This window comes from Sciurus carolinensis, chromosome 1 (assembly GCF_902686445.1).
Source record: "Sciurus carolinensis chromosome 1, mSciCar1.2, whole genome shotgun sequence".
NCBI lineage: Eukaryota > Metazoa > Chordata > Mammalia > Rodentia > Sciuridae > Sciurus > Sciurus carolinensis.
The window spans coordinates 154,094,612-154,238,790 of NC_062213.1; the positions used below are offsets into that span (position 1 = coordinate 154,094,612).

Sequence of the window (144,179 nt, forward strand, 5' to 3'; positions counted from 1 at the left end):
AATCATGCAGGGGCCTGTGTTTAGCAGGACCTCATGCTTGGTTCAATGCTCTACTGTTGCTGTCTTAATCTCTTGAATGCAGAGCTCTGGAATGTCACTCAAAGGCTCATGTGTTGAAGTTTCGGTCCTCAATGCAGCTATGTCCAGAGTTGGGGCTTTTGAGAAGTGATTGGCTCTTGAGTGGATTAATCTATTGAGGGATTTACATTTAATGGCATTATGGGGAGGTGGTAGAAAATGTAGGTAGTGGGGACTAGTTGGAGGAAGTAGGTCCCTGGGGATGTGTCCTGGAGGGATATATCTTGTCCTCAGATCCTTCCTGCTATTCCCTGTTCTGCTTCTCAGCTGCCATGAGATGAAGAGCTTTGCTCTGCCATGTCCTTCCACCATGATGTTTTGCCTCACCTCAGGCTCAAAGCAATAGAGCCAGCTGACCATGAACTGAAACCTCTGAAACCATAAGCCAAAATAAAACATCTTTCCTTGATTAAGTTGATTTTCTCAGGTATTTGTCACAAGGAAAAACTAACACAACTAGGCTGGGTGTCTAAGATAGTACACTCAGTAGGCTGGCAGCTGACCCTGGTTGTTGAATGGGACCTCCTCTGTGTTTGTCACCTGGAGTTCCCTCATATGACTTGTGTGTGTGGCTTGGGCTTCACAGAAAGAATTTCTGAAGAGTGAATGGTCCAAGAGTCCCAAGCATAAGCCGATGTGCTTTCCCCGTCCTCACTCAGAACCCATAACGTCACTTGCAACAAATTCTATGGATCAAATAAGTCACGAAGACCAGCCCAGATTCAAGGATAAGAAAACTAGACTCCACCTCTTTTGTCAGGTGGCAAAATTTAAATGTGTTTATTATGTACAAGAATATGTTGTTTTGAAATACATGCACATGTGTAGACCGAGCCAAGAAACCTGTGTATTATCTCACTTAGACTCCACCTCCTGATGAGGGACTTTGCAAGATCACATTGCAACAGAACACGTGGGATGAGCATTACTGTGTTCATCTTTGGAAAATACTTTCTGCCACAGAAGTATTTGGGGCACATTACTGCTTTGATTGGAGCTATGTCTCTTTTAGACTTCCTTGCAAGCTCTGCCCCATTAGCAAGCATTCATCACCATGTGTGGGTAGATAAGACAGATGCAAGGTATCATCTCTGTCTTTGGGTTCCTTCTAATATGATTAAAAATAAGTCCTTCTCAGAATCTCTTCAAACCAAGCATGTGCCTATGAGAAGTGTGCTTAACAGGGACTCTGATCACCAGGTGGGGTCAGAGGTACTGAGAGAAATTGCGTTTTAAGCATTTGCCACAGGGCTATGTTGAGAAAAACTATTGGTCTTTTCTAGACTACATTGCTAAATTTTGAAGATTTTTTTAACTCCCAAACTCCAAAGAGAAGGTTTGGAGTTTGATAGTCGAGGAAAAAATCCCAGCTCCACCACTTATTATGTATGTAAGCATCTAAGAACCCCAGTTTTTTATTAATAAAGTAGGATTAATGATATTTGCATAAATGCTGTTGTGATGATTCAGTTGGATGATGTATTAGGTGCTCAGAAAGTGATACGTACTGTTATTAATAAGTGTATCATTTATCCTCTATTCAAATTATTTCCTTTTAGGGAGTCACTTTTACTTTGCCTTGGAAACTCATGGTTGAGTTATCAAACTTGCCCAGATTTCTGGGGTAACTGGCCATTGTAGACACATGGTCCAGAAACTGTACTAGGAATCATAAGACAAGGTGTTGGTTTCTGCCTGTAGCTGTTCAGGGCTGGCAATACTCGTGCTAGTGGTGACTAACATTTACTGAGTGGATATTTCAATGTGTTAAGAAATTTCTCTCTCTCTCTTTTTTTGTTTTTTTTTTTTTTTTTGTACTGGGGATTAAACCCAGGGCTTTGTGCATGCCAGGAGACTCAGGGTTTTGTGCATGCCAGAAAAGTGATCTAACACTGAGCTACACCCCCAGCCAAGGAACTTTTCATTGTTACCCCAACCTTGTGAGGTAAGGACAGTTTTATTCCTAATATTAAATGCAAGAAATAGTAGTTTGGTGAACATAAGCAATTAGTGCAAAGTCACTAAGGTGGTGGGATCAGGATTTGTGCCTCCCCATTGTACTCCCCATATGGCCTCCCAGAGAAATGAACACGGTAACATTTCTTCATCCACTGCATGTGCTTGTGACTCAAGGTTCATTAGTGATTGATTTGGAGGCTTAAGACCCTAATATTTTACCATCAGTTCTGCTTACAGGACCTCGCTGGGAACAGTTCCTGAAGCCATCCAATGTTTAAACTGTTGCCTGCTAGAGGGTCAGACTGTGCAGGCCAGTGCCTCCAGCAAATGGCTGGGTAGCTTTCAGCAAGGCCTTTTGACATTTGGCATCTTTCTTGGAATGCAGCCAAGGGGACTATTTCTGTTTTCTTTTACTTTCATTCCTCTCAAAATAAACAAAGAACTCAAGGATTTTCCTAGCATGTTTTAAAAAGTTGTTTGTCAGAGGAAGTTTACAGCTAGAGGTGAAAGGGAAGAAAACTATGTTTGAGGGAAAGGAACAAAGAGGGCTCTTAAATTGTTCACAGAATTTGGAATGCCCTTGGGCTAGAAAGTTTCTAATTTTAAATCTGCTTAAATTCCTCAAAAGAGAGGTGTTTTCTAACTCTAAGTATATGATCCGGCACCTTTTAATGAACTGTGGAGAATTCCTAAGGTGGTTGTTTGTGTGGTGTCTCCAACATTTCCTTTTAGTGTTTCCTAACTGAATTCCCCAATTTGCTGAGAAATAGCAGAACTGGCTTACGCTTGGACCGTTCTCCTCCCTCCTCATATTGACTTGGAAAAGGTGCTGGCAGCTTTTTTCAAACCACCAACAGGCTCTTTTGGCTCTGGTGCCTCTCCCCATGGGGAAAAACATTTCCCTGCTTATTTTTTCCTCTTTGGAACACTAAACTATAAACCCTGCTCTGTTTTAAGTGTTGTACATGGGTTAACTCACTGAATATGCATAGTCCTAAGAGATTCCTAATAACTATATATAATATATATATATAAAATAGATAAGGAAAATAAAGCTTGGAGACATTAAGAAATAGGCCCCCAAGCCACAGGTTTGTAGAGTAAGGCAAAGGTTTGAGGAGAGTCTTTATTCCATAGCAGCAAGGGCAAGCCAATTTCAGCCTCCGCAGCTGCCACCTCCTACAACAATCAACCAACAATTGTGGAATGCTCTGTAATATACCTGAAGTTCTCACAGTATGTCAGCCATTCTCAGTGAAACCTACACATTACTCCTATGAGATAGTAAGTACATTACAGTTTCTAATGTGTCTTCTACCTCTCTCTTTAAATAGGCTCCCAATTCTACGCCCACAGACATTGGGAAGGATTCTATTCATGCCTTCATTTGACATGCACTTACAGACACACATGTAGTATGGCATAGTACCAAAAGTAAAGACACTGAAACCAAACTGCTTTATTTGAACTGTGACTTTGCCAATTACCTGCTCAAGGTCACATAACTTGTTATTTAACATTTCTGTGACTTGGGTCTCATATATAAAATGGGTTAATGATAATACTGACCTCAAATAGTTATTGTGAGTCCCAAATTGGTTAACTCATATGAAATACTTAACACAGTGCCTGGCACATAATAAATAAATGCTCAATAAGAACAAGGTAAAACTGAAGAGATATTTAGGAAAAAGAAGTATACTAGGTACTGAAAACCAAAGGACTTATAATCTAGCCAGAATATGTAGAACCTTCATTTGTTTAACAGATATTTTTTTGTGCTAAGTACTAGGCACTGAGGTTATAACAGCTAAACAAAATACCCCCACTGCAAATATTTACAAACTAAGAGGTAAACAGATAAATAAACAATGGCATTGTAGTGTGGCAAGTTTTAAGACCATGGTAGAAGGCAGTAATTTCAAAGCACTGGGCAGGCTTCTCTTTTTTTGCAGTGCTAGGGATTGAACCCAGGGCCTTGTGCTTGCAAGGCAAGCACTCTACCAACTGAGCTATCTCCCCAGCCCTGCAGGCTTCTTAGAAGAAGCAAACCCCAGGTGAGATTGTTGACTGAAAAGCAATTTGCCATGTTAACTACTAGAACAGAATGTTTTCAGATATGCAAAGGACCTGGGGCATGTGTATGTGCACTAGGCACATGCAAAAGAAGAAAGGGGTAGAGTGAGCATCCTGATGACTTGAGGGTTAGGGTGCAAGAGGCAGAGGTAGGAAGGGGATGAGGAGGCTGGAAAGAAAAAGGCACCAGTTTGTTGAAAGTGTTCAGGGTTTTGCAAAGGATTTTGGATTTTTTCCTTGAACATAGTGGGAAACCATGGAAGCCTTTACCTAAAGAAATAATATGATCAAATAATCCAGATCAGATGAGATCTGAGATGAGGTCTGTAGTTAGAGCAATATTCCTGGTGAGAAATGAAATTCTGTATTGGGGTGCTAGTCACAGGGATGGAGAAGAGGAGATGTTTGCGAGATAATAGGAAGAATTATTAGAATATAATGATTTATTAGACTGGCATGGAAGGGAAATAATACCCTACATTGTCTTCGAAAGTTGTATCTTTTTAACCATTTTGTTGGAAAAGTTTCAGAAGAACAGCAGACACCCCCGACCCACACACATATCCACAGGGGATACCTTCCAAGACCCCAGTGAATGTCTGAAACTGTGGATAATACTAAACCCTATATACAAGCATTGCCATACTGTGACAATCTGATAGGTGAGATGAGTACTCAGGACTCATGGGCAGGGAGCATAGGCAGTGTGGATACACTGGACATGATTCATATCCTGGATGGGACAGAGCAGGAGAGCATGAGATTTCATCACACTACTCAAAACTGTGCAATTTTAAATTTATGCATTGTTTATTTCCAGAATTTTTCATTTAATATTTTCAGATTGCCATTAATGAAGAGTAACTGAAACCACAGAAAACAAAACTGCAGAGGTTAAACTATGGAGGGGGTACATTATACTATAGCTTGGTTGAAAGAACAACAGATTTTGGAGCTCCTTGCAACTGAATTGATATCTAGTCTCTACCATTAGTTGGTATATTTAGTGTGGATAATATGCTCCTTCATAGTTTGTTATGATTAATTACATGTGAAGTCCCTAATACAGTGTCTGGTACATAGTAAGTACTCAGTATGAGTTAACTGTGGATATTCTGAAATTAGAAAATAAGAGATGGTGGGAAATTCATGCCAAAGAGCAGGTAGTTCTTAGTCTTTTAAACGTACTAGATGCTTTTTGTTTAAAAAAAAAAAACTCTCATCAAAATAGAATTCACATTTCACATAATTCACCCATTTAGAGTATACAATTCAATATTTTTTAATGTATTCAAGGAGTTGTACAATCAACTGATTTTAGAACAATCTGATTTTAGAATATTTTCATTGTCCCAAAAAGAAACCCCATACCCACTAGCAGTCACTGATTACTCTTCCTCATTTTCCTCCATAGCCCCAGGCAAACCCTAATCTACTTCTTTCTGTAAAATTGCTGTTAGAGTCTTCTGAGGATCTGGTGAAAATCATTTCTATCCTGGAAATACGCTCAAATTTGGCAGGAAGTTCTAGGAAGTAGGAGACCCCTAGTTAAAGTGCATAAAATCCAGTCTCTACAAAGTTGGACTCAAAAGGAGAATTTTCCTGGTGGTGATGGTGGGCAGTGAACCCTCATAACCCTCACTCCTTATCTCTGCCTGACCTGAGATCTCTGCACACACTCGATTTGCTCCAAAGTTTCCACAGATAATCCCCACTTTGAATGTCTACCATGGAAGCTCATCTTCTCCACCCTTACCATTTGTTTTCTCTAGAAACAGCAGAAACCTGAGATTCTAGCCAGTAATCAAGAGCAGTAGCTTCTGATGATTAGTCAGAGCTACGGAGATACACTATTGTCATATAATTATTACTCTCAACTTTTCAGTTTTAGGAACATCTTCTATATATAAAATCACCATAAAGACAGCTTCTGCCAACGATTTTTGTTTAAAGTATTATTGCCTTTAATTCACTTCACAGAAGCCAAGAACAGAGTACAAAAAGAGAACTCCTGCCTTAGTTAAAAAAAAAAAAAAAAAAAAAAAGCAATGTTCGAGCTCCCATTGGATTAAGTGGAAATGCCTTTACTCTCTCAATACCTAAGATATCAGTCAGAGCTTCAAGAATGTAATTTATCTGGCTGCTTTTAGAATAATAAATGAAAATCTTGGTTACTGAATAGTTGCTTGGTTTAAATTTTCAACTTACCATGTTAGCTAAAGGACCCTTCCTTAAAAGAAAAACTGGAAGTAACTTGAAAGCACACATAGACCAATCACCATAGGATCTACCCACCAGCTCACCTCCCAGGCTTACTGTCATTTGACTAAAGACATGAAGAGATTTTTGTTTTTGTTTTGGGTCTTGGAACCTATAAACTCCTTCCTACTTTATGCTTTCCTGCTTGCTGTTTTTGTTTGTTTTTCTCTGCTTTTTCTTTAAATCTTTGCAAGATGGATTTCCTCTCCTGATTCAGACTTCAGTTCAGTGGGCTTTCTCACCAGATTATCCAAAAATGTTGTCCCCTTTTCACATCACGCCCTAATAGTACTTACTACTCTCTGAAAATTATCCTTTTGAAGTATTTACTTGTTTACATCTTGTTTCTCTCAAGCAGCATGTAATCTCCATGAAAACAGATGCCTTGCTTAGTTTGTTCAAAACAGAATCTGCACGCTCAGAACGATGCTCAACATTGTTGAATTAAATAACCATTAAAGAATAACAGTGACTTTCTAATTACTATTAGAATGAGTAGATAAATAGTAGTGTGAAATATATATTACCTATTTTCTTTTCTTTTCTTTTTCTTTCTTTTTTTTTTGTGGTGTTGGGGATTAGAACCCAGGGCCTGATGTATGTGAGGCAAGCTCTACTAACTGAGCTATATCCCCAGCTCCTATATTACCTATTTTCATAATGGTTTATATAGATACATATGGAATGTCATTGGATATATTTAAACTTAAAAACTTGATATTTATTGTAATAGCCAAATTAAAATGTTTTAAGAAGAATAAGATAAATAATAACTATCTTTTTTACTCTTTAGTATTTCTTTTGGATATGACAAATTAATTTATAGAGGAGAGGAATACATTAACACAAAATTCTTTAAAAATAGATTACAGGTCTACCTGTAAGACCTAAAACTATTTAAAAAGCATATAAAACTTTTAAAAGAAAACAGAATTAAATCTTTATAAACATAGGTTAGACAAAGTCTAGTTAGATATAACAACAGAAGCACAAATGACAAAAGAAAAACAGATAGATTGAACTTCATCATAAAGATCACAACAAAGTAAGCAGGGCATGGTAGTTAAAATTCCAGTGATTTGGGAGGCTGAGGTGGGAGGATCCCAACTTCAAAGCCAGCCTGGACAGCTTAACAGGACCCCATCTCAGAATAAAAAATAAAAAGGAGCTGGGAACATAGCTCAGTGAGCACCCCTGGGTTCCATCCTTAGTACTGCAAAATAAAAAAACAACAACAAAAAAAGAAATCACATCAAATGTGAAATTTTTATGCTGCAAAGGATACCATTAAGAAGGTAAAAGTCAGTACTCGCTTTAGCAGAATGTATATTAAAATTGGAACAATACAGAGATTAACATAACCCTGTGTAAGGATGATATGCAAATTAACAAAACATTCCATATTATTTTAAATGTAGAAAGGAATTTCAAATGCCACTTTCAGCTTTATGACAAAGCATATCTATGAATATGGTGTTTTGTGAATGATCTTTTAAAGAAAATAAAGTCTGACATTAAAAAAAAGAGAGAGGGCTGGGGTTATGACTCAGTGGTAGAGCACTTGCCTAGCATGTGTGAGGCACTGGGCTGGATCCTCAGCACCACATAAAAATAAATAAAATAAAGGTCTATAAACAACTAAAAAAAATTTAAAAAAAGAGACAGTAAAAATTCACCCCATAGAATGTGAGAAAATACTTGCAAATCACATATCATAACGGCAAGTATCTAGAATATACGAAGGCTCTTACAACATAATAATAAAAAAGATAAATATACCAGTTTCAAAAAGGTAAAGAATCTGAAGAGACAGTTCTCCAAAGAATATGTAAAAAGGACCAATAAGTATGTGAAAAGATGTTCCACATCATTACCCATTAGGGAAGTGAAAATCCAAACCACAATGAGATACTAGTTCACACTACTAGGATGGCTATAATCAAAAAGACAGACTATAACAAGTGTTGGTAGGGATGTGAAGAAGTTGGAACCCTCATAAATGTCAATGGGACTGTTAAATGGTGCAGCCTTTGGGAAAAATAGTTGGCCAGTTCCCCAAAATGTTAAACTCATAGTTTAATATTATCTCATGAGCCAGCAATTCCATTCTCCATACGGAACCAAGAAAATTGAACACATAGACCCACACAAAACCTGTAAGCAAATATTCATCACAGTATTATTCATGATAGAACTAAAGTGCAAATACTCAAATTTCCAAAATGTAGTTTACTCATGCAATAGAATACTATTCAACTTCAAGAAAGAATGCAATATTGATTCAGGCTACACCATGCATGCATCTTAAAAACATTATGGTAAGTGAAAGAAGTCAGCCATAGAAAACCACACATTGTATGCTTCTATTTATGTGAAATGTGCAGAATAGCTAAATATATGAGAAAAAAATTACATTAGTGGTTGCCGAGGGCTGGGGATGAAGGGAATGAAAAGTGACTGCTAATGGGTATAGATTTCTTTTGGGGATGATAAAAATGTTCTAAAATTAGAGAGTTATGATTGTTGCAAAACTGTGACTACACTAAAAACTATTGAAGAGTACTCTTTAGATGGGTGAATTAAATGGTATATAAATTATATCTCAATAAAGCTGTTATTCTGTTTTTAAGATTTTTTTTTGTTTGTATAGGGAGATAATGTAGGAAAAAAGAACAAGATGTTAAAAATCAGGAGGCTCACTTTTCAAAGTTTGAGGTAGCAAAATAGGGAGTGTAATATTTCTATTTTTATCTTTGAAGTTCTAACTTTAGCAAGAGCCCAGACCTTCAATGTTATACTTAGCATTTTATCCTCAGACAGAGGATTTGCCCTCTTCTTCACATGAACCACCTTTATTTGTTTTGCTTTCAAAATGCATTATATATTAAGAGTACACTAAAAAAACTTATTTATTTTTAAGTGACACCTGTCTCCAATATCCCCAAAGTGTTAGAAAATAATAATTTTATTTTGCTACATATGCAGCAATATAAGGATGAAAGACTTTTCCCTTTAATATGTCCCTTGAGAGTATAATAGTTGGGTGCCCAGCCGGCAAGATCAAACTGCCTAGACTTTTTTAGTCACAGTGAATTTGGGAGAGGAATTTAACCTCAGTTGCTCCATCTGGTAGAAGAAAGACAGAGGTAGTAGTACTATTTAATTCATAACTGTTATTCTGAGTATTAAAGGAATAAGGTATATAAACACAGTACAGTATCTAGAACACAACTTATAACAGTTTTTAGTTATTACTTACAGTAACAATAACAGAGGATTGATATTATTAAGAAATGGGTGAACATGAGATTGCAATGTGGCCTAGAATTGAATATTGCATCTTAAAGCAAGTGAGGGCTGGAAGTATATATAATATTATGTTTCTAAGTTTTGCTAACATTGGGCAACTGCATTGTATATTTAGTCAAGGTATTTGGATAATTTTCAGCATGTATTGCTAGAATACTCTTTAGAGAAGCTTGCTAAAGATAAGACTGTGAAGTTGCACAAGTATTTTTCAAAGAACATGATGTGGTTCAAGCACTCCTACAGAGCTGATATTTTAGGTCATATTTTTAATTGGTGTTATAACAAATTTACCATCTTACAAATCATGCTTTTAATTTGAATAAGAGTCTTCCGGAAGTCTCTCTTCCTCCTTCCTTGAGGATCATTCCACCAATATTTTCCTAGTAACAGTGGTAGGAAGTTTTAAGTATTTTTAAAGACTACAGATATGTACATGTATTTTGGTGCTGGAGACAAAACCCAGGGACTCATTCACATTAGGTAAGGACTCCACCACTGACCTACAGCTCCAGTCCTAAAGACTATTTTTGTTTCTTAGGGTAAAGGAAACATTAGGGGCTGGAGCTGTAGCTTAGTGGCAGAGCGCTTGCCTAGCACTGGGTTTGATCCTTAGCACCACATAAAAATAAACAAATAAAGTAAAGGCATTCTGTCCATTTACAACTACAAAAAAAATTTTAAAAAAAGAAACATTAGTGAAAATAGTTATAAAATAATAGCTCAATATAATTGATTATAAGATGTGAAAGGGGCTGGGGATATAGCTCAGTTGATATAGTGCTTGCCTTGCAAGCACAAGGCCCTGGGTTCAAATCCCCAGCACCACAAAAAAAAAAAAAAAAAAAAAAGAAGATGTGAAAGACTTATCAACCTTCATTTGTACTTTAAAATAGGCTTACAACTTTTCTGAACTAATCTAAACTCCAGAAGACAAGGGGAGAAGGAAGTTAAAAGTTCTTACAAGGTTCTCCCTTTTTCCCCAAATGTTTACTCATAACATTTTAAAGTTATCTTAATAGGTAAATTTTCTGAGGTGCATAAGTGAACTTCATAAATTCATGGCTAGTCAATTCGCCTTGGGCGTTGCTTATTTTCAACTATTCTTACTATAATAATGCTTGTTGATCATGAAGATCTGTCTGGGGAACCAGTGATCTGTAATGGAGGGAAAAAATGACTATGGACAGGTTCTTCCCACTGCCCAAACTGTGGAAGAGATGGGTAAGATACTCAACCTTTTAGGGCTTCATTTTTCTTGCTTATTTAATGGGAATAATACACCTTTCTCATAGAGTTGATATGAGGATTAAATGAGATCACACATGTAAAGTACACTAAGAACATGGTAAAATATCAAGTTTAGCTATTAATATTGTTATGGCAGTGGCCAGAAAGAGTAAGAAGAGGTGCTCAGCAGATACCTCAAAGCTGCTGATGTAGCCCAATTAGGTGGCGCACATCTGTAACCTCAGCAGCTCAGGAAGCTGAGGTAAGCGGATTGCAAGTTCAAAGCCAATCTCAGCAATTTAGTAAGGTCCTAAGCAAGACCCTGTCTCAAAAAAATAAAAAGGGCTGAGGATGTGTCTCAGTGGTTAAGCACCCCTGGGTTCAATCCCTGGTAATCCCCTCTTCCCCCCCCCCCCCCAAATTGAAGCTGCTGAGGTGTGGAGGGCTTTCCAAACTGTACTTGAACTATTTTCAAAGCTTGGGAAGAACATGGATAAGAGCTCCAAATCTCTTGTCTTGGTTAGAGTTGAAAAAGCCAGAGCCTTGGAAGGGAGGGTGGGATGGGGGTGAATATGGGAGGAAATGAGGCAAAAGGGAAATAAACAACTTTGAAAAATTGGGGAGGACAGAGAGACAAGAAAAATAGGGAACTTGCTGCTATATATACGCAATGTGACTGTCTTCTACTTAAGGAATTGATTTTAAATCTCAGTAATTGATAATAGTATTCACCCATGCTTAAATCTTAACATGCAACAATGCTTAAATCTTATTAGATGCTGGAAATTCAGTAACTGTCTAACTTCTATCAGGGAAAAGACTGGATTGAAGGGTTGATGCCAACACTCTCAGTGGAGTCAGAAGATCGTTAATACCTGGCACCAGCACATATAGAAGTGTGAACTTGGTAAGTCATTTCACCTCTGAAATGGTTTCATCACCTGTGAAAAGGAGGTAACTACTTACCTAACAAGACGTTGAGATTCAAAACACTTGTTCACTTGAGAGATGCATTTTCTATTGCATTTTGTGTTGATAGAAAAAGGTTTAAAAATTACCACATATTTAAACACTTACAGTGTTATCAAATATGCTTGAATAAGCCTTAACACTGTAATGCTTTAGTGGGATTTAATATTTTCAACTATTACCAATACCAATTAGTTTTAAACATTTTTTTAGATGTTGATAGACCTCTATTTCATTCACTTATTTGTATGTGGTATTGAGAATCGAACCCAGTGCCTCACACATGCTAGGCAAGAGCTCTACCACTGAGCCACAACCCCAGCTCCAATTCATTAACTGAATTTCTTATTTTCCTCCCCTCACACAAACACCCAAGATGCTCTGAAATATATCGAGCACAATTTACGAATACGACGGCCACCTATAAGCTTTGACTTGCAGGATACTAAAGGACAATTAATTGGAATGATTCTAGGAGGGTTTCTACACATTTTTTTGGAGGCTTGCCCAGTTCCAGTGGTGCACTGACAGGGCTTAACAGATCTTAAGCAGCGGTCGCAATGCCTGGGAAAGGCGCGCAACACTCCCATGTGATATTTCCACTTGTCTTTTCGGTTATTTCTGCACCCGAGTTCATGTCCCCGTGAGAGGAAGCGCAACATTTCGCCTCACATTAAACAGAAGAGCCTGGATTCGTTATGGAGGGAGAGAACTCCAGCACCTGAGTAGCTAGGGACTCGCGGCAGATCGGGCGCAGCCTCAGGGAAGCCGGTGCAGCACCCCCTCCCCCCGGAAGTTTGAGAGTCTCAGTAGTAAGGTCTGGGAGTCACCTTGACCCTCCCCGCAAAGGTGGAGAAAGTTAGCCCTGAGTCGGAGGCAGGGTGAGTGAAACCAAAGACCGAGCACTTTCGTGAACGAAATGTGCCGTCACGTTTTCCTGCTCTCAGGATAACCAAAGACCTAGCGAGTTTAAGAGTGACAAGAGCAGGTGGCAGGACTCCGCCCACCACCAATCTTCCCCCCTCCTGCTCGCACGCTTCACTCGCGCCGTGAGATCCCGCCTCTCAGGCGCGCGCGAAGAGCTGTCGCGCTGTGCTCGCTGGGAATTGTAGTCCGTGAGCAGGTAGCCGCCTCAAAAGAAACGACTCCGGCCTACATGCCCCATAGTGCCTTGCGGCGCCGGCCGCTCCCGGATGCGTGCCTGGCGCCGGAAGAGAAGACGGCCCCCCTCTCTCGGCCCGGCCATCTTGTGGGAAGAGCTGAAGCAGGCGCTCTTGGCTCGGCGCGGCCCGCTGCAATCCGTGGAGGAACGCGCCGCCGAGCCACCATCATGCCTGGGCACCTACAGGAAGGCTTCGGCTGCGTGGTCACCAACCGATTCGACCAGTTATTTGACGACGAATCGGACCCCTTCGAGGTGCTGAAGGCAGCAGAGAACAAGAAAAAAGAAGCCGGCGGGGGCGGCGTTGGGGGACCTGGGGCCAAGAGCGCAGCTCAGGCCGCGGCCCAGACCAACTCCAACGCGGCAGGCAAACAGCTGCGTAAAGAGTCCCAGAAAGACCGTAAGAACCCGCTGCCCCCCAACGTTGGCGTGGCTGACAAGAAAGAGGAGACGCAGCCGCCCGTGGCTCTTAAGAAAGAAGGTAAAGCCGGGGTAGGAGGTGGGGAGACCCGGGTGGAGGAAAGGAGCGAGGGGACTGCCACTTGCTCCTGGACCTCCGACGGTCTGCGGGAGACTTTGCCGCCGGTTTCTCCACATTTTTCCCATACGACAAAAGCCAGGTCCTGCGAAGGTGCTGAGCGTGTTAGTCCCAAGTTCATGCCGCCGCCTGCAAGGTTCGCAGGAGCCACCCGCTTCCCGCCTCAGACTCGGAGCGGGGAGCGTGCGAGCTCGGGGTGCAGCTGGGCTGACGCCTTCCCGCCGGATTCCTTGGCGGGCGAGCGCATGGGGCAAGTGCGGGGCAGCCAGTCGCTTTTAGCAGCTTCTTGTAGTTGCTGAGAAGCTTGGGATCCACAACTGCTTCCTGGTCAGAACTCTTCCTCAGCGTGCTCCTGTGAGTGCTGGTCTGCTTTTGGATCATACCCTGCCATCTTGTCCCATGATGGCGCGGGGTACCCCAGTAGAAAGCTGGGGGCTCGTAGTGTCCACTTAAGCCGCTTCTGTGCTCAAGGCTACTGGATTTGTGTAGTAAGGTGCTGTTTGGGATGCCACCTGTGCTTTATTGTTTCCCCTTTCTGCTTTAACTCTTACAATCTTATTATAACTTGGCTGTAATGAATTACATTATTGGAAAGAGGAATTTGGCTACAATCGATGAAGCAGAATGCTGAATGAAGACTGGTTATTTCAGGAAATTCTGAGGCTCGCCCTCGTTTCACGATCCAGTCTCCCAGCTCTGCACTCATTTCAAGTGGTCTGGCTTGGTCTGGGCCTCGTGGGTGAAATGAGTGCAGAGGCTGTCAAACCTTCCCGCAGCACATCTCTTTGGAGTGCAGCTTTTCCTCAACACGTGCGTGGAGCATGGTCAGGATTTTGCAGGCAGTTAGTCGTTCCAGGGCACTGAGTTTCACAAGGTTGTGATTTTTGTATTCTTTCTCCTTACTGGTTTGTTGTGAATGAAAAAGCAAAACAATTGGGGATAAGAAAAAGCGTGCTTCATCAGTAGCAAGTAGGTTGTAGGAAGTACGCTCTGAATCTTTAAAATTTCCTTTACAGTGTTGAAAGTTGAAATTACTCCTTGCTGCCACGTGCTCCTGAAAGGAGTTGTTTCTATTTAGTTTGTGTTAGGTATAGGTTTAGAATTTTTTTAAAGACCTTTTGTGAGGATTGGAGTGAAAAATCTAGGATCTATGAGGTGAATAAAAGGTAAGAATTCCTGTGTTAAAATTACAGATTGGAGAGGAAAAGGCATAGTTGTAGTATTAGAAAGCATGTATACATCTGAGGCCAAGAATGTATTCAGCCAATTAAGCTTTAGGGCAATCTATCACAGTTGAATAAAGCATTTAATTCTTGTGTTAAGGAACTCTGGCTTTTGTGATTATTTACACTATGTTGGTCTTGATCACACTAATTCAAAGAAATTACATGAAAAAATCGAGTTTAAACATAAATTTAAGGTGCATCAGATGGATGTGTTCATTTTAAATGTTCAAAGTATGAAACATGATTTAAATATTTAAGTAGTTTGGGCCATGAAGGACATCTATGAAACGAGCTCTAAATTGGAAACTAGGATTGTACGTTATAATCGTAGTTTGTAAATTTATAATGAGGATTAAGTTTGTTATTCAGTAAGTCATTTTTTCCTTGGGAAAACTATTCCATATTAACTGTAAACATTTTCCTTAGTATTTCAGAGCATGTGCAGTCTTAACCTGAAGTTGAATAAAACACAAGCTTATAAATGTAGGGAAAATGTTGAATGACAGGTACTGGTTTTCAGAACCTTTCACCTGGCAGTGTTCTTTTATTGAGAATAGACCTGTAAACGAAGTCCCTACTCTTATTACCCCGATCCTGTGTTGTGTGCCTTTGATCACAAGTCCTGATACAGTTCTAGACGTACTTTATAGAGCTGTTTAATGTTTATCTTATATGAATTTTGTAGTTTGTCTTTTGTGCATTTGAAGAACTTGAGAATTGACAAGGTAGAATGTCACTGAATGTAATCTAGGTTTTAGGTGTATGGAAGTGTGTGTGTATAATAAAAAGCCTGGAATCAAGTGCAATTAATTTATGAGTATAAAGTACATCAAAAGAAGCTTGCATTTAAAAAAAATCATTTCGTTAGGTGAGTTTATTTTTGTGTTGCTGGGTATCAAACCCAGGGTTTTGTGTGCCAGGCAATCTCTCTACCACTGAGCCATACTAAGTAAGTTTTTTAGATTTTTGTAGGCCTAATGCTGAATATTGGGTGGGGAAGCAAGCCATTGTTCATTTGGGTGTGTTTGGCTTGGATATCATTATAAGGACTAGTTCCATAGCTCCACCCCAATCATTATACTTCTGATGAAATTTATTTAAATACCTTGGTGTAAGGCTATATTTGTGGTTTGTCCTGAGAGTTGCAGAAATTGAATCTTTTAAGTTTTATTAAAAGAGGTGGATATTTATAGTTTTGTTCTAGTTACAGGCATGTGAGCAGTTGGATGTGTAGTGATGGTATTTTACTTTCTTAGAAAGAATCAGCGTGAAGTAACTTAAGATCTTGTAAAATCAGTTTCTCCGCTTATTTTTTATACTTTGTCAGAACTGACTTGGGAATTACAGCATACCTGAAATTTTAGTCATGTATTTAACCATCAATTTGTTTATTCCTAAGACCACCAGACACTAACAGGAAAACAGTAATAATGGGAAAGATCAGTGAATCTTTCAGCTATCGTTTAGTGCTGTAAGTTTCCTCTGTGTGTGCGCGTGCTTGGGCACTGATCCTAAGGCCTTGTACATGCTAACACATGCTCTATCATCCAGCTACACCCCTGTATCTTATATGTTGCTTAAAGGGAGTTCTTTTGTATTTTTTTTTACCTGATTCTTTGGAAAAAGATACTTTTAAGGACAAACCTGAAAAGAGATCATTCATAGAAGTAAATAACTGAACTATTTCCTAATGGTTAAGACCAGTAACTAAAAGGCTAGTTGCAGGGTATAGGAGTGTATATAGGGGTGTGTGCACATGTGTACTTTGTATTTTATACATTTGAAGTAGATGGTACTTTTCTCTGATTAAGTAGCTGCTTTAAGCTGTATGGATGTTCTTTAGGAGTCCAAATTTTGTTTCTTTTCCTTTCAGATTTGTACTTTCATAGAATTATGTCTTTTTATTCTTGGATATTTTCTTCCAGATTATGTAGAATAACATGGTGAGACCTTATCTTTTTTTGAGGGGCCATATCTAGTCAGTGTGTTGATTCACTTGGTTAAAGTCAAAATGAATTGCTTGCCCAAAGTCTATTTTAAGTAAGTTTGTTTATATTTTGTGGTGCTTCATTTCAAACATTGGGCACTTTGCACATTCTGTGCAAGTACCCCACCACTGAGCTGTACTCTTAACCCTAACATTTTTATTGCGAGACTGTGACATTTTGAAGAGGAGTAATGGCTGCCCAAATGACTTCCAAGTCAGTTATAGAGAATGCTTGCTGGAGGGGGGTGGGGGTGACAAATTAGATTTAAGTATAAAATAAGTAGGAATTTTCCTAAGTACTTTGTTACACATTAGTGATGCCCAATTGTTTTTTAATGACTTTGGCCTAAATTTTGTATTTGCAAAAATAATTTGCTTCTGCTGGTTATGTGTCCTTTTAGGAATAAGACGTGTTGGAAGAAGACCTGATCAACAACTTCAGGGTGAAGGAAAAATAATTGATAGAAGACCAGAAAGGCGACCACCTCGTGAAAGAAGATTTGAAAAGCCACTTGAAGAAAAGGGTGAAGGAGGCGAATTTTCAGTTGATAGGTAAGATTTTAAAAGGAAGTCTGTTCACATTTTGTTGGCTTATGGTTACATCTTAACATGAAGCTATAAATTGGGCATAACTGCCAGATAGCAGTGTGACGGATTACTTCTGTCAGTTTTTCAGAGAAACATCTTGAATTGTGCACTTTGTTATACTTAGACCTTTGGATAACATTTGAAACTTAGATCTTTTGTAATGAAACACTTCAGTTGAGTGATGGTTAACTTCTCCCCCCCCCAGATGTTGTTAAAAGGACAATACCAGTAACTGTTGATTAATTGCTTATAGTAAAATAAATTACTTGATATGTAGGTTAGATGTATATATTTTAAGTTATTGGTGAATAGCAGTTTCAGTACAGTGAATAACAGTGGAAATGTATATGCATTGGTAGTGATGTTTACAGAATGCCAAAATAATTTTCTTGGTTGAAGAAGGTTTTCCCACTTCACTGGGAAGAAATAGACTTCATGTATTTATTTAGACTTAAATTTTTTAAAGCATGTATTTAGTTGTTGGGTTATGAGCCAGTAAGTATGTTCTGTATTTCTGAGCCTTTCTCTTATATTCTGTTATCTTGAAGCCTCAAAGTTATACTTTTTAAAATTTGTATTGTAGACCGATTATTGACCGACCCATCCGAGGCCGTGGTGGTCTTGGAAGGGGTCGAGGAGGCCGAGGACGTGGAATGGGTCGAGGAGATGGATTTGATTCTCGTGGCAAACGTGAATTTGATAGGCATAGTGGAAGTGATAGATCGTAAGTCTTATATTGGTTGTTATTTTATTTTTTTATTTTAATGCGTTAATTTAATAAAAAATAAAATTTGAATTTCTAAAACTAAAGAGTATTATGTTAACTCAGTTTTGTTAGTTCTTTTTCACATTACAGTGGCCTGAAGCATGAGGATAAACGTGGAGGTAGCGGATCTCACAACTGGGGAACTGTCAAAGATGAATTAACGTTGGTATTCTGATTTTTTAAAATAATTTCAATAAAATTGATCCTTTACTAGATGCAAGTTTAAAACAACTTTACTAGAGATTCACCGACCATACATGTATTAAATTTTATTCCTGAGACAAGAATGTATGCTTTATTCTCAAATCTATTATTAGTGTCTTATAGGATGAATTTGGGTTGTACTATATTGAATGACCAATTTTTCTATACCTAAGTGTGTTACTAATTTTTTTGTATGACTATATAGCTTTTCATTGGGGTTACTTGGATGTTCTAATTTCTTTGTGATTTAATAAGTCCTATTTTAGCTATTGTACTTTAATCTTAAGAATATTGATAAGCCAATAAAACTTGGCTTTAAAAGTATGTGAACTAACTTAACCAGTAGTTTATTTTGTTTCCTCTTAGAGGTCTAGGGAATTTTAGTAGGAAAACTTAATGTGAAAATTTTTATCATTTTGTATGCAGAATCCTTCAACTACATGTAAATGGACCTAGATGCTTTTCTTTTTCTTTCTTTCCTTAGAGAGTCCCCCAAATACATTCAGAAACAAATATCTTATAATTGCAGTGACTTGGATCAATCAAATGTGACTGAGGAAACACCTGAAGGTGAAGAACATCCAGTGGCAGACACTGAAAATAAGTAAGTGGTTTTGTATGAGGTCGTACTGCTATCGAACATTGAGATCAGTCTGAGTTTTAACCAATAAGATAACTCAGATTTAATACTGTAATTTAACGGTTCTTTGATAAAATTTTTTGTTGTCCTCTCATCCTCAAATAATATTTAAAGCAGTGCTTTACACCTAAATGTAAATTAGGCACTAATGTTTTGAAAATGGAATATCTTTAATGTTATTTCCATTTAATTAGTCAAATACCATTATTGTACACATTAAAAACTTAAGGAATATATATACTTCAGTGAAACCTACTAATCCTAACCTAAAAAATGATTTATTGTAACCTGAGAATGGGGAGAAAAAGGAATTGTGCTGTGCATCTCTAATTACCTAATTTGATAGAAATGTTTTAGTTCTTATTCTAAGTAATAGCTGTCCTGTAACACTGAGTGAGAATTACAAGCTAAAGTTGGGGACTTGTAAACATTAGGCTAAATTGTTGGGATAACAGGTACTCATAGTACTTAACTAGCCTGAAGTAATTTTTGACATTTTACAGTTGTGCAGTTTGAAATTAATACAAACTAGAATATATGTTTTTTTAGAATTAATTCCATTGCAGATTTTTTTCCCATTAACATAGAATTTTGGAACATACTCATTGTCATATTGACAACTATAAGAGGAACACAAAGATGAGATGTTTCTAGTTCACTAGCCTTCCCTGCCACCTGCCCCACCCAAATCTTATGTTGATTTTCTGAGTTTAGGCTAAAGACTTGGTTTTAAAGTTTTTGTTTTTTCAAGGGTGAAAGTTGTTTAAAAGATTAAAGTTAACCTGATAGAAATAATTTACTTCTGTGGTGGCGCACGTCTGTAATCACTGCAGCTCTGTAATCACCACAGCTCCAGAGGCTGAGGCAGGAGGATTGTGAGTTCAAAGCCAGCCTCAGCAACTTAGTGAGACCCTGAGTTCAATCCCCAGTAAAAAAAGAAAAGAAATAATTCACCTCCCTAAAAGTTTCTATCAACCCAAGCAGAAGTTAATATGCTAGTCATTTGTTAACAGTAAATTGTGATTTAAAGTCTTGGATTATAGATTAAGTCAGTGGTTTTTTTTTTTTTTTTTTTGTAATTTCTAAAAATTTTTACTTGATATGTAATTTTATGTATTTATGGAATTCTGTGGTATTTTAGTACATTTATACAATGTATGGTGATTTGATAAGGATAATTAGTATTTATTGCTTGAGATATTTATCATTTCTTTGCATTGGGAAGATTTCAAAATTCTTTCTAGTAGCTGTTTTGAAATACAGTTGTTAACTAGTTACATAATGGTGCTATTGAACATTAAAAGTTATTCCTCTCATCCCACTGTGTCCCTGTAGCTTCCACATATAAGTGAAAACATGGAGTATGTCTTTTTGTACCTTATATATAACAATCCAGTTTCATCTGTGTAACTGCAAAAATCTGATTTCATTCTTTTGTGACTGAATAATCCAGTGTGTTTTACATACCACATTTACTATTCTTTTATCCATCAGTGGACACATAGTTTGATTCTGTATTTTGACTCTTGAATACAGTGCTGCAATAAACATGGGGTTAAAGTGTCTCTAACTTACTGATTCTATATTCCTTTGGATACATACCAAGTAGTGGGACTGCTGGACCTGTTTTTGTTTTCTAGATTATATCTTTTGGGAGGAACTTCCCCACTGCTTTCTATTAAAAGTTGTACTAATTTAAATTCCCACTAACCATTTGTGGGTTCCCTTTTCTCTGTATCCTCATCAGCATTTGCTAATTTTTATCTTGATAATGGCTCTTCTAACTACGGTGAGTTCTTGCGCGTTTCATTGTGCTTTTGATTTTCGTTTTGCTGATGATTAATGATGATGGGCATTTTTTCATAACTTTTTGGCTATTTGTGTATCTTGAGAAATATCTATTCTTATCATTTGCCCTTGTTTTCAATTAGATGATTTGTTATTTTGATATTGAATTGATAATCATGCACTGCATTCTTTCTAATCCTTTGTTAGGTGAATAGTTGCAGTGTTGCAAATATTTTCTTCCATTCTGTAGGTTGTTCTCTTCGTTCTGATTGTTTTCGTTAGTGTAATAAAATTCCATTTGCCAATTTTTTGTTTTTGTTGCCTGTGCTTTTGGGATCATATCTGAAAAAGCTTTGTCTATGCCAGTTCCCTGAAGTATTTCTTCCATTTAAGTCTTTGATCCATTTTGAATTGGTTTTTGAGATTGGGATCTAGTTTCATTTTCCCTCATAGGAAGACTCAGTTCTTCCAGCACTATTCATTGAAGTGATTGTCCTTTCTCCAGTTTATATTCTTGGTATCTGTCAAAAATCAGTTGGCTATAAACATATGGATTCAGTTTTTTTAGTTCTTTGCTCTGTTCCATGGGCCATGTGTCTTTTTATGTAGGTCAGTGGTTCTGTGTTCAGAGACAACATACAAATCAATCAGGGAAAGGATGCTGTTTCTACATTTTTCCTTTTTCCAGGAAGAATTGCTCTTCTATGAACCACTGTTCATGATAGGGAGCTTTGTATTTCCTGGGCCTGTTGGCAAAAGGCAAAGTTATTTACTATTGAAGGAAGTAGGTAAAATGCATGATGTCAGGAAGTAATGTTTTACACTTGGAGCAATATAAATTTATTTAAAACTATGCAGAATCACAATTTTGTGTGTAACAATGAAATTATAATTTGTAAGTTAAATGAACTCAATGTAACATTAAGTACTTTATAATACTCAACACAGCAGTTCCTTTAAAGAAAGCCTATGTTTGAATCACTTTGATCTGCAAAAGATTGTAATTAGTTACCAGAAGGAAATAATGCGTTGATAGGGTATTGGAGACAAATCCTTAGCTCAGGACCCAGGAATAAAATCAGTGATAATTGGTGTAAAGAAAATAATGATCACATCAGAGCAGTCTCTACTGTTACTCTAATTTAAAATAAATATTTTTTGGTACCAGGGATTGAACCCAGGGGCACTTAACCACTGAGCCATATCACCAGCCCTATTTTCTATTTTATTTAGAGATAGGGTCTCAATGAGTTGCTCAGGGCTTCACTAAGTTACTGAGTTTGATTTTGAACTCACGATCCTCCTGTCACAGCCTCTTGAGCTGCTGGGATTGTAGACATGTGCCATTGTGCCTGGTTTAAGACTGTTTTTAGATCCTTGGTTTTTTATGTGTAAGCTGACAAAATTGAACTCTGTGCCCAGGTCCCATCAATTAGATGTAAACTTCTAGGAATTTGTCTAACAGCAAAGAGTTGCATCAGGAGAGAGATTTGAGTGCTAAGGCAAACTAAATCACTTGCTATCTTTGGAAAGAAGCTAGGTTCCCAAAATAGCAAATGATTTGTTTGTTGACAATTTGAAATTGAGATTAGACTAAAATAATGGATTCCTAGGCCTGTGCTTTGTTTTTGAAAAAATTGGAAAAACTATAATATAGTTACAACCTGAGAATTACATTTGGAAATAACTTATTGAAGAGTTTTATGAACAGTTTGATTACTGGGGAAACTTTAGTCTTTTTCTGTTCCATATACAAGTTGGTTTGAAAAGTTGGAATAGATTTTAGGATTTGTAGAAATGTTTTTTGTTTTACTTTGCTTTACTCAGGGCAAGTTGCTGAAATAAAGAAGGAGGAACATTTAAATGTATGAAGATAAATTGTGTATTCCTCAGTAATTTATACTTTCTCTGATTGACAAACACTGAATTCTTGGTCTCTTGTCATGTTATATGTTAGCCATTTGGTTACACAGAAAAACTAATACCCTCGTCCTTGGATATGACAATTTTTCTCTAAAAGATTATTAACCAGTCAGCATTAATTGCCTTATAATATGTTTGAGGTATTTTAGTATAAATTATACCACTTGTCTACCAGGTATAAAATTTAAACATCTTTTCACAGGGAAAACGAAGTTGAAGAAGTTAAGGAAGAGGGTCCAAAAGAGATGACTTTGGATGAATGGAAGGCCATTCAAAATAAAGACCGAGCAAAAGTAGAATTTAACATCCGAAAACCAAATGAAGGTGCTGATGGGCAATGGAAGAAGGGATTTGTTCTTCATAAATCAAAGAGTGAAGAGGTAAAATTGAAATTTGTGGTATTTGAAAATTCAGATGTGATTTAAACTATGTTTATAGTTCTCACTTTAAATTTCATATAGGTAATATTGTTTGTAAAAACTTTACGTAGGATCATTTGGGACAGATAACTTTCTCCAAAAGGTGTGCCATGTGTTGCAAGAAACTTAGTCCTTTGATTAATCCACATAATTTTATTTAATATGGTACTTTAAAAAAAAAAAAACTGTTAGTCAGTGGCTTATCATATAACTTAGAGGGTTTGTTGTTTGTTTGTTTGTTTGTTTTTAATGGTGCTGGGGATTAAACCCAGGGCCCTTGCAAGCACTCTACTAACTGAGCTATATCCCCAACCCCTTAGTGTTTTTTAAAACGATACTTTTTTAAAACTTACAGTTTTATTAGTTTGAAATGTTGGCATCATATGGTTTAACCTAAAAGGAGCTTCATTTAGTATTTGCTTTTGGGGGAGGTACTGGAGATCAGACCCAGGGGCATTTTACCTTTGAACTGTATCTGCATCATTTGTGTGCATATGTATTGAGCTAGGGTTTTGTTAAAGATGATAAGACTGGCCTTGAATTTGACAATCTTGCCACCCTCAAGTAGCTGGGATTATAGGCATGTACCGATTGACTGGCTAATATTCATATTCTAAGATTGTCTGTTTATACCATATGCAATGGTAAGAATTCTCAGTAAATGTTATTGAGGCATGATCTCTTATGAAGATCAAATGATTAATTGATAAGTTTCCTTTACTTGGGAAACATGGAAACCAATGAAAATATTTGAGAAAGTCACATTGGTAGCTTTTTATTTGGTAGCTTCCATTAAGCCTTGGGGCATGTTCTTACAGGAATTGTCCCAGTGCTACGTTCTGTTAAGGTTTGTGTAAGTATGGGATCTTGGCCAAAATACTACATTATTTCTTCTGAATTCTGTTCTCTATTAACTTTCTTTAACCTTTTGACATTTGTGCTTTTTGTGTCATAAATCTGACTGTACCAGAAATCCATAGTAAGCTTGAAGTGTTATGAAGGCATCAGCAACCCATAATACAAAAAATTGAAAAAGATTTTATTTATTTTTAGCGCTGGGGATTGAACCCAGGGCCTGGCACAGGCTAAAAACACAACCTAACCAGAGTCCCTTTACCCACCAAGTCCTCAGTAAGATCATTACTAAACATAATAGTTTACTGAATATAAAAATGGCAATGAGACAAGCTTGGGAAACATGAATATTGAGGTTAAAGATACAAGCGTTTTCTAAGTTTAGAGAAGAGATGGTATTTAACATTTACTCCAAAATGAATAAGCGAAGACATTGTAAGTCTTATAGAAAAAATATTTTGCTGCATTACAACACCTTTTGTTTTTTTAAAATCTCGCATATAAAATTGTTAGTGCTTCTGAGTAGAACAACATAAAGATTCCTGATTCACGAACCGTGTACATTCTTGTTAAGGAGAGTGAGTGTTCATTTGAACCAATTACTGAATTGCCTAAAAAGATTTGTTTAAGACAACTATTTGTAGTGGTTTTAGGATCCCAACTGGTCTTTTCCCCATACAACTCTAATTGTAATTTTAGGAAATTTCATTAATATCCTAAAGGTTATGCATATTATGGACATTAAGCTAGGTCTTCTGATTTTAAATATTTTACACTGAGCTTTTCAGAAATAACTAGAGTAGTACCTCCTTACCTGTGCTTTACTTCTAGAAATACACAATCAGATGTAAATTGCATGTCTTTCTGAATAGTGTAATGGACTCTCACGCTTTTCAACTCTTGTTTCAGGGATGTAAATCATCCCTTTGTCCAATGTATCCACGGTGTATACACTACTTGCTAGTCATTCAGTATCCTGTGTATAGGAAAAAACAGTATTTGTAGGATACGGTACCGTTGGTTGTTTTGGGCAACCCCTACCTGGTCTTGGGATGTATCCCCTGTGGATTGGGGGACTACCGTATTGTACAAGGTAAGTAAGATTAGAAATTTCTAAAAATTACAAAATGTGGAATTGGTAATGAATAACTTTGAAATTAGGACATATATATTATGAAGTCACTCTTAGGTGTTTGTGTCCTTCAAATTGTGCCTTTGTGATATGGATACTTATTTTAAATCAGACCCTGTGGCATATATGGCTTTACTATTTTGAATATTTAGGCCTTCAAGAGTATTTTATACTACTTTTATGTATCTTTATGACAAATATGAGATGGGGGGAAACATGACTATACAAATGGAGAGCTGAGTTACTGTGTTATCAGTGGAACTAAGGGGTGCTATTCCTTATTGTTATTCTCTAAATGCTCTAGAAAACTGCTAGATTTTTTTTTTACTATTCTAGTAGTTGCCTTAAAAGGTTAGAGATGTCCCTTGAACATCCATACTTTTTCTACTATAGTAAGACCCACCAGTTATTTGCTTCTGTGCTCTAGAAACTTCAGAAAACCCAGCTAATGAATTGATACCATTGATTTTGAAATAGCAAACACTTAAAAGTATTTGACTTTAATTTGATAGTGTTTTTATGGATTTACATTTGTTTATCCAAATACTTCTACTGCCTTTAAATTGGATTGGCATGGCATTTGAGTATCAATGATAAAAAGCGTGGATGCAAACCAAAACTTGGTGCTTTTGAAGCATGATTATTGACAGTTAAATGATATTCTAAGTTGGTTAGAAAGAACTTCTCTTTGGAAAAAGGTATTTTGTATTTGGGGAGGAAATACTATGTAAATAGTGTAAGTAAAGTTCTAGCTAGATTAAAACCCATTCATTGCAAACATACAAGAAATGAGGCAGTAATCGTTACTAAGATTAAGAAAGTTCCTTTGGTACCTTTAAGATGAGGGGTTTTTTTTTTTGCGTAGCATTTCAAGGTTCCTCTCTTGTATAAAGTTTGTAGTACTTCACTTGAGTTTGTAACTCTTCACTTACATGGAAGAGCAGTACAGGTTAAGTACCTCTTAACCAAAATGCTTGACTGGAAGTTTTAAAAAATTTTTTATTTTGGAATATTTGTATAGTCTTTTGATTGAGTATCCCCAACTTGAAAATCTGAGACTTTCAGAGCATCATGTTTGTATTCAAAAAGTTCTGGATTTCAGATTAGGAATGCTCAACCTATATTCTGTGTGAATTGAAAAGCCTGAGAATTCTATCCATGTCTTTGCCCCAGTTGTAGTTTTGTAAGTGTATAAAGTGTAGATATAGGCAAATCAGCATTATCGCTGGTAGAAACCTTATGTGACATCTATTTGAAGATACTTGTTAGTGATTTACTTTTGGAATCTTACTCCAAGGGAGATTACACCGCTAAAGGTTACCAATCAGTTGAGGATCACCTATAATCTAGAGAAATTTGAGATAAAATGAAGGGAATTCTTACTACAAAATCACCTGTCACTGTGTGCAAAACTAACAAACCCGAGATGGTTGTATCGTTCACACAAAGTACAGGTTGTATAGTTAGCATTTTCAGGAGAAAGCACATTACTCAAAATTTCCAACATTACTTTCTTACGCATTACCCAGTGACCTTCACTTTAACATTTATTAGGCTCATGCTGAAGATTCGGTTATGGACCATCATTTCCGGAAGCCAGCAAATGATATAACGTCTCAGTTGGAGATCAATTTTGGAGATCTAGGCCGCCCAGGACGTGGTGGCAGGGGAGGACGAGGTGGACGTGGGCGTGGTGGACGCCCAAACCGTGGCAGCAGGACTGACAAGGTAATCTGAAGCCTTTTTCCCTTTCAAATAAATCACTGACTGGATCCTTTGGGGAATACAAGAAGTAGAAGTAGAAAAAGAAGTAGACTTGCCTTCAAGAATCAACATTTCAAATTATATTTTTGCTTAAAGTACTTATGTGACTTTTTGAATAGTGCTGCCAGTAGATTTAAATTAACCACACTGTATTGAGTTCTTACTAAGTGCTGGTCATGGTATTATTTGAGGCTTTTTTTATACTTCATTTAATTCTTGTTACTGTGGTGACATCCTTATGGAGGAAATTGAGGTACAGGGAATCAAGGTTAATTCTTGGCATTTGCTGAGGTCTACTTGAAATTTCAGTTTGTTTTCTTTAGTAATTCTTCACTGATTTTTAGATCTCACTCAGTAACTAATACCACATTTGTTTCCATTGTGTAGTTTTTTTGTATGACATGATTGTAAGATCTTTTCTCTGTTTTTGATTTCTTAGTAAACTCTTAATGTGAGAACTGGGATATATTTTTGATCTTTTGTAATCTCTTCAGTGCCATGCACAAAACAAGTTCTTAATAATTTGTAGATGCTCAGGTAATTAGATCTGCCTGATGCAGAAGTATTAGAGAGGTAACCTTTGAAACACCTTTTGCCTAATGGTTGTAAGTAACCTTCCTGAATTCTTAGCACGTGCTTTTTAAAAAAAAATTGTATTGAGGTTTTTTTTTTTTTTTTTTTTTTCCCCCAGTGCTGGGGATCACCCAGGGCTTTGTGCTTGCAAGGCAAGCATTCTACCAACTGAGCTATCTCCCCCAGCCCTGTATTGAGTCTTGATTGAATCTGTCAGTGCTTAATTATTTTGATGATAAGTTATCAGTGATAATCTTTTGAAGTTAAGACTAATATTTTATATGGGGCCCTATTGAATGTATTGTTTTTACTTTTGTTATTTGTACTTTAGGCTGTAAATAGCAGTTGGGCCACACCCCTTCCATAATTGGTAAATCTGCTGCCTTTTTTGTGGGGGGGGTCACCCGCCCCCAAAAAAATGTCTTGCTAAGTTGCTAAGGTCGGCCTCAACACGCAATTTCCTGAGATACTGGGATTAGAGGGGTGCACGGTGGTTCGTAGCAGCTAATTGGTTTTTTGACCAGCTTTCACATTGATGCCTTTCTTACTTTAGCAAGTGTTTGGAAAAGTACAAGAATACTAAACAACAAAGTAAAAAAAATGTGCATATCCCATGTAAATCTATTTGTGATATATTAGAAAACTAAAATAATCCATGCTATTGCTAGGGATGTTTGGGAGTGGTACTGGGGATTGAACTCAGGGACACTCAAACACTGAGCCACATCCCCAGTCCTTTTTTGTATTTTATTTATAGAGATAGGGTCTCAGTGAGGTGCTTTGAACTTGAGATCTTCCTGCCTCAGCCTCCCAAGCTTTACTAGGGAATTTTTATTTCAAACTTGAAATATAGATGTGAACAGTTTAACGGTTTAAAACTTTAACTTCATATGTGTTTTTTGATTAAGGATTTAGATGTTCCCCCAGTTACAAACTGGTTTTAAATATTAGACATAATATTGGTTTAATACCTGCTTTGTGTTGCACACATGGTCAGATTTTTATAGGTTTAGATAGAAATTAATGATGAGGCTCACTGTTTTAGTCAGCTGCTTCATTGCTGGAACTAAAAGATCTAACCAGAACAATTGTAGAGGAGGAATGGTTTATTTAGGGGCTCACGGTTTCAGAGGTCTCAAAGGTCTCAATTCATAGACTGCGGGCTCCATTCCTCTGGACTCTAGCTGAGACATCATGGTGAAAGAGTGGCAGAGGGAAACAGCTCACATGGCAATCAGGAAGCAGAAAGAGAGACTCCACTCTCCATATGTTTCCCAAAGTCACACCTCAATTCCCACCTCCTCCAGCCACACCCTACCACTTCAATTACCACTCAGTTAATCTCTTATCAGGGATTAAATCACAACCCAATCATTTCTCCTCTAACCTTGCATTGTCTCACACGTGAGCTTTTAGGGGATACCTCACATCTAAACCATACACTTACTGTAAATATTTGTAGAGTTATATGATTTTGCTTTTTAAGTAAAAGCTTTGGTACATTTTACCTAATATTTTAAAGTTTAAGGGGTTTTTTTTAGAGTTCTGTATCTAAATGTTGGCATTGGTAGTGGGTTTATAAATTTTGAGAATTACTAATCTTGGTTTATTTCTTTTTCAGTCAAGTGCTTCTGCCCCTGATGTGGATGACCCAGAGGCATTCCCAGCTCTGGCTTAACTGGATGCCATAAGACAACCCTGGTTCCTTTGTGGACCCTCCTGTTCAAAGCTTTTGCATGCTTAAGGATCCCAAACAACTAAGAAATTTAAAAAAAAAAAAAAAAAAAAAAAAAAAAAAAGACTGTCATTCATACCATTCACACCTAAAGACTGAATTTTATCTGTTTTGAAAATGAACTTCTCTCGCTACACAGAAGTAACAAATATGGTAGTCAGTTTTGTATTTAGAAATGTATTGGTAGCAGGGATGTTTTCATAATTTTCAGAGATTATGCATTCTTCATGAATACTTTTGTATTGCTGCTTGCAAATATGCATTTCCAAACTTGAAATATAGGTGTGAACAGTGTGTACCAGTTTAAAGCTTTCACTTCATTTGTGTTTTTTAATTAAGGATTTAGATGTTCCCCCAATTACAAACTGGTTTTAAATATTGGACATAATATTGGTTTTAATACCTGCTTTGCATTTTCACACATGGTCTGCTGGGACATGTAAACTTTGATTTGTCAAATTTTATGCTGTGTGGAATACTAACTACTTTATGTATTTTAACTTAGTTTTAATATTTTCATTTTTGGGGAAAAGTCGTTTTTCACTTCTCATGATAGCTGTTATATATGCTAAATCTTTATATACAGAAATATCAGTACTTGAACAAATTCAAAGCACATTGGTTTATTAACCCTTGCTTCCTGCATGGTTCATTAGGTTCAAATTATACCTAATACATAATTTCAACTATATTTACTTTCAAAATATGTGACTTTCCCATTTTAAAAGCCAAACTAGACAACTTATTTGTGGAAGTTGTTTGAGCTACTTAACTGTTGATAAACACATCCTGTCAAATGTTATGGGTATGGGATTTCCACCTCCTTCAACAAGGTGGATGGAATAAGTTAATTTGGCTACCAGGTAACATTTAGACTTCTGTAAAATAAGTGTCTGGCACTTGCTATGATTTGTGTGATATGTCCCCAAATGAGAATGTTACATCTGTAATCAACAACCCTTTTAACCTTTCTTGTTCTGAAGAAACCAAAGGGCACTGGTTAGTATCATAAGATGGGAGAGTCTTTTCAGTTTTTGAAATTTGGAAAGCAGACAGCTTTACTTTATAAGATTGGAACAGCAGCACCATCCATAAAATATAAACCAAAAATCTGAACTGTTAATGAATTTCCTACATTGTTATATTTGGTCTTAAGTCAATAGATGAATATTTGTTCCAGAGAAGGTGATAAGTATCTTTTCCCTCTTCATTAGAAAATTAGGTAATTAATGGATTCCTTGAATGGGAGCATCACCACTTATTAAAACACATGGATAGAATGATCAATAAACAGGTTTTGTAGGATTTTTTTATTCTGCCACATTTATTGATTAAACAGGGAAGGAATTTTGTTTAAAGTTTTAAAACTTCTGTCATTTGATTGTCAGTTATTTTCTACCTCTGGTAATGTCCAGCTTTTAAAATATTGGAGATCTTAAATTCAACATGTCTGCTATTTAGTTGATTGGTTTTCACGTATACTTCTAAAAGAAAGATTGTATAGTATAAAAGTTATTCATTTGGATTAGATGTATCAATCTACCTACTAGTCTTGACATCTTAGTAAGAGGTAATTGTTTTTTTAGTGATGGATAAACTTGTGCTGGTGTTTTGGATCTTATGATGCTGAGCATGTTCTGCACTGGTGCTAATGTCTAATATAATTTTATATTTTCAAAAAAACCTGCTACCCAGAGGCAAGTATTAATTTAGTCCATATGGATTATCGACCCCTTTTGAAATTGCAACATACACACTCATTAAGTCAGTGTGTTTTTAGACTTTCAAAGATGTAACTCATTCTGAACATGTTTATAATCTTGATTTCCAGCAACATTATAGAAAACATCTGTTGTTCAGAAACACTTATGTTCCATTTCCTATCAGCCATTGTCACTAGAGAACACACAGCAATATCTGGTATGTTGCAAGCTTTCAAGATAGCCTAAACTTGAAAAAGTTGATCCATTAGTTGTATCTGATGGATGTGAATTTGCCTCCTAGTTCACTTTGTGTCAATAGCTAAAACTGTGAACCTAACTTTCTCTTATTGGTGGGTAATAACTGAAAATAAAGATTTATTTTCATGCTCACTTCTTAGAAGTTATAAAAGCAATCAAATAGGAGCCCTGTTATTGTCATGTGTTTCCTGGTTTCTGACCTCTTCATACCCTCAAGATAATGCTCATTTAATTTTTAAAATATGTTTAGATTTTATATGAGTTTTTTATTTGATAAACTTATTTGGGAGAGATACCTATCTTAATGACAAAGTTGGGAAAGTTTAAGTTCAGGTAAAATGAATTTCAAGGGCTTATGTGACAATTTTCCTTGCTCTTAGCAAATCAGGTTTTCATTGAAAATTGTAATGCCAGTTTTTAATGGCTAACTAGGTATAGTACTCTAGAGAGCAAATCCCTTAATGGATATAGATTCCTAAAATAGTATGACTGGTGTTTTGGTGAATTTTTACCGTGATGCTTTTAAATGGAAATATTACCACAACTGAAATTTTTAAGACATTTACAACTTGTATTGAAATGATTGGGGATATGGTTTACTAGCTGAATACTGTTTTGAGACTTGAGTTATTTAAGCTCTTACAATATGTCACCAGGTAATATACATCTAGTACCTTTACTCTATTTTTTAAAAATGGAAGTAAGACACATCATCTCCAGGGGTTGTAAATATATTTGGGGCTTATTTTTGGTATGGGTTTGGGGGGAGAATCTTAAGTATTCATTGTTATTTTTCTAATCGCTAGAGATTGCACTGAAATAGAAAAGTATTAATAGGTAGTTGCATACAAAGCCTAAATACTGTGTATTGAATTTTTAAAATGTCTTTAAGAGAGCACTAGCAGGTGGAAGAAACCAACAGGTATTACAGTTTAAAAGGAGAAATGTGAAGTTGCTAGATCCTGGCGTAGACTCAAAGGTAAGACTATGCAGATATATTAAAGGACATCTATCTCAGCCTTCAACTGATATAGTAAATTCTGATGTATACAGTTCAGTTTTAAGAAAGTGCTTAGAAAATAGATTCTAATTGAAACGTTTGTAATTATACTGAGATTAATGCACAAGTGGTTGTTAAGCCAGTCTGAATGCCAGACCCAAGTTAACTGAGAGCCCGGAAACTTGATTACTATTATGCTTTGCTGCAAACCAATGCCTAAGTAGTAAGGCAGTAAAACAGCACCTGATTAAACTTGCACCCTAGTAATCTATCTACTTAATTTGCAAAGTGAATCATTAGGGTTTTTGTCATTAGTTTTGCAGTGTTGGGGACTGAACTCAAAGCTGTAAACATGCCAAACTCTACCACTGAGCTACATCCCCAGTCTGTCAGGTTTCAGAAATTTGGGCTGTAACTTTTTGCTTAGACATGTCCTGGGACTTGTGGGGTATAACCTTGGGCATGATTCTTTAAACCTGAGACCCTACTTGGTTTTGTTTTAAATTTGAAGTTTATATGAGAATTGGTTAAGTCAGGCAGAGAAGTTAAATCCAATAATATAGTGAAAGCTAGGTATATAACCTGTACATGAGAAGCTTAAATAAAGTACTGTGTATAAACCAGGTGTCAGCAAACTTTTAACCTGTGGCCTGTTCTTTACATTCCTGAGCTAAGTTCTTTTTTTTTTTTTTTTTTTTTTTTTTTTTTTTTTTTTTTTTTTGTGGTACTGGCACTTCAACCCAGGGCCTTAGAAATGCTGAGCAGGCACTGTACCACTGCATTCCTGATCATAGAATTGTTTTATGGTATTAAAGGGTTAAAAGCAAAAAAGAAAAGCCACAAAAATTGTTGGTGATTCACAAAACCTTTATGTAGCCCATTCTATAAAGTGTGTTCTATGTCCTTATTCAAGCTGTTTCGTCCAGGTCAGCATCTAAGAGCTCTTTTAGTTCTGGGTACAAGCTAGATCCTACGTCACAGGAAGTTGTGAAATAAATTCACACTTTGACTTATATAATTGGGAAAGGGACAAGTTATCCTGGTAGCTTTTTAAGGCCAATTTCATTTTTTCAACTAAGAATTGTCTAGCAACTTAAGTGTACAGATATGCTCTAAAAGTTATCACAATACCATGAGGTTTTACATTTAGTAGTACCCATATCAATGGGAAGGTTGTGTTGCTGATCATTTTTTCCATAAGAATTATGTACTTCTTACATGGGTAAGAAAACCCTATTTTTAACTAACTGCTGGACACCAAATTAATGATTTTGGTGGCTTTATGTTTTAAGTTTTGCTCCCTGTAATCTCAGCTACTTGGGAGGCTGAGGCAAAAGGATTTCAAGTTCAAGGCCAGCCTGGCAACTTGGGAAGACAAAAGGGCTGGAGGTGTAGGTGTCAGTAGTTGAACATCCCTAGGTTCAGTCCTGAATACTATACCCCCCACACAAAAAAATGCAGAATTTTTATAACCTTTTTGATAAAGTACTAAGTAACTGGGAGTCCACTCCAAATGGAAGAAAAAGAGAAGTATGACACATGCAAGTTGGTTATTTGCCCCAATTTTTTTTTTTCGGGTGTTAGGTAGGTATTAAGTCAGTAACGTCCTTTTTATTGCCCATTTGGGAGAGAGTGGCAGTTTTTGGTGCATTTGTCATGGGAATTATGTTTTGTTAAGGAAATGGGAAAACATCAAGGTACCTGGCAATTGTGACTTACTTATGAACTTTGAAAAATGTGTGGATGATTGGTTCACACCCGGTGAACCAGTTCTGAGACAACTTGTGGGCTTTATTTCATTGGTTTATTACCTGTCACTGGTGTGGAAATATGGAATGAGTGAAGGGCTGATACTCAGGATTGATGTGTTACAGAGGAGAAAACAGGAGGTTGCTTTGGACAACTTGGTTTGCACCCTATCACTTCAATTGCAGTGGTAGCTGATTCTTGTCATTTGCCTGAAATCATATCAGATTGGGACTAAATATTAGCTAATGAGTAGTGTCAGAACATTTTTTGTTTTATTTTGGAAACTTTGTATGTTGAATTCACACCTGGAGTGTAATCACAAAGACATGTTTCTTCAATTGGCAATCACATGACAATACTTGGTCAAGTACATGATAAACATTTGTCAAACTATTCAACTTGCTGGATTATTTTGGAAAGAAATCACAGAATACATCCAAGAAGATAGGTGGATTTTGTTTTCCCCCATTACGTGGCCAAAAAGGTTTGAGCTTTCATGGTTGATGTGTAACAACTTTGAGAGGTAGATAATTGTCCATTTTCCCTGGAAATTCAAAATTTCTAATTAAACTTCCAGCTATTGTTTTTCTGTGTGTGTGGTAAAACAACTTCCTTTAAAACTGCAAATAATTTGGCTTCAACTTGATTTTGTGTTCCATTGTTTTACTATACATTGGTGAAGGGACTATTTAGGTACTACAGTCTACATTAGGATCTTCTGAACATGTACAGGCCTGGATAGATGCTCATTGGCTACTAGTCATGGGGGAAAATGGTAATGCTACCTAACAGGTATATTACGTATGCTTTCCATCACTATTTTGTTCATCACAGTATACTGTATCTTGAAGATGAAGTGGCACTTGGTTACTATATGTCAAAATCTAGATTATTTTCTTATAACAGTTGTACTTATCCCTTGCATCTTGAGTCTTGCTAGAGCTGGAAGTCCTGTTGAATGAAGTAAAGAAGTGCTTTTGATGCTGTGTAGCTAAATGAAAAATACAACATCTGAGTTCTCTTCAAGAGAAAAATAGACAAAGTTTAGTGAGGGAAAATTGCCAATAACCTGTTGATTGAAAAATTCAACTAGTATGTCCCTTACAGGGGATCATGAATGTTTCCTTTTACAGGTTCATCAATCTAGGGTTATTAAACTTTAAAAATAATCTGATTTTTAGAAAAAGTATTTGAAGACTCCCCTCTGTAGCTGGAGGAATGACTTATTAAACACTCTTGCAAATTATTCATCTATTATAAGCAAGTCAAAAGTGGGTGTAATATTTTGAAAAAGTTCACAGCTTCTCTGTAAGTTATCCTGCCATAGATGACAGAGTGGTAAATGTGGGAGTTGGCTCTGTTTACAAGAATTGGGACAGAATCTGGTTAGATTGAACAGTAGTGTGGGGGTGGAGAATAACTTAGGAAACAAGTATTTTCCACCGTGTTGTGAAAAGAAGGCAAATGGTCTTTTACTCCCTTTGTGATGGAATAAATAAAGTTAAGATTTCTGTTTCTAAATGAAATTTTGGGAATTCCTATTTTTACCTTGAGAGATGGGAGGTGGGAGAGGGAGTCTCTGGATTGATTGAGCCACAAGAAAAATGTCTTAAGGTGATAAAGGTCACCTTGTTGCTGATGTGTGCAAAGAGGTACATTATATATTAATTTGGTAAAATGGTGATTACCTTAGTTAATAAGAGGATTGAGATCTTAAGTAGGTTTTTGTTTTGCTAGTTTTCATCCAATTACGAAAATGTTTTTAGTTTCCTAATTAGTGAAAACACCAGGGGTATGAATGTTTTAAGCTTTTCCAGTGAAATTTCTGGGTCCTTGAGAAAATTTATTCTTGGAGAATCTCATAATTCCCCTTACAGCGTTTCCTTGATTCTTGCTGCCTATAGGTGGTAAAATGTCTAAAATTGGAAAGGGAAGGTATTTTGAACTTCACCTGACAGGCATTGTAGAATTCCTTTTGTTGGGAAAGTTGAGAAGGAGCCTGAAGCCAGCACAGTGGAACACACCTATAAATCCCAGGCATTCTGACTTTAGGCAGGAAGTTAAGTTCAAGGTCAGCCTCTAACAGTTAAGACCCTGTCTCAAAAAGATAAAAAGGGTTAGGTATGTAGCTGAGTGGTAGAGTAGTGCCCCTGGCTTCAATTCCCAGTACAAAAAAGTGACCTGAATTGATTCAAAAGGATCCTATGACAGCTCATAATTACAGACGTGATTGAAGCCTGAGAGGAACGTACTTTAGAATAGTTTTGACATTTGTGAATAAAATGCCTACTAGCAAAGTGTGGAGCCAGTTATAGCATGAAGGAAAGATGTTTATTTGCATTTCAACAACTCGAGCCACAGAACTGAGTCAAACGTAGTCTTGATGCCTTTTTTTTTTTTTTTTTTTAATTCAAATAGTGTAATCGTTGGGTGTAGTAATACACTCCTGTAAACCTGTAAATCCCAACTACTGAGGTTGAGGAAGGAGGATAACAAATTCAAGACCAGCCTGGGCAATTTAGTTTGAAGCCCTGTCTCAAAATTTTGGAAAGGGCTAGGGATGTAGTTAAGTGGTACAGCACTTGACTAGCATGCAGGAGGCCCTGGGTTATATCTCTAGCACTACCCCCCCATATATATATATATATGAAATAATGACATTACAGTTTAGCATTTTTGTTCTATATAGAATCTAAAGTAATGGGGTGTCAAAACTAGTGGAGTCAGATTCCTTGAAATTCAGCGCTTGATTGTACAGATGTATCATTTAACCAGGTCCCTACTGAAGGGTGATTGAGGCTCTCCCACACCTCACTATTTTCATCAATGCTGTTGAGGAATCCTGCATTCAATTTAGGCTATTTATACCACTCTCTGGGCTACATTGATAGGGATAAAGTTATGTATTCAGTTTCTTTTTTTGAAATGGTATTGGGGATTGAACCCAGGGCCTCCTTGCACATGCCAGGCAAGTGTTTCACCACTGAGCTCTATCTCTAGTCCTTTTTTATTTTGATACAGGATCTCCCTAAATTGCTGAGGCTGGCCTTCCTCAGCTCCAGAGTAGCTGGGATAACAAATGTGCATCACCATGCCCAGCTGCATGTTCAAATTGTATTGAATATTGCCCAGCTGCACTCCAGAAAAATGCTAACACCAGTTTCTCTGATTAATACTGGCTAATTTTTTCAGTAATCTTTGCTAATCTGATAAGTGTGAAATAGTATTTAATAATTTGCATTTCTTTGATTCAAGGTGATTTTTTCATGCTTATTAGCCATTAACATGTACTTTATGATACACCTGCTCAGAGTCCAGTTCTTCTTTGAAGTCTTAGCATTTCTTGTCCTGATCTGTATAAGTGCTTTATTAAGGAAGCAATTTTTGGCACAATGTTGGAAACATTGTGTGTTTTATAAGGTTTTAATTTTAATCTGTGTAAACTTATTCTGGTAAAAGTTGTGTTACTTGTAAAGATCCAAATTTATTTTTTTCATCAGTCAGTTGATAAAATTACTTATTTTTTTTAAGAAGGGAAGAAGAGAACTTTCTGATCTATTAAATTTGAGAGAGTGCTTGACTCATGAAGGTTCACCCATTAGCCTTAAATCAAGATGTTTAATATGAACATCCATGAGTTCTGTAAGACTAGGAAAAGGAAAATAAGCCTTTGTAGTGGTACTGGGATAGGAAACAACTGCATCAGGTGACAGAAAAGGATAGAACCTTGTGAGGAGAAATGAGTTGAACACGGAATTGACTGATGTATGCAGCTTGGCATCTCTTTCAGGCTCCAGGTCATGGTGTGCTGCAGCTGTAGGCTATTAATGGAAGCTGAAAAATTGGGACAGGGTGGAGGGAAGAAAGCAGTAAAGAGAAAACACTAATACTAGTTTGACCTTCCTAGCCTGAAATGTAGACAAAGAACCAGGAAATAGAATCTCTGGTGTCTGGCAAAGAGAGGAGGGCCTTTAAGGAACAACTCATGGTGAGGATCTCCACAGAAGAGATGATGTGGATTCCCATGATTTCATTAAGAATGAACTCAAAGCCAGGCACAGTGGTGCACGCTGGTAATCCCAGTGGCTTGGGGAGGCTGAGGGAGGAGGATTGTGAGTTCAAAGCTAGCCTCTACAATTTAGTGAGGCCTTAAGCAACTTAATGAGAATCTGTTTCTAAATAAAAAAAAGGGGGGGGGGCTGGGGGTTAAGTGCCCCTGGGTTCAATTCCTGGTACAAAAAAATACAAAACTTTAAGCACTCTATTTGTAGTATTTAGGTCCCAGAGGATTATGGAATTTGGATTACAATAAAGAAGAGATTTCTGAGTTGGTATTGGAATTTAAGATCATTGCTAATTTTTGTGAGAAATTAAAGCCTAGTTTCACCTAGTCCTGATAAATCTGGCATCCTCATCTGGAGTTTTAACGGGGAGGAAAGGGGAGGAAGAGCAGGTTGTGAAAACCACTTGCAACAGCATAACAAGGTTACCCATCCTCTGACATTCATGTATAGAGGACATTTTATCTGGGAAAGTGAGGCTGCCAAAGACATCTTAATGTCTTTAAAATAGGAAACACCCACATGTATCAAAGCAGTGCTGTCAATGAAAAGTGAGGTAGAATGAAGGCTGGAAATGAAGCAGAACAAATTCTAACTGAATTGCCCCAAGAGCAAACAAGGTACAGCTGCTGGTTTCTAGAACAGAAGGACTAAGACAAAAGTGGGGCAGGTTGACAGTTATTTTTACTATAACCTATTATGGACCAGGCATGGTGCTAGGGAGACCCTGCCATGGCTCCTGCTTTCAAATTGTTTGCAGTAGAGGAGGTAAGTGGTAAGGAAATCATGATAGGGAAGCAGTGAGGAGGCCTCAACCTACTTAGAAGGTTTTAGGAGTCAAAGAAGCTCCCTAAAGACAAATGAGTGCTGCAGTATCACCTGAGGCTTTAAGAGAACGGAAAGGATTGAGAGAAAAGGTGATAAGTTACTAAGAAAACAAAAGAACAGAAGATGGGGCTGGGAGATAGACATTGCAAGAAAGCAGTAAGATTTGCTTCATTGCCAAGAGGTAATGAGTTGGGTGCTTCTGAGGAAGTGGCCTTATCTGTCATGTCCCATGGCAAAATCAGTCAAGGGCATTAAGTGCTAGTGCACACCAGCCAAAGCTGCTGCTGAAATACAAGGAACCATGGTGTGGGATTGCTGCACTGTAGCTAAATAGAAAAGCAAAGGAAGGAACTTATGTGAAGTCTGGAATAGCAGGAATTAGGATGTTCCAACACGACCAAACAGCAACTGTTCATGGCTTCAATTTCTAGAGCTCTGAGGGAAGTTTGGTAAACTAAATGAGAACTGTTATTTACAGGACTGGGCTGTGAGTGGACAAGTTTCTAGTTTGGTAGGTTAGGGAAGAGTATAAATTTGCAACAAATACTTTCATTCATTAAATGAAGATATAAAGGATAATGGAGAATCTCTCTCAGCTCCTGTATTAGTCATTGGGAGGGGATGAAGCCTAGGCCCAGGCTTGCTGGGAATTCACGAAAAAGGTTCTTGGACTTTTCATGCTATACTTTGGGAAAAGGTTTGATTATGACTCTTACCCACCAGCTTAGCAGAAAAGCCTACAGTGAAGATATAGAAGCATCAATGACCAGGGGACGGTGGTAAGCCAGAGGCCACAGAGGCAAAACATGTAGCATGTTCCAAGCTCATATGTGGGAAAGAGAATTGTCTTCCAGGCCCAACTTGGGCTGTAACAGGACCAACTCGTTCTTCTCAGAGAATGAGTGCCTTCAGAGAAGGGGGACAAACTTTTAAGTGGAACACTGGAGGTTGAGGTCTTAGAACCAGAGATAGCCTTGGTCCTGAAGGCAGTACCAGCTGCAGCAGAAAGAAACCAGAGGTCAGAGCCCTTTACAAGAGATACAGAGGCTGGCTTACCTAAGGTCCCATGGTGGGTTTAAGTAGCTCTCCACCATCATGCTGCTCTTGATTAACTGAAGAGGGCACAGGTAAAATAAACAAGCAGAGCTAGTAAAATTGGGAATAACAAATGATAGTTCTGAACATTTTGGAGGCCATTTTATATTGGTGTTTACCAGTAATTTTTTATGTCCTCATCCATAAAACTAGGTTGACTTGTTTTGAAGGCTTGTAATTCTCATTAATATATCCATTATCTAGAGTTGTACGATGTAATGCAGTAGCCACTAGCCACGTGATTGTTTAATTACAATCAAATTTAGTTCTTAAGTCACACTAGACACAGTCCAAATGGTTACTAGTCAGTGTAGCTGGTGTATACTGTATTGGACAGTGTAGGCAAAAAACATTCCATCTCAAAGTTATGTTGGACACTAGTGATCTAGAGGCTAAGGCTTGGCAGGTGCTTTATAAATAGTAGTTGCATGAATGATCCTTTGGACTCAAATTACTACTGAGAGTTTTGTTTCCACTCTCCTCCCCTTTTTCTTTTCTGGTTAGCATAGTCAAGACAGTTGTCAGGAACTCAGGTTGGCGTCTTTAGGTCCACATGGTGAAAGATGAAATCTTAAGACTTTGAAGAAAGCTGGCAGATCCGCCCTTTAACTGCAGCCAGACCTGATGCTACCAAGGATAACGACCACTGGAGTAAGGGCTGGGTAGATGGGGCATACTGTGCTGGTTGGGGCGGGGGGGACATTAACTTTTCATGCTTGAAGCCTTATCACTCAAAGAATAAGGGAGTCACACCCCATCTTTAACCGATCCAGAGTCAGCTTTTCACCACAGAAGTTGAGTGGGTGAAGGGGACTTGACATGAAAACAGAAAGTGAGATGTGCTGAGGCTCTAGTTCTTCCAAAGGGTCAGTGGGAGAAACCTCATGTGAAGGGAGATCATCAATGTTGGAGGGTAAGTAGCCCTCATGGCTGGGAAGGTAGTCCCCTGGGAGGACTGTCAAAGGGCTGGTTGTTTTTTGCCCCTTTGAGTCAGGGTCCCTGGTCCCCAGCACCTTATACAAATCTACTAGTTGTCTTGTCTCAGCTTTGAGAGCTCTGGAAGTTGAAGGGCTGGAGGCACTGAACACTGTGTCTTCCTTAGAGGTAAAGTGACCTTGGACTCCTTCCTTAGAGGTAAAGTGACCTTGGACTCCTTGTCCCTTTACTGACCAGTTGAGAAAATGGGGGTTTCTGAAGACTGGAGTCATTTGATGAAGAACTTCACTGATGACCAGGGGCTCAGGTTCTTCCAGAGTGGACCAGGATATCTGGAGCCTGTCCAAAGGTAGTTGTGTCTTCTCCTGGGAGAAGGAAAGAAGAAGCAGCTCATATTGCTATATGGGCAACTCCAACAGACTAGTTTTCCAGGGTTCCCAGAGGTCTTAGAACCTGCACTGCCTCAGCCCTAAGTGGAACACTGGGCTCTTGACTTTCAGAGGTAAGAGAAGCAGTTAACTTTAGTCAGGTCAGCAGGAGCCAGGGACTTCTCCATCAGTCCCCAGCCAGTGAGTGAGCTACCTGTTTTCCTCTAGGGTGGACCAGGGGTTGCAAAGGAAAGGCTGAATCTGTTTCTGTCAAGGGGAGGTGAATGAAGTGATGCTGGAGCCCGAGTTCTGAGAGGTGTGGAGTATATCCCAGGGAGAAGGTGGTAAGCAAAGAGGACTAATGTATTCTGGAACCTGCTGGTTATTTCTTCTTATTGGGAAACTGAAGCTTTGGAAATAGGAGAGGGTCACATCATGAAGGGACTTGTAAGGAATGCTTAAGGGGTTTGCACTTTGATGGAACTACTAAAAAGGTTTCAGGCAAGATAATGTCCTCATCAGATCTGCTTTTAAGAAAGTCCACTTGAATAGTTTTTCTGGAAGCTTTTTATCTTTTTTTTTTTTCCTTTAGCTAATTTTGTTTATAACATAAAAATTAGCATATAATTTTCATAATTATCTTGCTTTCTCTTTTTCAGTATCCTATTGGTTACCAGCTCTTCAATGTCATATCTCTTTCCTTAACGAACTCACTGCCCATTCCTGAATCCAAGTCCTGGGCACTTGACAAATATTGCTTTTACCAGTCTTTATTTGAACTCCTTACATCCTAAAAACTATCCCACACATGAACTGCCTGACTTTTCTAAAGCAGAGTTCTGAAAGTTTAATGCATCAGGCTATGTATAAAACCTGGCCATGTGTTCCTGCTCCTTCCTCTACTTCTCCTTGTTTCCCTTCTCAGGCTGCTCCCTCATCCATGGTCCAGAATTACTTGACACATTCTTGTAGTGCCACTGACACACTTCACCCTGCTTATATTTGCTCCACTGTCCTTTGCTTGGCCTCTTCCCTTTCCATTAAACCTCTAGTGGACATTCCTTTTAAACGACTCCTCCAGGAGTGAGGAAACCACCAGTTGGGTTCTTGGCACATGATGCTTTGCACTACTTTTTTCTTCCTCTTTTTACAAGACTTCAAGCCATCTGCTACTAGGGACCATGTATTAAGGGAAGAGTAGAATGACAAAAAATAAAAATAGCCTTGGGACAGGGCAAACCCTGAGGACTAGTCCCAACTCCAACATTCTATGGCCTGGATAAACTCGACCAACCCGTCTGGGCCTCAGTTTTCTTATTTGTCAAGTGACAGATTGTGCAAAAGGGTGCAGTTTGGTCTACTGACTTCTGATGTCCCCACCCTTGCCTTGGACATGGCAAAGGTCAAGAAAGTGAGTGATGGGACTGTTAGATTTCAGTGAAGTCCCTCACAAGAGCTAGCAGGGGTCAGATATGTGCTTCTCTTGGAAGTCTCCTTGGATCACTACCGGAACTGGCCCTGGAATGTTGATCTGGCTTGGAACATGGCTGGCAGCTGTGGGAGGCAGAGCTGCCAAAGTGCTGCTACCACAGATGTAGGAGAGATTAGGCAGGGTGTGGAAAGGGCTGGTTGTTTTCACAAGTTGAGGTGTTCACTCTGCCTCCATTAAATCCTTGGCTATACCCAGAGAAGTTGCTCCTCAGACCTTTCACAGAGTTAGGCCCTCTGGCCAAGCCCTGGAGGGGAAGGCCTCATAAGCCTTCATTGGCCCAGGAACCTCATGGACACTATTTTAAGCTTTTACAAGCTGGATACCATCCCAGTGATCCCTTTTATGATTTGGCCTTTTCCTTCAGAGCTTTAAGGCACATGGTTTTTTCAGTCATATAAGAACTGGTAGTGGGGGCTGGGAATATAGCTCAGTTAGTAGAGTGCTTATCTGTCAAGCACAAGGCCCTGGGTTAAATCCCCAAAGGACAGTTTATTGTATTCCTGCTGTCTGCCTTCAGCAGGCACCAGGAAGGCAATATGGCTCCTTAAAAACAGCCAACCCACTTCAAGGGTCAAGCTACATGGCATTCTGAAGTTGCTTCAAGGTCTTTATTTTACACCATGTTTAAGTTACCTAAAAAGTTTTTTAAATTTTCTAATTTCGCAGGTTATTTTTGCAAATAAATATATGCACATAGTTTCCCAAAACTTTTTTAGGTTCAAAAGGAATATTTAACAAAAATAAAATGACCCTCATACTTCCGACATTCTCCCCAAGATGCAACTGCCATTATTGGTTTCCTACGTATCCTATGTAGGCTTCCAGAAATATCCTGTGTATGAGGGTATGTATAAAAAATTTCCTTCCTTTCATGCAGATTAGAACCCACTTTAGACCATTGTTATAAACTTTGCTTTTTTTTCCTCTTTCAAGTATGTCAAAGAACTTTAGGCACATAGATATGTCCTTTTTTTTTTAGTAGTCACAAAATATCCTGTTGTATGTATTCACCTGGGTGGACTTTACATGATACTCAATTTTTTGCTTCTACTTATAATGCTGCAATGAATGTACTTAATGATATACAACTTGGGCACTTGTATCCTTTCTGTTACCTTCTTCCTACCTTACTTCCTCTAAAACTTTTGCACATTTTTCTTAGCATTTCTTCTAAGCTTGTGGCTCTGTATCTCCTATATCGCCTGTGCATAGGCAGGCAGAGGTCATGATGCCAAAGCTACAGTTTGAAGGCTGTTGCCTGCAACTGACCCAGAGCTACTTCCCTTGTGCTGTTTTAGGCTTTTAACACCTTGGAATCTCAGCATTGGAAGAGAATTTCATGTTCAACTGTTTCAACTCCTGGTTCTTGAAGCCCTCTAATACCAGCAGAGGCGTCCTTCTAAGGCCTTGTGGCTATAGAGTGTTTCCATGAATCATCGAAATATTGCCACCCAAGTGAGGGCTAGTGTGCACATTCTATAGTGAGTCTGTTCAGCTCAGAGGCTTGGACAACTAGAAACATTCCACTCAAACTGTGCTTAAAGATCTTTTGGGATGTCCATTGTGATGGTGGACAGCACATATTGCTTGTTTGTGAATCCTAACAAGCCTAATAGAGACTCCATCCTCTATTAGCTAACTGATGTTGCACAAGTTGCTTGGAACCCTCTCTCTGCCTCATTTTCCTCATCTGAAAAATGAGGATAATAATAGCACAACCTCTTTTCAAGTTTTGTTTGTTTGTTTATTTTGCAATACTGGGGATTAAACCCCAGGGCACTGTGCCACTGACCTACATCCCCAATCCATTTTATTATTTTATTTTGGGACAGGGTCTCACTAGGTTGTTGAGGCTGATCTCAAACTTGAGATGTTCCTTCCTCAGCCTCCCAAGTAGAGATTACAGTCATGGGCTACTGAGCCCAGGTTAGCACAACCTCTTAAAGCTGTTGTGTGGATTAAATGTTAATGTATACAATGTTTTAAAAGTGCCTATAATCCCAGTGTCTCAGGAGGCTGAGGAAGAAGGATCACAAATTCAGTCAGCCTAAGCAACTTAGGTAATAGTAAAAATAATAATAATTTAAAAAGTGCCTGGCACATAGAAAGTAATATATAGATATATATTATAGAAATACATATAAATAAATACTATTTATAGTATACTTATATAGTATACTCAATGTAGTATACAGTATTCACGTTAACATATATATAATGTGTTCTATATTAGGAATACATATTAAATATATATTACATAGAAATGCATATATATATAGAAATACACATTGAAATATATTTATATATTATGTTATATAGTAGAATAAATATATAGTATATATAATATATAATATATGCTATATAGTATCCATATTTATATAAATATATGTAATATATAAGTGATATATACTATGCTATATATAAATATAATGAATGTATAACAGTATAATTATATGCTGTACATAATATATACAAAACATTTGTATATATACTTCTTTCATTACCACTATTATCACTGTTGTGACTTAACAGGGACAAATCCTTCCATAGAGAGGAGTCATAAAGTATGGGTTTTCCTACAAAGAGAGTAAATGATCTTTGTTTTGTATGACCTTGGTACTTCACATTATTTAGTCCTCACAGCAGTATACAAAGGACATATTGTTTATTCCTTTTGTACAGAGGATGAAGCTAGGCTCAGATAGTAGAATAAGTTGCTCAAGAGTCTCACACATTGTAGTGGTAGAGGCAGGGCTGACCTCTGGCCAGATTGCAAAGGCACTAAACTACAGTGACTTGAATTCCTAAAGCAGAGATAGCTGGGATCAGCTCCTTCCCAAAGCAGAGTCTAGGAGTACTGGACTTCTGGCCGAGGAGGGGTATGGATGACAGAAAGTGGCACTAGATGATTAAAGAGAAGAATCTTGGAGGAGATGGACTTAAGTAAGGTCTGAGAGAAAGGGAGTCTGGGACTATCAAGGCCCTGGGCAATGGAAAGGATATTGGCCCATTCCCTACCTCACCTACTGCTCCTCATAAATGCACAGTCTTGTTCCATAATACAGATGCCTTCTATTTTTCCAGGCCCTCCACTAGCAATGGCCCATCTTGCCTTGTGAGCTCGTCTCACCTCCTTTTGCTGAGCAACAGCAGTAGCTCCCTTCACTTCCTTTACCCTTAGCCCCTTCACCTGCCAACTGAGCAACCTCTCCTTTAAAACATTTTCTTTGCACAATGGAATGACTTACTGGCTTCCTGCCAAAACCAAAATAGTATTGTTTTTATTTATCTGTTCTATACTCAATCAGGATTGAGAAAGTCAAAAGCTTCAATTATCTTGAATGGATGAGGCAGTGCTCAGACTAGTGTTCAGCAAATGGAAAAAATACATTTATTTCTTTTGATATAAGCTGAGTTGAAGAAGGGGGAATGTAAGACCTATAGAGGATTGGAACACTATGGGTCTTTTAGTCTTTTGTTGTATAAACTTCAGAAATCCCAGTGCATAGGGTTACTCTTCAGTCCAGGAAGAAAACAGAGACATGACAGTAGTAATTCAGCATGAGTGACATCAGCTTATCCATACGATGTTGGCTCCCGGGGTTCCTTGTAACTACAGTGAGAACCTTGATGTGGTCATCACTAGCAACCCACTGACTGCCTACTGAGGCTTTATGCCTTACCTCCATGATGGGATATTTCTTGGCCCAAGTGCTATTTGCTGGGTCTGGAATTTCTCTGCTACACCACTGAGGTCTGAGTAATGAAAGGAGAACAAATGCCCTATAGATAAGAAAATAATGACATTTGATTAAACACACACAGTGGCATGGAAATACAGGTGTTTGATGCATCGATTTTGGTGTGGGGGTTGCTTTAATATGCAAAGAGTAAAATATAAATCCTCAAGGACAAAGACAATGCTTTATCCAAGACTGGAGGAGTTTCCTGTGAAGTTCAGATTGACAATAAAGAGTCACTATACAGCCACTTAGGGGTTGCTAAATAAACTATGAAATTTTTGCTCAATGCAATTTTTAGCAATCAACCACAATCTAATGCACTATCATGCATTCATTCAACAAATACTGATTAAGCCCCTAAATATATGACCACCATGGTGCCTCATGTTGGGGATATAGAAAAGCAAATAAGAATACCTGATCCTGTTCCTTGGGGAACTTACAACTGAGTTAATCAGAATATTTACAAAGAATTTATAATGATTAATAAATTATTATGCTGAGTTTAAAAAACCCAGAATATAATATGATATAAATAGCTTGAACATAAGTATGTTAGCAATGTTTATACTTGGTGATCAGAGAAAATACAGGTCTTTAATGATATAGAAGGAAAAAAAGCCCAAAAAGCTTTTCTTATAAATGCATGTGACATATATTTTGCCTAGTTTTTGAAAATTTTAAGACCAGTATGAAACATTTTCAAGGACTTAGCTTTATTAAACTTTGACAAAGAAAGGTAAGCCTCTATAATTTTTTAACTTTAACATGAGAGATGTTGTCATGTGGCACAAAGAAAAACATTTTCCTCCAAAGAAATATGGGCACTGGTCTGTAGGCTGGTATAGAAGCAACTGAGGGCAATAGCCAAGAAATGGTTGGCCACTAATATGGAAGAAAATTAGGTTCCCAAGTGACTGTGTGGAGCAAAGCTGCATGCCAGCCTGGATGATTTCCCTCAGAACTCTTCTATGGGAGGAAAATAAGCTGTTTTATTTAAAACACTGTATTTTGGTCTTCCTGATTTGGGGCAGGGGGTACCAGGGATTGATCTCACTGGCACTTAACCACTGAGCCGCATCCCCAGTCCTATTTTGTATTTTATTGAGTTGCCTGTTACGGAAAGTCACTTTGAACTTGTGATCCTCCTGTATCAGCCTCCCAAGCCACCTTGCCCAGCCTGAGTTTTTCTTTTTTTAAACAGCAGTTTAGTCTTCACCTTGATTCCCACTATTTCCATAAAGAACCTATATATTGATCCTCGTTGACTCTTTCTTTAAAAAATACATTTTTTAGTTAGAAATGGGCTCAATATCTTTTTATGTATTTATTTTTATGTGGTGCTGAGGATCGAATCCAGTGCCTCGCACATGTGAAGTAAGTGCTCTACCACTGAGCTGCAGCCCCAACCCTCTAGTTGACTCTTGAATTAAACTTTTTCAAAGTATACCTAAGAGAGTTCTGCTTTGACATATCTCACATTGGATCTTCAATAAACTAAAGCTTTCCAGACAACTTCAATGGCTAGTAAAATGATGTTGAGTTAGTTTTACTTTGATTTATTCTATTTCTTTACTTGACATCTGAAGAAAGTTTTGTATCAAAAAATGAACTAAATATTTTTCTTCACAAAATAATGCATGTTTACTAAGAAAATTTTAGAAAATATAGTTAAATAGAAAAAACTAAAATTACCCTTGATTTTATTCCCAGATATAACCACTATTAATACTGTGTTGTATATCTTTGGAGTAGAATGTTAATAGCCTCCCAAAATCCATTTTGCTCTATTTCCTAGGGAAAGAATCCTCATTTAGTGGGCTGACAGTATACCCAACTAAAAGACCACAATCTTAAGCCTTTCTTGCCTCACCAAGTTCTGTCAATGAGATGTAACTCATAACCCAAATGTTATGTGTGACTTCTTGAAGCTTCCTTAAAAAGGAAATATGGGCACTCTCCTTCCTTCCTCCTGTAGTTGGCAAATGAAAGCACGGTGACTATAGTTTCTGATGTTATGATGGCAACTACTGGATCATGAGGTGAACTTGAGGATGGAAGTTATGTCAGGACAGTGGAGCAGAAAAACAGGAGTGTAGGTTCTTGGTGACGGAAGCCACTATATTAGCCCTTTATTTAAGCTTCCTTTTACCTGGTTGAGAAAGTACGTATATGTGATACTGGGAATTGAACCCAGTTCTACTCTACCACTGAACTATGCACCCAATCCTTTTTATTTTGAGACAGGGTCTCACTAAGTTTCCCAGGTTGGGCTTGAACTTGTAATCCTCCTACTTCAGCCTCCTGAGTAGTTGGAATTATAGGCATGTGCTATTATGCCCTGCATATTTTGGCTTTCACATTATGTACAACCAACTGATAACATCTTTCATATGTATGTTTGTATGTATTCAGTATTTCTAAGAAATTAAAATATATATTGTCTTGCAAACTGCTTTTAAAAGTATAATATATAAAATATTCATAGCATTTTCTTTTCTTTTCTTTTTTTTTTTTTTTTGAACTGGGATCTTGGTATGTTACCCAGGCTGGCCTAAAATTTGTGGGCTCAAATGATCCTCCCACTTTAGCCTCCTGAGTAGCTGGGATTACAGGTGTGTGCCACCGTGCCCAGCTTCTTCTATATCATCTGTAATAGATACATAATATGTTATAGTTATGCAATATGTTGTGATTTAGTTAACCAGTCCCATTGGATTGGGTAGTTAGGTTACTTAAATATTTTCTTTATGAACAATATTTTAGTAAACATTTTCTACTACCTACATATATCTATGAAATATTTAGAATAAATATCTGTTAGGAATTGCTACATTATTGGTACACTTTTTAAAACCTGACACGTACTGTTGCCCATAAAGGTTGAATAAATTTATTCTATCATCAGCAATGTTTGAGTGTGTCCATTTGCCTGATTCATAGCAGTAATGGATATTATTATTATTATTTTAAAAATGCATTCACCAAAAAGGTAGGTATGACCAACTCACTTTTGCCGGAAGTAACGTATTGAGAAAATGCCCACCATGATGATGGCAATGCCAATGCTTGGTGCCACAAATGTGTTCCAATTGGCTTTACCTGAAAAGTTAGAAAATCCTATTACTGAGTTATCTTCAATGATTATTTCAAAACATTGACCTAGCAATAAAACTTAACCTGTTGGGTGAACCCTCTGGGCCCTACTCACAGCTCTTGGGTAGCTGGACTAGGAACAAGGCCAAGCCATTTTTGTGCATTTGGTTAGGGAGAAAGGAGTTCTGAGTTTAAATCCTACCTTTGCTACTGTGATCTGTGGACCTTAGTTTCTTGATCTACAAAATGTAAATGATGATATCTACCTTCCAGGTGATTATGAAAATCAGAGATGGTGTACTTAAAGTACATGGCAACGTAGTGAATGTTGAGGCACACAAGAAATGGTTGCTACTATTTTACCCGAACTTTGAATAAACCCTCTATTTAACTGAGAGTCTTTGAAATTGTGCCTGTTCCTTCTTATGAAAAGGACGAGAGCATTTCACTACTTGTTGAAATTTTTCCTTAATTCACCCAACATTTACTGAGTATTAACCATGTATCAGGATCTAGTAGGTGCTGAGATGCAAAGATGAATAGGACAGGGCTCTGCGGTCTTAAGAAGCTATGAATATAGTACAGGAGACAGCTGTGTAAACATGTATGCAATGAACTATAATGTCTGGGATATATGTGTTCACAGCATTCATGGGCAGTATAGCAGAGAACAGCATGGGAAACTGCCTCACTAGGGTGGCCGAGGAAGGTTTTGAATATGGCATGATGTCAAAAGTTTAGAAGTTGGAAGATGAATAGGAATCAACCAAGTGGACAAGTTAAGGCCAGACCAGACCAGGAAGGAGGAAGAGTGCAGCACTTTCAAGCAGGTGCAGGTAGACTGGTCTATCTTTATCCTAGGACTGCTGAGGTATGTGGCAAAAGATAAAACTAGATGGCTAACAGGACCTGGCAGGGCCTGGTGACCAAGAAGTTTGATTTCTAGCTTGAAGGTTCCTGGAGAACTACTGATGAATTACAACTAAAGATGTAATGTCAGCATGGGGTGGGAGGAAGGAGCCCAAGGAGCAGAAGCAGGAATTCCCTTAGGCCATGTGCTAACAGGACTGAATGGGAGAGCTAAGGAGGTAACCTTTCTCCCACTGGACACAATCTGCAGGATTTCCACTTCATCATTTGCCTGCCTTCCTAGGCAGATGGGACAAGTTAGGAGAAACCACCAGTAGAAAGCTGCTGGGTCTTTAGTCCATGTTAATTATTCATACCTTACCATTCATAGAAGAGCTAGGAAGAGAGCTTGTCAATTTTCCCAAGGAGAGTTTCCTGACAGAATAACAAAGTCCTGAAATGATCAACTTGATGCTCCATGTCATAAAGCAAGAACAGCTTGTTTCATGCTTAGAGCAGAAGCAAAATGAGCACAACCAGAGAGAACAGTGTGACTTAGCAGGTAGAGAGAAGCCCATGTTAGCTGGGTCACTTACTCATACACTCAAATTTAACTGAAGTAACTAAAATGTGAGTTTCGTTTACAGTTCTGCCACTTACATTTCTGTGATGTTGGATAGCCTTCCTTCATCTTAGTTATCTCACTAGTACAATTCCCTCATTTTAAAATATATTTAATATTAAGTGAAACATACATGGATAGCCATGTAATTTGGTAAGAATACATTAGCCAAAGTATGTGTTATGGTTTGAATTGTGTACACTTAAAATTCATAGCTGAAGTCCTAACCCCCAGTACCTGAGGATGTGACCTTATTTAAAAATAGGGTCACTGCAGATATTATTAAGGTGAGTACTGGAAGGATGAGTCCTTAATCCAATATAACTAGTGTCCTTATAAAAAGGAAAACTGGACACAGGGAGAATGCAAAATGAAAGCAGAGATGTATAGGTCAAGGAACATTTCAATGGTTGTCTGCAAACTATCAGAAACTTGCAAAGACCAGGCATAGATCCCCTCCCACAGCCCTCAGATAGAACTAACCCTGCTAATCCCTTGATCTTGGACTTTTTGCCTCTAGAACTGTGAGACAATAAATTTCTGTTGGTTGAGACACTCAGTTTCTGGAACTTTGTTACAGTAGTAGCACTTCACAGAATGACTTATATAGTAACTACCCAATATACAGTAAGTGCTGCTGTTTTTGCTGATGTGATTCTTCCTTCTTTGAACAAAAGTTTAGTGGATATGTACTAGGTACCACTCTAGACCTTGAGGACAGAGATAAATGGATGTCAGTCCCTGCCTACTGGATGGACAAATTTGAGTAGGGAGGGTTCAAGGAAGGGAAGATCGAGGTGCATTTGAGAAGGCTTGCAGGAGGAGGAAAGAGGTAAGATTCCTGCTGAGTTTTGAAAAATGAGTTGACACTTTCTAAGCAGACAGTGGAGTGAGAGGGCACTCCAGTTTGGGGAAACAGCAAGTGCAAAGGTGTGGCAGCAAGAAAGTAATTAGAGAATTAAGGAAAATTTGATGTTCTCTAGGCTGCATGTAGTGGGAGTGTACACTTGTGTAAGAATACAAGGTGGACTCATGATCTCTAAAGTCATCTCTTACCTTGTGGAGAAAATTCCCTTTCATTTCCTTGGGGACTTTCACCAGCTGCTGTCAGAGCGGTCATCCACAGGATATATGTCACTCTGGGCTGTAGGCTGTTTATTGGATATGAATTTTGGGAGAGGCTGTAAGGAATTTCTGAAAGGAAAATGAAAGAAAAGCATATATTGAAGGAAATTGTTAAATCAGTGTGGACTTTCACTCATTTGCATTATTTAATGCTTCATTTAATTTGAAAGGGAAAAAAGCACATTACCATTTTTAAATTGTCCTAATTCATCAGGACTTAATACATTAGTAGGGCCTAGAACTGTCCTTTATGAAGGCCTCACTCCATAGTGTATCAAATAAACTAAATATTTTTTGTGTGTGTGGTAAAATCTTATAAATGTTTTTTGCTACTTGTGTCTTTGAAATAATTTAGCTGTAGTAATTCCAGTGTTTCTGGTGTTTATCAGGTATATTTGAGAATGCTTGGGGGGAAATTAAATATACAAATTGTTTTCAAGGTAAGGGAATTTTTTAAACAGCTATGTTTAGCAATTAGTAAAATAGACAAGCTGAGAGTAGTGGCACATGACTGCAGTTCCAGTGACTTTGGGAGACTGAGGCAGGAGGATCACAAGTTTAAGGTCAGTCAGCCTCAGCAACCTAGCACGTCCCTGTCGCAAATAAAAAGTAAAAAGAAAGGACTAGTGATGTAACTCAGTGGTAAAATGCACCTGTGTTCAATGCCCAGTACTCACAAAAGATAGAATGGACATTTATTTAACATTTTAAAATTGTGACTTTGAACATTTTTGTAGGTTCCGGGTTCTGAGCTTATAGGGCTTAACATGATGGTCTGCTTCAGTTTGACATGAAATCAATCATTAACAACTAGAGCAATGGTACCAAGATTAGGTTTATTTGGCAGCTGTTCGCATGGATTTCAATTCCTTATGCTCTCCAACATCCCTGCAGTTACTCTGAAGGGAAGATTTTGCTTTCTGAGCAATGCACCCATGCTGTTTTCCTCCCCCAGGAAACATGAATGTTGGTAGCTTTTAGAAAGCAGGCAATCTTCACCAGTGTTCTGCAGGGTGAGGGTTTTGGGGTGAACTCTCAAAAGTTTGGGAGGTGTGTAACCTCAAGGCCAGCGCTGGAGCAGAAGGAGAAGACTAACTGTGGGGGTGGAAGGGAAAATTAGAACCCTCACAAACTGGCTCACAAACTCCTGGGCAATCTGAAGACACTGCAGCTGTAACGATTTCAACACTCACCAGTATCTGGTGGCTGTGTGGCAAGGTACAGGCCATACAGAGGCACAGAACCCACCTCGGGGAGTTCACCATCTAATGGGAAAACTGATGCCTTCCATGCTCCTGTTTTCCACAGGTAACTAGCAAGATGGAGCCCTGTGTGTCCTCTCCACTCTACCCAAAGGGCTGAGGCCTGAGCAGATCATTTCACACCTGTGACTATCAGAGAGACTTTTATATTTTACATCCTGTTGGGAAAAGTATCTTGTGGAAAATTGCCAAGTCTACTGAAGCTTGGTGAAATTGCTTGAACAGACGTAAGCTGTATTATGATTGAACTACACACACACACTCTTTCCCTATTCCTAAATCAGGAGATTAAAAGATTAATTTTAGAAAGAGCTTCTGCTCATCTCTCTGCACCAAAACATCAGCAGGCATTGGGGAGACAACTGTCCAACTGTGAGGGTATCCTGAGTTCTAGGAGTAAAATGAGACATCGGAACAGAAGGAATGGGATCTGTATGATTTGCAGGGCTTATAAAGTTTATTCACACATGTATATTTGAAGAACAAAAATAGCAGCTCTATGGGGGAGCAGAGAAGAGGGTGGTGGAGTCAGCAGTTTGGTTGGCAGAATAGGCTGAGTTGTGTAATGGGAGACAGGAGTCAAGCAGGAAAGACTGGTTCTGCTGCCTCTGGGCTGTGATCCCTGGCAGAGATAAAGTGGGCCAGTAAAGCTTCAGCCATGCAAAACCTTAGACTCAGGTTGATCAATGATAAAGGCAACAATTTAGGAAAGATGTGATAGTTGTCAATCAACTGAAAAGCTGCAGGTAGGAAGGCCAAGTGGACCAGAAAAAATAGCTGCATTGTTCCTGGAAATAAGTTGTTACCTAAGGATCCTCACTGGGTATAACAGAGGATAGGGAAGTGTTCACCCATTTGTTATCCAACAAATACCATTTTTTATTAAGCACCAACTGTGTATCTGGGTGTATTCTAGGTGGAGATGACAATGGTGAGAGAATTACCATGGTTTTCTGCCCTTGAACGCTTGGAGTCTATTGGAGGGACCATCCAGTGGTAGTGAAGTATAGAGTATCCTTCAGAAGGGAAGTGGGAGAGGCCATGTGCCAGAATCGCCTGTGGGGATTAATAACATGCCTAGGACCACCCAGTTCTTCACCTCCCCTTTCCTGTCCAGGAGGGCTAAGCATCCTCTGCTTTTGGCTCCAAATACTTGCACGTGCTTTAGTACCGCATCCTGGTTGATAGTGCCAAGACAAGCGAGATGGAGCCCCTTCCTCCTCAGAGCACCACTCTCGTTTCCTGTTGTGATACTGCTCTTGGCTGGTGTTTTCCTCCTTTCTCCCCAACCTACTACCACTCTCCAGAAACTGCTCTCATGAATTCACAGATGATTTCTGGTTGCCAAATGCCAGACGCTGTGGTCAGTGCTTGATAATAGCAGTTATACTAGGTACCTTTCTCTCTCCCCACTGACCTCTCTGAAGGGAGGGAACATAATAAGTATTTACTAGATTAAATGAAAGTATAACCTAAAGTGGGATGAAATGGGACAGTGAATTGAATTTGTTCCTCTTTCCTTTTAAAATAACCTTACATAGGCTTTAGGTTCATCAGATTTGCAGCAAAATAAGATAGGTATTTCCTTGAATATCTGTAAGAATAGTTTCAAGAATCAACTGATCATGGTTGTAAACAGACATCTCAGTTTAAATTCTGTCAAAATGAAAATCACTTTGGGAGGCAAATTTCACATGAAGAATTCTAAATAGCCTATGAAGAAGTCAACTGACCTCTTGGGGGTCCCCCCTTGGGGTACATTTCTGAACTGACACTCTGATGGATAAGTGGGAAGCAGTTCTGTTTGGTGATACATTCTGTTTATCAAAGGTGGATTAGTTAAGCATATGAATGTAGGACTTTATAATGGAATACTATGGTGCTGTTTAAAAGAAATGAGGCAAATTCCTATGGATGGATGTGGAAAGATCTGTAGTATGTACTATCAAATGGCAAAGCCAGGTGTAGATCAGAATATAGAGAAGATTCCAAATATATTCTTGTATTTGCATTAATTTTTTTTGAAGAAAGAACTGCTAAAGTTCAAATGCAAAGAAAGGGAGAATTTTCATTTTATATCTTTCTGAACTATTGGAATTTTTACCATGTGCACATATTATTCATATAATAAAAAGCAATTAGCTTTGGAAGTCATAACTTTTAGAGAAGCAATACTGCAGATCTTCTAAGGTCAAGAGAGAAGATAATCCCCTAGGTAAAATTTAGTCCTGTAGGTAACCCTCTGTCATCTACATCTTAGGATGGTTTTGTTACATTCGTCTTGGACATAATAATGCTTGTGAAGGAATAAAAATGTTCTTTTGTTATGATAAATGCTCCTGAAAGAAAGCCAATTGCTTATGAAATGAAGACGTCAAGTTAAAAAAAAAAAGCACCCTGATTAAATCAAAGATTGGAACATCAAATTTTGGAAGTGACTTAAAGCAGTTACATGAATGAGTAGTGTTTCATGAAATCATTTGAGATAATGCTGAAGCCAGAGTTTATTTTAATTGCTTTGGCTTTATAGTTAGAGAATGATTATGGGTCATAAAGGGTTACTTAAACAATATTGTAATCTATCCATTTTAAAGAGAAAAGTAACATGCTATGGTGGCAATTGCAAATGAGAGGATATATAAATTCTCCAAATGTTGCCAAGTGCAGTGGTGCACACCTGTAGTCCCAGTCACTTGGGAGACTGAGGCAGGAGAATTGTGAGTTCAAAGCCAGCCTCAGCATCTTAGTGAAGCCCTAAGCAAATTATTGAGACCTTGCCTCAAAGGAAAACATTTAAAAAAAAAAAAAAAAAAAGGTTGGGGATGTGGCTCAGTGGTTAAGCACCCCAGGTTCAATCCCTGGTACAAAAAGAAAAAGAAAAAAGTTCTCTAAATGTGTTGTTCATAAGCCTCAAAGGCCTACAGATTTAGTATTAAAGGACCTTGATTGCTTTTTTGAAATGCTCTTCCTGCCTATGAGCAGGCACTTTGAGAGCCTCGTTCATTTACTTCATTTCTGTATTCTTAAAATTTGCTTGGCACAAGATGTCTTTTATTTATCTTCATTCAGTTCATAGCACAAATACTCATGGAGTCCTTACCAGGTGCCAGGCATGGTGTGTGTGTGTGGAAACACACATGCACAAACTTGTGTTTTCCCAACATCCAAACAGGAGGGCCCACTGTGCATGGTTTGCACACTTACCACAGAACCCTGGCTTGGAGCCTGCGTCCCTTTCCTTCCAGTATATCCTGTAGTGGAGGATGCAGCCCATTTGCTCCTGGACTGGAATGTGGTTCCATGAAATTAAAATACTTCCCTTTTCCTCTGTGATGGCATTGATGTGGGGGCCTCTCAGTGGTGCTGGAAAGAAGGACACAGGAGGCATCTGTTACCCTCCAAATCCAAAAGTGAAGTGAAATTTGGCAAAAGTTTCCAAGGCTCACCTTTGTACTTGGTGTCACCCCAGATGGAGCCGCATCCTCCTTGATCCCTGGACAGGGCATGCACTCGGATCTCATAACAGACATGGGGCTTTATGTTCTCTGCAAGGAAAAGGGTGTGCTGTCCTCAAGTGGGTCACTCAAGGAGCCATTTTAATATCTCCATCCAAGGCATTTCTTGCCTTAGTCTGATGATGGTTCAAGGACAGACTGGACTGAGAAAAGAGGGATGACCTCAGTTACAAGTTCTCAGCATCCTATTGGCCATGATACCAGTTTCCAGAAGTCACTACTCCCAACTTCCAAGAATGAGACAAATCAACCAACCAACCCAACTTGTACGCACAAACAGGATTGTCATGATTAAGGAGGCAAAATCCGTTCAGGTTCCAACAAGGAATGTAAACACATGCAGACTGATTTGGGCAGGGTGTGCGTGGTGGGGGGCAAAACAAACAAATTAGCAACTCACCTGAAGGAAAAGAAACCTCTGACTTCTACAGAGAAGTAATTTGTGGTACACAGGAAAGTGAGGCTGTAGTCTTGCAGGCCTAGCACCTGAACAGCTTTTCTAATTCCGTGATGCTTATCAGGATCTGACAGGGCGGCTCCAGATGACACAGTGGGGATGACTAACCAGGACACTCTCAGTGCAATCTGACCCCTTGCTCCTGCTCTCCCCTTCCCTCCCTTGTTCCAGTTAGGTCTCAGTTGCTTCACTGCCTGAAGATTTGGATGACTCCCAGGAATGCTAATGCTCCTTCCCAACTTTTAAAGAGCCACGCTGCCCTTTTCTGTCAGTCATGAAGCTTATTGGCAAGTTTCTCTTCCCTCCCCAAACTCCTATTTCCATGAATCTCAAGATTTCTACTGCCTATGAAAAAAAAGCCCTGCCTTCATACTTACTGTCCATGTTATATCATTAATTACAACTTAAATTTTAAAAGAAAAAAAAGAGATACTCCCTGCTAGGTAACTGTAGTAGCAGGAGGGCAAAGTAAGAACTCTCCAATATTGCTTAATGCTCCGCTGACAGATTGCTAGAGTCCCCTACACTGACAGTTGATTAAGGTTCAAGGTCTTCTTTTAGGGGGGCAGAGGAATTTCACATGATAGAATAACCTACTAAGTGTGTTTTATATGAAAATCCATTGTCCCTTAATTGTTTCGGCAAGTAGTCAGCACATAAAGGAACCAGTCCTGTCAGAAGAGATCACAAGATGGAAAGGCAGGCCATGGGCGAGTTCCAGTTCCAGTTCATGAACCAGATGAAATGGAGAAAAGAACCTTACCAGCCTTAGTCCCATAATCCAAAGAATCTCTGTGGGTGGCATCCATACCAAAAAGTTCGAAGGGCCACAGAGAATATGGAATCATACTTCCTCTGGGAAGGTCTGGGGTGGCTTCCTGCCCCCAGGGCCTGACTGCTCTACCCTTTAAGGAAGGAGCCAGCCAGTGTGCCATGCAGAGCTCATTAGGCTTATGGTTCCCTGCTGAGTTCAGGGTAGCAGCCTTGGGAACTGCTGTGGGTTTCTTCCTGTGAATGGGCCACACTTGGTAGAAGAGGGAAAACACGTGGCTCCATAACTCAGTCGAGTTACCCTTTCCAACAAAAGTAGAGCCCAGCAAGCTTGTTCCCTGGTTCTGTCCAATTTTTCTGACTGATTCTGTGTGAACATTCCCTAATCACATCTGCCCCACATTTCAAGAACCTTCGGTGGAAAAAGTCCCTACTCCTAAGACTTTCATTTCTTTTCTACAGTGTGACCCCACCACTTCCACACACACGCACACACACACACACACCTGGTGCCCTTGAGCAAAGGCCCTGTTCCATGTTTAAAAGCCATCTCTTATGTGATTTTTCTGTAGAAAGCTAATTTCATCTGCCAAGTGTGGGAGAAGAGGAAGTGAGATGGGGAACATGCAGAAGAGGGGCCCAATTCATCTAGATGTAAGACCAGCCTAGCCCCCATTTCCAGACACTGTACTGTTGTGTATTTGTAAAAGGAATGTTCTAGATGGTCAGAAGCATTTCCATCTAGTTCTGGCCCCACCAACCTCCAGTCAAGGCATCAGGTTGTATTCTGAACACTCAACTCTGGCCCAGCCAGAAACTGGGAACAGGTTGATGAACGTCCCGTGTCAATGAGGGATCTTACCCCCTGGAAAGGCCCATTTTAAATTCATGGCAAGTATGAATTATTTAATTTTTCAAGTGTGTATTTCCAGAATGTAACATCAACATTGATAGCTAAACAAGTGTTTCCAAGCAGGAAAACTATTTTAATAAAGTCATTTTACTCTTCAGTATGTTGATTTTGCTCAAATGCATAATTCTAAAGAGTTTAAAAACACTTATTTTCCCAAGTGTGTAAAATATTCCCTCTTATCATCTATTTCATGGTGTTTGTAAAGAATCAGAGGATTTCCAGAGAGGGAAATATAGTTCAAACTACCCACAAGGGTAAGTCCTGATATAGTTTGTAATAACTGCTTACATTTTCACAGTTCAACGAATGCTTTTTCTTTTATCCACTGTTCCATCTGATTTGATGGGCAGAACAATCCTGAAGGAATTGGTTTACTGCAATAACTCTGGGGATGCTGCCTTGAGCGGTAATTGATTACCCTATTAGAAACCATCAAAGTTGCTTCTCAAAATTGATACCTGTCTTCTTATCATTTCCATTCAGGGTCTTAAGCTTGTTCTCCAGGAACAACGAGAGAAACTCCCCTTTGTTTGTTTGCTTGCTTTTGTTTTGGGGGACAGAGCCTCACTATGTTGCCTAGATTACCTCCAACTCCTGGGCTCAAGAGATCCTCCTGCCTCAACTATCTGAGTAACTGAGATTACAGGGCCCCAATTTTTTGCACATACTTGTTTAAAAGCAGCAACAGCCATGCCATCAAGCCACCCCCTGACACACACCCGCACCTAGAATTCTCTTCTATAGGCTAAATGGATTTAAAGTTTTAGTCTCCCAATGACTTGCTCACCTTTCTCTGGACACTTGCTGGGTTATTTATGCAGTGTTCTCCATAAGGGTGGTAATTAAAACCTAACCTACTAGAAGTCAGGGCAACCAGTCTATAAAAGGGGCACACAGTTAAGGACCTGCTCAGGTATCATCACAGGCTGTGCCCTGTTTATTTCATCATATAAATCTTGGGTCCTTAAGAAGGGTGTACACATCCTCCTAGACAGTGTAATGATTATCAAGGTGTAATGAAAATACAGGATCTAGAGTTTGCAGACCTATTAAACTCTTAGCTCTGAACATCTAATAATAACATTATGATACCTAAATTATCATGTACTTAAAATATGCCAGGTCCCATCCCAAAATTTTCCATGTTAATTTAGTCAGCTCTCACAACAACTCAATGAGGTAATATTGTCCTTCTTTTTCAAATGAAGAAACTGAGGCACAGAAGTTAAGTAATTTGCCCTCGATCACACAACTATTAGTGACATGGGCCAGGACTCAGATCCAGGTAGTCTGGCTGCAGACTCAGAACTTAAAATCACTACGCTAAACTTGAAATGACTAATTAACCAAGTTCTGTCCAAACATGTAAATATATTTTCAGATGGTTTCTCTCACTTGATTCTAACCACTGACACATTCAGAACTTGAGGAGTAGGGAGAACAGTTATCATACAGCCAATTCTGGATTTTTTATCACAGAAATGATACGTAGCAGAATGGTAAATGAAAGATCCCCTTTCTCATCTATATGATGGGTTCAAAATAATGACTGTTAATGTGCATGTTTGTTTTGAGTGGAACAAATTTCCAAAGGTAAAGGTACCTATCACACCGACAGTTTAGCTTAGCTCTTGGCATACTTGTTTGGTTCAAGTATTCATTCATCCTATTGGGCACTCTACTAGGGGTATGGTTTTTCTATAAATACCAGGTTTTTTAGTCAACCCACTGACCTCTTATGACTCTAGTGGTATATTCTGCAGTGCTGTCTTGATGGACTTTAGGTTGTCACTGCCCCTTGTCAACCTGGGTTATCATGTAATTGAAGGCAAGGTTCTGGGTCCTGGTCTGCAGCTTCCCGAAACAAATGTGAGCTCGGGAGCTTACTAAGACGAAAGTGAACAATTAGATACCTGAAATCAGAGCAGACATATTGTAGGGGGGCACCCACAGCCAGCTTGGAGGGGGTTGTGTGCTGCCCACAGGATGCAGCGCCCTCCATTCCACCACGTAGTGCTGAACGGCAGAAGCAGCTTTCCGGGGGGCCTGCCAGGTTACCACAATGCCATCCACACCCTCTGAATTTGCAGAGATCTGGCGAGGAGTCAGCAATCCTTTAGCGGGGGGGGAAAAAGAAGAGGGACAAAACCAGAATAGATGAAGATAGAAAAACACAACAGCTCATCCCGGCCAAGTTTTAGGAAGAACCAATCTCTCTATAAGGACTTGAGCATCACAGATTTAGGTTCACTCTACTTCTCTGTCCATGGAAAGCTAGCATTGCCAACTCTTGCGAAGACTGCGTGGCATTATTTGTACGATTATTATCCCCTTGTACTTCATTCCTCTTTCCATTCCTGTGTCCCCCAAAGTGCCTACTCTCGTGAATGTAATACCATGTATTTATTTAGACATATGAAAATTAGTGTTGATCTCAAAAAACCAAAGGACGAATGATCTCGCTGGTAAGTGGATGATGACACATAATGGGGGGTGGGAGGGGTTAGTGTTAGGGTTAGAGTGAGGGTTAGGGAGGGGGGCAAGAATGGAGGAAGGAAGGACTGTATAGAGGGAAAAGAGGGGTGGGAGGGGTGGGGGAAGGGAAAAATAACAGAATGAATCAAACAACATTACCCTATGTAAATTTATGATTACACAAATGGTATGCCTTTACGCCATGTACAGAGAAACAACATGTATCCCATTTGTTTACAATAAAAAAAAAGAAAAAGAAAATTAGTGTTGATTTGTGCTTGTGTTGTGTTTTCATGAACACCTTAGATTATTGAGAGATAATCTAAGGCTTTTTCTAACTTGCTTTCACTCAACATTATGCTATATGTAAATCCAGCTCTTTCCTTCAAACAGCTGCCTAACCCCTTTCCTTGTCCAGTCTCCAAGTGACCAACTGGAGGTTCCTTCCAACTCTTGACCAGTGCAGACAGGATGCAGGAAGCATTCCTATACGGGACCTCTTCTGTAGCTGTGCATTTCTGGATATGTGTGCACAGCACTGCGTGGCTATGGAGTAAATTCACATATAATTTCACTTAATACTAACTGAATTTAGGTTAATCTCTAAAATAGGCAGTTGAATTGGGGGTTTAGCTCAGTGGTAGTGCACTTGCCTGGCATGCACAAAGGCCCTAGGTTTGACTCCCAGCTCTACATAAACAAACCAACAAACATATATATATATATAAATAAAATAGGGGCTGGGGAGATCGCTCAGTCGGTAGAGTGCTTGCCTTGCAAGCACAAGGCCCTGGGTTTGATCCCCAGCACTCCCCCCTCAAAATAAATAAATAAATAAATAAAATAGCCATTAGATGCTCCAACAAGATTAGCATGAAGGTTCTCATTTTTCCACCAATCCTTGATATTTTTGAACTTCCTAATTTTTGTCAATTTGAAAAGTGTAAAATGGTATTTAATGGTGTTTTTACATTTTTCTGATTATTTTGTAAGGCTGAGTTTCTCTTCATATATTACTCACTGTTCAACTTGGTCCTTCTATAACTGCCTATTCATAAATGTCACTCAAAAAATAAATAAATAAAATAAATGTCACTCATCTTTTTCTGTTGAGTTTCCTGTTTTCTATGATGGGCAGAAATAACTTCAAAGTATTATTCATTTTTATCAGTTTTCAATGCTATCTTACTCCAGTCTGTCACTTCTCTGATAACTTTATTTATTGCACATATATAGCTACATCGATGTTGGTAAATTTATCCATGGTTTGGGCATTTTGAGTCTTATTTATAAAATCCTCCCATCTTTGGGTCATGAATATACTCAGCTAAGTTTTCTCCATTTATCTTTTAGTTTTACCTTTTCACATTGAGACTTTTAGTCCAAATCCATCAGGGGGTTATTTTTTAAGGGAATATATTTTGTTATTATTATTATTATTATTATATTTATTTTGCAGTGCTAGGGATTGAATCCCAGACAGGTGCTCTACAACTGAGCTATATCCCCAGCTCTACTTTATTACTTATTCTACACAGTGAATTAATTTTTCCAAATATTACATTTGCCATCCCACCCTTATCAAACACTAAGTTCCGAGTTTATAGCTTAATTTAGGGAAAATTGGTACTGTTAAAATATTAAATTGTCCCATTCATAAATATGCTATTTTATTGAAGTTATTCAGATCTCCTTTGATGTGTGTGTGTGTGTGTGTGCGCGCGCGCGCGCGCGCATGCATGTTTAGATATGGTATTGCTCTGTTGTCTGTGTTGCCCGGGGTGGTCCTGAACTCCTGATTTTCCTGTCCCTGCCATCTGTGCAGCTGGGACTCTAAGCTCAGGCCACCACATGCAGCCTTTCTTTGGTATTTTTTATGGAGATTTTAAAATTCCCTCTTAAAGAGTTTGTATACTCTTCATTAACTTAATTCCTAGACACTTTATAATTTTAGTTTGTTATTTAAATGGCATTTTATTTTCCACTATTAATGACCTGTGTGGGTTATTCTTATTTCTGGCAAACTTGCTACACTCTAATTAGTGTTAATAATTTGTTTCCTGGTCTTGCTGAATGTTGCATGTAAATAATCTTATTAGCTGCACACTTAAGATATCACTTCCTTCAAAACTTTGGATTAAATCTCTCATTTCCTTCTTTGTTTTTATGTCATTGCTAATTTTAAAGAGAATGTGCCTGTATCTCTTGTTTTTCTTTTTTGGTAATACTGGGATTGAACCCAAGGCCTTGTACAAGCTAGACAAGCACTTTATCACTGAGCTACATCCCAAGTCCTTTGTTATTTTATTTTGAGACAGGGTCTTACTATGTTGCCCCTGCTGACCTTGAACTTGCAACCTCCAGCCTCAGCCTCCCAAGTAACTGGGATTACAGGTATGCACCACAATGCCTGGTTGTCTATATCTCTTCATCAAGATGAGGTATACTCATGTTTTTGGTAGAGTCTTTTAAAAAGGTAAAAAGTTTTGTTCACGGTTTTCAAAGAGCTTTTTTTTTCCAAAACAAAATCCTGTTTATTTACAAAAGACTGTTTTGCTTGTTTTATGGTGCTGGGAATTGAACCCAGGGCCTCATACATGATAGGCAAGTGCACGGCCACTGAGCTACACTCCCAGTTCCCTCCAGGATTTTAAACTAAATATATCTTCTACATCTGGTAATAGTATATTCTTTTTATTTAGTGTTTTTTAAAAATTTTCTTTTTTTTAGTTGTAGATGGACACAATGGCTTTGTTTATTTATTTTTATGTGGTGCTGAGGATCGAACCCAGTGCCTCACACATGCTAGGCAAGCACCCTACCACTGAGCCACAACCCCAGCCCCATTATTCAGTATTAATGTGATAAATTACATTGATACATTTTTCTTTTATCAACCATCCTGTTTTCTTGGGATCAACCTTAGTTGATCATTCTGTATTTTTTCTACTTCCTTTTTTTTTTTTAGTGAATTTTAGGAACAATTTTAGGTTCACAACGAAATGAGCAGAACAGGATTTCTCCTCAACTTCCCAGCATCCACATATGCCCAGCCTCCTCCACTACCAAACTCTGGTACCAGAGTAGCACATTTGTTGCAACTGGCGAACATGCACTGACAGCATCGTTATCTCCCAAAGTCCACAGCTTACATTAGGCTTCGCTTTTGGTCCTTCCGGGGGCTTTGACGAATGTATAAGGGCATGTATTCTTCATCACAGCCTCATATAGGATTGATTCACAGCTCTAAAAATCCTCTGTGTTCCACTTATTTGCCCCGCCTCCCCACAACCTTTGCAATCACTGAATTTTTCACTGTCTCCATAGTTTTGCCTTTTCTAGAATGTCACATAGTTGGAATCACACAGCATATAGCCTTTTCAAATTTTTTTCATTTATGCCATGATTTGGATGTGATTTGTTCCCTAAAGTTTCATGTGTTGGAAGCTTGGTCCCTAGTGTGGCAGTATTGAGAGGTGATGGCCTTTAGTGGTGGGGAGATGGTTAGTTCATTGCAGGTCCTGCCCTTGCCAGAGATAATGCTGGTTTCCAGGACAGAGTTAATTCCCACAAGATGGAGTTGTTGTAAAAGAGCATGCCTGACCCCAAACCACTCTCTGGCTTCCTTTCTTGCCATGTGATCTTCCCCTTAAATGTGCCCCCTTCACAATGTTTCATTGTGACAGAGCCAAGGTGGCCCTCATCACAGTTGAGCAAACCTTCAAAACCATAAGCTAAAAAATCCCTGTTTCTTTGTATATTATCTAGCCTCCAGTGTTTTGTTACAGCAATGGAAAACTGACTCACATGACTCAGTAATAGGTGTCTAGGATTCCTCCATATCTTTTCATGATTTGAGAGTTTTTTAATTACAGAATAATAGTTAATGTCTAGAAATGTCTACAAGTACCACTATTTCTTTATTCATTCACCCACTGAATGTATCTTGGTTTCTTCCAAGTTTGGGAAGTTATGAACAAAGATGCTGTACACGTTCATGTGCAGGTTTTTGTGTGGATGTAAGTTTTAAACTCTTTTGGATAAATACTAAAAAATATAATTATTGGATGGTATGATAAGAATATGTTTAGTTTTGTAGGCAAATGCCAAACTATCCTTCAAAGAGTCTGTACCATTTGGCATCCCCATCAGTAACGAATACGTCTTTGTGGCTCCACATCCTTGCCAGCATTTCATGTTGTCAGTGTTTAGGGTTTTGGTCATTCCAACAGGTGTGCAGTGATATTTATTGTTGCTTTAATCTGCAATTTTCTAATGATGTGTGATTTTGAGCATTTTTGCATATGCTTGTTTGTCATCTTCTTTTGTGAGGTCTCAATCAAATCTTTTGCACATTTTAAACGAATTGTTCATTTTCTTATTGTTAACTGTCAAGACCTATTTGTATATTTTTGTATTTATTTGTCCTTTATCAAATGTCTTTTGAGAATAACCTTTTTTAAAAAAAATTTTTCAGTTGTAGATGGACACAATACATTTATTTTATTTATTTATTTTTATGTGGTGCTGAGAATCAAACCCAGTACCTCACACATGCTAGGCAAGCCCGCTACCACTGAGCTACAACCCCAGCTCAAATATGACTTTTGAAAATATTTTCTTTAGTAGGTGGCTTGTCTTCTCATTCTCTTGACTATCTTTGACATAGCAGAAGTTTTTAATTATAACAACATTCAAGTTATTAATTTTTCTTTCATGGATTGTGCGTCTGGTGTTGTATTTAAAAAGTCATCACCGTAACTAAAGTCATCTGTTTTCTCATATGTTAGTTTTATAGTTTTCCCTTTTCAGTTAGGTCTATGGTGCAGTTTGAGCTGATTTTTATGAAGAGTTAGGGTCTATGCCTTACTAATCACTTGTCATCCTTTGATGTCAATGGGATTGGTAGTGATAACCCCCTTTTATTTCTGAAATTGGTAATTTGCATATACCCCACTGGTTTATTTGTTCTGACTGTAGATGCATCAATTTTATTGATCTCTGCAAAGTACCAGCTTTCATTTTCTTGATTTTCTCTTTCATCCTCCCTTTTCCTTGTTTTTTTTTTTGCTTACCCCCAGCTTAACCTTTATTTAAAAAAAATTTTTTATTTGTTCTTTTTTGTTGTATATGACTGTAGAATGTACTTTTGACATAACATACATACACGTAATATAACTTCCCATTTTTGTGGTTGTACATGATGTGGAGTTACACTGGCTGTATATTCATATATGAACATAGGAAAGTTATGTCTGATTAATTCTACTGTCTTTCCTATTCCAATTCCCTCACCCTTCCTTTCATTCCTCTTTGTCTAATCCAGTGAATTTCTAATCTCCTCCCCTACCCAATTATTGTCAGTTATCATCTACATATCAGAATATTCAGTCTTTGGTTTTTTGGGATAGGATTATTTCACTTAGTGTGATAGTTTCCAGTTCCATCCATTTACCAGCAAATGCCATAATTTAATTCTTCTTTAAAGCTGAGTAATATTCCATTGCATATATGTGCCACATTTTCTTTATCCATTCACCTGTTGAAGGGCACCTAGGTTAGTTACATACTTTAGCTATTGTGAATTGAGCTGCTAAAAACATTGATGTGACTGCATCACTGTAGTATGCTGATTTTAAGTTCTTTGGCTTTAAACCAAGGAGTGGGTTAACTGGGTCAAATGGTGGTTCCATTCTCAGTTTTCTGAGGAAACTCCATACTGCTTTCCAGAGTGGTTGCAACAATTTGCAGTCCCACCAACAATGTATGTACCTTTATCCCCACATTCTCACCAACATTGTTGTACTTGTTTTCTTGATAATTACCATTCTGACTAGAGTGCCTGGCTTAATCTTCCAGTTTCTCTTTTTCTGGTTTCCTAAAGTGGAAGTGTAGATGGTCAATTTTAGATCTTTCTTCTGTTCTAAAAAATGGTTTTCATGCTATATATTTCCTCTATGCTTTCACCAAATCCCATAAATTTTGGTAAATTGTTTACATTTTAATTTCATTCTCATTTAGTTTAAAATATGTTTAAGTTTCTCTTGAGATTTTCTTTGACACACATGTTATTTAGAGTTATATTGTTTAATCCCCCAGTATCTTGAATTTTCCAGCTATTTTTCTGTTTTTGACTTCTAGTTTAATTTTGTTGTGGTCTGACAGCAGACATTGCATGATTTCTACTTTTAATAATCCATGAAGATACACGGTATGGTCAGAACTTGGTCTGTCTTGGTGAGTGTGAACAATGAGAAGAACAGGTATTCAGTTGTTAGATGAAGTAGCCTACAGATGTCAATTATATTTGGTTAACTGTGGTATTGTTGAGTTCAGCTGTGTCCTTGATGGCTTTCTGTCTGCAGGATTTTCCATTTCTGTTAATCAGGCATTGAAGTTTACAACTATAATAGTGGATTTGAATATCTCCACGCAGTTCTATCAGTTTTGCCTTGTGTATTTTGAATCCCTGTTGTTAGACTTATACACATTAAGAATTGTTTTGTCTTCTTGGAAAACTGACTCCTTTATCATTATGTCATGCCCCCTTCATCACTGCTCACACATGCTAGGCAAGCCCCCTACCACTGAGCTACAACCCCAGCTCAAATATGACTTTTGAAAATATTTTCTTTAGTAGGTGGCTTGTCTTCTCATTCTCTTGACTATCTTTGACATAGCAGAAGTTTTTAATTATAACAACATTCAAGTTATTAATCATGACTCCTTTATCATTATGTCATGCCCCCTTCAACACTGATAACTCTGAAGTCTGCTAATATAGTACTCCAGCTTTCTTTTGATTAGTGTTAACATGGTTTATCTTTTGCCATCTTTTTACCTTTAAGCTATATATGTCTATATGTTTAAAGGGTTTCCTGTAAAAAAAAAAAAAAGCTGTCTTGCTTTTGATCTACTCTGGCAATCTCTGTTTTTTAATTGGCATATTTATGTCATTGATGTTCAAAGTGATTACTGATATAGTTAGATTGATATCTATCCTATTTGCTACTCTTTCCTACTTCTCACCCTTGTACTTTGTTCCTTTCTTGTTTTCCATTGTTTTTCTGACTTTTATGGTTTTTGCCAATTATTTTATATGCTTTCATTTTCTACCCCCCTTTAAAAGCATACCCATTATATTTCTTTATAAACTATATTTAGTGCTTGCCCTATTGTTTACAATGTACATTTAGAACTAATTCAACCCCACTTTCAAATAACACCTCTATACTGCTTCATGGATAGTGCAAGTACCTTATAATAACAAAATAATATGAATTCCTTCTCTGTCCCCTGTCTTATTGCTGTCATTTATTTCACTTACATATAAGTATGCATAAGCACATATATATGAACATATAATACATTGTCACTATTGTTATTTTGAATAAAGGGCTAAGGATCAATCAAACATGAGAATAAAGTTTGAATTCTACCATCACTTATTCCTTCTCTGGTGTGCTTCCTTTTAAAAAATGTAAATCTGAGTTTCTGCCTTGTATAACTTTCCTTCTCTCGGAAGAACTTCATTTAGCCTTTCTTGCAAAGGCAGGTCTAATGGTTACAAATTCCTTCAGTTGTTTGAAGAAAAAGAAAACATTGCAAAATCTTTGTTTCTTCTTCAGTTTTGAAGGATAATTTTACAGGGTCCAGCATTTTAGGTTGGTGGGTTTTTCCCCTCTCCCTTCCTCTCAATAATTTTAGATATTTACTCTCTTCTTGCTTGCACGATTCTGAGGAGAAACTGAATGTAATTCTTAATTTTGCTTCCCTATAAGTAAGGATTTTTCTCCTGCTGGTTTTTTCCAAGATTTTTTTTTTTTAATATTCTGCAGTTTGAATGAAATTCCTAGATGTACAGTTGTGATGGGATTTTATTTGTCTTTGTTTCTAAAAGCATTTATCCTATTTGGTGTTCTTCTATACTTGTTTGATTTCTGACATAACTTAAAAAGTTTTCATCATTATTGTTTCAAATATTTCTTTTGTTCCTTTTTCCCCTTCTAGTATTTTCATTATGGATATGTTACACATTTTGTAGCCATTCCACTGTTTTCATGCAATGTGTTTTTTGCTTGTTAGCTTTTTTACTCTTTTTCCTCTTTACTTTTGAAATTAGAGGTTTCTGTTCTAATATCTTCATGCTAAGAGATTCCTTCCTCAACCACATCCTGTCTACTAATAAGTCCATCAAAGACATCCATCATTTTGGCTGCAGTGTTTTTGATCTCTAACCTTTATTTTTGATTCTTTCTTAGAATTTCCATCTGTCTGATTACACTACTCATCTCTTCTTGAGTGCTTTCTCCTTTATCCATGAGAATATTTAGCATATTATTCATAGTTGTTTTTAAATTCCAGGTGTGATAATTCCAATGTCTATGCTGTATCCAAGTCAGGTTCTGATGCTTGCTCAGTCTCAAAACTGTGGTTTTGTTTGTGTCTTTTAGTATGCCTTGTATTTTTTTGTTGAAAGGCACATAAAATGTACCAAGTAGATGAAATTGCAGTAAATGGGCATTTAGTAAGGTGGAAAGGTGTGGAGTAGGAGAAGCATTCTTTAGTCCTGTGCTTAGGTCTCAGTCTTTAGTGAGCCCGTGTCCCTGTACTGTAAACTTTACAAATGCTTCTCAGTCCCTTTTACCTCCCTTAGGTGTTTGCCTGTCTATCTTTTCAATTCTGGGGGCAGTGACTCCTCCTGTGACCTTACTTCTCTGGTAGATATAAAAATTGGTGATTTTTTTTTAGTTTGTTCAGTTTTTTACTTGCATTAGGATGGAGTGATGACTTCTAAGTACTCTATATGATCTATTGGAAACTGAAATTATTGGCATGAATTTTTAATGCATGGATTGGATTCAAATTGCTAGTAATTCATTTAGGTTATGTATCAATGTGTCAATGTTGACAAGTGATTTAGCCAAATTTCTCTTGTACTACCTTTATCTATTTTTACTATCAAAATTAAATTAGCCCCATAAAATATGTTGAACAGCTTTTCTTATTTTCCATTTTTCTGTAACTATTTGAATAACAAGATTTTTTTAGAGTTCAGTTATAGAACAGTTGGGCCTGTTTTTTTTTTGTTGTTGTTGTTGTTGTTATTGTTGTTTGTATGTTTGTTTTTGTTTTAAGAGCATGGAGGTGCAAATAAGTTTTTAACTCTTATTTCAACATTTTAAATGGTTATAATACCATTTTAAATGGCTATAATTCAGGGGTTTTGCTGGTTTTTTAATTAATTAGTTTACTTAAGATTGGGTCTTGCTATGTTGCCCAGGCTGGCCTCAACCTCATGATCCTTCAGCCTCAGCCTCCCAATTAGCTATAGGCATGTACCTGCCTATAGTTAAGCTTTTAAAAATATGTTTACCAATGTTTTATCCCCAACCCCTCTTTCTCTCATCCAATTGGTTTGATCAGAGGTTTATCTATCTCATTATCTTGTAAACAAGAGGCTTTAGGTTTTATCCACCATTTTTATTGGGCTTTACAATATTATTGTTACCGCCTATTTTAGTTTTTCTTTAGGGATCATGTTTTATTGTCTTGGATTGATCAGTAGAGTTGGTCTTTTTCTCTGGGGAGAGGAACAAAAGTTTAACTGTAGTTCATGGTTCTCCAGGTCAGTTTAGGAAGTTTCAGGAGGAAAGTTCCAGACTAGAGACCCAGTAGTGATGCACCTGTTCCCAGATTCCCCTGATTCATGCATGGCACCTCCAGAACCTGTCAGTGCTTTTATGGAAAAGCTTACAGAAGTGGGCTGTTACTCTGTTATAACTGCTAGACCCATTTATGAACATTATCAACCTCTGACTCCTATAATTTCAGGAGTTCTTGAGCACAGGCACTAGGTTTCTGCAATATTAAATAAATTTTATTTATTCTCCCCCATTACTAGTTCTTCTTTTGAACTTAAAGCTTGCTCAGTTCTCACTTTTTTAAAATCCTCACACCTCCACACCCGCACACCTGCACTTGATTACCTGGCTGGCAACAATCTGTTTCTTCCTACTTGGTGAACACGTCATCTCCTCTCTAAGCCCATGCTTCAGTTCTTGGTTCTGAGCACTCCTTGTGCACATCTCCTCATACTTATCATACTGACTACAGTTAACTTGTTTTACATCCATCCTTTCCACTTTACCAAAGGTAACTTGAGGACCTTGACCTTGCATCGGTGTCTTTTACCTATGGCTGGATTTCATTTGCCTTATATAGTAAATGCTCTATAAATGACTGCTGAGTAAATAAAGTGGAGGCAAACTCTAAAATGAGGAATGTGTTACTTTGGGAATTTGTCACCAAATCTCAATAAGGAAACTAGAATGGGACCATAACATTCATAAAGTTTATAACCTCAAGATTCATCTGCAATACAGTTTGAAAAGTAAGGTATTCTGATATATTACATTTGAAGACATCAGTTCAGTACCACACCAATGACTTTTAAAATTGCATTCACGATACATATCCATGGAAGGAAAAAAATTAAATACAAGAAGAAAAAGGGAAGAAAAGTCACCTGTAATCCCATGAGGAAAAGATGACCTTTTGTGAACATTTTCTTGTCTTCTACTAGACTTTGCTTTTACTATGCAAAATTTATGTACTCATGTAAATATACATCTTAAGTGACATTGTTTCATATATATTTTTGAAAATTTCCTTGGTCACTCAGAATGCGCATCTTTCCATGTTAATAAAAATATAGTTACAATAAGGCAGATAAGCATCAAGGTATATTTAACTGGTCCATCCTCTATTATTAGATATTTAGGTCATTTATTGTGTTTTGCTGCTTCAAACAATTTTCCCACAAATGTCTTTGTATTTACATTTTAAACACTTCTCTGATTATTTGCTGGTTAAATTTCTTGGTCAAGAGATACGTTATTTAAATTTCATTATTTATGGTTGAGTTACTTTCCAGAATGTCGAACCACTTTACACATCTATCAACAGCACACAAGAGTATCTGTTCCCCATATCTCCACCGAGACAGGGTAAACTGATTCTGTTTACTCCGTCAGTCTGATTTGGTTTCTCATGATTTTGTTGTTTTGTTTTTTGGTACTGGGGATTGTACCCAGAGATATTTTATGCTGAGTTACATCTCCAGTCCTTTTTAAATTTTGAGACAGGCTATCACTAAATCGCTTAGGGCCTCACTAAATTGTTGAGACTGGACTTGAACTTGCAATCCTCCTGCCTTAGCCTCCTGCGTCACTGTGATTACAAGTATGTGACACACACCCAGCTGGTTTCTCATATTTGCCTCTCATTGATTGCTAGTTAAATTAAACATTTTCATATTTTTATTGGCTTTTATTGATTGATTTTATTTTATTTTTTGTACTAGGTATTGAACAAAGGGGTACTTTACCACAGAGCCACATCCCCAATCCTTTTTATTTTTTGTTTTGAGACAGGGTCTCACTAAGTTGCTTAGGACCTTGATAAACTGCTGAAGCTGGCCTTGAACTTGCAATCCTCCTGCCTCAGCCTCCTGGGTTGCTGGGATTACAAGTGCATGCCATGGCACCCATCTTTCTTTTTAGAGTTGTGTGTTCATATCCCCTGATATCTTATATGTTGGAAAAATATATAGATATAGATGTATAGATATCTACATAGATATAGATATTTGAAAAAACCTAGATATCAGCCCTCTTTATGCTAAAAATATAGTGTGTGTTTTTCTTCAGCTGCTATTTGCATGTTGAACTTTACTTACAGCATCTTTTAAAATTTTTTCTTACTATGCATAAAGTTGAAGTAAATTTTCCTCTAGTTAATCTACTTTTTCCTTCAAGATTTCTGCTTAAGGTACCTTCCCACGCAAGGCAGAGATTACCAACAGCCTGCTAAACTCCTTCCCCTCATGTTCTTTATCGAGGGAACATCACTGTCTAAAAGATAGCTGTGAGCCTCCTTTGCAGTTGGTTACAGCCAGGTAACCAGTGAAGGCCGACAAGGGCAAGCCCTGCTGTGTGACATGGGGCTCAGCTCCTCAACAGTGAGACGGAGACCTTGCTTCTTTCTTCTTTCTGTGCCTACAAGGAAACAGCTAGAACTCCAGCAGCCATCTTGGACCAATTCCATCTTGAGGATCAAAGTCAAGCTTGGCAGAGGGAAAGAAAGAGGAGCCCAGAGTCCTGATGTCACAAAGCTGTCACGCCACCTTGGGATATCCATCTCTGAACTTCTTTCATGTGAGAGAACAAATAAGTCACTGTGGTCAGATCTTTGGTAAGAACCACTCTTATCTCCTGAGAGTGATTGCTGACTTATGCCAACTCAAGGTTATTTCAGTGTTTACTTGTATTTTCTTCTAGTTATTTTCATCTACTCTATTATCCTATGTTTTTAGTACATGACTGAAAATATATATAATCAGGACTTAACAGTGTACATTAAATAATGTTTTGGTAGACACTTCTCTGAAATGGTGATTGCTAGACCTACATGTACATAGAATTATTACAGCAAATTTTTAGGAAGGGTTTAGTCATAGAGTTTTATTCTATTTAGGGAATTTTTTTGAAGCTAGGCCAATTATCTTGACATGGAATCCTTTTACAAGCACATCTTGAAAAGTAGTATTAATTATCCATTTTCTCAGCTAATCATGGGATTTTATCCTGAGAAATTATTTTCAGAGAATATGACTATAAGTGTGGGACTCTATATCCAGTTGAGAGTTTATTAATGAAGATAATTGGATATACACTAAAATTTGTATAATGAAGAGATGGAGCATAACAAGATTGTACCATAATTTCACTACAGTCAGAACTTTAAATATTATTGGTTTTAAAATATGTTTTGGACATCAATACAAAATGTTTCTTGTAAAACTTAACATATTAAAACAAATAACCCAATCAATAAATGGGCTAAGGAACTGAACAGATACTTCACAAAAGAAGAAATACAATTGATCTACAAATATATGAAAAAATGTTCAACATCTCTAGCAATCAGAGAAATGCAAATACTCTAAGATTTCATCTCACTACAGTCAGAATGGCAATTACCAAGAATACAAGCAATAATAAATGTTGGCAAGGATGTGGAGAAAAAGGTGCATTCATACATTGCTGGTGGGAATGCAAAATGGTGCAACCCTTATGGAAAGTAATATGGAGATTCCTCAGAAAACTTGGAATGGAACCACCATTTGACCCAGTTATCCTGCTCCTCAGTTTACACCCAAAGGACTTAAAATCAACATACTGCAGTGATGCAGCCACATCAATGTTTTTAGCAGCTCAATTGACAATAGCTAAAGTATGTAACCAACCTAGGTGTCCTTCAACAGATGAATGGACAAAGAAAATGTGGTGTGTGTGTATATATATATATATATATATATACATACAATGGAATATTACTCAGCTTTAAAGAAGAATGAAATTATGGCATTTGCAGGTAAATGGATGGAGTTAGAGAATATTATGCTAAGGGAAATAAGTCAATCCCCCCAAACCAAAGGCTGAATGTTTTCTCTGATATGTGGATGCTAATTCACAATGATGGGCAACACTCTAGGTAAGAATAGAATTATTTTAGGTAGAAGGGAGTGAAGGAAGGGGAAGGTGTATGGGGGTAGGAAGGATAGTAGAGTGAAACAGATATTATTACCTTATATACATATATGACTGCATGACTGATGTGATCTTACAACATGTACAATCAGAAAAATGAGAAATTATACTCCATTTATGTATGATTTATCAAACACATAAATGCATTCTGCTGTCTTGTATAACTAATTAGAACACAAAAATATTAATTAAAAAACAACATATTATTCTTGCTCTGTAAAAATTAGTCTAAATGAAAATTGTTAGCTTTTAATTTAATGTAACTAATATTTCCTCAACTAACATTGATTGAGCACTTTCTATGGATTGAATCTCACAAAGACTTGCCCAACAGTAAGTAGAATTCCTATTTTGGAAAAGAGGAATTTACCCGTACTAACTTACTTGTCCAAGCCACTCATAGGCTAATTGGAAGAGCCAGCTGTTAACCTAAAGCCTAAACTCCTAGCAACTCATGTCAGGACTTGGGCCAGGCCTGTAGGAAATAAAAGATGAGGAAGACACAGTTTTCCACAGGTAATAGTAAAGGAAATTTGGTACCTACCTGAGCCACACAGATCCGTTATGTTAATACGAGTGGGCAGGGAACTGCCTTTTGAATTGACTGCAGACACAACTACAGTCCAAATCCCAGTTCGGGGAATGACCCAGGTCCAGAAGGTATGTCCTGTGATGTTTTGTAGTGTGATTTTCTTCCCAGTCACTTCTTGCAAAGTCACCTGATAGTGGAGAATTTTTCCTCTTGCCTCTGATACACTCAGATTCTACAACAAAACATATCCATGTGCCGTTAACTCTCAGGTTAAGATCTCTGACTGCTCTGCCCCTGGCCCTCTTGGTCCCTGCTGTAGGCAGCAAAGTCTGAGTGACCTCTTCATGTGCATCTCCTCATTTCCACTGCACACTTCATGCAATGATCTATCAACTACCATTGATCTACAACTGCCATTTAGAAAAAAAAAATCAGTTAACATTGTTAAAAAAATAATTCTTCAGAACACAGCAATTTTCCTTTCTTGCATCAAAATGCAATGTACTAATGGTAAACAACTTTATCCATCCAATTGAACAAGGATGAATTCAGAAGACCTGAATCTGAACTACAGTTATGCCAATCACACAGACCCTGGACTAGGCTCTTAGCAACTGTGGGCCTCTGTTGCTAAATTTGTGAAACATACACATCCATACACGTATAACTTTTTATATAAGAAAGTGTAATGTGGCTCAAAACACCAAACACAAGACTTTCAAGAGCTAAACCAGTAAAATCTATACTTAGTGAATTGAATTAGCCATCTGTGCTAGGAAATGAAGAAACTGTTCATAAATATGTGACTAACAAGTTTTGGAACTGCAAAAATTCCAATTGAGATCATTTGGGAGCAATCCCAGGAAGTAAGCAGAAAACTAATTATTTGTATTATACTCCTGTTTGGACAAGGACCATGGAAAGCAGAGGCATAGAACATGGAGAGTTGTCAAGCCTAACACTGGCAGTGCCCATCCCTGCCTAGTGCAGGGAGAGGAAGACTTGGCTCACCAGGGGTAAGTGGTACAGTTTCTTGGCACGAGTATCTCTTCCATGGGAGAGGGCCTCCAGCTGCCTTTGCTGAAAGACACACCTAGGATCAGCAAATGTCCCTTGTTCAGGTTCCCTGCTCACCAAGAAATCTAAGAATTTGATGTCCTATGAAGCTTATCTGTCAGGAGAGACTAGGCAACATGAATGTCTGGTTCACTTAAAATTTCTATTTGTCACTTTAAGGGAATAAATTGGCCTTCTGATTATAATGTGGTTTCTGAAACAATTAGCATACTGGGAGAGAATGTTCTAATTTGCTGAGTCAAGCCTTCTGGTTGGCCTAACAGCTGTATTCTCCCTGCAGATGAATCCATGAGCATCCAACTATTTATATTTCCATTTCTAGGAGCATGATTTCTGCAGGTTTGTTCTGGGACCCTTTGTGTCCATGAGGCCCAAGCCTGGATCATAACCTTGGTCAGTGCACCAGGTGAATGCCAGGTAGTTAGGGAATCTCATGGATGAACATTCAGTTTTTCCCTACAGTTAGCATTTCAGATGTCCATCGCAGCTGAACTCACAGGCTGGTTGTGTAGACTAAAATAAGCAAGTGCTTTGTAAAGTACTATATTCTAAACTGTTATTAATAAATACGCCCATTGTCAGAGAAGAAAAACAACAAAAACTAAAGCAAAAGCTTATTAGGAAAGACCATTCCCTCAGCTATCTTTCACTCCATCCTTCCCTGTTTCTTCTCTGAGATCCAGAGGTAAGTGTATTGCCCGACTCTGCCCCACATCCCCTCACCAAGGCATTTCCCAAGATCTAACCAAGCTCACAAACTTCCCCATTCTTGCCAGGGACCCATGAGGCTTCAGTTCTACTCTAACAACTAAAGAAAAAGAGCACTAATTTGGAAGGGAAAAAAAAAAGCACCTTGCAAACCAACCTTTGTTACTCTTTCTCTGTCCTCATAGACACCCCAGAAATCTCATTTGACTAAATGGTAAAAGACTGAAAGAAGCGGGTAAATGTCATCTCGGTTCCATGGAGTTTGCATAGTGACCGCCATGAAAACCCAGCTGATCACAGCCTTCTAGCCAATAGAGGTGTGGATCAGAAGGATTGTGAAGTTCCCAGAGAAATGTAAAGGACTCAGACCCTTGCATTTCTCCTCTATTTCCCATATTTTAGAGTGAGAAAGACTGTGAAAAGGTTGGGTGGAGTGGAAGTGGTAGACAAGTAAAATGGCATTCTGGGGCCATATTTGGTCACACATATGGCAATACATATGGCATTATATAAATATGGCTCACAAAAAATGTCAAGCTCAAGTCTGGGGATAAAGTTTATCCCCTCTCAGGTAATTGGTCTCATTAACCAAATTGGAAAATGGGCCTCACTGGCCCTACAGGGTCCATGGAACAAAAGAATCTCAATAAGCCAATAGGTAAACATGTATTTAGCCAAGTGGGCACTTTGTCTCCCAAAGTCTCTGAAAACAATATAACTCATTTGGTTTTAAAAAAGAAATGCAACATAAAGCTTGCAAATAATGTGTATGATCCATCATTCCTGGATTATGCCTGGTCTAGATGGAATGGAATATCATTATGTAACCACCAAACTGGAAGAGCTTCTATAGATTGACAATAAAGCCAACATTTTATTTTATAAATGCAGAAACAGGGATCCACTGCAATGAAATGACTTGTTTAAGGCTGCTCAAGGAATAGATGGAGAAGGAGTAGGAGTAGAATCCAGAGCTCTCAACTTCTAGACCAGTATTCCCTCTACCGTGACGTGCTGCTCCTCAAGCCTGAGACAATGGAGTGGCAGGTTGCATGTTGCGTAACTGGAATCCCCAGTCACCTTTCTAGCCCGATGTTGCAGAGCTGCTTCTCTAATTGTGGGGTTGGGATATGTTGTGACATACAACATCAACACTGGGCATGAGTTCAGAAATTTGGGAAGGGTGGTGGTCCAGAATTCTTTTTTGGATCAGCCGGCTCTGAGTCACCAGGAGACAAGCTGTGCACCCAGAAGGACTGCAGTACTGAGGAGCCAGCTGAGAAGTCTTCCCAGGTAAACGTGTTTATACCCTAGTGCTGCTTCTTTGTGTGGGTGACAGGTAGAAAATAACATTTGTTCGTAAACCATGGGTCATAAGCTTTACCTCTATTGTCACATTTAACCCTTACTACTCTCCCCATTCTGATGAGGATGCTGAGGTTTAGAGTTCAGAAGTTTCCATACTCCCCACAAGAAAGGCATGTGAGATTGCAGAGCGCCCTCTGGTGGATGCGAGGCAGAACCCAGCTACCCAAATGTGTGGCATCCCTGTTTAGTCCTGGAAACTTGTACCATCACTGGAAGTACTGATGTGGATCTCAGACCACTGTTTCTTCTGTCGTCTTCACTCCTTCCTATGGGTAAGAACATGCAAAAAAGGGAAAGCTGTCCTGTTGATTGCCCCCTTCGGTTGTGTTTCTGCTCCACCCTGTGGGAAATGTTTGAATCAGTATGGAAACTCTTTCTGACTAAGGTTTGAGAAGTGGAGAGTGAACAGCTCCCTCAGGAAACCTACTGTGAGAGTTATACAACCTGAAAAGTCTTCCAGAGGCAGAGATAAGGTGGCGAGTGAAATCCATGACAAGACAGAATTCAACACAGTTCTGACTAAGAAGCAACTGTTTTGATTTTCTTTTTTTTTTTTTTTTATTAAAACTCTGGGGCTGGGATGCAGTTCACGGATAGAACGCTTGCTTAGCATGCATGAGGCCCTGGGTTTGATCCTCAGCACTACGAAACAAAAATAAATGAAGGTCTGTTGGAGGAAAGGTGTTTCTGTGAATTAATGCTTCATTTCTTCTTAGAACTTAAACCTACTGGAGTTTAATGCTTTACTTCAGAACTTCTGATGCAAATAATGAGAAAAAAAATCTGTTAGAGCTTAGCCAACATCAAAAAAGAGTGGCTATAATCAATGCTCCTTAGAAAGTTAGGGGAATTTGAACCCATTAGTTACAGCATGTATTGCTGACTTCGTGGGGGTTTTTTGGTTGGTGGCTGATCTTTTTTTTTTTTTTTTTTGCTGGGGATTGAACCCAGGGCCTCTCACAGGCTGTGTAAGCACTCTACCCCTGAGTTGCAGCTCCACAGCCTAGTAACTCTGTCACCTTGGGCAAGTTATTTTTCCTCTTTGATTCTCAACTTTCTTATTTTTAAAATGTGGATAATTTCTTGTGCAATCTAGGCTTACTGGAACATCCATGAGCTAAGGGAAGTGAGCTGTTTCAAAGAGCATGTGGCACTTGACAGATGATAAGACAAAGACTCTCGGTGAGTTCCCTTCTCTTGGTTACTCTGAAGTAAAGCAACATTATTACGATTGGCACTTTTCCTACCGTACTCATTCAACCCTCTCCCAATCTCTAGAGACCCAGGCCATCTTGACTCTTGGCTTCACTTGCAGTTCTGTATGGACGGTTTACCAATGCCATGCAGCTGATTATAAAGTACACTTAATTTGTGAGTTTAAACCTGGGTGCCTTGATTTCAGAGTTCATGACTACCTTCAGCAGTCCCAGTCCAAAGTAACTTGAAGTTTTTCTCTTCCTTCCTCCCTCCTTCCCTTCCTTCTTTTCTGCTTCAGACTATGTTGCCTAAGCTGGCCTTGAACTCCTGGGCTCAAGCGATTCTCCTACCTCAGCCTCCTCTGGCTGGGACTACCGGCACACACCTGCTGCACACTGCTTTTGAAATCATGCCATTGAAATCTTCAGTTCATGGCTCTCTCTCCCCGAGTCCATCAGCTCATCTTTGCATCCTCAGAGTCAGGCACAACATTTGCATCCTGCAGTGACTCAGTGCACACTTTCACACTGAGCTTGTTGATCTTCACAACAACCTCATGGGGTTTATTCCATTAATAGCCACACTTTACTCACAAGGAAAGTAAAGCACAAAGAGGTTAAGAAACTTGCTCAAGAATACATGACCAGGGAAGCTGGAACTTGAACCCAGGGAGCACGGCTCTATCTACAATTCTCAATGATGGGATGTTGCTAGCACTTGGTAGACACTTCGGATACTCTGCAGGACAGAACTGACTGAACCCAGTGAGACCTCATGACAGTTATCCTGACATAATGACTTCCATCTTGTTTTGTAGTTAAGAAAAACAGGAAAATAAGGGAAGCTTTCATGAGAGTAAAACTTTAACTCCTCTTCCATCTCTGCTTTTTATCTTCTGTTCTCCCTGTTACCCACCCTCTCGTTTTTGTCACCGGTCACATTCTGCTCTCTAACCAAAATTCCCTGTGTTCCAGCTGGCATAACACATGTGACTAGAAAGCAAGGGAAGGCAATGCTTTCTTTCCAAAAATATCTTTGGAAATGCCGTGCCAGTCAGTGATGGGACCAAGACTGGAAAGGAAAGGAGATGGAGTCCAACGTTGCAACAAGACCCTCAAAATGCTGCCATCTGCTGCTTTCATATTGAGATATTAATTCTGAGATTGAAAACCTCCTGTAATTACAACAGGGTTTCAGGTACCTGGCAGACAATCTTCCCCAGGGATTTTAAATGGACCCGTGTCCCATGTCAACATAAATCAAGTTACAGAGAGTAATTTCCACTTGCACTAAGTCTCTTTCAGAGGAGGAGGCCAAAGAAGGCATCCCCTGAGGGCACTGTGATATAGGTTGGAATATTCTTCATGTGACAGACACCACCAGCAGCCAGAGACAAATGAATGTCCTGAATAAGCTGTCCCTAGTCATACCAGTGTCTCTGAGGCTGTGCTGTGACTTGAGACTTGAGGTTTGCTATCCTGGTTTTCATTTTGCCTTCTATGGTTGGAGGGTAACTGTTTGTCAAAATGAGTTGCCCCACTGAACAGGTGAGTAAAAAAACACCAAATCTCTCCCCCACTTTTGGAACAAGAGTTTCCCTAACTATCTCCCTATTGCGTGTGGAAACGCTAGAGCTATGCAGTAGAGGAGGTGCTTTTGGCTGCAGGTGCTGCCAACAGGTGCTGCCTCCCTGCCAGGTGGGGCGCTCTTAACCTCTGTACTGTGCCGGCACTTAGAAGGCACACCAGTTTTTGAGGACTTAGTAGAAAAGGAAAAAGACCGTGAAATATCTGTCATTTTAAATAGTGATTACATTTTGAAATGTGAATATTCTGGATAGATTGGGTTAAAGTATATTATTAAAAATTAAAGAAGAGTGGAGGAACTTTAGATTACGTAGAGGGAAGTGGGGGGGTATGAAAGATGGTGGACTGAGACAGACATCATCACCTTATGTACAGGTATGATTACACGAATGATATGAATCTGCATCGTGTACAACCGTAGAAAAGAAATGATGTACCCCATTTGTGTACAATGAATCAAAATGCAGTCTGTAAAAAATAATAAATAAATAAACATTAATTTCACCTGCTTCCTTATACATTTTTGAAAGGGGGCTTACAATTACAAGAACATTTTAAATCACTCTAGTGGCTTGCAACGATGGCTTGCTTTATATTTCTGTGGAACAGTGGTTTCACTAAAGCGATGCTTTCCATAATGAATCCACAGTCCCTGACAAACGTTCTCACACCCTTCTTGTGGCCAGCTTGTCCTTCAGCATTCAGCTCCACTGTCACAGAGAGATGCCGCTACTTCTCACCCGTTCCCTGCTCCACGGGGTAAGCCCACCCTCTTTCCTCCAGCTGACCTCTAAACTCCTCCTCAACACTCCTGACCAGGACCTCCTGGTCCTGGTCATCCTGCTCCCCTTCCTGTCCTTGCACTGGACTGTGAATCCCAGGACATGCAGACTGGATTGGTCTTTCTCACTCTCCTATCTCTGCCAGGCAGCACCAGTCTAGTACTAAAGAGAAACGTTGATATATTTATTGGTTTGAAAGAATACATGAGTGAATTCAGCTTCCTTTGTGCATGGCTATTTCTCTTCCAGATCTCCACCATCATTTTTAAAAGTTTATGACTTGGTATGCTCAAGACTGAAGAAATTAAGAAGAAACTCTAAAGGCTACTGTGGCTTTAGCCATAGCCCTACCTTTTCAGGCACCATACATATGTGTATGTTGAAGGTGACTCTTTTTGAAGGATTCATGCCATCTTAACTGAAAGAAAAGTGTGCTGGAATCAGGGATTGAAAGGTTTAACCAAAGCAAAGGAAACCAAGTGAAACTGCCCAGGAGGAGCCACGGGGGACCTTGAGGGAGAGGCTTGCTGAGCCCTGTGAGGGGCTCTCACGCGACCCTGGGCTGCCCGGGACTGAGCACCATTTCCAACGTGCTATTGCATCTGTTTTAACAATGCCTAGGCATAGGCATTTTTATTTCATTTCATAGATTAGGTTGTATGTTTTGGCTTTAACCTAGAAAATACCTTTTCTCTTAAAAATAGCTATGATTAAAAAAAAAGTACAGGATAGTTTGAAAGAAATGGAGCTTTCAGGAGAAACCAAGGTGTGAGGAAATGAGTAACGGTGTGGAAACCATAACAACAAAGCAAAGGTCTCCTTCACCCTCAACACACCCACACACTCACACATGCTCACCCTCACACGTATGCACACTCACATTCACATGCTCACACCACGCCCGTCTGCTCTACCCACAAACACCTTCCAACGCTCACAGGCACGTTGCCAGCCTCACCCAGCCACGTACATTCACAACTCTCACACCCTTGCACACATGCATGAACACATGTTCACACACACACTGACACCCTCACACTCACATGTGTTTGTATACGCACAAACACACCTCTCACACACGAAACTCACATGCATTCACACGCATACAACACCCACCTCCCACAGGGGCTGCATCCTCTCAGCAAGAAGTGTTCTCCTCTAATGTAAACATCCTACAAAAGCGAAAGGTCATCTCACATGTCTCCTGACGTGAGGAACGTGCTCTTTGTTCACTGGCTTGCGGGGTTTTACCTGGGGCTTCCGTTGGTACCCTCCTCTGCCATTGTGGGGTGGCCCCTGCATTTGGTTTCCCCGTGTTGCTCAAAAAAGAAAAACCCCAGTGCACCGCGTCTCTATTCAGCGAGGCATGACTTGGGCCCACCACGAAGCGACCAACCTAGCTGACGTCAGATGAGTCCCTTGTGCCTCAGCACCACCCCTTTGAATCCCCAGGCCTGTCTGAGTGTGGCAGGAGGAACCCCAGCAGGAAAAGGGGGGCAGGCCGGGTTCACAGAGAAGGGGCAGCAATCTATGTCCTCTGCAACAGGGCTATGTTCCCTGAAGGCCTCTCATTGGAAACTCTCTTGAAACCTCAGCTTTCACATTTATAAAAGGAGGGATGGGACAGCATCCCTGTGGCTCTAGAGGTGTGTGGTTCTGAGGTCCAAAGCAAGACTGTTCATCCCAGGTGCTCTGGGTAGTGTTTTCATCCTCACTCTGGACAGAGTGGCCTGTTGGGGGCCACTGGACAGTCCTGGACTTGACAGAAAAGGACTTGATCCTATAATGGCCCTGCAAAAGTTAGGACTGGACCCAACTTTTCTTGGAGAGCCCCTCTGGTTGGAGAATCACTGAAGGATTTTAACAGCTCTGTGATGACTACATCTGGTGTCAATCATAGATACTTCTAGTATTGACCTTTTTGGTTTCTAACAAAGGCCGGTTTTAGTCCAGGTCACCCTTCTCAGGACAATTCTGGTTACATAAAAGAGTGTTCTAATGGCAAGAGGCGTCCAACCATGGTGTGGGCTGCCTGCAAAAGGGGTGTGTGTGTGTGTGTGTGTGTGTGTGTGCGCGCGCGTGCGCAGGAGGTGGGGGTGCCAGCAGAGACTTCTGTCTCTCCTGGCAGAAGTAGAAGTGCTGTTTACAATGAGAGGAAGGGCAGATTAAAGGGCATTGAAGACCCTTTGAGTTCCAAGGTCTCTAGAAACTAGTGAGGATGGGGACAAGGTCAAAGTGAGTCACTGAGAAGCATTTGCATGTGCACATTTGCTGAGCATTACCTGTGGTTAACAGACATTGACTTTGACTTTCCTCTGATACTGCTTTCAGACCACCGTGGTGATGCCCCCGTCTGCAGTCTCTGACACCCCAAGAAGCACACGGGCATGCTAGTAACACTTGGAGCCCCTCCCTGCTCATGGTTTCTAACCATTTGTGTCCCTCATTTATTGAGCCCACACTGGTCTTCTTGGCTTTGCAGATTCCATTATCGTTACCCTCTTTCTGCCGAGAGGAACCCTTGAGTAGAGAGACATGAAAGAAGATTCACAAAGCTATCTTTCAGATCACTGTTGAGGATTTTTTTTTTTTTTTTTGAGGAGAAATTTTCTTTCTTTGAGGGAGGAATTTGGGTGTTAACCAATTCCTTCCTTGTGAAAATGAAAACCAACAATTGAGCTATTTTCTACTGTAACATTCACAATTTGCAGCTTCTCTGCATGTCCATATCCTGCTTTGAGAATTTTCTTATTATTAAAAAGCAGATTTATTCTAAAATAAATGTTGAGCTGCAGAGTTAGTTTCAAAGGGAAGAGCTAGATCATGAGTCACCAGGCTATTTTTAGTACACCAGACATGGGAAGGGGAGGAGGGGAGAGAGAGAGAGAGAAAGGCGGGGGGGCCTCATTTCTTAAAATTGAAGAAGACAGCAACTGTTGAAGCCCATCGGAGGACATCATATTCATTATTGTGACCCTTCTGGTTTCCTGCTCATTGGGTTCATAATTCCAAAACTGTTTGCCCTCGACTGGAAGAGGTGTAGTGAGAGGAATATGAGTTTGAGGAATAAAGAAGTGTACACTCACTAGGAGACTTTTCTTATGATCAATCAATAGCTCAATTCAAATAGCATTTTCTTTCAACAAAGATGAGTCATGAAGTTGAGGAGAGGCTTCAGTCCCAGCCGTGCAGTTAGTGGATGGGTGACATTGAGCAAGAACTTCCTCTTCCTGATGCTTGGTTTTCTTATCTGCTAGGTGGATGTTATCACCTCACAGGGTTTTGTGAGGACTGAATGGTCAGGCAATGGTGGCTTCTGGCACTAGGTGAAACTCTCGTATTCTGCAGTAAGGGTTCTGGAAGGTGGCCTAATCTATCCCTGTTTTACGTCCATTGAGGAAGCGCTACTTTCTACTCCTATTCATGCTCTTTTCTACTACTACAAATATTCCTCTCTCTTTACACCCTCTCTCTTTCAGTGACTATAGAAAATACATTCCTAAATATCCATACCCACAGATTTCTCTGTTTCCCAAGTCTTGACTAAGTTACAATGATCACTGCTGGACACACTTATGTAAGGGAGGCGGGCAGAGGTAACAGTGGTCCACCTTATGCTTTAAATGTAGCCCTTGCTGCTCTGCCACTGTGACTTATTTTTAAAGTTGACATGTTTCTTTCTCTTCCTCTCTCCCTGCTCCTCCCTAATCTCTCCCCAACCCTAATCTTAGAGGAAACAGGATTACCTTTCTCCCTATTTTAGGCAGAGTTATCCAACCTTGGACACACACCCACCATAGGAATGGAGTAATCCAGACTTGGAGGATGGCACCGGAAGATCTCAGAAATGACTACCTCCCAAATTAACAAGTGAATTACAACTCCAATAGAGACAGGTGGAACGTAGCCTTTGAGTCACCTCTTTACAAGCCTCCTGCTCCCCTTGAGGGGCAGAATCAAGGCCTTCTTTTCCCTTTTTCTCAAAACCATATCCTCATTATTGGATTGGCATCAGGGACCAGGACCAAACTTTTGGTAACAGAGAGAGAGAGAGAGAGAGAGAGAGAGAGACAGAGAGACAACAGTAAAAAGAGACAGTGCAGTCAGAATCAGAGGATGGAAATGCTGGAACGGAAGGACCTCGATCCACCCGGAAGTGGAATGAAGAAAGGCTCCAATGGCAGGAGGGTGGGCCTGGGCTGGAGTCCCCCACCTCATCTGGCAGGTACGCAGCAGTGCAGCAGGGATCAGGGGTAAGTCTGACAAAGTGAGCTCCTACACAGGCATTGAAGCCTCATATCAAAGCCACAACAGAGGGGCTGGGGTTGTAGTTCAGTGGTGGAGCTCTTGCCTAGCACGTGAGAGGCACCAGGTTTGATCCTTGGCACTACATGAAAATAAATAAATAAAAGTACTGTGTTCATCTACAACTAAAAATGTAACAGGGATTCACTTGATGAATTGACTATAACCCTTGTCGCTTTGAAACTTCTGTGTTTTTTTTTCTGCAACCTTTTCCCTGAACTTCTCCCTGATCTTCTTTTCCCTAAACTTCTCCCTCTTGATCTCCCTCCCTAATCTCATTTTCTCTGAATCACCTCTTAAAACCCACCCCTGTACCCCATGATGGGCAGAATCACAGCCTCTGGGTCAGGAGTTCCCTGGGTTTCTCCTTGGCTAGCAAAGCAATAAACCTTCTTTTTCTGGTTTCTCAAAACCATGTCCTTTTTATATTGAATTGGCATCAGGGACAAGGACTGAGCTTTTGGCAACAAAGATATGTTTTTAAAAAGCCACAACAAAAATAGAAGGTATTTTTCTGCCTTGAAGACATATAATCATTCAAATATATAATCTCCTTGAGTTTAAAGTTGACACTGAAAACTTACCTTCCAGAAAAGAGAAATCCGTTGTCTATTGTAGTCCACAGGCTGTTTCGTGTACCAGACATCTAAGGTCCCCGTAGGCTCTGATTTGAAGGGGTGGGAAACCACATTTTCATAAATATTTGCACAATAGAAAACCTTTAAAAGTGGTTATTCAATGAATAACTCTAGAGGGTAGGATTATAGAATAATTTTGATTTTCTTTGTAAAACAGTATCTTTTATTTAACAACAAACAAGTATATCTTTGGTCAAAAAGTCAGAAAAAACAAGGTTACTTTAAAAAGATTTTTTTTAGATGATGAGAAAATTCATTTCCTAAGTTTCCCTTAACATGTATTAATACATGTTTCATTTGTACACAGGAATTTGATTTTAAAAACTCAGAGAGAGTATGTTTGGTTATTTCTTTTTTAGTGGACTGTAGAAAGAATTCTTAATACAAAAATAAAGACATAAGGAAAATAAATATTGCAAAAACACAAAACACAAATGCAAATGACAAGCCTTATATTTATGTTCAATCCTGACTTAGGTTATAGTTTAGTTATTTGGGTTTGATCTTTAGACAATTACCCACTTGAAAGGAAGGACCACCTCATTTATCTTAAAATTCCCAATACCCAGAGCAGTGTTTAATAGGCACCCAGTAATTGTTAAAAGATGAATAAATGAATGAACAAATCAGACAATATTATCTATTTGATGCCAAAACAAAGACTGAACTGATAGAATTGATAGAAGAAATAACCATCTATTCATACAGCAATGGTCAAATACAGTCTAATTTCATTTGAGAAAGTCAAGCATACTTGAAAAGAAGAGAACAATCAATTTGTGGTGTGTGTGTGTGACAGAGAGAGAGGTGGGTGAAGTAGTTTTATTTCCTCTACTAATATGTTATTAGATTTGCTTTGATTTATAGCCAGGAGTGGAATCAATAGAAACAATACCTGAAAACAGGCTTTGTTTGTAACAAACCAATTTCCCCTTTTTTTTTTTCTTTTTTGAATACTGAGGATTGAACCCAGGGTACTTAACAACTGAGCAATATCCCAAGCCCTTTTATATTTTCTTTAGAGACAGAGTCTTGCCGAGTTGCTTAGGGCTTCCCTAAATTGCTGAGACTGACTTTGAACTAGTGATCCTCCTGCCTCAGCCTCTCGAGTCACTGGGATTACAAGGGTGTACCACCAGGTCTGGCCAACTTCCTTAACAGTGAAAGAGTATTTTTTTTTTTTCCCCAGAACATTTTTTTTTTTATTGTAAACAAATGGGATACATGTTGTTTCTCTATTTGTACATGGAGTCAAGGCATATCATTTGTGTAATCATAAATTTACATAGGGTAATGTTGTTTGATTCATTCTGTTATTTTTTTCCCTTCCCCCCTACCCCTCCCACCCCTCTTTTCCCTGAAAGAGTATTTTTGAGGTGAGACTACATTGGGGTTCCTTCTGGAGTAGAAAATTCCATTTAACCACATGGAAATTTCTAGAAAATTAAGTTTTACCACCTGGATAACAAGACAAGCAGCCAAGGAGAGAAGAGCAAAAGGGAAAGGGAGGGAACAGATGTGCCTGCCTTACTGGGCAGGCCCTGTGTGAGCCTGTTCACATCCCATCTCACATCCTCCCTGTAAAAGAGTGCTCCACTTTATGCTTTGAATGTAGCCCTTGCTGCTCTGTCACTGCCACTTATTTTTAAAATGGACAGTCTCTTTCTCTTCCTCTCTCCCTGCTCCTCCCTAATCTCTCCCCATCCCTAATCTCAAAGGAAACAGGATTACCTTTCTCCCCATCCTAGGCAGAGTTATCCATCTTTGAACACACACCCACCATAGGAATGGAGTAATCCAGACTTTGGGGAAGTCACCAGAAGATCTCAGAAATGACTACCTCCCAAATTAACAAGTGAATTACAACTCTAACAGAGACACGTGGAACGTAGCCTTTGAATCACCTCTTTAGAAGCCCCCTGTTTCTGCTGATGGGCAGAATCACAGCCTCTGGGACAGGAGTCCCCTGTCTTTCTCCTTTGCCAGCAAAGCTATGAAATTTTCCTTTTTCTCAAAACCATGTCCTCATTATGGGACTGGCATCAGGGACGAGGACCGAGCTTTCAGTAACATCTCCACTCCCCACAAGGGTTCAAGTGTAAGCTCCAAGAACCAGGTTATCTAAGAGCTCTGTGATCCGAAAGAAACATTAGCTGTGTCCTTCAGCCAGCTTCCCCATGTCACATGAGGAAGTTAATTCTGCACCTTGAATGGGGCTATCTTGAGAATTTAAATGGAGAGAGATGGCACATGGTAAGCTCTCAGCAGATTTAGCTTTCGCCATTTTCTTCATTTGAAAACTGAAGTGCTGAGAGGGTAAGAAATTTGTTCAAGACCCCAGAACTAGCCTGGCGTGGTGGCACACACCTGTAATCCCAGTGACTCAGGAGGCTGAGGCAGGAGGATCATGAGTTCAAAGCCAGTCTCAGCAAAAGTGAGGTCCTGAGCAATGCAGTGAGACCCAGTCTCTAAATAATACAAAATTGGACTGCAGATGTGGCTCAGTGGTTGAGTGTCCCTGAGTTCAATCCTCGGTATCAACAAAACAAAACAAAATGCCAGAACTAGTAATCAGGGAAGGCAGGCTTTGAACACAAGACTGTTTGAATCCATAGTAGCCATAGCCTCAGCTCTGCATCACCCAGTGGCCTGGCCCTGAGAAAGCTTATGATTTCTTTAAAATCCTCCCACCCCCATCAGGAGGACCTGTTTTGTGGCTATTTTTTCCTTTGCTCACTTCCTCTTTCTGCTTCTCTCATTCTCTTCACTTTTCGTGTTTTCTAAACACCCCCTGCTCTTTGCTAAAGCCGTTTCAACCCCCCATCCTCCCATCGGTGATACTATTTAACCTTGTGTCAAGGACTGAGAGTTAAGAAAAACTTCCACTAAACATTCTGAAAACGCTCTAAATTCTTCAGGATTATGAAGAGAGTCCCAAAAAGCAAACCCGGGCCTTCTTTCTCCTAGTCCAGATGCCAAAAAGAAAACAGTACAGGCAACTGAAGAAAGGGAACCTGACGCTGAATACACTGCCACCTCCTACGAGCCAGGTAATGCTTGGACACTTCATACACATATCCGATGCTCACACAATGCAGAGGGTGCAGAGGAGCACACTGTTGTTCAGTTGAGGACGAGGAGGCTGAGGATAGATGGTTTACAAAAGGCTTAGAAGCTGGGCATGGTGGTGAATGCCTGCAATCCTAATGACTTGGGAGGCTAAGACAGGAGGATTGCAAGCTCAAAGCCAGCTTCAGTAACTTAGTGAGGCCTTGTCTCAAAATAAAATATAAAACCAACTGGGGATGTGGCTCAGTGATTAAGCATCTCTGGGTTCAATCCCTGATACTTCCTGCCAAAAAAAAAAAAAAAAAAAAAAAAACTTAACTGGTAAACGGCAAAAAGGAGAGCTGAGCCTCCAGTTCTGGCTTCTCCAAGGGCCCAACTTCCCATTTCCCATTACAGCCCATTATACTGTGCAAAGATATGAACATTCTGCAAACTTGATGGTCTAGACCTTGACTATGTAATTAGGATCAAGTGTGCTCAGCATCAAAGCAGTTGACTTGCTCATAGCAGTAAATGCCTTCATTTCATTACACACTGGCAACAAATTTAAAATAAATGTTCATTGCCTCATTAAAGTTCCCCAACCTAATAGATTATTACAGAGCAAAGAATCAAATCCTAGAATTACACCCTCTTCCCAGAATAAATTGCAGTGAAACTGAAATTTTAAAGGTGCCCACCTGTGGTGTATGCCTCCACAGGAGAGAAATCATTAGTTGAATCTGTATGAGTTTCAAAGTGCAAAATTTCATGAGCAGGCGTGTCAAATCTCTCCTGCTTAAAACAACATAAGGGCTAACAGTAAGGAGAATTCTTTGACATTCAACAGTCACAAAATCACTTAAAGTTCTAACCTCAGTGTTATCTATCAAAAGACAGGTAAAACTATTGTAGGGAAGTGAGAAAAAGAAAGTCAAAGGCCAATGTGATCAAGTGAATTCAACATAAATGGGTAAAAATGACTAAAAATACAAATATGAGAAATGGAAGTCAGCTCTTCTGAGATGAAACTACCTTCTGTGTAAAGGGGAAAGCAGGAGACTGAAAGAGGAGGAAGCTTCCCATGTGAAAAGAAAGGGGCTCCTATATTAACCAGGAAACAGCCCAAATGGTTAATTGTGGGAAGCCATTGTGATGGGCTGACAGATCTGGTTCCATGAGAATGTTATACGTCAGACTCTAAGGGAAATGACTGAACAGACTCCATTTTGCTCTGAGACTCCATGTTATGTAGGAAATAAGCTTCTCCCATGGGAACACCCCGCCTCTGTGCCCATCATCAGTTACTTAGTGTGACATGTTTAACAATACAGAATGATAATTCCTACGTAAAGAAAAATTGCTCTCTTTTGATTCCTATTGCTCCTAAACAGTGTACCATGCAGACAGTGATTGTGCGGATGTTAGCAACCATTCTTTAGTTTGTACCTAGGTAAGGGTCATTTTGACCCACTTCCCCCTCTGTCGATGATCTCATGTTGTTAATGTGTAATTTCGAATCATAGCAACAGACACTTGTGATTAATGTAATTTTTGGTATAAGAACCCCTACACCCTGTGGTTGGGGCTGTTCTCCCAATAGCCATTTTTTGGGGCATTATGTGAGACAGTCAGTTGGCCGGCTTAATAAAGACTCTCAAATTTGGACTTCTCAGTGGTGATTGGTCTGTTCTTAAGTTGCACCCTATAACACCGTCTTTATTTAGTAGAATTTGACTAGGTTGAGCTATGGGATGCAGAGACCTGGCTTCTAGGAATTGCTGGGAAGCATGTGGCACTGCGTGGGAGTGGTTCCCTGTTTCCTTCTGGAATTTTCCCCCAAGAGAATGGCTTCCCTAACTCCACCCTATCCTGTCCATCACAGAAGCAGCTCCTCCCAGTCCTGGCCCCCTTTACCTGTATCTTATAAATAAAGGAGATTTGAGCTACTCCGTGTTGTGGTAAGAGACCAGAGCTGGTATGGCCAGACCCGTCATGCCCCCTCTCATTTGAAAGAGTATTGGTTCTTGTGTGCTTATTGAGTAGATGAGTTTTTTTGGGTAATAGAAAAACCGCCAATATCTTCCTCTGGCAGTTAACCCTTTTCTCCTGCATGCAGGACGTGGCAGAGAGAACCCCCACAGTTAATGACTTTGAGAGTTCATTCTGCAATGCTGAGAATCTAGGATTCTATGAAACCGTTTAGGTGGTAAACCAGTGAGAACCAAGCCGTGCACTACTCTTGAGACTAGCATTCATATCTGAAGCCGAGGCAAGTGCAGGGACCCTGAACCCGAGAAACTGGATTGCAGGGAGAAAATTGCAGTCACTTTGCAGGAATTTCCCAGTGAGGGAAAGTGGGGAGATCCCGAAGGATGCGAATGGAGAAGGAACAAAGAGATTTTGTCTCATCCTGGTCCAAGTCATGCTCAGGGCAGGAAAGGCAGAGGTAAGCCATTCATCCTCTTGGTTCCTTGATGTGCACTTTTTGGGATGTGATGACATTAATCTAAAGTCTAGTTTCTAATACTCAATTCAAACAGGCCTTCCAGTGACTTGAGTAGACAAGTGTTTAGAAGTAGGTCCACACCTTCAGACTGCCACCTGCTGTGCCTCCTGCGAAGTCTGGTAGCCTCCCCTGTCTCCCCTGCCTGATGACTTAGCACTGGCTCACTCTCTCCCTTTCTACCTCTTTCCTGTCATTACTCTTGGTGGCTTGTCATGCACATGAGGGCTGTTCCCAAGGGCTGGTATTGCCAGTCCCCCACCTGTCCACTTCTAATCATCTGTTTCTCTCCACTCATGACTACATCTGACTTCACTGAGTGAAGGATAACAGTCAGACAGAATTCCCTCATGTCCTCCACTACGAGAACTTTCAAACTGCTACTAGGGAAGCTGAGGCACAGGAATTGTAAGTTTGAGACTAGCCTGGGTGACTTAGTGAGACCCCATCTCAAAATAAAAAAAAGGGTTGGGGTGTAACTCAGTGGTAGAGCAGTCTGGGTTCAATCCTCAGTACAAGAAAAAAAAAAGAAGAAGAAAGGAAGGAAAGAAAGAAAGGAAAGAGAGAGAAGGAAAGGAAAAGGAAAAGGAAAAGGAAAGGAAAAGAAAAGAGAAAACACTTCAGACTTCCCCATTAGCAGCCCGACAATACTCTCACTGTTATAACGGTGAAGCATCTTACTTCCATCCCCATCCAAATTGTTAACCAGAGCTCGGACTCCCCTCCTCTTGCTTTGTCAAGGACCTTTCTCCTGCATTTATCCCCCACGTCCCTGTATCATTCATTTTTCCCTGTTGGGCACTTATTTTTCCCTTGCAAGTACACTGCATTATCTCTGAGTTTAAAACAAAAACAAATAGAATTTCTTAATACCAAACACCACCTTACATCTCTTCCCTTTCATAGAACTCTCTGAAAAGCACTATGAATCGCTGCAGTCTTCATTCCTTTACTTCACATTTGCTCTCACCCCATGATAGCTGAGATTCCTGGCCATGCTACAGCTCCTGCCTGTCCATGTTGCCAAATCTCACAGTCGCGTCTCTGTTCTGATTTCATTGGGCTTAGCATTGGATACAGCTGAGTATTTCCTCCATCTCCCCCACCCCTTCTTCTTTAAGAAACATAACCTTCTAACATCCAGCTCACAAGTTAAGGGAGTGTTTCTTTTTTTTTTTCCTCCCCTCACTTTTTTTAAACATTTAATTTGCAAAGACTTTATTTGGAGACACGATTATACATGAGAAGATAGTGAGGAAACCAAGTGTCCTAGTTCACCCACATCGTTTCTTCCACCCTACAACCAATGAGGGCCTTGTGAGTTGCAGATTACATATGGCACATAATTTTATAGAGTTCCTTAAACAAGCGAAACTAAACATTGTTTGGAGGGACCTATTTGTGGAAGCTCTATATGAGAATGACAAACACATAATCTGGGATAGTGGTGCCAACATGAAAAAGACACCTGCGTGACTAAGACGACGATGGTTTACTGACGTGGGAAAGACTGAAGCAGAAGCACTTTGGAAACATCTCGCTTTAGAGGAAAAATGGAAGTCTTTATTTAGGCTATTTGTGGTTTGGGGTGTTGTTGACATTTAAGTGAAGATACCAAATAGGTGGTCAGAACCTGAGACTTCAGAGAATAAGAGAATCCAGTATTTCATGGAAGAAATCGCTCCCGTCCCCTACTACAATGAGCTTGCAGGCTTTATGTTCTAGATGGAATGTCTGAGCTGGTTTTGGCTATTATAATAAAAATGCTAGACTGACTGGCTTAAATAACAGACATCTATTCCTCACAGTTCTGGAGGCAGGAAGTCCAAGATCACAGTGCTATGAGCTCTGGTATCTGGTGAGAGTCATATTCTCATATGGCAAACACAGAGAGAGAAAGTGTGTGTGCTCTTGTCTCTTCTTATAAGGGCACTATCCATTCACGAGGGCCCCACTCTCATGATCTAATTACCTCCCAAGGGTCCCACCTCCTAATACCATTACATCAGGGGTTAGGGCTTCCACATAGGAATTTGTGGGGATATAAACATTTAGTTCACAGTAGGGAGGAAAACTACCAGATTCCCTTTGGACTTTGCATTTCATCTTGTGTTAACCTCCCCTGGGAATGTTACCCTGACCTTCCAAGATAAACTGTAACTGCCTCAGTCTGAGGTTCTGACTGGTTGTCATTATGTCCTAGTACCTGGCATAGCTCCTGATACATACATGTTCTACAGACCATGCAGAAAAGCATATATTCTTTTCAGTGGTTTCTGTTTAGAGGGATCATGAACAAACATTGCTTCCTGTTGGGGTGGTCACCATCTTGTCAAAAAGTTCAGCAAAAGTGTTAACTCTTCCAGGATGGATGCTAATTTGAGAGGAGACTCAAAGGAGAAGAAAAGGGAGTAGGGACATTTCCTTCTAATGAAAATGTTTGCATGTGAGTCCCTTCAGAAAGGCAAAGAACTGTTCATTCTCATGTCCTCCAGCATTAGGCAAAGAGACAAGTATGAAGCCTACAAGTTTGCTTATAGTTAGTTTAGGGGTTGACATGCTATGGCACGTGGGCTAAAGCCAGTCTGCTGTCCATTTTTGTGTGACAGAAAACTAAAAATGGTTTTACATTTTTAAATGGTTGAAAAATATCAAAAGAGGAATCGTTTTTAGTGACAAGAAAATTATATAATATTCAAATGTCAGTGCCCATAAAGTTTTATTGGAACCCAGCTGTGTCTCTTTGTTGACATATTGTCAATAATTGCTTGCATGCTACAACAGCAAAGTATAGTAGTCATGGTAGGGACTGTATAGTCTATAAAACTGAAAATATTTACTATCTGATCTGTAGAGAAAATGTTTGCTAATCCCAAAGCCAGGTTGTTAAAAAAAAGAAAAAGAAAAAAACCACTTGTTATCCAAAATGATAAGTAACCTCTAGAATTTAATTGTTCTCATCTACCCTATCTTGGAAATATTTCTAAGTAACGAATGAATGGATGAATGAATGAATGAATGAATTCCCTGGCTTCTCAATATGAGAAGGGAGGCTGCAGCTGGTTACTGCGTTTTCTCTTACTTTGGACATCTCTCCCCGCTCATCTGTGCTGTCACACGGATCAGGAGGATTTCTCCTTTATCACTGTGGTCCAAGCATGCACAATGCTTTGTTAATCGTCCATAACAGAGTTGACTAATGCCAAAACATGTAAATAAGACTTTAAAAAATGGAGAATGAACAGATAGAAATGTATCGATAAGATGCTCTAAAGAACAACTTATTTATCATTGTGGAGACTTCTCCTGGGTGTTCTGAATGGTGAGGGATCACCCGCCCCAACCCCTAGCATATTCTCATACATGTCTGGACACCTCAAAGTCCAGATTGCAGAATGTTCTCCCACTGGAAGGAAAATACAACTGTTCACTTCCCAGTATCAAGTCTGTTTTACATGGATGCTGATTTGGGAATGGTTCTCTTAAACACAAGAAAGTGATTTCTTTCCTTCTACCTCTTACTTCGTGGTCATTTCTCCTGGAGGGCCATTGCAGGAGTTGAACTTACTAACAAAAGAAAGGTCCAAATGGAGTAAAGAAGGCCCTACCCTGCTGAAAGGAGGCAAGGAGCTGCCCTGTTCACCTGGAGACAGTAGGTTCCTCTGCATTTGGGGAATTCAAGGCTGCAATCATACACAGTTTTAGAGAGTACCTAAAAAAAGCTTACTAGTAATTTTTTTTAATGCCAAGTTATATATGAGTACACATTTAAAGAGTTAAAAGGAAGAAGTGTTAAAAAAAATTCACACCTTTTAGGTTTACATCAGTTGGTGTTTCATAAAGAAACCGATGACAGAAACAGTGGTAAGGGCTGAAAACCACACAGCTTAGGGTAAGAGCAAAGAGACCTTATGACAACCCCCCAGAAATATGGAGCACAGAAAAGGGAGATTCAGATGTGGAAAGGAAGCCAAGGCGCTTGGTGAGCTCAGTTTCTCTATGAATGCCGGCAGCGGCTCTGATAAGCAGCCTCCAGGGCTCAGCTCATCACCTCTGGCGGCCTCACAACCATCACCAGGAGCTGCTCATGGACATGATGATGGTTCATAGTTTAGGATATAAGAATTACTATCCTGCCTTGAAGTTTTAATTGAAGAGATAAATGCTTACAGAAAATAATAGAAAAACCTTTCCATGGGCCAGAGTTGTGGCTCAGTGGTAGAGCTCTTGCCTAGCATGTGTGAGGTACTGGGTTCAATCCTCAGTGCTGCATAAAAATAAATAAATAAAATAAAGGTACTGTGTCTGTCTACAACTAAAAAAAAAAAAAAAAAATTAAAAAACTTAAATCCTTAAAACAAAAACCTTTTACACCTTTCTGATCGAGATCAACATTAAAAGATTTATTTTCAGAAAATGAGAGGTAATCAGTTATCATTTGTTGGGTGAATTGATTTTAAAATTTCTTTTAAATTAATGCAATTAATATAAGAAGAAAGGAAGACTATAAGATTATTCCACAAATTATATATTAGGTATAATAATCTAATGGATCCCCTGTTGGACCTTGAATGCCACTGGTACATCATCACTGAGTGTCATCAGTTACCAAAAGCCACCAGGAGCTCCAAGAAAATGAGTGCAACATAATCACAAGTCTATTTCACACACACACACACACATATCCACAAATCTCACAAAAAAGCATTTAGGTTTCTCACGTTAATATCATGGGGCTGGGGGTATAGCTCAGTTGGTAGAGTGCTGTCCTCGAAAGCACAAGGCCCTGGGTTCAATTCCCAGCACCGCAAAAAAAAATAAATAAATAAAAATAAAACTCCAGGTAATAAGTAGTGGGTTATATACCAATAATTTTTCCTTTGAGCCAAATTTACATAAATTCTGAAAAATTCTATACTATACTATTAATTGAATGCTTTCTTTCTTTTTATTTTTTGGCACTGGAGATTGAACCCAGGGGTGTTTATCACTGATACATATCTCCAACGCTTTTTATTTTTTATTTTGAGACAGGGTGGTGCTAAGTTGCTGAGGCTTGGCCTTGAATCCTCCTGCCTCAGCTTCCCAAGTCACTGCAGTTATAGGCATGTGCCACTGTGCCCAGGTAATTGAGTACTTTTAAAAACTAATATTTAGATGATAATTTCTTGCATCTCCAAAGGCTTGTTATATTGACATAAAGTTCATGTAGGCATTTTTGCTTCAGTAAGATGTTTGCTTACACTTCAAAAAACTTACTTTCCCAATAATTACCCAAAAGAAAAGTCTATCAGACTGAAAAATACATTTGCTGTGTTTTTCTCAGCTGTGGGAGATGTGGTGGTGCTTATCTGAGCACTGAAGATCAAAGGCTTGAAAAAGTGCTGCACTGTATATTTGGAGAAGGGAGAATTGCTATATATTACATTTTATTTTAAAATATTATGTCTTCTGAGTCTACTTCCTTTCAAGCTTTTAGTATGGCTTATGGAGTCATTTTAATTTTCAGAGGATCAAAAAGATAAGATGCATCAAGATTTAACTACAAAGGAATGAGATTAATTATTGGGTACAGTTTTGTGGGATAACAGAATTACCAGGATAGGAGGAGAAATAGATAGAGTTTAACCAAACATTACTGAGTCACAAACTTGTAGCCTATGTGACCAGTGGCAAACAGGACTTGCCTAATGTTAAAATTTTCCTAGCAATATAGACATCTTTCTCTTTCTCTCTCTCTGGGCATACTTAAGCTAATGTTAAAATTGACATGCTAATTAATGCAATCGTACTTTCTGATTCAGCACAAATGTCTCAGAGATTTGACTCCAAGGGAATCACCGAATCCTCTTCCCATGTTTTCCTCCTCTCCCTCCTTTTCCCTTGCACACGTACCTTCCTCCGGTGTGTGTGCTGTCCATGATTGGCTCCACTCACTCCAGCTGCCTCTAAAAAGATGTAGCTTGGAGGAAATCTGAAATTCATATTCTGTAAATGGTTTCAGATCCAGCAAGTCATGGCTTCCTCTGGCATTCATGACAGTAACCTTGAATCCGACAAGATTTTGCAAATTGAGAAGTAATATTTGTATATTATGTTAATACACATCTACAGTGTGCAACAATCTAATCAGAGTAATAAGCACGTACCTCTCTTCAAACATTAATCATTTTTATGTGTTGGGAATTCAGCAATCTTCTTCTTGAGGCATGTGAAATATATCATAGATTTTTAAAACAAACTCTACTAGGTTAGAGAAGAATCAGAAGAAATCCCTCTGCTGGGCTCTGGTCCCCTTATTGAACTCCCCCTGCCCCTGGCCCTTCCCAGTGTCTAGTGACAGAAGTCACATATTCTCACTCATTTTTTGGAAACTAGTAAGTCAATCTTGCTGAGGAACAGAATTTTGGAATAGGGGGACAAACAAGATTTTTGTGCATTTGTTTGGTACCAGGGTGTTATGGTTTGGATGTGAGATGTCCCCAAAAAAGCTCATGTGTGAGACAATACAAGAAGGTTTAGAGGAGAAATGATTATAAGAGCCTTAATTCAATCAGTGAGTTAATCCCCTGATGGGGATTAGCTGAGTGGTGACTAAAGGCAGGCGGAGTGGAGGAGATGGGTCCCTGGGGATGTGGCCCGGGGTATAAATTTTGTATCTGGAGGGTGGAGTCTCTCTCTGCTTCCTGATCATGTGTAATGCTTCCCTCTGCCACAATCTTCCGCCATGTTGTTCTGTCAAACCTTGAGCCCCGAGGAATGGATTCTGCTATCTATGGCTTGAGACCTCTGAAACTGTGAGCCCCCAATAAACTTTTCCTCCTCTACAAATGTGCAGGTCAGGTCTTTTAGATGCAGTGGCAAAAAAGCTGATTAAAACACAGGGATTGAACCTAAGTGCGCTTAACCACTAAACTACATCCCCAGCCCTTTTTGTGTTTTATTTTGACACAGGGTCTCACTAAGTTGTGTAGGGTCTTGCTAAATTGCTGAGTCTGGCTTTGAACTTATAATCCTACTGCCTCAGCCTCCCAAGTAACTAGGGTTACAGGGGTGCGACACTGCACCTGGCACAATTTTTTAAAGTGATGGTTAATACAAAATTACATAAAGAATTTTAACATAAAAGAAAGAAACCAAACCAGATGACTCTTTTTATTTTTCCTACATTCAATGGGAAGAAATAGCAATGACTGTGTTACTGAACATACATGACACTAATCTTAAATAGTAGTTTCTCATTTTAAAAAATAGAAATGACATCTCCTGGAACTAAGAACCCATCTATTCATGTTCCCAGGAAGATCCTGAAATCAGCTGAAAAATAACTAATGGTTGAAAACTTCAATTTTCAAAAAGCTCTGGAGAAATTTCTACACTAGAGATCATTTTTTTTATTTGGATCCAACTGGTATGTGATCAATGTTTTAACACAGACACAAAACTGGCTTCAAAAGAAAATTTTAGTTACTTTTACATCTTTCAGGTATCAGCTATATGTGAAACTGATCCATTATTATTATTATAAGTCATTATATATATAAAAAGTCTGGAAGAAATCATAATCCTATATTTTTTATTGTAAAAATTGTAATGCCCAATGTTATACCAAATTGTAGGCCTTTTCATCATGTTATTTAAGTTCCACATAAGCCTCTGTGGACATTCCCTAGCTACTCCTCTTTCCAATACGTTTTTTAAAAATGTTAAAAAGTAATAATGGGTTAGAGAATGAAAGAACAAGGAGAAATAAATTTTTTACTAAAAATAAGTTGTAGAAAATTAACATTGGTTTATAAACCCTGTGGCTTAAAAAAATTCAGAATCCATGATCAAGATGTTTGTTAGTAGAGATGAACATGACTTTCTGGTAGATCACAGGTGTGTACCCTCAGGCTAAATATTCTTTTTTTCTTTTTCCTTTTGTGGTACTAGGGATTGAACCCAGGGCCTCACATATGTTGGCAAGTACTCTGCCACTGAATCATACCCCCCCCCCCCGAAATATTCTAAAATTCCATTTTTTGATATGAAAAGACAGAGGTTTCTGCAGTGATATTAAGAACTCAGTAATCTTTTCTCCCTTCCCCTTGAAGACCATTACCATATTCCAGGACCTGCTGTGACTGGGCCGGTATCTGAGACGATTGAGTAGCACCCATCTCTCATCTCTCCATTGAAGGGTACATCTGTTCCCTGAAGCATTTGGAAATTTGATTGTGATGTTCCACGGAGGAAGAGGCCTCACTAGTAACCCGAACAAACAAAAACATGTGATTCAGGCACTATGATCAGAAATGGCTTTATGTACTAACACAAACTACAAAAAAAATTAAGTTGGTTTCACCAAATTCCAGCTTCATTTTTGGCAAGTAGTGGATGTGTCACTACTCCACTTAATCCAATGATTGAAGGAAAACCAATGTTCCAAACCTGAAAGATTCAGTGGCTGAGAAGACAGAGGTGGCTAGTGGTGGTTGCTTAAGGAGGAGGAATGCTGGTAGAAAAATTCATAGCAATGGGATGGAGGGAGAGAGGAAAGAACAGGGAGAAAGAGGGTAGCTTAGAAATGAGTGGTCTTGAAGCCAGGTACAGAGAGACACACCTGCACTCCCAGGGACTTGGGAGACTGAGGCAGGAGGATCTCAAGTACTAGACCAGCCACAGCAACTTAGTCAAACTCTGTCTCAAAACAAACAAAAGAGATGAATGATCTGTGTAAAGACATGGAAGCAATGTGAAGGGAAAATGCATGGTCAGTGTCTATGATCAAACTCATGATTAGCAGTTATATGCCAAGAGGTGTCATGGGAAGAGAGAAGAGTGAGGTAGGAACTTCAGGCAGCCAGAAGCCCAGTCCTACCTGGGATGGTCAGAACTTGGGATGACTGAGAACTGCTTCTGATTCAACTGGGGCAATGATATTTGCTCAGATATGTGCCAGGACTGACTTATGCCAGTAAGCACACTGATGAGGGGAGTGGAAGCTAAGTATTCTTAGAGCAAGATGCATCAGCACCTTGATGAATCTTATTTGTAGTTTACACCTGGCTGCTCTAGTCCAGCGGGTCCACTTGTAGCCAATCTGAACATGGGAAATAGCCATAGAAGTAAAGAGACATCCCTGTCTAGAAGGGCCTCCCCTGAGCTTCCTGAATGACTGCCTGGGACACTCTTTTGAGTTGATGGCATTGAGTTGATAGCAATTTCATGGGGTATGAAGCCAGGGACTCATTTCTCCAGTAGAGATAATAAAAAAGAAGCCATCTTTACATGACTCTAGGGGTGTGGCCCTTACACTTGAATACAAGTAACTTCTATCTTTTACCCAGGTTTGGTAAAGGTCCTGTTGTCCACTTCCCATCAATGTCAAAGAGCTATACACAGAAGATTTGAGTGATTTAAAAAATAATTTTCATGTTCCAGTGAATCACACCTACAGAAAGTGAAATAAAATGTACCTATGTCCAGGAATGTGAATGTAGATGGAAATGAAGAAGAACTTCCAAGACTGTTGGTGGCAGTAACTGTGGCTGTGAAGTTGGATTCAGATAACTGAGGGGTTAGGCTGATTCCAAGGTCCAAATGAGCACAATGATAATTATTGCATTGCTTCTGCCATGTTAAATTTTTTGGTCCATTTAACCTACAAACAGAACAAAATTGTGTTTAGCAAGATACTTTATGTGTCTGTTACCTTTCAGCACAAAAGATCAAAGGTTCAAACATAAAATTGTAGACAATCTTTTCAGGTCAGTCTTATTGCTAGGGGATACACTATAGGAATATTTATGTTCCAGTTCCACATTTCTTTCCTCTCTCTTTGTTGGCAGAACTTTTTTTTTGTTCTTTCTGGATATTTATATAGATAAGTATATGTGTCTGTACTTCTAGAATTCCCCAAGCCCTAGCTGTCATCTTGGCTCTTTCAAGCAGTTCCAACCAGCATCTAAAGGATTTGTGGCTACTCAGCATTGACTGCACAAAAGTGTCCAGCACATCAGTGGGCAGACCAGAGTCCTGGTCTCACTGCCTCACCCCATCTCCAATTCATTCAGGCACAGTGCAGACCAAAATGGGTCTTTGAGGGCAGTATGGAACCTACTCTAAGGAATGGAATCTCCCCAGGCCCTCTTCTCCTGTGGACTCTCACATCAGCCAACTCTGCTTTAAAAAGAAATTCCTCTAAGCTAATGGAAAGCTACCACAAGGAAGTGTCTATTTATACATCATGGCCCTAAGAGTCTGCAACTGCAAAGGAGAAGAAGAATATTTTATAGTTAGTTTACCATATTTGAGCAGAAGAAACCCCCTAACTTGACCTTGGATGCTCTAACAAAACCTCCAAGTTATAACTCAGACCCAAGATGTTAGGGGTCAGATGTCTGAACCAATTTTAATTGATGAATGAAGTTTGTTTTTAAGCATCTCATTGCCTTGGGGTATCTGTTGCTGCTCCTCCTGGCAATATCATAAAACTGTATGATATTGCTAAATTGTCATCTAAGAAAGGACCTACAAAACTACTGCAAGAGCAGTCTTGAGCTGGAGGTGTAGCTTAGTGGTAGAGGATCGCCCCCATGCAGGTGGCAAAAACAAACAAACAGCAACAAAAACTGCAATCTCACTCACTGTAAAGTGTACTTGGTGTATATGTGAGTGTCTTGTCCTCGGTCCCAGGTGCAGGCCACCGTCCCACGTTCTCCCTCCTGTACACAAGTTAAGTTTTGAGGCCGCTCTGGAGCAACTTTAAAAAGAAAGAGTAAGACTTCATATTTGAAATATCACGCAGGTGCTATTTCAATCACATTGCTATTATTTGCCAAGAAGATGATAATATCTCCCCCAAGTCTCCCAAGTCTAGATAAAGTCAGGTTTTGTCAAGTTCAAATCTACCCCATTTGAATATTATCATCCTCATTTTATCAAAGAGGAAACTAAATCTTAGGTGGACTATCTGGCCCAAGATGGCAAAATTATGAAGTAGCAGGATCAGGGCTTCAGCGCTGGTGTGGTGGACAAGTCCAAGTCTTTCACCTTATGTTCTGCCATTTTGCCTGACAGGTGAGCCTCCACCGCCAGTTCCTCTTCCCCTGGTGATGATAAGTTAACATTTCTAGAGTGATGCCGATTCACTATTAGAAACCTTTGAAAATTAGGGACTATTTTTCTCCACACACATGAAATTGGCTGCTAAGACTACTACCAACTTCTCTAGTCAGGGGTTGTATGACCTCTATCTAATTTCTGCACTGCATTGCTTGGAGCACTTTATGAACATCATAAGTTGATTTTTCACGTACATAAACTCTGAGGACCTTCCAGTGGCCAAGAACAGTGTTAGCTATGAAAATACAAGGTGTACAAGATAAGCATGTTTCCTTCTACTGCAAGGAATGTATTTTTAAAGGAAGTCATTTTCTAGTGAAAGATGGGACTGAAATTTGGAGCTTCTCAAACTCAATAGAGATAAGAGAAAACACTTTAGTCCATCATCCCACTCTACCCTAATACTGAGACCCACATGTAGATACATGCTCTTTTGGGTGAGATAAAACAAGCATACTATGGAAGCCCTAGATAGTGTTTGCCTCCCCAAAAGATGTGATTGATGAAACAAATGTCATTTTTGTTCCTAGCACTCATCAAAGACATGAGCACATTGTGTGACCGTGGACAAGTTAACATCTCAGAGTTTCAGTTTTGTCCATAAAATGGGTATAACAATATGTAGTTCATATGGCCTTATTTAGTAAAATAAAGAACTCTTCCTTGTTCTAAAATAACAGACTTTTTCTTGTATATATGTGTATGGATATATGTGTGTGTGTGTGTGTGTGTGTATACATATGTTATATATATACAATACATATATATATAAATATATATATATATTTATATATATATGCATGCAATGTATATAAAAATGTGTGCTTGTACCTCAGATACAGCATTAATCTCCAGGATATATAAAGAACTCAAAAACTTAACACCAAATGAAACCAAATAACCCAATCAATAAATGGGCAAAGGAACTAAACAGACACTTCACAGAAGAAATACAATCGATCTATGAATATATGAAAAAATGTTCAACATCTCTAGCAATTAGAGAAATGCAAATTAAAGCTATTGGGATTCCATCTCACTCAAGTCAGAATGGCAATCATCAAGAATACATGCAATAATAAATGTTGGCAAGGAAGTGGGGGAAAAGATACACTCATACATTGCTGGTGGGAATGCAAATTGGTGCAACCATTATGGAAAGCAGTATGGAGATTCCTCAGAAAATTTAGAATGGAACCACCATTTGACCTGGCTATCCCACTCCTTGGTGTATACCCAAAGGACTTAAAATCAGCATACTACAGTGATGCAGCCACATCAATGTTTATAGCAGTCCAATTCACAATAGCTAAGCTATGGAACCAACCTAGGTGTCCTTCAACAGATGAATGGATAAAGAAACTGTGGTACATATACATAATGGAATATTACTCAGCCACAAAGAAGAATGAAAATGGCATTTGCTGGCAATTGGATGAAACTGGAGAATATTATGCTAAGGGAAATAAGCCAATTCTCAACAAAGTCCGAATGTTTTCTCTGATATGCAGATGCTAATCACAATAAGTGGCGGGTGGATAGAAGTATTTTAGACTAGACAGAGCAGAGTGAAGGGAGGTAAGAGGGTACGGGGGTTGGAATGATAGTAGAAGAATTTTCTTCTATGTTCCAGTTTGCTGCTATTCTCAATCACTTTGGGTCTGATATTGCCTACAGTCTATTTTTCCTCTTTAGAAAATGCAGAATCTTCTTTTTGGCTCTATTATGCTGGATTTTCACGAGGATGTGCTTACCAGGGATCTATTTTCATTTACCCTTCTGGATTCTCAAAGGGTAAACTCCTGTCCTTCAGTTTGGGAAAATTTTCGGAACTTGTTTTCTGATGATTTCTTCCTCTCTGTTTTTCTCTTTCTGAAAGTTCACACTTTTCATAGGTTGTATCTTCTAATTTTATATTTTTTCTCTTGGTGTTTTTGTTCTACTATCTAGGGGAAAACAACCTCAGAGGGTTTCATTTCTGTTTATCTTTCTTTTTTTCTTTTTAAATTTTAGGGGTATGCTTTCTGTGTATTTCCTTCTTATAGTCTCTTGTCTTTGTTTCGTACACAATATTTTCTCTTGTTTCACTAAGGGTATTAAGGATAGTTTTTACCACTTTCCTCTGACTACACTCTATTTCTTTCGCTTTGTTATGCTTTGTTCCATAAGTTTGTTTTGGTTTCTGTCATTCTTCTTAGATGTCATATTCAGATCCTTATAGTTTTGCCCACATGCATGGGTGGGACAGCTCTGTGTTCAGTGGGGGCATTTGATGACTCTGGGTTTCACTCCAGGGTGATTTGGCTGGGTGTAGTGGGGAGAAACCTTGTTGTCAATATTTTCAGGCATTTTCTCTTGGCCTGGTCAGATTTCCTAGGAAAAGATTTTAAATCTGCCTGAAGGAGGGTCCAGGCTTGAAGAAAGCTGTATGCAAATATTCCTTGGACTGCTTTGCTTTTCAGGCCGAGTCTTCTCTTCCAGTAGCCCCCTGTCTCCAGCCCCCAGGCTCTGGTGCTGCACGCAGTGCCTGTCTGGTTGCATGAACCTGGGAAGGACTCTGAGGCTCAAAGCACTTTTCAAATAAATTTTCAGTCAAATCTCCCATTTTAAAACTTACTTTTACTGTCCCTTCCAGAGTGCATGGTGTCATCAGTTTCTGAGTTTTTCTGGGGGAAGGGTGTCTGCCTTAACTTAGATTGCATCTTTTCTCCAGGCTACCTGTAGGCTAACTCTTATCATTGGTCCATCTCCTTCCAACTTCAAAATTTTAGTTGGTGTGTCTCTCCTCCTATTTTTTGTCTTTGAGGATATGTGCTGTTTGGAAACTTTATAGCATTTTGACTTTATTACAGAGGAAGAGAAAGCAAATACTTGTTGCCAGTCTACCATCTTTGCCCTAAAGCCCTCCTAGAGTCTTGATAAGCAAATAAGATAAAGAAAGTGGCACTTTACGTAATAATCAACTCCCACCCTTCCTCCTAAAGAGGAAAAACATTTTAAAGACCAAGACTTTCACCCATAGAGTGAAGTCAACGTTTTCAATGTGAGTTCAGTGGATCATGAAATCAAAGTGTCCCTCAGCCCAAGACTGTCTGTCCAGGGGAGACTAGATGGAATTCTCCTTGATACAAATGTACAATAACTGATGCCAAGGAAAGAGCAGGTATCAAAGTCTCCAAACTTACATGAATTTACAATAGAACTTAACAATAGAAGACATGATCATGAATGTTATGGTCATTATTATTTTTTAAAACCCTACTTAATATGGGAAATACAATTTTAGAAAAACAGCTTTCAGAAATATCAACAATAATAGATGTTGATGTGAATGTGGGGAAAAGGCATACTTTTACATTGCTGGTAGAGCTGCAAATTGGTGCAGTCACTCTGGAAAGCAGTGTGGAGAATCCTAAGAAAACTTGGAATGGAACCACCTTTTGACCCAGTTATCCTACTCCTCAGTTTATACCCAAAGGACTTAAAATCATCACACTACAGTAACACAGCCACATCAATGTTTATAGCAGCTCAGTTCACAATAGCTAGATTGTGGAACCAACCTAGATGCCCTTCAACAGATGAATGGATAAAGAAACTGTGGTATAGATACACAATGGAATATTATTCAGCCATAAAGAATAATAATATTATAGTATTTGCAAATAAATGGATGGAACTGGAAAATACCATGCTAAGTGAAATAAGCCAACCCCCAAAACCCAAAGACTGAATGTTTTCCTTGATAAGTGGAGAATGATATATAATGGGGGTGAGGGGGGTGGGGAATGAGAGAAGAAGGGAGAAATTAGGGGGTGGATATGAAAAATGGTGGAATGAGACAGACATCATGACCCTATGTACATGTATGATTACACAAATGGTATGAATCTACATCGTGTACAACCATAGAAATGAAATGATGTACCCCATTTCTGTACAATGAATCAAAATGCAGTCTAAAAAATTTTAAAAAAAAAGAATGGGGAAAAATTAATTAATTAATTAAAAAAAGAAATATCAACAAACAAAGCAAGAATTCATGGTCTTATATTTTTCGTCTTTATTTTCTAAGTTCGATCTTCTGAGGCTAAGCTAGTGCACTGATTGTTTAGTTTCTACATCATTTGAATGAATTCTGGGCAGCAGAGAAGCCCAAAAGAGAGAAGGGACTGGGGAGAAAAGACTTAAAGACTGCTTGCCTATTCCTCGTTCTGAAAAAATCAGCCGAGCTGATGACAGATCCCCTGAAGATACACAAAGCACAATGGACTACCCCTTACCACAAAAAGAAAATGGACTGCTTACTCCCTCACGAGACAGCATTGAGCTGACTATATTGAGCGAAACCAAAATTCATTATGTCTTTTCTTGGAATGACTTGCATACCCAGAATAAGGTGTCACTTCCAGTCAATCCTTCTTCTCAAAAGTGCTAAACTTGCCCAAAGAGTAGCCATTTGATTGTGTGGTTTCTACTTGAGCATTGCACAAGCAACATTCAGCGGCACCACCCAACTGAGCTGAGCCATGAGAGACACCCTTTACCGCCTCCCTAGACCTTCTCATGCTGCAAACTGTCACACATGCGTTCCCATACACTGGATGGAAAAGTAAAAAGTGAAAAGGGGTGCATATCATTTCAGTGCCCTTATGTGCCTGGCATTGGAGCAAGCACTTTGCATATAAGGGGTCATACGATCATTGCAGCCATCTTACGAGGTAGGAGTTATTATCTTTATAACACAGATAGAGGAAATGAGGCTCATGGAGTTTAAATTGTATAGGGGTGCCCAGTTCATAGCAGGGCTGAGATTCAAAGCCCACGGATGGACCTTCTACTTTAGGACTGTCAATGGTGAGAACACATGATCAATACATGGTTTGAACAGGTGGTCCTGAACTGGAAGAGAAGTATTAAACCTAGTTTATGCCTCTTCCCCACCAGTAATTTGCTTGGCTATTTCCTTGGTCAACTGCTCATTGCTTCTGGTGGCCCTCCAGGAAATTGCCTGGCAGCAATCATATCCTCATAAGTTACAGAGGTTTCCAGTTAAGGTGAAAACCTCACTGAGCTCTGTATCACTGCCTTTATGACATGGGCCATGTCCCTGCAGCTGGGTCAGGCAACCTGCTGCAGCAATTCTCCTACTCTCCTGCCTCTCACCTGCCACTCCAGAGCATCTCTGGAATCCCTGTAGAAAGCCCATGCAAGCTCACTAGCTTTCCTGGTTGGACCTCAGTAGCTGCAAATGGCAGGTAGGTGTTTGCTGGCTCACCCTGTGCACTGTAGCTCACATAGCAGATGCCAGTTCTCACATTTCAGTTCTTTCCTCCCAGCAGCTGCCTGGAGGGAAGCAATGAGAGCCAGCAGTGCAGGGTAGTTGATGTGCTATGGGGTAAACTTAGACCAATTGGAGACAGTAAAATTCTTCTTCCTTTCCCTTGTCATTGTATTTCCCTATGCACTTTCTGGAGATGTCCCTAAATGACCAAACAACCAGATGTATTTTCTATGGTCAACTCAGGAACATCACCACTTTGTGCCATCATGCATCACTGCACAATGATATTTTGATCAACAATAGGCCATGTATATGATGGTGGTCCATAAGATTATATTGCCTAATGATGTTGTACCCATCTTACTCTGTGATGGTCGCATAATGATGAAATCAACAAATGACCAATTTCTCAGAATTATCCCCATTGTTAAGTGACACATTAACAGTATTTGTTTTTACTCTTTTCCTGGCTCAATTCCTCATTCTTGCCTACCTGGGACTGTACAATTCCCCCTCCCCCTTGAAGTGTTAGCATGTCAGTTTTGCTTCGGCAATTTTCTAGAGATCCCAGTAAAAGACTGTAAGTATAATCATAGTTTTTATTTAACCTCTGCTAAGTATGATCACCAATGTCAGGTGATGGGAGGACCACATTTTATGTACTGAGGAGGGGAAAGGTTCTCATCTCATCTCAACTGAGTTGCTAAGTGAGGCAGATAACATTTTTCCTTTATCTTGGAGGTTGCAGCTTTGAGTAAATGTTCATAAGTCAAGAAGGCACAAAGACCCAGCTGCAGAGATCCATTTCCCTACCACTAGAGTCTAAGGACAATAGGAAAATAAATGGTGTTCACGGCCAGAGACAGAGGAGAGAAAGAGGGAGCAAAGGAGAGGAAGGGATAAAGGGAAAGTGAGAGCAAAGGAAGGGGAAAAGAGAGAGAAGGAGAATCTTATCAAATAAGACCCCTATTCTACTGATTTCTAGACTTCTCACTCCAAGATGTTCATGTTGCCATCAAGATAAAATATTTCATGTAGTAGGAGAAGAAAGAATTCTGTCCTGTGTTTGGATTTCTGCTTAACACAATGACAAACACCAAAAGATCACCCATTTGGGGGAACTCAGAAAGGAATACTCACCACCAACAGAGATCTCTGCCCCACATATTGGAGTCTCGTTACTTCCCACACAGGCGAGTTTGCAAAGAAACAAGGTTGAACCAAGGGAAAGATCTGTAATTTGAGAACTGAAGGAGCGACCGTGGTGGAAACTGATTACTTCGTTTATCTTGTAGAGGATCAATTTGTTCAAACTGGAAGAGTGTAAACAGTCTTGTTTGGGTTTCAAAGAACATGAAATATTGACAGTTGATCCACGTGAAATCACATGGGAAGGCTTCACAGTCACATCTCCTCTCTTGCACACATCTGCAGTAAGATACAAAAGCAATACTTGATTGGCAATAACACACCCATTTCAAAATGGAGGGTGGCTGCAATCCCAAAAGCAGGATAAAATTAAACCTAACATCATGGGGATATAAATAACCTCCATCACTCTGGCAGTATTGGTGATGCACAAGAGAACAGAAGGCACCATATTAAAGTCTAACTGTATTTGAATTAAAGCATTCATCCTTCTCAAAACAGTAATACTATAATCAAAACTATAAATAGGAGGATGGTGAGAAAGTAGAATTGGAAGAACATTCAGGAACACAGTTCCAGGAAAAACCAGCATCTCTTGTATGTAAAATTTTTAGACTACTAAAGAAGGCTTCCCAGAATAAATCACATGTGTTTCCATCACTATTTGTGATTTATAATGCTTACTTCAGTATTCATACTGAGAGAGAGAAAAAAGACAGTTTTAAAAGACTTGCAAACTTTAGGGTCCTATTTAGGAACAATTCTTCTCTAGCTATATTAGAGGCATAAAATATGTGTGATCTGCAACACTATTTTATAACAAAGAGAAAACATTCAAAGGCTCTGGTGTGTTTGGAGTTGGCATCAAAGATGGAAAGTGAGTGTTACCATGCCATATTTTGATATTTCTTCAAGATGTAAGACGCTGGGGTGGGTGAACCATTACCTAATACCACTAATAAAAATTCCAAGAATGTATTCCTCTTCTTAACGGAGTTCTTCATAGTCCTTACTACATTCCGGGTGCAACATTATATGCTTATTAAAACATGGAGGTCATTTGCTTCCCTCAAGAGGCTTTTCATTGACAAGGTTTAATAAAAAAACCTCAGAAACAAAGATTCACCCTGAATTTTCAGGGATGATATAAAGCCTCCACTGAAAGTCTTCTTTTCTTGTTCTTCTTTTTTTTTTTTTTTAAAGTAATCGTAAGAATGCTTGGGTCAACTACCATAAATAGGAACTGGTAAAGAACTTATTTAAATCAAGTAAAGGAAATACTGAAAATTCTTTTTTAATAACAAGTTCATATTTTTATTTGCAAAGCTAAAATGGAGTCTCTCCTTTTTTTTATCTTACTTGTATGTTTGGCCTTGGTTTCTTTGATCTTTGATTCTAATGCCAGAAAGCTGAAAATAAGCTCTTATTAAAACAACAGAGAAAATGTCAGCCATTTTTTTAGCATAACTAACTTTATTCATAAATATCCCTCTGTTAAAATGTATTATAAAGTAAGACATACATTCATGAAGCCCAGCTGGGTTGTCTAGCTGGGTTACCTAGTCACTTTTTTAAGAGAAAGTGATATGATTGGACTCTTACATTCCTCACTGGAATAAATCAAATAAAATACATACTGGTTATAAACACAAATCAGACTTATCCATTTAAATGACAAAAGACTGACTACAAAAGACCACTACCAGTACATTTACCATGAACACAAAAGTCATCTGTAACTGAGAACTTAAAATGCAAATCCTTTCAAATATAAGCTTCTAGAAATATCTTACCAATTTGTGCTTTAATCAACAGCCACATGGTTAAAAAAATTAGTTCCAAAGAGCATCCTCTAAGAGTATGTGCCATCAACAGTCAGCTCTGCAAGTCAATGCTGCACTTTTCCTTGTTAAAGAAGACAAATTCATTCATTGTCAAATACATTCAGAAAATACCAGAACCAAAATCATTCAGAATAACTTAAAACAGCACTCTGTTTTTCATCATTTTGTTAAGATTTTGCTTGCTATTTTTAAAAACAAAATCTACCTTTAAAATTAGTAAACTGAAAATCTCAGTCACTTCCTAACCTCATCTTAGGGGAGCTTCTTGGAGTCAGCAAGGATTGGAGAAGGAGCTTGCCATTTTAGTGGGCTCTGGCTGCTGTAACGGAAGACTCCATAGCTGGCTGCTTATGCACAGCAGAGATTTATTGTTCCCAATTCTGAATACTGTAAAGTCCAAGATCATGGTGCCAGAAGATTCTCAGTCTGCTGAGGATCCACTTTTCAGTTCATAGATAGTGCTTTTCAGTTGTGTCTTCAGGAGGTAGAAGGGGCAAGACGGCTTGCTTGGGCCTCTTATGAGAGACCCCAATCGTATGTGTTTAGCCCTGTTATCTAATCACCCAAAGTCCCACCTCTTAATGCCATCACTTGGGAGGTCAGGATTTCATATGAATATGTGGAGGGACATAAACATTCAGACCATAGCACTAGGCTCTGGAATCCCTTAGAACTGGATTTAAATACTTTGAGACTATGTGCAAGTTATGTAACCTGAGTCTCACACAAAACTTATTTCTTTTCAGGGTTGCATAATCATCATCAAATGGAATAGTTTGACTAGAGAGAATTTCTAATCTTGTCATGTGATTCTGGACAACAGTAGACTAAAAAAGGTTCATAAGTCAGATGTAGTGGCACATACCTGTCATCCCAGCAACTCAGGAGGCAGAGGCAGTAGGATTGCAAGTTCGAGGCCAGCCTCAGCAACTTGGCAAGACCCTGTCTCAAAACAAAAAATGAAAAGGGCTGGGATGTAGTTCAGTGATAAAGCACCCCTGGGTTCAATTTCCAGTATTTCTCTGCACCCTGCCAGTGCTCATAACCATCCAGAAACTTAGTAAAAGATTGATTTCTTTGTCAATATGAAAGAAATTTCAACAATCTGAAGGGGGTTATTTGGGTTTTCTACAGAAGCTCAATTTTATTTGTTCATTTGTTTATCCTGACTTGTTTGACTGAATATTTTTTTCTTCCATGCTGGGGATTAATCCTAGGTCCTTGAACATGATAGGCAAATGCTATACCACTGTTCTACATCCCCAGCCCTTTCTTCTTTAATTTCATTTGGAGACAGGATTTTGCTAAGTTTCCTAGACTGGTCTCAAACTTGAGATCCTCCTGCTTCAGCCTCCCAAGTCACTGGTATCACAAGCAAGAATGGTTCAGAAAATGTAAGCTGTTGATCTCTGAGCTGTTCTTAATTCAAACATAAGAATGACTCTACTTGTCTCAACAAATTCTCGAAATTCTTTTAAAAGTGGGCCTCAAATTCATAATGTAGGCCTCAAATTCATAATGTTCTGTGATGTCAGTCCACTGGGAAGCAGCCAACACAAATGCTAACTTCTTATTCTCATGCCTAGAAATGTGCCAGAATATTTGGGAGAGACCCAGACAACGCCACTAACTCATCTAGTATTGATGGCTAACTTTCATGTACCAGGTACCATGTTAAGCACTACAGGCACAACATAAGAAGGGTGGGATTCTAGAAAAGTGCCTCTTGGACTCCTCCACATGTAGCCTAGTAATTGAGCAGGGAAGACCCAAGCAATGTTGGCATCTCCTCAGCAGTCTCTTCTGACTACTCTTCCTCCTCTTTTTCTCCTCCTCCTCCTGCTTTTTAGCTGTGGAGAACCTCAGCATGTTCAGGATATTATTATTTTTTCTCTCTTTCTACTTTCTCCCTGGGGAACTCTCCTCCTGGATATCATCTGTGAACTAAAGACTCTCAGATGTAGATCTCTAATCAGACTGCTCCCTAAGCTTTAGTTTCATGCTGGTCTCCTTAGCCTCACCTACTGGATATAAAACAGCCTTCTCAATACTAACAAAAGTCAAAGTCTTAGTTCCCCTTCTTCAAGCCAGCTCTTCCCTCAGCCTGTTCTCTCTCAGTAAATGACATCCATACCTCTAAGTTGCTAAAAACCTGGATGTCATGCTTGGTTTCACCCTCTTTCTCATCCCCTGCTATTAAACCATCACTAGTCCTATCAACTGAACCTCAAAAATAAGTCACAGTTCAGTCCACTTCTCTGCATGTCTACTGTCCCCATCTTAATCCAATCCACTTGACATCTCTACCCTAGAATACAGGAGCCCTCTAACATGTCTCTCCTGTCCATCCTCACCCTTTCTAAGCTGTTTCCACATAGTCAACTACCTTTAGAAATGTAAGTCAAATCATGTTACCCACTACAACCACCACCTTACAAAACCCTCCAACGTGTCCCTATTGCTAATTAGAATAAAACCCAAAGTCTTTACCACAAAAGGTTTCTCAGCTACTACATGACCTTCTTGCTCCCATCTTGTTGCTATCACATACTCTGCTTTTTTGCCTGGCTAACTCTGTTTCCTTCACGCTATCTTTCAGACTCTTCCTTGAATAACACAAGTCCTTTGTTGTCTGGGGGACCTTGCCCTTCCATGAACTCTGCCAGAATCCTCTTCTGCCAACTGACTTACATCCTTCAGATTTCAGATTGTACCAGAGTCCTTCCCTGGTTACCTCTCCCTCCCTTGCCCAGACCTTCCCTGACCAAAGCGGTCTTCCCCATCTATTTTCTACTCATCACCTTTTTTTTAAATTATTGATTTCTACAGCTATCTTCTTTCTTTAATTACTTGTCATCTATCTCCTGTACTAGAATATAGAGCACGATGAGAACAGGAACTTTGACCATCTTGCACATGTTATAAACCAGCACTTAACACTGTAAATAAGTATCTACTGAAAGGAAGGAGAGAGAAAAAAAATGAGCTATGAAAAATTTCCGGTAAACATCCTTGTGGCAGGCAGAGTAACAGCTCACCAAAAGGTCCATGCCCTACTCCCCAGAACCTGTGGATATTTATTTTACCTGGCAAAGGAACTTGCCAGATGTGATTAATGTTCAGGACCTTGAGATGGGCAATTATCTTGGATTACCCAAGTGGGTCCAATCTAATCACACAAGTCCTTAAAAGTATAATAGGAAGGAAGAACTGGGCAGAGAGATACAACGTGAGACCCTCTACTGCTGGAGGAAGGAAATATGAACCCAGGGATCCCATAACCTCAAATGAACGGAGCTCAGTTTACAGACACCAAAAAATGTACTTCTTGTGGATCTTGGTGTAACATGTTTGAGAGTCTCAGATCTGCTGGTTTCCCCCTCTCTAGACCAAAAAGTCCATTGTCATGGCATACAACGGCCTCTGTGAGCTAATTCCCATCTTTCACACCCACCACCACTCTCTGCAGACACTCTAGTGTCTGGTGACATGGAGATTGTAGTGCCCCTGCACATCTCATGCCTCGTCATGTCTCTGTGTCTTTTGTTCATGCTGTTTTACCTCACCTTTTCTGTATCCTTAAATGGAACAAGTCCTACTCATCCATCAAAACTCACTCCAGACACCTTTGTTCACTGATTCAACACACAGGTATGGAGCCACCGCTGTGTGTGAGGAATACAACACAAGTCAAGCAGGATTTTTGCACTCATGTCAACAATATTTTGGAGTATAGAGACAGAGTTCAATAACAAGCAAGTTCAGATGGCAGTAAAAGAAGAATATAGAGGAGGACAGAGAATTGGGGAAGAGAAGCTGGTCACAAAAAGTGTTTCTAAGAGGTAAAGCTTGAACTGACATGGTGCTGGTCAAGTGGTTTCAGAAGACTTTTGAAAGGGAGAGGGAGAGGGAGAGAAAGGGAAAGGAAAGGAAGGGGAGGGAAGGGGAGGGAAGGAAAGGAGAGAGAAGGGAAGGAGAGGGGATGGAAGAGGAGGGGAGGGGAGGAGAGGGAAGGAAGGAAGGAAGGAAGGAAGGAAGGAAGGAAGGAAGGAAGGAAGGAAGGAAGGAAGGAAGGAAAAAAGAAAAAAGGAAGGAAAGAAAGAAAAGGGTGAATGTGGAGCTTGGAGGTAGAGGTGAGAACCAGAAATAAGGTCCAGCTGACTGAAGAAAGTAACAGTTGGGAAACTGGCATGAAGCTGAAGGAGCCAGTTCTGCCACGGGCTTGTTTGATGTGAAAGGGAGCCTACTCTACTCTCAAAACTATAGGAAATGACTGGTGTTTAATTAGAGGTTTTACTCCCTCATTTAATTGAGAGTGCTACAGGATATGAATTACATTAGACCTATGCACACATGACTCTGGACTCCAAGTGCTGGGACCAGAGTGGAAGCAGGCAGACCAATTAGAACAACTGCAGAGATGCAGGTAAAAGGACGGTGATGTGCACCTCAGACATAGCAGTGGACATGGGAAGGAGTCATGTGGGCAGACCTCAGGAAGCCGGACTTATGTCTTCAGGTGAGACTGGAACCTTCCAGCGTCCTCACAGCACCCTGGCATCCTCCTGTCTTAGCACCTGCCACATTAAGGATAACTAATAGATTTAGTGCCTGTCCCTCCATTATCTTGCAAGTTCCTCAGGGTGAAATGCTACAGTTTGTGGCACAGAGTGCTGACCCGAATGAAACTTAAGCGGGTTTTCTGTGTTCATCTAATTTACTTCTAGTTTAGTTTAATGGAACTACATTAAACTACATTATATTACATTACATTACGATTGGCATTATTAATAAATGTTTGGTTTGGTGAAGAGATTAGAATACACTAGCCTGGAATACTAGCTACTTATGCTGAAGACACTTCACAAACATCAGGTGCAAGACAGTCACTTTGACCTTTGTACTACATTTTTTAAAGCAGATGTAATTCCCATATGAAAGACATTCTCCCCATGCTTGAAAGATAGGCAATGTCCTTATCTTTAAAGATGAGAAGTTGGGACTGAGAGAATACTGTACAGACCTTCTTAGAACAACTTATCTTTTAAGCATCCCACATAATTTAGTCACATTTTCAGAGTTTGCTATTCTTTGTCCAAAGAAGTATATAAGAAACTAATTACTTCTTTGGGTCTTCATTTCTTTATAAGGCCTTCCATGCCATGTGAAACTTGCTAAATAATTTTGTATGCTTTTCTTCTGTTGATCCTGTTTATGTCAATTTAATTCTTGAACCCAACTGAGACTCTAAGAAGAAGGAGGGGAATCTTTCTATCCCTACCGTAGCCAACTTAGCTGCCACATTAAAATTTGGAATATTTTTGGCATAGAAGAAAGTATATATTGAATTAGAAGATGACTGAATGAACAGATACACAGAAATTAAACAGATAATCTACTTCCTAACTGCAAAGGATATCAATAGCACTATGCGCACTGCAATTTGTGAAGCTATAGCATTCCCTAAATAGTAAAGTATGTAAAAGGTCAATATAAGGATTTTAATATGGATATATTCATATTTGAAATATTTATGTATTTAAATATGTATTTAAATTTCCTATATATTAAATAGCTTAAAACATCATAATATATGTAAGGTATTTTACACATAGTATTTAATATAAACATACATGAAACAGGTAAAATGGTTGGTAATTTTACATAGTACATTGATAAAAACACACATTTGCTAATTTTCTGTGAATCCCAGGTGAAAAAAACTCCATTTATGAGAAGCTCAGAAGATCTTCAAGTAAATGAGGTATCTTCCAATAAAATGAAACCTGCTATCAACAGTAAACATCTTTCATACAGCCTGCCTATAGGTTGATATTAATACTACAACTCTAACTTGAATCAGAAAATCAAAGAGTGTGACATGTCATTGACTCATCACTCAAGTTGTGACAGTTTCCAGACAGTGAAAACAATGTCTCAGAGGGTGGAGGTGGGGTGGGAACCAGGCAGAACGGCACCCAGGGGCAGGAGGGCAGCAGCAACCCCCTAACCCAGGCGCATGGTGCTCCCATGCACAGAACATGCAGCTGCTTCAAAACTTTCTGCACACAGCTGGGAAAACAAAACAACACAATTCTTGTTTTTTTCCCATGTGTGAAAATTTCACATGGGCAGTAACACTTTGTGCTTCCAAGTTAGTTTTCCTCTGAAGCATCATGGTAAATTCAAGGGAAAGTGCAGTGTTGTGGAAAAGGGCAGTTAGTCTCATCCCAGTGCATGCTGCCAGCTGTGAGGGCACTGTCTCCTCATCCCTGCAATAGACAAAGTGACCCGGTCTGGATGAAGTTACTAGACTACCCATGCCAGTCTCATGGGCCCCTGGGAATACCTGCCACAGAGTACACTCTCCACTGAGGCCACTTCCCATTTTCTCCTGAGTCCTGCTTAGTATTTCTTTCCTAAATCACTTAACAACTTTCAGTGTACTGGAATGATTTGTTAAAGTAGGGAAAAAAATGTGTGTTAGGCAATAAGGGACCTCAGAGGTTAGCTGGCACCTACTAGCCCCTGCTATCCCTTCCCCTCCCCATAGCTGCTGTTTCTGTCTGGGCTACCACAGAACTACCAAATGATTGTTCTGATCATGCATTGAGGCTGGCTCACTCACAAATGCAAGCTTGCAGGGAGGCATGGGACAAAATCTTCCCTTCTTATTTGCAAAGTTAGAGACAGATATGGTTTACTGGTGGTAGATCATTATCAAGATGCACTTTGGAGGTCATCTATTCCACCTTCCTCATTTACAGATGGATAACTGACACCTAGAAAAATGAGGGTACTTGTCTGAGGTCACATGGATAGCAGAATCCACATTAGAACATAGAGCTCCTGATTTTTAATCCAGCGTTACTTCTAGCATGCAAGGCTGCTTCTTATCAGCAGCAATAATGGTTGCAAAGTACAAATAATGCTAATCTTAGTGCTACTACTCATACTAATGTGATATTCTGTTGATCTCTTACATTTTGGATCTCTGAAAATGACACACAATCTTTGGGCATTTACATTATACGCAATCTTTGTGATACCCCTCTAGTAAAGCATTTACTATGCCTAAGGTGTTAATCTTCAAAGTTCAATCACTTCTGATATCTACCTCCTTCAAAAACAGATCAAGTAATAAAGTCCAGTACACATATGCAATACGTAAGCATCTAATTATCTATTGCATTCTGGGGACAGAAGAACAAAATCAAGCCTGCCCAGTAGCTGACTCACAGCTTGGTCACTGGAGCCCCGCATATCTCCATGGCTCTTCTTGATCTAGGTTATGGAAAAGAACAATCTTCTGACTGAAGCATTTCCACCTTTTTATTTTTCTGAGCCCACCCTGTGCTGGAAAATTTACCAAGCCATAACATGGGCAAAAGCTGGTCTGTCAGACCCCATCATCAATTCTGTCCCTTCATGGTCTGTGAAATGGTTTAAAAGAGAAAGAAAGCAAATACCACATCAATAACCTCTACCTCCCCCTCTACCCAGTAGTCCAAGCATGGTTGACTTGAGCTGAGTTTTACACACACCTGTTTTCCTTTTGTGCAGCTGCTGTGGCTCCCTTAAGTTTTCTCTTATCTCATTGTTAAATGCTTGTAGTCCTGAGATTCCTTTTAAATTTTACCCAAGGACAGGAAATATCTTTCTTGCTCAAATTCAAGAGACTTTTATTAAACTTTTTTTTTCTTTTAAACTTTAGGATGTTTTCTCCTTTCCCTCTTTCTATCTCTTTTATCATTTCCTTACAAGTAGTTCCCTTACCCTTTTCTGCCTTCTTTTCTGGCTGTCGGAAATGTTATTTCTGTCAATTCTATTTGTCTTTACTTCCATTTTGGATAAATCACACTTGACATAATAGACAGGCTTCTGAAATCTTGTGTATAAACAAATCATATTTGAAATAAATTAGGGAATCTTATCCTGCCCCAACTCTTCTTCATTGAATCCTTGGTACTGTGAGTTACCTTATAAAATGAACAAGCATCCCTCCAAAAGATCAGTACGAGGGAAAAAAAAAGAAAAAAGAAGCAAATCATGGATGGAGTCTTAAACAAGGCACTTTCAAATCAACTGATAGTATCTGATAATGTCTTTTTTTTTTTTTTATTAGTGCCCACAACACTTATTCAAACAAATCTTACAAATCCAGGCTCCTCAATCTTTCCTCTGCATCCTTCTAGAACTGTAGATAACATAAGCCATCTTCTACCTGGCAGAATGATGTACAGTAAAAGAACAAGTTGTTTCAGGATGGAAGACCTGGGTGGCATCCCTGGTCCCTCCACTTCTGGAAAGTAACATCGCATTTCAGAGCCACCTTTCCTTGCTTTCAAAATGGTGTGTGTGCCTGTAGTCTAGTACGCAGGGAGACTCGGGCAGGAGAATTACTTGAGCCCAGGAGTTCAAGGCCAGCCTGGCAACATGGCGAGACCCCTCATCTCAAAACAAAGCAAAGCAAACAAATAACACAAAATAATCAATATTTATTGAGAAAATTAAATCTCTTCCATTACTTTCCTTCTTAATTGGAAAGTCCTCTCTTTTGACATCCTCAGTCTACAAGTCTTTATTTGTAGATTATGGCATTGTACAAAGAAATTTTACCTTTGGATGTCTGGTATTGGGAAATCCTGGAAAGTTTTGCCTCACCTTGTAACATCAACCTCTGTCTTTTCACAAAGTACCATGTAGCATTAAAAACATTTAAGCACTTCGGAATGAAATTGTCCATATTATGCTTTGTACATATGAATATACCACAGTGAATTCCACCTTTATGTGTATCTACGAAGCAACAATTTAAAAAAATAATAAATAGAAAAAAGACCGGTAGAATAGAGGGAGGAAGGGGAAAAAGAAGTACTGAAATGGAGCAAATTATATTTCTTTTCTTTCTTCCTTTTTTTTTTTTTTTTTTTTTTGGTACCAGGCATTGAACCCAGGGGCACTTAATCACTGAGCCACATCCTCACCCCTTCTTTAGCTTTTATTTTGAGACAGGATCTCACTAAGTTGCTTAGGGCCTCACTAAATTGCTGAGGCTGGCTTTGAATTTACAATCCTCCTGCCTCAGCCTCCCAAGTTGCTTGGATTATAGGCATGTGCCATCATGCCCGACTGAGCAAATTATATTTCATGTATGTATAATTATGTCAAAATGAATCCCAATATTATGTATAACTATAATGCACTAAAAAAAAAAACATTTAAAAATATCAAAGCATATTATAGTTTCATTGTTTGGGGAATTTTCCAGGAAGTGCATAATCATCTTAAGATAAATGGAAGCACACTTGGGAAGGGGGTTAAAAAAAAAAAAACAAGCAAAATGCAAAAGATTAATGACTATCCTACAAGGTTTCTCCTGTAAACTGGGAATTCAGCTGAAGTTTCTGCACATCTCAACAGCTCTGCTTGATGTTTACTTAATGTGTTTTTTTTGCATATTACTGCAAAATCAATGTTAATGGATATTCAGTTTTTTGTTGTTGTTGTTTTCAGTACTGAGGATGAAACCCACGGCCTTGCATGTGCTAAGCAAGTGCTCTACCTTGGAGCTAAATCTTCAGCCCAATATTCTAAACTTAATCATCTTTTCTGATCTTTATTAGCAATTTATTCCAATATAGAGTCTATAATTTAGTTATTAATATTTGGTTTACTATATAAAGTAACTATTAGTGTTTCTATGCCACAGGAGGAGAAATCAGCAAGGTGACCAAAATAACATAGGAACACCAGAAACAAATTCAGAATTAGATTAGAACTATATGCTTCCCTTTTTACTCCATGATCACCCGAGAAATGAAAACTTACTTTTTTTTTTTTAAAGGTGGGATTCATTGTGGTGTATTTGTACATGGACACAGTATAATTTGGTAGATCGTATTCCCCAGTACTTCCCCATGACCTCTCTTCCTCCCTCCCTCTCAATCCTCTTCCTTGAAAATTCACTTTTTTTTTTTTTTTTTTTGTACCAGGGATTGAACCCAGAGGGGCTTTACTACTGAGTTACATCCCCATCCCTTTTTAAAATACAGGGTCTTGCTAAGTTGCTTAGGGCCTCACTAAATTGCTGAGGCTGGCTTTGAACTTTCAATCCTCCTACCTCAGCCTCCCAAACTGCTGGGATTACAGGCCTGCACCACCATGCCTGGCTGAAAATTCACTCAGTGTTTGCTGATCTCACCAACTTTCCCTTTTGGTCCATTTAAATTCTGTAGGAACTGGCTCACACTCCTTATTTATTCTCAGCCAGCCACAGTGCTCCATGCTGATGCCATGAAGTGACCCACGTGAAGATGAATTGAATATGTGTACTCCCATTGCCCCAGTCCCAATTTCCACAACAGCCTCCCGAGCAAAGGCGGTAGTAAAGAGATGAGCGGAGGACGGAGTCAGGACTCTCAGGTCTCAGCGCTCATAATTCTAGCTGCATGGCCTGTGACAAGGCATGTGACCACTCGGCTTGAGTTTCCTCATCTGTACAACGGGAATAAAATTAGCATCTGATTTACAGAATTATTGCAGGGATTACCTGGGAAGTTCTTAGCACAGTGCCTGGTATATAGTAAAGAGTTTAATAATTATCATTGCTATTATGATGATAAGAAAAAGGACAATATCACTTTTCAAGCACATTGTTAGAATTAAGTTAGACAGCCTTGCTCTTGACCCATTCACCTGGTTTACTAGGAAAGATTAATTAGTCAAAACTAGATTCCATATCTCTGACTTCATGCCACATGCTCATTCTAACTCCTCAAGGACAGGCTCTTACATTTCTTTACATTTGAAATGTAAATGAATTACATTTGAAATGTAAAAGCAAATGAATTGAGTATAATAGATGTTCAATACTAAATGTATTTGAAAACAACAAGAACAAACATTGTTACCAGTAAGTTCTAGCAAAGAGTGCTAGAAACTTCCAAGAGCAAACTATCCAAGATTTCTTTGGGAGATTTGGCTTTCTTTTCAGATTAGTTTGCATAAATTTATATGTAAGTGTTGACAGCAGTGCTGAGTGCAATTATAAAGATGAGAAATGATTTGCTAGAGAACAAAGCAGGTGCAGTAATTACAAAACAAATCCACATTGAGAAACGATATGCAACACTGTATGAAGAGGGTTCTCTTCCTTTAAAACTCATACCTGTGCTTTAGAAATTTTTTCACACTAAAATTCTAAGAATGCACACTAAGATTCAAAGTTTGCAGCATTTGGAAATTTACCATCCTATCTAACCATGATGATACTCAAGAACCGTGACACACAATAACAGCACATTGCAAACTCTCCCAGGGTTTGTAGTACTTAATGAAGGATAGTAATGAACAGAGAATTTCACACTGAAATGGGGGAAGAGAGGGTTGGCCTTTAGACACTAAAGTCCTTTCAGTTCTGAGTTGCACAGAGGGTACTGTGCATTTCTTGTAAATGGAGAATGAGAATATAGTATTTGCTTGCTCATATGGGGATGGATATAATATTATGAACCGGAGTTACAAGCCAAAGGAACACAAAGTTTGGAAAGCCCTATGTGTGTACACAAGTTTCCACATCTGCAAAATGGGAATGCCAGTAGCCCCTTCAATGGATTTTTAAAAAATTATTATATAGGATAGCTATATATGCCAAGGACCCCGGGACATAGAAGAAGGTCATCCACACGGGGCACACACTTAGCAGATTATAACAATTATCCAGAGTTAAAAAAAAAAAAAAAAAGAAAGAAAGAAAGAAAGAAAAGAAAAAGAAAGATTGACTTTTCCTTGTTCTTCAGACATACTTGGGAAAATCTTGTGTTTGGGTTACAAATTGTAAAACCTAGATTTAATTGTACAGATAACGCAATCCCTCACAAAGCAATGCGTCACACCTGTGGGCATGGTTAAGGCTGGGCCCCAAGAAGTGCTCTGCATTTCCCGACGCTTCGGAGTGCACCACCGCTCTGTGCCCTGTCCCAGCAAATGCCTCAGAGCTCAGACTCAGTCTGAGAGCCCCTCTCCATCTAGCCAAAGTTTAAACCAGCCCCTGCGACGGAACATCAGTGCTCAGAGGATTAGGGTCATTATAAACAGAGAAGCCACCCAAATCCCCCAGAAGCCAGGGTACCTGCTCCGCCTGTTCCTGGGATCCCCAGGGTCTCCTGGATCCCCAAGCCACTCAACTGGGTACTCACTGCGCGTCGTCTGCGCTCTTGTAGTGGTTACTGCCGGCGCTGACACAGTGGTGCGGGCGGTGCTCTTAGTCACACGTGCGTCTCCCGCGCGGGGGCCCTCAGTGCGCCCCTCCTGCCAGGGCTCTCAGGCCGCCCTCGCCACCAAGCCTCCGGATAGGGGCAGCAGGTGGTGACGATGGCTGCGGCCACAGACGGAAGGAAACTCCCTGAATCGCACAGCCCGCGGGGCGAGCAGCCCTGCCAGTGCCTGCAGTCCCCCGCCCGCCGTCCAAGAGGAGCCGGTGAGTTCTGCCACTTGGCTGTGCGTGTGTCGCCTTAAGCAAGGTAATTCTCTGTCCACACTTCATATAAAAAGTGGATAATATGGGCGCTGGGGTGGTGGCTCAGTGGTAAAAGGGCCTGCCTGGCATGTGTGAGGCACTGGGTTCGATTCTCAGCACCGCATATAAATAAATGAATAAAATAAAGATCCAGCAACATCTAAAAAAAAAAAATTAAAAAAAAATATGGATAATAAAGCCCTTGTCATAAGACTGAGCGTAGATTGACTCACCGAGTCAGCACGCACCGAGATCGGGTACACAGGACAGAGCTGCTTTCGGCTCCCACCGCCTGAGAAGCGCACTTCTGTGGACACTCACCGGAGAACTTTCCTCCAAGCTCTCTGGACCGCCCAGCTCTTACCACCCCCTAGCGCCCGGGTCTCAAGCCAGCTGTGCGCAAGACCACCCACAGGGATGAAGGAAGAACCAGTTAAAACTTTCCTCTGTATCTGCTTTCAAACCATTAAGAAAGAAATTAACCTTTAATAGCTGACTCCACACCAGCGCCAAGCAGGAGTGCGGTTCTGAAGAGGGAGAACGCGCACCACACAGGGATTGGCAGCGGTGCCCGGGCTTGCAACGTTATTTCATCGAATCTGGGAATTGATTGGTTATAAAACATACCCTCATGTACCACTAAGAAACTAGAACTGTCTCGAATGATGGCACAATGTTTCTCATCACTTAGAACCTTTTAAAACTGTCATATTTATTGAAATATCATTTTTAAGTTTATTTAGACATGTTTATTCTCCATTGTTCTTGGACATTTGAAAGAAAGGAATATATCTAAATCGAATAAATTTGTTAAAAAATTCTTTAGGTATGTTCACATTTGGAGTCCATCACTCCTGACCACTTGTTTCAATCAATGCCATCCCCAGTGACCTGAGAGTGTTAGGAAAGCAGCATGACTTCAAAGAATAGCCCCCTACCCGCATTGTCTCTGGAGTATTCTTCCAGACCACTGAGTCCAGTCCAGGTTTTCTGAACAAACCTAGGGACAATGGTGTCACCATACTGTGCAGGTAGTGACTCACGACCTCTTCCAATTTAGGAGACCTTAAATATGAAAAATGTATGTCTTAGGATTGACAGGGTACCAATAAATTATGAGATTTTGACAGTGTAATTTATATTCTGCAGTAATTTGTGAATATGTGAATAATTTGATACAGCTTTCAAATTATAGAATGATTATAGAATCAACACGACTTTGTAACAAAATGATACATGATTGTGAAAATCATTTCTAACAAAGTTAAAAGAGTTGGTTAAAAGTGGTTATTGAGACTGGGGTTATAGCTCAGTGATAGAGTGCTAGTCTAGCACATGTGAAGCATTGGGTTCCATCCTCAGCAACACATAAAAATGAGTAAATAAAATAAAGGTATTGTGTCCATCTACCACTAATAAAAATTTCAAAAAAGTGAGTTCTTTTCAAGAAAAAAAAACCTTACAAAACCCCAAGTATTCTAAATTTGCTAAGCTTTTCTGTAATGATGACTCTCAATATTATTTATCTTTGTAATACATTACCTAAGAAATTTTCATGAAAAAAAAATTTAACCCCTTTCAAACCCACAGTGTTTTTTGTTCTTTCAAGTTATATTAACACCAAGTGAAAAGATGTTATGAAGAGAATATTTATGTACTTATTTATACCAAGTAAAAAACACAGGAGTGCTTAACCACTGAGTCACATTCCCAGCCTTTTATTTTTTTTGAGACAGTCTTGCTAAGAGAGTTGCTTAGGACCTCACTAAGTTGCTGAGGCTAGCTTTGAACTTGCGATCTTCCTGCCTCAGCCTCCTAAGAAGCTGGGATTACAGGCATATGGCACTGCACCCAGCTAGAGAACATTTTATTTATTTACTTATTATCTTAATTTTTAAGTTTTTATTTGTTATTTTTAGTTATACATGACAGTAGAATGTATTTTGACACATCATGCATAAATGGAGTATAATTTCCCATTCTTGTGGTTGAACATGATGTAGAGTTACACTGATCATGTTTTCATATATGAACATAGAAAAGTAATGATCAATTCATTTCTACTGTCTTTCCTATTCCCATCCCTTCTCCCTTCCCTTTATTCCCCTTTGTCTAATTCAAAGTACTTCTATTCCCCACTCCCACCCCCATTTTGTGTTAGCATCTGCTATCAGAGAGCACATTCGGCCCTTGGTTTTTTGGGATTGACTTATTTCACTTAGCATGATAGTCTTCAGTTCCATTCATTTACCAGTGAATGACATGATTTCATTCTTCTTTATGGCTGAATATTATTCCATTATGTGTGTATATACCACATTTGCTTTATCCATTCATCTGTTGAAGGGCACCTAGTTTGGTTATAACTTTAGCTGTGAATTGAGCTGCTATAAACATTGATATGGCTGCATCACTGTAGTATGCTTATTTTAAGTCCTTTGGGTGAGTGGGATGACTGGGTCAAATGGTGGTTCCATTCCAGGTTTTCTGAGGAATCTCCGAGTTCCAGACTTCCGACTTCCAGAGTAGTTGCACCAATTTGCAGTCCCATCAGCAATGTATGAGTGTACCTAACATGTTGTTGCTTGTATCCTTGATAATTGCCATTCTAACTGGAGCAAGATGAAATCTGTGTAGTTTTAATTTGCATTTCTGATGGCTAGAGATGTTGAACTTTTTTCATATATTTGTTGGCCAATCATATTTCTTCTTCTGTGAAGTGTCCAGTCAGTTCTTTTGCCCATTTATTGATTTGGTTATTTGTTTTTTTGGTGTTAAGTTTTTTGAGTTCTTTATATATCCTGGAGATTAATGCTCTATCCAGGGTTCAGGTGGTCAAGATTTTTCCCCATCCTGTAGGTTCTAAAGAGAACATTTTAAAAGAAGTATTTTATAAGCCAGTCCCCAAAAGTCAAAGATTGAATGTTTTCTCTAATGTACAGAAGCTACTCCAAAATAAGGTGGGGGTAGGGAGTGGAAAACAGAAGGAAGATCAGTGGAGTAGAAAAAGGGGAGATGGGAAGGGAGGAAAGATGGGATCGGGAAAGACTGTGGAATGAATCTGACCTAACTTTCCTATGTACATATATGAATATACTACAGTGAATCTCACCATCATGCACATCCACAAGATACTAATTAAAAAAAAAAAAACACTGTAAATAAATATAAGAAAGAAGAGTAGACTAGAAGGAAGGGAAAGGGGAAGTCCTGAGGACTGAATTAGACCAAATTATATTCCATGATTTTAAAATTATGTCAAAATGAATCCTAATGTACGTATAACTAAAAAGAACTGATAAAAGGAAAAAAAAAAAAAAACCACCCCAAGTATTTCAAAACCTTGCTGTTGTGTTTTTTTAAATATATTTTTTTACTTGTCAATGGCTCTTTTTTTTTTTTTAATTTATTTATATGTGGTGCTGAGAATCAAACCCAGGGCCTCACACATACCAGGCAAATGCTCTACCACTGAGCCTCGACTCCAGTCCACCATTGTGTTTTTGTTGCTGAAAATTATCTCAACTTGTCAGCTACGAAAGAAGAAAACTTAAAAAATCTTGGAACACTGGGTGCAGTAGTACCCACTTGTAATCCCTGTAATCCCAGAGGAGGATAGCAGGTTCAAGGTCAGCCTCAGCAATGTGGGGAGACCCAAAACAATTTAGGGAGACCCTGTCTCAAAAAAAAAAAAAAATGAATAAATGAAAAGGGCTGGGGTTGCAGCTCAGTGGTAAAAGTACTCCTGTGTTCAATCCCCAGTAAGATAGATAAATAAATAAATAAATAAATAATAAAAATAAGGAAAAAAAAACTTACTGTCTTGTTTCAATCTTTTTTTTGTTTTTCTTCATGTTCTGGCCGAATTTTGCTTTATTTAATAGAAATAAAACTATATTTTAGTAAACAATCAAAAGAAAAATACAAAAACTTGCATACCATTCACTGAAAGAATACATATATATCTAACACAATTACATAATACAATGGTATAATGACAGTTGTATTATCTAGAGTTGAATGAAGTAAAATTTATTGTAATAAATATTTATCATAATATATGTTATTTACTTGTGTGTATAGGACTCAATTTATAATGTGAAAAATGAACTTCCTTGTTCATTCACTGAGTCTAGAATGAATTAACAGCAATGCTATTTCCTAGAGGCTAACACCATTAACCTATTCTGATTTGTTTTAATAACTCTTACAGCAGAGAGACCAGTTCACATACCTCTCAAAATCTAGTCTTTTAATTGAGCAGTTCAGTGGGTTTTGAACCCATTTGTGGAAAAAAAAACATGATTAGGCATGGCTTCTGATCATTTAGAAGGGACAGCTGATTGATATCAGGGTAAGATTATGGTAGCTAAATGTTAATGATGAACTTATATAATTTATGGACTAGATTCTTTTTCAATAATTTTAAGGGAGAAGAAAGCCTTTTATTTTGTTCATAAATTATTAAAAAATATAGTTTATTCCATCTTATTTTTAGTTTTAATTTATATTTTTGTGTATGACCATATTTTATGTATATGTTTATACACACACATATATATATAATAAATGAAAAACCAACTGAACATATATCAGGGATGTGGATGTATTCTTAAACACCTTTCTTTTTTTTTTTTTTTTCCAGGAGGACTACATAATCTAAAATGTTGGAAGATCACTGCTCTACTAAGTTCTATCTGCAGCATCTAGATGGTATTCCAAATGCATCCGAGGCATTTTCTCTGTGGGGGACGGGTGAGAGATAATGGGGCAAGGAATGGACTCTGAATTTTAAGCAAGCACAGTAAATAATTATGAGAATACAATAAGATTCAAGCAACAATGATAGCCTTCTTTAGTTCTCTTCTTTTTTCAAGATACAAATAAATCAGAAGATGATCAATCTTACATAAATATTAGAAGAACTATCATGCTCTCAGTCCATCAGGGTACCATTGCACATAGGGTTCATGCCAAGAGAACATTTTGTTGTTATTAACAGTAGTTCTCTTGTCCTGCATGCTGCCTGGATTAGGAGCTCCAAGAGCACAAGGATCCCATCTGCCTTGCTTACTCCCTTATTTCCATTACCTGGTACAGTGATTGGCAGGGGACAGAAAGTTCTGTAAATATTTATTGAACTGAATTGACTTTTCTTGAAGATACCCTGTTCTCTTTGGTCAACCAAAGTTTGGTACTGTTGAATCTTCAAAACTTCCAACAGTTAAAAAGTTGTTGGAAAATTATTTATAGCTTTTCTAAGTCAGTGACCCTTCCATCTGTAAAGATCTCTCTAGTTTCCTCTTTCCATTCTATTCCTTTTCTTCCTCAGGACTTTCAGTAATAGAGACATGGAGGTGGTCTGTTGTTGCCTGTCTAGTTAGGAAAAACAACAACCACTCAAAATAAACACACAACCACCACCAAAAAAAAAAAAAAAAAAAAAAAAAAAAAAATCCAAAACAACAACACAAAAACAAAATAAAACAAAAGCCACCTCTTGCTTCTGTGCTTTCTGAAGAACAAATCCTAGGCAGCAAAGAAGTCCTGATGAAGCAAGACAGTGAGATCCTAGGAACCAAAATGTCAACTGTGATTGTTGGGGCAATGGTTTTTAAGTGTATGGGTGGATACAGCCTTCCGCATAGATGAAGGCCCTTGTAAATCAAAAGCTCAGTGAAGTGAATAACCACAGTGACAGTGACAAAGGCTTTTCTAGGAAATACTAGTTCAGTTTCCATTTCCACCCCTTTCAAGGTCTATTTTGGCTCTTTGTTGATACTAACCACCTTGAAAATACTTAATCACACTGTTCTCTCAGTAACTGAGAGGTACTCTGCCTAAATGTCACTGAGGATGGTGGTGGCCAACATAGAGATTTCAGCATTAGATGAGTGCTGCTACCAATTAAGCTTGGTAAGAAGTTAACTTAATTTTAACCTTTTACTTATAATGAATAAGTTGCATCCAAGAGTAATCGTTCATCCCTCCTGCCTCATTTTCTGCAAGTTTAATTTCTAAGTTTCACTGAATTATTAGGTTGATTCATCATTCCAAAGTGTTAAATGACATCAGTATAACTCCTAAATATACTTCTTATGCATTAAAAAGGTTTATGTATGTACAATGGAAGATTCTTAGATTCTGGTGAATCCCAAATATTCTCAAAATACAGCTGGAACTTCTCAATGAACATTCAGCAGGCACAGACACTGTTTATAGATGAACAAGCCACATAGAAAATGTCACGTCTTAGAGAGGAACAATGCAACTGCAAGAGGTTTTTAGATTATCACAGGCCTTGCTAAATAACAATAAAGGGTAAAGAGTAAACTGAGATATTGAGACACACTTTTTTTATGGTATAATTTCTTTAAATTTTTTTTTTTATTTTTACAGACTGCACTTTGATTCATTGTACACAAATGTGATACAGCTTTTCATTTCTATGGTTGTACACAATGTAGATTCACACCATTCAAGTAATCATACATGTACATAGTGTAATAATGTCTGTCTCAGTTCACTATCTTTCCTTCCCCCACCCCCTCCAACCCCATTTTCCTCTACACCATCAAAAGTTCCTCTTGCCCCCAGCCCTGTGCCATCTGCCCCCTCATTATGTATCATCATCCACTTATCAGAGAAAACATTTGGCCTTTGTTTTTTTGGGCTTGGCTTATTTCACTTAGCATGATATTTGAGACACATTTCAAACACTGAAGGAAGGACACAGGGTCCCGCCCAACATAAACTTGGTTCACAAACTGATTCTTCTCTTCTCAGCAGCTCAGTCTAAATACAGGAGTTATGGGATTCAGGGAACTCATGACATAATGACAGTTATCTGGTCATTAAAGTAGAACTGTTGGTGATACAAAACTTTGGTAAGTTCACAAAGAGGAGAGTAATTCACATAAAAGCAAATTTCTCACAAATAGTTTTATGTAGAATCACACATATATTACTCTCTTTTTCTTTTGTGGTACTGGGATCAATTCCAGGGCCTCACATGTGCTAGGCAAGTACCCTACCACTGAGCTATATCCTCTGTTCCCCGTTTTCTCTCTCCTCTCTCCCTCTCTCTCTCTCTCTAACACCTCAGTGTAAGTGTGATGAGTATTGTGGGATGTGGGTGGTGTTTGGTCAGCATTAACATCTACTCTCCTGGACCCCAGCTGTCCCTTTGCTTCATGTTTCTTATCCATAGTAAATACTCTGATTTCCCAAGTGAGACCATCCAGAGTACTGTTCAGTCACTGGCTCCAGCTCAGAGGTTTTATGAGCAATGATCTGTGGTGACTTTCCCAGGGTTCCTTTGGGTTTATGACCAAAAACTAAGAACACCTGTCACCTGTACCCCACCCCCCACCCAGCATGTGAGTGGTGGAACAGAGATAATGAATGTTCTGTTTCAAACAGGAGGACAATGTGAGGCACCAGATGTCATTGGTACAAAGCACTACTATCCATGCGGGACACATGCTAAAGTGTTTTGATTTGGGTCTCTAGGACCTCTGATAACTTGAATACAGGAAGAAGCTCAACTAAGCATCCTTTTCTACAAGTCAAACACTATAGAGTAGCATCAAATTTCAATAATTTTCCCTCTACCATCTCTCTTTATGCCTTTACAGATACGTGAAAGCATATAGGTTTTCTATATTTAAGTAATATAGAATATACAAATATTCTATATGTAAACAAATGGAACTATTTTATCTGTGTGTCTGTCTATACATCTGTCTTTTCCTGCCTCATTTTCTGCAAGTTTAATTTCTAGGTTTCACTGAATAATTAGGTTGATTCATCATTCCAAAGTGTTAAATGTCATCAGTATAACTCCTAAATATACTTCTTATGCATTAAAAAGGTTTATGTATGTACAATGGAAGATTCTTAGATTCTGGTGAACCTCAAATATTTTCAAAATACAGTTGGAACTTCTCAGTGGACATAACAAACCTCATTGTATTAACATGCACAATAGCTCTAACTCTACAAGTATTCTATATGATTTATTGCATAGCTACATAGTATGCTATAGCTATGAGTATTCTATATGATGTATGTACTAAGATATAGATTTTCAGGTTTTTCCCAGCCTCCAACAAACAATGCAAATACTTACTAAAATAAAAATATTCTTGCATATATACATGAATAAATATATGGTGTTCTTATCTGTGTATACCAGGATCTCTCACCTGTGGCTTGTTGGATAGAAGGGTAGGAGTCTCTTCACCTGAATGGATTATACCAGGTTATTAGCCACACTCCCACCAGCATGCCACATGATCACTGACAGTAAACACTATCTCTTCTGTAATTTTCACAAAACAGTTGACATATGCATCCATTTTGCTGTTTTAAACTGTATATCTTGGAACATCTTTTTTTGTGTCTGAGAGTTTACAAATATGTATTAATAAATCAGTCTATCTTCAAATAATTTTGTACCAGTTCACATATAATCAAAAGATTTTACAACAGTATACATTTATTCATATAATTTTGTGTTATTTTATTATATATTTTACTTTCATATGTTGTAAGTTCTACAAAACATTGTTGCTACTTTGCTTTAGCTGGCCATTTATATATATATATATATATATATATATATATATATATATACACACACAAATGCATATATATATGTATATTTTTTAAACCAGGATTGTTTAACTTCTGGGCTTTAAAATTTTAAATAACAGGTATTGATGGCTTTCTGGGTTGTCTTCAACTCCTTGCAGCTCACCTGGATAATCTATCTGATTAGCAAATAATAATAATAATCAACTGATTAGCAAACTTAATTCCACCTTCAACCTTAATTCTATTTTTCATGTCATTTAACGCAGTCACAGATTCTGGGGATTAGAATGTAGAATGAATATATTTACATAGGGATACAGTCTCACATGGGAAAAAGCTTGTTCAGGTTTATTATTTAAATTTGCCTTTTAGATGGGTTGGGGATATGAGTTCAATCCCCAGCACCACACACATACAAATTGCCTTTTAGAGCTAAAACTTTCCTTTGCATATACCCACCCCATGTGCTGATCTGTCTCACTTTGGTAGAGCCCATATGTTCCATCCAGCGAACCGGCGTGGAGAAAGGAGACACCACCAATCTTTAGTTGACCAGATTTATTGCATCCTCCCTGTTTTTCTGCCTCCTTTGTTCTGCCACTATCTCCCTTCTTCTTCCCTCTCCCTCTCTCCTCCCCCAGGCTCCTAGCTTATCAGTCAATTATAGCAAAAAGCTTTCTCTCACACAGGAGAGCATGCAGAGGAATGTCAGCATAGCACTATATGGATCACGAGCTGTCCACGCGCGGCATGATATTAGATAGCCAATCCTAGAGCCTGGCGTCAACCCGTCATAAGTCTCCAAGGAACTAGTAGGCAAGCAACCTTTATGGGTACTTCCTTATTTTGGTACCCAGTACCCTTTGGCTCATTGCCAGGCGCCATCTTGTCCAAGATGGCCCTCAACACCCATATGTAAAGAAGTTGAGATTCCCTTGCTAGACATGTGACTGGGATAACGCCTTCATATTCTCAAAACCCCACTATCCTCTACTCCACTAACCCAGCTGTTTTTCAAGATGTTCATGGGTTGGGGCATGGAACCACCCTTCTTCAAGCCACCAGATCTCATAACTGTATGGGTCTGTAAGCTTGAGTGGGGGATGTTTAAGAAAGAAATCTCTTGATTTATATGCAAAAAGGATTTTGTGAATGAGCATATGTACATTTTTTCCCAAAGTGAATGTCCTTGTTTTTGGATTTCAAAGGGGTGTATAATTGAACAAAACTGATTTAGAATTATTTTTTCCTCTTGCTTCCAAACTTCTACTTGATCACCAAATCCTTTTAACCTTGTCATCTTGATATGCTTAGTATTTCTATTGTCACTACTAGTATCCCAGTTTAGAATTCATTGCCTTTGTACTATACTCCTGATCACTCTCTAGCCAATTTAATCTTCCTAGAGCCCATCTGTGACATTTGTTTAGCTGTTCAACCATTTATTCAGCCAACAGTGCCAATGGCAGAGAATGTCAATATGTGTGGACATTTCATGTCTAAAACCAGCATGGCATATGCAAGAGTAAGTTATGTGAGAAAGAGAAAGTCTGGTGGTCCATTTTCAGAAAATAGTATTCAGCCTTAACTGGATCCAAATTGTAGCCATTTAAATTATAGCCTTTCACTTCACCCGCCCTATCTTTAAAATTAGCCAATCGCCTAGATTGTGCTCTGAGTCCTCCAATCAGGGTGAAGGGCAGAGCTGCGGACTGCCCACCCAGCCATGCTTGCTTGCCAGGTTCTGTAGCACGCCAATCTGGCCGAAGTAAAAGGCCCTTCTTTGCTTTGCCCATCCACTCTCAAACATGAGTTTGATTTTTTGTGTCTCCTCAGTATTTCTAACAATTACAAAATGTACATACTGGACTGGGGATGTGGCTCATTGGTACAGCACTTGCCTAGCATGTGTGAGGCCCTAGGTTCAAGCCCCAGCACCAAAATAAAGAAATAAAATAAAATACACACACTGCTGCAGAATTAATCATTCTCCCAAAATCAAAATCAGTGTGACACAGACAGCTACACTTGAGCTGGACCTGTGAGGATGAATTGGGAACTTCACACGCCCAAAGAGGTATAGAGAAAGAGGATGCATGGTGATAGGGATTGTGTAGAAAGAAGCAAGGAGGAGTCAATGTGCAGCTGGGTTTGGGGAGTTTTGAGTAATTTCTGTGAAATAGGAATTCATACACATATTTGGTTAAAGGCACTTCGGAAAAAAAAAAAAAAAAAAAAAACAAAAAACAAAAAAAAAAAACCACCAGGCACAAAAAGGGTTCTCTGAATCTCCCTTTTTCTTCCTGAAAGCAGGAGACAAAACTCCATATAGAAGATGTCCTCCCTATGCCAGAAGGAAAGTAATATCCTCATCATCAAGGAGGAAAGGTTGAGAACAAGGGACTTTGTTCGAATAAAAGAAAACTTTTCTCTTTTAAAGTTGATTATCTCAGGTATTTATTGTATTAGGAGAAAACTGACCAACACACCTTCCCATCTTATTAGTCCGGCAGTTTCTTGTCCATATAATCATGCAGTTAACTTTGATATTTTGGTATAGAGAACTATTGAGAGATTGAAAACATTGACATAATCCTCTTTTTAAGTCACTCAAACTCCAAATCAGAATGCCTGGAGGAAAGAGAATATTAAGAAACTTGAAGGAGACTCGTGTCCTGTGAGGAAGATAAAGCATTCAGCTTTGTATGTGCGGGCTGTGAAGTGGGGATGTCTAGTAGGTGGCTCTACACATCCTGGAGAGCCACCTTGCATAGACATACAGATGTTGTCATCTGCATGACATGGTGACTGAAAATGTAAAAATGATGAAATCACTCAGGGAAACTTTATAGACTTCTTGGAACCCTTAGAAACAATGACCTTTAATGGATCTAAAAAATGAGATTGACAAAAAGCAGTAGGTGGGAGGGGACAAAAAGGAAGAGAAAGATCAGTGAGACTGAAGGAGGAGCTGTCCTTGGCAGTCAAGGAGCAGATAACAGTTCTGCTTCAGAGGAGAACCTTCATCCGCCTACATCGTTTAAACAAGATTTACTGGGAACTCACTCCCTGTTCCATTCTAAACATTAAGGATAGAAACAAATTTAAGCATTAAGTACAAAATTCATGGTCTGGCAGCTTGCATTCTAGGAGAGGATACACACTTATGCAAACATTTGCAATGAAATATCTAAGGTGTTTGATCGAAGTTTCCATCAAGTACAAAAAGAGCATTGATGCACAAGAGACCAATTCTACCATGTAGAGCAGGTAGAAAGGAAAGAACTCCTGGGGAAGGTGACAGACATGGAAGTGCAGACTGGATTTGGCATCAAGGAGGTTGGCAATCATCAGGAGGCGAGGGAGAAAGCCATGCAGCGTGTGAGAAATAATGAGAGAAGAACATGAAATGTAGATTATTCTTTCAAGAACTGTGGCTCTGAAAAGAAAGAATTTCAGATTCTTTCCTTTCTACTACTTCTGCTTGTACCTGCATATTTGTATTGACCGGGTGTTTATTTTCTGTATCTTTATGGTTGACATCTTGGGGCCGTTCAGACGTGCCCGTGAACATGCCTTTCACATACAAACCAGTCAATCCAAAGCCCACATCCCCAACCACCTCTTTATCCAACCCTCACACACCAAGCCAGGATTTCCACTGCCTATGTCATCCCAGGGAGAGGTGCTGGACAACTAGAAACCATTTCAGTAGCCCAAACCAATAAAATTATTGATACTATCCAATCCTAAGCCGGTTCTGCCTTGTCTACCCTGACTCACCCATTGGTTCTCATGAAACCACACAAGGTTCTGGGCTATGCTCTTCCTTTGCTCCTTCTGCCTCCTGACCAACACTGGCACCTCTCCACGTGGCTTGGTGTGGCGTCTTTGCCCCATCTCTTGGGAAATGTGAGGAGTAAATTGTTCAATAGCACTGACCTCTCCCTGTGGTCACTCAGTCGCCTCTATAAATTAAACCCTTGGTAAAATCCAGACAGTGTCTCAGCTTTAATACTATAAAGGACACAAGTTATGATTAAATTTGTATTAATTCCCACAGCTGCCATAACAAATTGCCACAAACGGTGTGACTTCAAACAACAAACTATTCTCTCACAGTTCCAGAGGCCAGAAGTCTGAATTCAAAGCCAGCTGTGCTCCCTCTGAAGACTTCGGGGAGAAATCCTTTTTCTCTTTCAAGTTTCTGTCGGTTCTCAATAAAGAGTCCTTGGTTCTTCTTGGCTTATGGCTCCATCTGATCAATGCCTGTGTCTTTATGTAGCTTTCTTATAAGGACACCAGTCATTAGATTGAGGTCCCCACTCTAGTGTGACCTCATTGTACTAATTATATCTGCAAGGACTCCTTTCCCAATAAGGCTACTTTCTGAGGTTCCAGGTGGACCCAAGTTTGCAGGGGAGGGGTGGGTACTATTCAACCTGGTGGAGTCACCCTCCAAGTTGCTGTTGTGCAGAGTTCTTACACCAGGCTGCTCCCACATGTGTTCATGCTGCCAGCTGAGCTGTGTCCAAGAACCCAGTTTCAAGACAGAACTTTTGGTCTAACTTAAAACATACAGATTTGGCAAAGGAGCCATAGGGAAAATGTCCTCAAAGCAATAACTCTTCAGAGAACATATTTTTAAGTATGTGAGAGTCAGCTTTCTGTCATAGCAAAAATACCTGAGGTAATTAACTTATAAAGAGAAAAACTTTGTTTTGGCTCATGTTTTCAGAGGGTCCAATACACAGTTGGGCAGACTCCTTGCTTTTAGGCCTGTGGTGATTCCAGAAGTCATGGCAGTAGTGTGTGACAAAGTAAAACTACTTGTACCACATGCCAAAGAGCAAAAACAAGAGCGGAAAGACAAGGCCAGTGTCCCACAATCCCCTTTAAAAGAATGCCCCCAATGACCCGAAGACCTCCCACAAGTTCCACCTCTTAGAAGTCCCACTGCCTCCCAATAGCACCACCTTGGGACCCACCCTTTCACACCTGGGCCTTTGGGGGGATGTTTGAGATCTAAAAAGGCATACTTGTCCCTAAGTGTGTATAGACTCCTGCCTGTTGGAGAAAACCAAGATCGGTGATGAGGCTCGTAATGAGACAAGGAAATAATTGGAATTGCTATGTTGTGTGTTATGTAGTAATAAGAAGCTGTATTTGGCATTTGCCTGGACTTGTATAACTGAAATCATAAAAGGCACCTGGTGACAAACTTGCTGTGTGGCAGGATGACACTCCTGAACAATGCTGATATGAACTTTATCTATGATCTGAGTGGGGGCTCCTAGTATAGCCGTGTTCTGGTCTTTATCAATGAAGACCAGAGCGTGACTGGGCTGAAAAATCACTACTTAAACCCCTGGACTTTTGGAGCAAACTGTCAGCAGCACCATGACCAGAGGACTCCATGTCACTCTGTCTCTTGACTGCCCCGGCTGCTGTCCACACTATTGCTGATTGCTGATCGACTGTTGTCACCGAGGCCAGGCGACTGACCACTTCTCCCACGACAATGACTGTCACCCAGTCTCCGGCTTATTGGATACCTGAGGACATCCAAAGACAGCAGAGGAGCTGAGAGAGGCTACGGCTGAGAAGAATCCTCTTGGTCTTGCTGACTGATTTCTTGGCTAAGAGATGTTGCATTGAGTAAGTCCATGGGGATTGGATTCTAGGTGAACAAGGGAGTGAATCTTCAATGTATTCGTGACTTGCTATTATTAGGAATGTTAAGTTGAGTGTGCATTGCATGAATAAAACGCACTTGTTGGAACCAAACTTGATTCCTCTCTTACTGCTCAGGATAGTGCTCTGTGTTCAAGGGGCAATAGTAAAAGGCATCCAAAAGTCACCTGAGTAAAATTTATTCTAATTAGGATATCTTTCTTGTGGTTGTATATAATGTGGTGTTATATTCATATAAGAATATAGGAAAATTATGTCTGATTCATTCTACTCCATGTATGTATAATATGTCAAAATACACTCTACTGTCATGTATACCTAAAAAGAATAAAAAATTAAAACAAATAAAACCAAAAAGACAAAAGACACCTGAGCAGAACTCGGCTCAGTGTCCTGAGAAAGTCAGTTTCTGAAAAGCTGATTCTGGTTTCGTATTTTCCCATCCAAACGGCTGACAAATGATCAGAGAAGACAGTGAGAACCTGAAGTACCAAGACTTGGAAAAAAAGAGAGCTTAGATATGAGCTTGGTATTTGGATTCTCTTTCCCCTCAGAGACATCTCACAAAAGTGGGACTGAGGAGCAGAGAGTCCCATGAGCTGTGGGCGCAAGGAAATGGAGGAACAGAACACCAAAGCTAAACACTCTGGGCTCTCTCAGCTGGTCCACAGGGCTTCTTCCTGGGAGTAAGTGTGAATGATAATGGACTTCACAAGAAATGGGTCCAGGGCTGGATTGTTTAAACCCAAATTGCATTAACAATTCACCTCTAGTTTGCCTTCCTGCCAGAAACAAAATTCAGTACTGTCTGGAGAAAGAAAACTGTATATGGAACCTGAAATTGCCCTTGTAATTTTTCATATACAATGTGAGAACTCAGTAAAACTTAATGAGACCAACAAAAATAATAATTGACTGAACAGAAAAGAAAATGAAAGTAGAATCATAGAAGATATAATTATTGGAGTCTTTAGACATGGATTTTAAAGTAACTATGAGGTTTTTAGTTCTTTTAGAACTGAAGAAATTCATTTTTAAGAATTCAAATAACAGGATGAAGAATTTGGGTAGAAAACTGAAATCTATAAAAACAAATCAAATGGAAGTTCATAAAATACAATTACAAAGCCAGAACAGAAATGATTGCTTTAATAGGGGATTAGATGCAACCTAAGGTAAAATAAGTAAACTGGAATATAGGTCAGAGGAAAATATCCAGACCAATAAATGATGAAAGAATTAAGGGACATGTGTGACACAATAAAAAGCTCTAACGTGTAACTGGAGTCCATAGAGGGAGAAGAGAACAGAAGTAACAGCTGGAGAGATCATTTCTGATAGTTTTCCAAAATGACAAGGGATATCAAGTCACAGAATGAAGAAAGATAAACACAAAGAAGTCCTAATAAGACCATATAATTAAAGACTCAGTATTATGAAACTATGTATTTTATCTAGAAATTTTAGACATCAAATACAAGAGCAAAGAAAAGATTTTTTTCAATGATTGGTGTTGGGTATGGAAAAATACATATTGATCTCTTCCTTATACCATATGTACAAAGAAGGTTTAAGTGAACTGTATGTTTAAATATGAACTGTATAACAAGACTTTTCAAACATAACATAAGACAGTGTCTCATGACGTTGGAGGAAGCAAAGATTTTCTAAACAGTAAAATATGCATTAACCATAAGGGAAATGGGGTCATATTAAAATCAAGGACTTCAATACATTAGAAGATACCGTCAGAAGAGTGGGGAGGTATTTGTAACCCATTCAGCCAACAACAAAGGACTTGAGTCCAGGATACATAAAGAGTTCCAATTAACCAGACAACTCAAAAGATAACAAGCAAGAGACCTGAACAGACATTCCTACGAAAAGAATGTTTTATGGGCTGAATTATGTTCCTCTAAAATTCATATGTTAAACTGCCAATCCCCAGTACCTCAGAATGTGGCCATATTTGGAGATAAAGTCTTTAAAGAAGTAATTAAGTTAAAATGTGGTCTTTAGGGTAGACCCTGATTCAGTATGACCAGTGTCTTTGTAAGAAGGCATTAAGACACAGAAGTGCCCATGTGAGGACACAGGGAGAACACAGTCACCCACCAGCTTGTCAAGCAGAGAGACCTCAGAAGAACCAACCCTCCCACATCTTGATCTCGGACTTCCAGCCTCTAGAATTGTGAGAAAATGAATTTCTGCTGTTGAAACCATCCAGTTAGTGGTAGGGCTTTGTTATGGCAACCTCAGAATATGGATACAGAGGGTATTCAAAAGGCCCCCCAAATACAGGAAAAGGTGCTCTACTTCATTAGTCATCAGAGAAATGCAAATTGAAGCCATAATAAGATACCAGTTCTCACCCACCAGAATGCCTAAAATGATCACTATTACTATAATTGTCTACTTGGTTAATATGTACATATATATATATATATATAAAACATTATACATATATTTATATAAAACAGTATATATATATTTATATAAAACATTATATATATATTTATATATATAAAACATTATATATATATTTATATATATATATAAAACATTATCCCTGGCACTGTGAAGATGGTCCCAAAAGTAAGCAAGAAAGACTGTCCCTCTCTTCCCTAACTTACAAGTCAGAAGAGAGGACAGACAAGGAGACAAGTTAACAGAAATAGCATGCATTAAGTACTGTTATTGTAAATGTGGTTTGGGGGACACACAGCAAGAATATTTTGCCCATTATGGGGGCAGAATCTGCAGCAACTGAGAAGGCGGAAGCATTTCAGGCCTCCTCTGATGAGAATTGGACAGAGATACATGGGCTCCACAAATAGGCTAATATCTGGTGCTGCAGCAGAGATGGTTTTCAAATGACTGTTCTTCATTTAGTTTAAAGATGAGGCTGGATCTCTCTGGGAGAAGGACCCACAGGGTTTGATTTTCCTACTGTTCAGAGTAATCCTGCTTTGGCCCAACTCAGACACAGCAAAGGAGAAGGCGGTAATTAAAACCCACTTCAAGGCCATGTGAGCTGTGAAGTTGAAGAGGCCCTAGCCTGAGAAGAGCCCTGAACTTGGTTTAATGCTCTGCTATGAAATGCTGATCATTAATTTAATGCTTTTCTTGAAATTCATAATTTTTGCACAAGGGACTCCACATTCTCACTTTGTACTGGGCCCCTCATACTAGGTAGCAGGCCCATTCTGCAGCTGAGAACACTTGCAATCCTAAGCAGTTTGCAGACTCCCTGGGAGTCTCACCTGGCAATGCTGTAGATAGCTCAAGGTCCTGTGTAAAGAATTTTCACTATATGTGCTGTCAAGGATTATCATAAATGCAGCTTCTTTGGGCCTAGTCTAGACCCACTGAGTCAGAATCTACATTTTCAAAGTTCCCGTGGCAATCTGGATGCATATTAAAGTTTGAGAAGAAGTTTGTGCTGAGTGGAGCTAATCCCACTTCTGATTCCTCTGGGAGGCATCGACTTGACTTGCCAATGAGAGCAATGCATTTCCTGGAAACAGCGATTGATCAGTTCAGGGACAAGCATGAGACTCAGATTATGCCAAGCAACCTAAATTTTAGAATTTGTATAGGAACTACTCAGCTGAGATCATCTCTTTTCCCTCGGAACTGGAACAGTAAGGGTGGCCTGAGACTGGAGTTATGACCACAGGGTTAAGTCTATCCTTGGACTTGCTAGTTTCATTTGAGTTCATTTGAATCAGGTTTTCTGTTCTTTGGTACCAAAAGAGCCCTGATGGATAAGCATCTCTTCTGTTCATATTTACAGAAGGTGACTCTTAGAGGTAGATATTTTGTCACAAGAGTGTATATGTATCACTAGATGAACTCTTTGCTTAAATTATCTAATTTGGCTATAAAGTTGCAAATATTACCAAATATTATAAATTTTCTAATTTTTTTTTTTTTTTTTTTTTTTTTTTGCTTTGGGTGATACTAGTTCTTGTTTAAAAAATATTTTCTATTTCTATGTGATTTTCTGCTATGGTGGCTATGCAATTCAATTCTAGCTACTAACAGAGGACCAAGCGATTCCAATGTGTATTATGTTTCCTTCTGGGATGTCATGTCCTTCAGGCAGTTCGCTGAGCCAATGAGCTAAGAATGGAAAGTTGTTTTAACATCAGGAATACATGACTATAAGCACATCTCCAACCAAAGCTGGTATTTCCCACCTGTGTTCATCAACTCCCGTTATTTCAAGGCAATGATTAATCACGTCTTTTTCTTAACACAACTTCAGAGTCCTTTTTCCTTAAAGCAGTTCAAGTGGTGTTTCATTCATCTCTGACCAACCTCGAGGCAGCTCCAATACCCTGCATAAAGAATTTTCTAAAAATAAATAAATAAAAAAAAATAAAAAAAGAATTTTCTCACTATGTGCTTGTTAACTTCAGTTCAATTAAGTGTCCACACACTTAACATAAACAGGCTAACAAATCTAACTAGAAAGTAGACCAATGGAGATGGAAGGAACCTGCAAGATTCTTTTCTGAACCCCTTTTACTGTGGATCTCTCTCTGTCCACCCTCTCTCTTTTCTCCAAGACATAAATATGATAGGCACAACACATGCCCACCCCAGCCCTTCTGTTCCCTCCCTGCCCAGAGGTCAGCTCTATAATAAAGTTGGTATACAACACTCCACTGTAAATTTATGAACTTTTTTTAAGTATCTGAAAATTTTACATAAATGAAATCATATTAAGTATTTTCTTTTGTGGTGTGCTTTTTCACTCAATGTTCTATTTTGGAACTTATCCACATTGATGCATGTGATATGCTTCCACATGAGCACAAAAGAACCTGAAAACATCTGTTCACTTCAGGTATGTTTGTAACAGGGAAGAAGTTGGGACCACCCAATGAAGAGGACCGGGATATTGGAGGCTTATGTGTATAATGGAATGCCAATCTACCGTTAAAACAAATAACTTCCGTGTTTTATGATGGAAGAGAGGCATGGTCCAGAGAGGTCATATGAAAGAACACTCAGATGGATAATGGGAAATCTGAACCTGAACCGAGGACTACTGAGCCTAAGCCTAGAACTCTTTTTCTATTAAAATCCTATTTTGAAGTAGTCCAGATTTGCAGAAC

General features: G+C 39.0%; 2 protein-coding genes and 1 non-coding gene across 6 annotated transcripts; 2 read left to right on the forward strand and 1 right to left on the reverse strand.

Annotated features, from left to right (window-relative positions):
• Nucleotides 1-7,677: 7,677 nt before the first annotated feature.
• Nucleotides 7,678-7,780, forward strand: LOC124968449 (U6 spliceosomal RNA). Its single transcript, XR_007105726.1, has one exon. It is a non-coding gene; the product is annotated as a U6 spliceosomal RNA (small nuclear RNA).
• A 5,321-nt stretch (nt 7,781-13,101) lies between these two features.
• On the forward strand, nt 13,102-31,270 carry Serbp1 (SERPINE1 mRNA binding protein 1). 4 transcript variants are annotated; one of them, XM_047548000.1, is made up of 8 exons: nt 13,102-13,520; nt 17,192-17,342; nt 17,962-18,102; nt 18,217-18,306; nt 18,833-18,952; nt 22,902-23,079; nt 26,660-26,833; nt 29,064-31,270. In XM_047548000.1, exons 1-8 carry the CDS (start codon nt 13,208-13,210, stop codon nt 29,118-29,120), a joined length of 1,224 nt encoding a protein of 407 aa, XP_047403956.1. In that variant the 5' UTR covers nt 13,102-13,207; the 3' UTR covers nt 29,121-31,270. The 4 variants fall into 4 exon arrangements, with proteins under 4 accessions (XP_047403956.1, XP_047403973.1, XP_047403965.1 ...); XM_047548017.1 differs by having other exon boundaries at nt 18,878-18,952; XM_047548009.1 differs by having other exon boundaries at nt 18,235-18,306.
• Nucleotides 31,271-38,084: 6,814 nt separating this feature from the next.
• On the reverse strand, nt 38,085-113,165 carry Il12rb2 (interleukin 12 receptor subunit beta 2). Its single transcript, XM_047557707.1, has 16 exons — nt 113,107-113,165; nt 112,191-112,302; nt 110,389-110,676; nt 103,488-103,602; nt 102,317-102,501; nt 100,960-101,102; nt 98,751-98,901; nt 87,248-87,327; nt 75,653-75,872; nt 60,934-61,134; nt 56,811-56,909; nt 56,569-56,727; nt 52,034-52,171; nt 49,422-49,512; nt 46,351-46,450; nt 38,085-41,172 (listed from the first exon to the last, which is right to left on the reverse strand). Exons 2-16 carry the CDS (start codon nt 112,264-112,266, stop codon nt 40,603-40,605), a joined length of 2,616 nt encoding a protein of 871 aa, XP_047413663.1. The 5' UTR covers nt 112,267-112,302; nt 113,107-113,165; the 3' UTR covers nt 38,085-40,602.
• Between the last annotated feature and the right edge of the window lie 31,014 nt (nt 113,166-144,179).

Excerpts from the sequence above, each read along its gene's own strand:
- Il12rb2 (XM_047557707.1), bottom strand. The coding sequence starts at position 112,266 with ATGGCACATACTCTTAGAGGATGCTCTTTGGAACTAATTTTTTTAACC. Across the intron at positions 110,677-112,190 it reads GTTGATTAAAGCACAAATTG|ATGTGTGCAAGAGAGGAGAT; the intron begins GTAAGATATTTC and ends ATCTTACTGCAG. Across the intron at positions 98,902-100,959 it reads ACAGCAGGTCCTGGAATATG|GTTACTGTCATGAATGCCAG; the intron begins GTAATGGTCTTC and ends GTCGGATTCAAG.
- Serbp1 (XM_047548000.1), top strand. The coding sequence starts at position 13,208 with ATGCCTGGGCACCTACAGGAAGGCTTCGGCTGCGTGGTCACCAACCGA. Across the intron at positions 13,521-17,191 it reads CGTGGCTCTTAAGAAAGAAG|GAATAAGACGTGTTGGAAGA; the intron begins GTAAAGCCGGGG and ends GTGTCCTTTTAG. Across the intron at positions 23,080-26,659 it reads ATAAATCAAAGAGTGAAGAG|GCTCATGCTGAAGATTCGGT; the intron begins GTAAAATTGAAA and ends AACATTTATTAG.